The sequence below is a fragment of the Panthera uncia genome (assembly GCF_023721935.1).
Source record: "Panthera uncia isolate 11264 chromosome B2 unlocalized genomic scaffold, Puncia_PCG_1.0 HiC_scaffold_24, whole genome shotgun sequence".
Lineage (NCBI taxonomy): Eukaryota > Metazoa > Chordata > Mammalia > Carnivora > Felidae > Panthera > Panthera uncia.
This window is the reverse complement of record NW_026057580.1, coordinates 39281282-39425460: the sequence shown is the minus strand read 5'-3', so window position 1 is coordinate 39425460 and position 144179 is coordinate 39281282. Positions and strand designations below refer to the sequence as shown.

Sequence of the window (144179 nt, the reverse complement as noted above, 5' to 3'; positions counted from 1 at the left end):
GAAATAATTTTGTTTTCCTTGATGTAAATTTTTACCGTGTTGAAGAAACAATTCTTTAATTGCTGCGTTAAATTCTTTTGATTGTTCATGTCTATACAATGACTAGAGATGCCTATGAAAAGTGTTTAATTCAGATTGAAAAATAAATATTTTTAAAGAACAAATAGCAATTTGAAAAACTTACCTAATACTCTTGCCTGTTGTCTTTTTAATAGTTTTTACATTTGTAGGGATTTTATATTCTAAAAGGAGTGTCAAGATAGATATAATTAAATAGACTGTTAAATCTCTGGATTTTGTTTATAGTATTTTTTAAAGACTTCAGTAAACATTCATATACGCTGTCTTACTGAGCTGTTTGCCTGTTAGCAAGTATGTCCCACTGTGCTATGCTTGCATAATGAGCTGTTATTATCTTGGGTGATTTTGATACATTTCTTCTTCATATGTGTGGGAATACGTGCATGTGCGCATGCGCGCGTGTGTGTGTGTGTGTGTGTGTGTGTGTGTGTGTGTGTGTGAACATTGTTTCATGTCTGACTCCCTAATGAAAAATTTCAGAAATAAAAGGTGAAGAACATTAGCCAATATGCCGCCCAGAGGGAAAATGTTATGCAACGTAAAAAATACTTTATTTCTTTAAGATGCAGAGTACTCAACAAATTATAGTCTATTCACAACTTTTTTGCTAGACTAAGAAAAATGAATTCTCAAATAAAATCAGAAATGAAAGAAGAGACTTGACAAGTGATATCACAGAAATACATAGTATCATAAGAAATGACTATGGACAATTACATGCCAACAAATTGGATAATCTAGAAATGGATAAATTTCTAGAAACATAAAATTTACTAAAACTGAATAATGAAATAGAAAATTTGAACAGACTAGTTATTAGTAAGCAAATTGAATCCGTAATCAAAAACCTTCCAACAAAGAGGAGCTGAAGACCAGATGGTTTTATTAGTGAATGCTACTACACATTTGGAGAACAATTTACCCTAGTCCTTCTCAATTCTTCAAACAATTGAAGAGCACTCCCAAACTCATTTTACAAGGCCAGAATTACCCTGATACCAAAGCCAGAAGGACAGTACAAGAAAATAAAACTACAGAGCAGTATCTCTGATAAATATCGATGCAGATGTTTTCAAAAAATATTACCAAACCTAATTCAACAGCACATTAAAAGGATCACACACCATGTTCAAGTGGGATATATCTCTGAAATGCAAGATTCAACAAATGCAAATCAATATATGTGCTCCACATGTTAATAAAATAAAGGACAAAAATCATCTCGATAAATACAGAAAAAGTATTTGACAAAATACAGCATCTAAAACCCTTCAACAATTTAATTATACAAGAAACATATCCCACATAAGATCATATACAACAAACCCACAGCTAACATCACATTTAATGGTGAAAGGTTAAAAGCTTTTCTTCTAAGATCAGGGACAAGACAAGGGTCCTACTCTCACCAGTCCTATTCAACCATAATCCTGGAAGTCCTTGCTATAACAGGCAACAAAAAGAAAAAAGATCTAAATAAGAAAGGACGAAGTAGGGGCACCTGGGTGGCTCAGTCAGTTAAGCAACAAACTCTTGATTTCAGTTCAGGTTGGGCTCCACATTGGTAGTATGGAGCCTGTTTGGGATTCTTTCTCTCTTTTTCTCTCTTTGCCCCTCCCCTGCGCTCTCTCCCTCTCTCTCAAAATAAGGAAATAAACGTTAAAAAAAAGAAAGGAAGAAGTAACATTTTCTTTATTTGCAAATGATATGATATTATGTATAGAAATCCTAAAGACACCACTAAAGAACTCAGTCAGTGAATTTAGTAAAGTTGCAGGATATCCAGCCAACATACAGAAATCAGTTATGTTTCTATACACTGACAACAAGATATCTGAAAAAGGAATTAACACTTCCCATTTACAATATAATTAAAAGCAATATAATAATTAGGACGAAATTCAACCAGAGGAAGTTCTGTATGCTGAAAACTATAAGACGTTGATGAAAGAAATTGAATTAAGACACAAATGGAAAAATATGATATATTCACGGATTGGAAGAACTAATACTATTAAAGGTCCATACTTCCCAAGCCATCTATAGATTTAATGCAGTCTCTGTCAAAATTCCAATGGCATTTTTCACAGAAAGAGAAAACAATGCTAAAATTAATATGCAGCCACAAAAGATCCTAAATAGCCAAAGTAATCCTGAGATAGAAGAACAAAGCTAAAAGCATTACACTTTCTGATTTGAAAGTATACTACAAAGCTATAGTAATCATAACAGGATGATACTGACATAAAAATTGGCACATATACCAATGGAACAGAACTAAAATCCTAGAAATAAACCCTGCATATGTTGTCAACTAATATTTGACAATTGAGTCAAGAATATTCAATGGGGAAAGGATAGTCTCTTCAATAAATGATGGTGAGAAAAATAGATAATCATATGCAGAAAAGTGAAATGAAATTGGATTCCTTACGTTACTCACAAAAATCAACTCAAAATGGATTAAGGACTTAAAAACAAGACCTGAAATCATAAACTCCTAGAAGAAAACATAGTGAAAATGCTTCTTGACACTTGTCACAGATTTTTTGGATATGACACCAAAAGTACAACAAAAGCAAAAATCAATAAGGAGAGAACTACATTAAACTAAGAAGACTTTGCCCAACAAAAAAATAATCAACAAAATGAAATAGTGGGTTACAAAATAGGAGAAAATATTTGCTAACCATGTATTTAATAAGGGTTAATTTCCAAAATATATCAAGAACACATACAATTCAACTACCAAACAAACACACAAACCAAAATCAAAAACAAAAATAAAGGAACAATGCAAATAAAAAATGGGCAGAGGAACAGACAGACATTTTTCCAAAGAAGACGTCCAAATGACCAACAGGTATGTGAAAAGTTGTTCAATATTACAAATCATCAGGAAAATGAACATAAAAACCACTATGAGAAGCCATCTCCCCACCCATTCAAATGACTATTATTATGGGGCACCTGGGTGGCTGTGTCGGTTAAGCATCTGACTTCAGCTCAGGTCATGATCTCATGAATTGATTCCTGGGTTTGAGCCGCACAGTGGGCTCTGTGCTGACAGCTGGTCCCTGGAGTCTGATTCAGATTCTGTGTCTATGTCTCTCTCTTCCCTCCCCCACTTGCACTCCATCTCTCTCCCTCTCTCTCAAAAATAAATAAACATTTAATTTTTTTAATTTATTAAAACAACTATTATCAAAACAAAAAACCAACCAAATAAAAAACAAGAGGTAACAAGTGTTGGTGAGGGTGTGGAGAAAAGAGAGCCCCTAAGGATGCTGGTGGGAATGTAAATGGGTGCAACCACTTTGGAAAACGGTATGGATCTTCCTCAATTTAAAGTAGAAACCCTATTTGTTCCAGCATTCCCATTTCTGAGTATATATCCTAAGAAAATGAAAGCAGGATATCAAAAAGATATCTGTACTCCCGTATTTATTACAGCTTTATTAATAGCCAAAATATGGTAACAACTTAAGGGTCCATCAATAGATGAATGGATAAAGAGGATTGGACGTAAATATGTGATGGAATATTATTCAGCCATGAGAAAGAAGGAAATTTTGCCATTTGTGATAGCATGTATGAATTTTGGAGGCATTTTATAAAGTAAATAAGAGAGAGGTGAATACTGTGTGATATCTCTTATATGGGAATCTAAAAAAGCTAAACTTATAGAAACATAGAGTAGAATAGTGGTTATGTAGCTGGTACGGGGCTGGAGGAACTGGGGAGATGTTGGTCCAACGGTATATTTGCAGTTATATTCTCAACCACAAATAAGAAATAAAAATTATGTGATGTGATGGAGACTACAGTGGTAATCGTATTGTAATGTAGATGTGTGTCAAATCCACACATTATACACCTTAAATTTACTCAATGGTATATGTCGATTATCTCTCTTTTTAAAATTTTTTTCTTTTTCAAGTTTTTATTTATATTCTAGTTAGTTGACATATAGTGTAATATTAGTTTCAGGAGTAGAATTGAGTGATTTATCACTTATAACGGCACCCAGCGCCTGTCACAAGTGCCCTCCTTAATACCTGCCTATTATATCTCAATAAACACACCCACAAATTTACTTAGAATATTTATCTAAGTTGAGTACATTTGGATGGCATTTGAGTATCATTAGCATTTTCTATTCAGGAGTTATTAAGCACAGCATCCCATTAGTTCAAATATGTATGTACATATTTATGCTTTATTTATTATTTTATGTTTATAAAGGAAACATTCCAGAAAGGGGTGACGTAATATGCATTCCAACCAATGGCACACACTTGAAAAACAACTTTTATTTCATTTACCTCAATAGTTCAGACAAAAGGAGCAAGTGTGTGTACTTCAGTCAAAAGGAGGGCACCACTGGTCTATGGAAGAAAATCTAAGAAAAATAATAATAGTGGTCAACAAATTTGCAGGCACCATGATAAATTATATTTATTTTGTTCTTATTATTGTGGAGAAAACAGTGAAAGTAGAAGCCACGGCAAATGAGAACCTTTGTTAAAAAGTACAGCTCCAAGTTTATCCTCATGGCTGTCATGTGGGTAGGTAGGCCAAAAATAATCAGGTATTTTACATTTCTAATGAAAGATTGGTTTGTGAAGTCTATTTTTATACATGAGAAATAATTCAAATATTAAAAATGAAAACATTCTGTGGGCCGAATATTATATAGTCTGCCAAACAAAACATGTTAGCCAGCTTATAAAATTTATGGCATCTAATCTATTCCATTACTTTACTGTGATGCCCATCTTTATTTATTTTTTTTTTACTTTTAAAAAAAAAAATTTTTTTTTAACGTTTATTTATTTTTGAGACAGAGAGAGATAGAGCATGAACGGGGGAGGGGCAGAGAGAGAGAGGGAGACACAGAATCGGAAGCAGGCTCCAGGCTCCGAGCCATCAGCCCAGAGCCCGACGCGGGGCTTGAACTCACGGACCGCGAGATCGTGACCTGAGCCAAAGTCGGACGCTTAACCGACTGAGCCACCCAGGCGCCCCTGATGCCCATCTTTAAATAATACCTATGTGTAGGCTATCATTCAAGAGGTAATAGTAATAAGCAAACATTTATAAAATAGTTATTCTATACCAGGCACTGTGATTGCTAAGTGCTAAATACCTTATCCCATTATCCCATTTGATCTTTACAAGTATGCAACTATCATTAACTTTGCTTCAGTGAGAAATTGAAGATTGGAGTTAAATAATATACTCAGCTTCACCAGACCAGAAAAGGAAGCTGAGTAAAGCATCCAACACAGCAAGGACAAACTCAGTAGCAGCAGTCATTATGATTACTTGTGGCTGAGTAGCCCTGGTCACAGGGATATTAAGTATCTTTTCCCAACTTCACACAGATGGTTTGTACTAGATAATAATACTGTATTTCTTCCCCTTCAACTAGGCTTTTCTCATCAAGCAAGATTGCCTTGAGTTGTAAAGTGTCTTGTCTCTAAGTTCAATACTTTCAGTGAGTTTTATCAAAAGCAATAAGAAATTTCTTTTTGACTCCCTCTATCTTTGTGTAATCAATTTGTCAGCAGTGCATGAAGCAATTTTTTTTTTTTTCAGGAAAGTGGCTGGAAGACATTCTGCAGTCACATTCTCAGGAAATCCTTTATTTTAAAACAGTTTCGACAATAAATTTCATATAGTGAAAAAAAAATAAAAATAAAGATAAAAAAAACTGCAATGAGTTATCACCTCACACCTGTCAGAATGGCTAAAATAAAAAAAAAAAAACACAAGAAAAAAATAAAAAATAAAAATAAAAATTGCTAAAAAAAATAAAAAAATAAAACAGTTTCATGAACACATATTGCTTTTCTTATGTATTTCTTAAATCTTCTGCTTAAGCATCAAAAAAGAACTCATTAGGCATTTTCTTCTTGTTCTTTGAAGATGTAAGAGAAAATATGGGTTCACTCATATGTTTCCCCAAATACCTGACAAATTTTAAAGAACCTTGAAATTTATCTCTAGGGCTTCATAAAGGAACATAACTCCTTTACCAGAGAATGGTTCCCCAAGTTTCAGAGTCTCTTAGTAACAAAAATGTCAAGAATCATGATTTTCTTGAGGTTAAATACCACCTACTTTTTTTTTTTTTTTTTTTTTTTTTTTTTTTTTTTTTTTTTTTTTTTTTTTTTTTTAGTGTTTCTGTCTCTAAAGCTGTTAAGAAAAGAGATAGCTCCTGAAGCTATACATTGTGCATTGGGCATAAGTTGTAGTGTTCACCCAGAGGCTCTGGTCTTTTAACTTGGTTATTCCAGAGGCCACATGTGGAAATAAGACGTAAAGGAGTGAAAACTGGAACTCCCTGCTACATTGGGCACGCAATTCTTGAGTGTGAGACTTCCTGTCATTCATTTCACCGGTGTTTACATAGCATTTATAGTTGCCCTGTAAGGAGCCAGATAGCGAGGCCTGAATGCCCGGGACTCCCATTTTCTGCTGTTGTTGTTGCTGATATTGTTAATACTTCAGTTTATATTGCTATTCATAATTACAAGTATAATTACATTTTGCAAAATACATAATTTTTAAAATGAAGGCAAGTACCCTCTGGCTGTGGAGCATAAGCTGTATAAAAATGGTTGTCTTTTATTTTATAATTTGTTCACATAAATTCTTCTAAGAATTGTTTGAAGAGACATACCTTCTGTCTTATTCTGTCTTAACACATTTACATACCATTATCAATTAATGTTTTTAAATTTTATTTAAAAATGTTTTAGGTGTTTATTTTTGGGAGAGAGAGAGAGACAGAGCGTGAGTGGGGGAGAGACAGAGAGACAGGGAGACACAGAATCGGAAGCAGGCTCCAGGCTCTGAGCTGTCAGCACAGAGGCCAAGGTGGAGCCTGAACTTGTGAACTGCGAGATCATGCCCTGAGCCTGGATGCTTAACCGACTGAGCCACCTGGGTGCCCCAATTTATGTTTGTTTTAAATGTTTATTTATTTATTTATTTACTTATTTTGAGAGAGAGAGACAGAGACAGAGAGTGAGTGCGCACATGACATGAGCAGGGGAGGGGCAGAGAAAGGGAGAGAGAGAATCCTAAGCAGGCTCTGCACGGTCAACATAGAGCCCAATGCAGGGCTTAGTCTCACCAACAGTGAGATCATAACCTGAGCTGAAATCAGGAGTTGGATACTTAACTGACTGAGCTACCAGGTGCCCCCATTTTTATGTTTTTAAAAATGACCTGTCTTTGTAGATGCAGATATACATCTTTGAATACTTTTCTGCCTAAAATAGACTATTAATGAGAATTATACCTTCTTAAACAAAAATAGGACAGAATTATGTACTACAGCCATCATTGCCAGTAAATCTTAGATAAAAAACATGACCCCTCTTGAATATAAGCCATATTGGTTGAATTATTTGAAACAGTTTTTATGAAACCCATGCCTTAGGTTTGAATCTTGGGTGACCCAATTAATTGTCTTCCATTAAAAAGTTGCAAATTTCAGTCTTAATTTAGGTCAAATAGAAGTTATCATTGGCATATAGAATTGAGTAAAATCATACAGTAGAATTGATGAAAATCTACCAGTGAGTTGTACCTTAAACTCATAATCGAATCTAAGTGTTGAAATGGCCTTAGGAAGTAATCTGACTCAACCTCCTACTTCTCTAGGAATCTCTCTGTTAACATCCTTGGCTAATGCTTACCTGCTCACTTCTCAAGGGAAGTATACCTGATTTCGAGATGTTACAGCCATTAGGAACTCTTACTGATATTGAACCTAATGGTGTGGTGTCCCTACCATGTCATTATGAGTTAGTCTTCTTCAGAGTTTTCTCCCTCATTTACTTGAATGCCCTTCAAGTATTTAGACAATTTGTGTGCTTTCCCACAGATTTCTCTTCTTTTCACTAATCTCTCAACCATTGCTTGAATGATATAGTTCAAGACCTTTTACCATTTAGCTCACATTCCCCTAAAGCACACTCAAAGATATATTAGTATATATCTTTAAATGAGGTGCCAAAAATGATCACCATGTTCCACATGTGCTCTGACCAGCAGAGCCTACAACACTGTTCCTTCATGTGATCTAATCATATGCTTCCATCATCATATCTGGAATATACACTTTCATTTGGCAGTTACCATTTGATTTATTCATAGAAAATCTGAGGACAGTATTATTCTTTTCTTAAATAATAAAATTTGTTTGACCATGTGTGTATATGTCTGGCCCTACTCTCAGAAAGCTTTACATTTAATTGTAAATGCCTGTGTTTGGCACATTTGTTGGCTTCTTTTGCTTGGTGTTAATTTTCATCCATTTCACCTGTGTGTCCTTTCTGAAAAGCTATTCACAAAGAGTAAAATAATTTATGAAACATGGCAGTGCTTTAGCGGTAATTGGCTCATCAACTTGAATTGGTTTATTCATAAATGAATTATTTATGGCTAGAAACTAATTCATTTAAATGATCAATGAATTAATTAATTAATTATTCAACTCAATTTTAATTTTTAAGTGACCGCCGTATTCGAGACATTTGTAATAAAGAAGAAAGAGACAAGATTTCTCCATAAAGCTGTTGTTCTTCCAGAGAACTTATAAACAACTGAGCAGAAAAAAATATACATAAGCACAAGGTAATAGTACAATGTGAAGGGGTATCCATCCATCCATCCACTTATCAGTAATACTCTGGGACAATTAAGTACCTACTACAAATATCCTTACTATCTTCTCATGTATCTTGGGATTTAGTTCCTTAATGTTAATTTTTTTTTTTAGTTTTATAGTGGGGAGACTTTTCTCCTTGATAAACAAATTAAAAACAAAATGGGAATTGAATAATATTAACTTAGTTTTCCAGAATTGTCATGTGTTTTAATATTTTCTTATGATCTTTCTTTTGTTGATTTCTCCTTTGATTTCATTTTGGTAAGAAAACACACATGTTTTGTATAATGTATAAGGTTTTTGGTTTTACTTGGTAGCTAGAATAGGGAAAATTACAACTACTTTATCATCTCAAAGCAGAAATCCTGGTGGTAGTTTCCTATATAACATCTATTTTCTCCTTATTACTAGCATAACCTCATTTTTATTTGGGAAGGCGATGTGTCAAGTTAAAAATACTTACCTCCCTAGACTCCTGTGCCTTTAGGGATGGCCATGTGATCAAATTTTGGCCCATAATAAAACAGCTAAAGTCTACTAGGTAGGACTTTTGGAAAAGCTACTGTTCTGATAAAAACAGACACCTTCACCTTTCTCCTCTTCTTTCTGATTAACATGCATACACGATACCTGGAGGTACAACAGCTATCTTGTGCCCAAGAGAATAAAAGCTACCCACTGAGACTGGTAGAGAAAGAAGCTAAACAGAACTTGAATTCTTCATCAACTCCTTGAGCAGCTGCACCAGCCTTAAAAAGTTCCCACTAAGGAATGTTTATTATGGGGGAAAAAAACATATAGGTTTAAGCTATGCTGGTTGACTCTTTGTTATGTGCACTAAACATAATTCTAACAAGTTACTCATTCTGGTTTTTTTCCACTCAATTTGGAATCAAGCTTTTACTTCACTTTCAAAATTCGATTCAAGGCAAGTTCCACTAGGATGACTTCCATGGTCCTACCCTGAAACAGAAGCCCTGCTCAGCTGCCTTCTCACCAAATACCACCTTCTTTCATCATTAATCTAACTGGATTGTTTTCTAAATTTATGATCCTTTCTTCTCTAAACAACTTGTTGAGGGCAAGAATTATGCCTTTTATTTGGCCCCCCACCTTTTTTTTCTATGTATTGCCAGGAATTGAAGCAAAGACCTCACGTGGAACCAAGCGACTCACACAGTAGTAAACACAAAGTAAAGCAATGATCTTGGCTTGAGCTATCTAGTTCAGTGGTCTGGCAGAATGTCACATACAAGTTCAGGAATTGAAAACAATGTTTTTTTGGCTGTCATTTCAAGCACAGTAGAATAATGTTAGGGGAATGGAAAAAGTGAATACCATTTCTTACCATGTTCTCCCTCATATGGCTGGTCTCCCTCTGCCCCTGTGTTCGATGCTGCAGAGATTACTCACCAATTAGCCCAGGGCTGACTGAACAGGGAGGGGCCAATCACTGTTCTCCAGCTATAGCCAGACTTGCCTGCACAGCAGTACCTGTGGCTCTAGCATGGACTTCTGTACAGGAATCTGGCTCTGGCAGTGGCAGCTGGAGAGGGTAATAGGACCTCCTCCTGAATGAAGGAATTGAGTGAATGAATGGATGGGATCCAGTGGTCACTTGCAAAGAGACAAGGAATGATAAATTAAGATGATAAATGATAAATTCAGACAAATGCTTTTGACATCTACCTCCCAAACTACTTGCTCCAAGAAGAGAAGCCATCTCCCATGGGAGAGAAGTCAATGGGGTGAGTGACCATATTCTCACTATTGGGTCTTTCCAGGAGCCAGGGCTTCAAGGAACAAGGCTCCTTGTTCCTTCTTCTCTCAACCATTCCCTCTACTCTTTCCACGCTCACACCTTGTGCTGCTGCTTCTCTTTCTTCTTCTTGTTCTTCTTCACTGCCTTGCTGGCTTTTGATGTGTGCCTTGCCCTCTTGCTTGTATCACTCTCAGAGTCTGAACTGTCAGTAGGATGACTTCTTGTCTATGTTTCTTTTTCTTCTTTTCCAGCAGCCACAGGAGTTAGTCCCTGTTACTCTCCAAACTGAGGACAGGTCTCACTGAGTGAAGGACACTAAGGAGTTTCTTTATTTTTCGAGAAGAATTCCTCATGGGGTCACACTTCTCAAACTCTGCTGACTTTGCCTCTTCCTTTTCCTCTTCCTCATCAAGTATCAGAGAATGTTTGGTCCCTCCTTGTTGCACAAACCAATCCTTTGCAAAGTGGTCTTTATAGCCACACTTCTTGCAGGTGGTGTTCAGGACAGCCTTGAAGATCTGTCCCACGGAATCATGGAAGGGCCACCTCTGTCTCTCTTCTTGCTCAGTGATAGCATTGCTGGGATTGAGGTCTTTCTCAGCCCTTTGGTTAACAGCTTTCATGGAGAGGGATACTTTTATTCTATCATTTTCATCTCTCAGCTAATAAGCTTCATGCACACCTTTTCTCTGACATCTATCTCAGAGGGCTGGAGATATGTGACATGATGACATGGATGGGCAGGACAGGATGACATGTGAGTTTGATGGAACAGATCTTGCTTCCCACAGCGTGGGATTTTGAGAAAGTGTTCATAGTCTGTTGCCATAGCAACCTCTTCTTGTAAAATAGTGTGGAGAGCAGGCAAGTTCTCCGTGGTCTCGGGTCCTCCTCATCTTTAATGTTCTATGGCTCCTCCATTTCTCTTCTGCTAAAAGTAATTCAAGTGTCTGTGTCAACTCCCAGTCTCCTGGCCGCAACATTGCATGAAATGCCAAAACCCAGGCCTTATTTGGCGCTTTTATTTGACAATTTGGCAGTACTCAATAAATGTTTGTTAAACAGATAGATGAACAAAGTTTTCTCAATAGGATTTGTGTCATTGCAGTTTTTTGTTGTTGTTTGTAACTATTTTTTAAGTAACCAGCTTTATAGAATATGGCTGTGTTGGCATATCTCCTTTTCCTTGGCACTACTGGAAGTAGCTGAGACACTGGACAGGAATTATTGCCAGAGTTATATTAAATACATTTAATTAAAGTAAAACAACATCAATTCATCTGTTCTTTATGAAATTGGCAAGCCAACTTCATCTATGGTGCCAAATTTTGGATATATATGTATTTTGTATCTGAAAAGTAGTTTACAGGGCCTAAGGATGTGGGGGAGCTTCCTGTACAGACTTGTGTGGTGTTTTGGCTCCCTCAAGTTCTCATGCGATAAATGGAATTGTTCTTCTGGGATCCATCTTGGAATCACTATGTACTTGCTGTTTGGTTGCCTGTGTGATGCTAGGATGCCTTTATGACCATCCCAAACCCTCACTGATTTTGCCTGAGAAGGAGTGAACTACTTTTCCTTTCTGCTGGAGTCATCATCTTTTCTCTTTGCTAACTGGAGTCTACTTTTCATCTCCCTCCTTTCTTAACTGATGTCTGGGTTCATTTGAAAAGATAAAATGGCTCCAAAAGAAATCTCATTATCTGGTGGTTCTCTAAAGGTAGAACCAATAGGTCTCAGTACAAGTCTCTTGTAATGTCCTAAGGACAGAATGAGAGGTGTGGTTGTTTTCTGAAAAGAAGCATGGAAAGAGTGAAGGAATGTCCAGTTAGCTAATGCTCACCTCCTATTTTCTTGATTTTCATATGTGGATCCTTTTGGTGTTTGCATTTCTTTTAAGAGGCATGCAGTATATCTCTGTAGAATAAATAAATAAATAATAGATTCATGCACTTTTTTTGCACAAAGTTTAAGTAAAATTATAAATGCATTATTAGTATATATGTATATTTAAAAGCCCATTTTCTATCTACAATTATACAAAAACAAGGAAATTGCCTTTCACAATGACATTGGGTGTATATGCATAGTGGTATGTTTGAAATAAAAAACGTCACTTAGATAAACAAAATACCATGATTATCAAAATGGGACTGGGTCAGGAAATTACAAAGTAAAAACAAGTATTATATCCTAAAACACAGGAAACAGTGTGATGTGATGAGCAATACACTATGCTGTTAGAATATTGTTTCCAAGAAAATACATGATTCTGAGTATGTACTTAACTCTATGAACCTAATGTATAAAATAGAATGAATATGTAATATTAATAATTATTATGAATATTTAATGAGTATTTACTCTGCTTTTATCACAGGATTATTGGAAGGATAACTAACATCATAAAAGTGAAAATGCTTTAGTACCACCCAAGCTACAAAAGTAGGCATTATTTAATACAGTTAATCAAAATACTTAAAGACAATAATTATCACCAGAAAAACAAGTCAAGAAGTTTCAATTTGTTAGTTTTGGGGGAGGGTAAATGCTACAGGAGGGTAAAGTTATACATACATGTTAAAAGCTTAGCTTTCTGTGTTTATTTAATAAAACATTGCAATATTGTTTTTTTCTAAAAAAAATCTGAAACTCAATTATGACCCAACAAACAACTGCAGATGATGTTTTTATATGGTTAAGAAGTTAAAAATGTAATAGCACATTACTAGAACAAATCAAATAGTAATATAAAGCTAATAATGGGAAAGAGCAGTTCCCATCCTATGCCCTTTTGTAGAGGGCAAATCTTAATTCAGCAGTTTCTTTTGATATTTTTCTAAAATATATTCTTTTAAGAATAATTTTTTTGGATTGGTGACTTTTAGATTATACCATTCGAATTTCTACAGTAAAAAGGAAAATTTAGCTTTTTAAATGTCCCCACCACTCCTTCATTTCTCTCAACTTTATCCCTTCCAACACTGATATTAAACCAATGATCGTTGCTTTCATCAATGTTTATGCAAATACCACTCCACCAGAGTCTCCATGTGGCACCATGTGGCAAACCCTCACTTGGGAGGTTTTTCTCTTGTGCAATAATTGCCCTACTTCCCAGATGCCCACTTTGCTGTCTCAATATTTTTAATTTATATCTTTCCCTTTGTAGCTCTCTATTCATTCCCCATAGTCTAGATTGTTTCCAGCAGTTTCAAAGGTGTCACATTGAGGCCTCTCTTTACTGTCTTCCTGATTTGATCCTACATTTCCTGAATCCTGTCTTTCTCTTCTTGATTTACTCATGAATTTGCTGAAGAATGTTTTTCAGGACTTCTCAAGAAAGAAAGGTGTCATGGGAGGTAAATGTGTGGAAATTTGGCACATATGAAAATGTCTGGTGTTCTTCTATCCTCACGTGTGATGAGGGTTTGACTGGGTAGAGTTTTCATTTGAAAAGCATTTTCCCTCAGAATATTAAAGAACTTGCTCTGATGTCATTTATTTTCATTACTTCTTTTTAGCGTTTCTTCATTTTTGAGAGAGAGAGAGAGGGAGTGCAAGAGGGGGTGGAGCAGAGAGAGAGGGAGACACAGAATCGGAACCAGACTCCAGACTCCAGGCTCCAGGCTCCAGGCTCCAGGGTTGGAGCTGTCAGCACAAAGCCGGATGTGGGGCTAGAACTCCTGAACCATGAGATCATTACCTGAACCAAAGTCAGATGCTTAACCCACTGAGCCAACCAGCCACCCCATTCCGATGCCATTTTTAACATTTAGTGCTCCTTGTGAGAAATATCAGTCTTGTTCATTTGTTCATGAGTTGTTTCTTTTAAATCTCCAGACTTTAGAGTTTTCTATTTCCTACTAAAACCTTATAATGTGTGCTCTAGTATGGATCTGTTTTTATTGTTTTTCCTGGGTGCTGGTAGGTGTTTTCAATTAGAAATAAATGTTTTGTATTTCATAGAAATTCTCCTGGTTTCTTTCTTTAATACTCTCTTCCTTTGAATTTTATTTATTCTCTATAGAACTCTAATTTGTTGAATATTAAATTTTTACATTATATTTCTAATTTTCTTAATTTCTGCTCATGGTTTTCTGTGTTCTATCTCTTTCTCTCTCTTCCTTCTCTCTTTCTGCATATTCTATTTCCTTAATATTGTGTTTCAATGTTTCTATTCCATTTTTTTCAGCAATTATATTTTATGTTATAAAGAGTTATTTCTTGGTTTCTGATATTTTTATTTTCCAAGGTATGGTGGGCAGATTTCTAAGATGGCTTCCAAAATTCTTGGCTTCTCATGTACACACTTTAAATAATTAAGTCCTCTTGAATGAAGGAGGAAACTATGATTATGATGGTGTATTGTTTTCTTTACTATAGCACATGTCATGAAAGAAAGGATTTTGAATAAGTAATTAAGTTATTGATCAGTAGACTTTGACTTAATTAAAAGGAAAATTTGTAGTGGATAGGCTTGAGGTAATCAGTTGAGTCCTTCAAAGAGAACCCATTGGTCAGTGGTAGAAGAAATCAGAGAGCTGTATTCTTGCTGGTCTAGAGGCAAGTAACATTCATGTTGTAAGCAGGTTATGGAGGCCACCTGGTAAGGAACTTTCCGGTGCTCTCCAGGAAATGAGAGTAGTTCCTGGCCTAAGGCTGGGAAAAAAAAATCAGGGATCTCTGTCCTATAAACCACAAGGCAGTGAATTCTTTTCACCAACCAGTTAGCGGAAGTGGAGTCTGAGCTTCAAATGAGAACCCTGACCTGGAATACACCTGACTGCTGCCTTGCAAGGGCCTGAGCAGAGATACTGTAAGATAATAAACTTGTGTTGTTTTAAAATGAAGGTTTGTGGTAATTTATTACACAGCAATAGAAAACTAATACACATAGCAACTTGTTCTTGTTTGTGGAAGGAATATCTTTCTCACTCAACTTCCCTCCATGACTTCATTTGTTCCTTTATTATTTAGGCTCTCTCTTTAGTTAAAAACTCTCCTCAAATAGTGGTTATTCTTAATTTTCCTTATGTTTAAATGTGAGACATTAATAAATGGATCAGGTACCTGAGTGAAGCCTTGTGACAAACCAGATTCCATTTAGGTAGATACAGCCAGAGGTGTGGAGATTTTTTCTCTGTTCCTATTAAGTTCCTCTGAAGAGAAATGTTGGAAACTCTGGCTAAGTGCTTAAGGCCTGCCTGGCTATTAGAATTTGGCCTGTGAGATGGGCAAGGAAGTCTGAGTGTTTGACAAACTTAAAGGCTGACTGTCAATTAATTCCTATTTTCAGTCCTGTGCCAGTTTCTACTATGACCATCTGCACTTTAAATATTCCAGAGAAAATACCTCAGATTCATCTTGCCTAGAGGGTAAATATTCAGATGCCAGTGTTCTGTGTGTCTGTGTATGGCCACTTTACGTAGTGACCTGTGACAATCTCCTTTGCCATGTCAGGCCTCAAAGCTGCCATCGGTTGTACATTTGGCTGGCTGCTGAGACCTCCTCATGCCTGAGCCATAAATCAATTCTCTTCAAGTCTGTATCCTCTTATATACACACTTTAGGTTATAGCATTCACAAAATTCATGAAGAGTTACCATTTGCTAAAAATGGAAATTAACAGGGCACCTGGATGGCTCAGTCAGTTAAGCTTCTGACTCTTGGTTTTGGCTCAGGTCATGATCTCACGTGCTCTGTCAAAATATATAAATAAAAATAAAATGGAAATTAATAGAAAACAAACTATTTTTAAAATTCTTAAATGTTTATTTATTTATTTTGAGAGAGAGAGAGCGAGCGAGCAAGTGGGGAAGGGGCAGAGAGAGAGGGAGGGAGAGAATCCCAAGTAGGCTCTGTGCCATCAGTACAGAGCCCGACACAGGGCTCAAACTCATGAACCGTGAGACCATGACCTGAGTCAAAACAAGAGTCAGAGGGTTAATCAACTGAGCCACCCAGGTGACCCCAGGAAACGTACTATTAAATACAGTTCACTGTGCTGTGGAACTTTACTAAGACAATATTTATGCATATGAAGGTTGACATTGCAGGAGCATTTGAATTACGAGGGAGGAGAGAAAAACTGATTTTTGTATATGATTTAGAATATAGATTTGATAAATATGAGTTACTTATACACTCATGGTTTTGAGGGTAGCTGCAAAAATAACTGACATGAGGGATTCAGTTGTTACAACTCCTCTCCCCTTCAGCTTTTGTCTGGCTGAAGGCACCTGAGTACTTAACCTTGGGCTCCTCCGCCAGCGGCAGACAATGTTTGTTGCCAACTATTTCAGTCGTTCCATTGCTCACCACTCCCTTCTGCCCAAATGGCAGTATTTTTGATAAAACAAAGGTGAGGCTGCTCTGTTTATGGAAACTCTCTCATTCAGTCAGATAAATATCTCCATATATGCAGCTCAGATTAATCAGCTCGAGGTAGGGAGTTGCTTAACTGTTAAGAAAATATTAGTCACTGTCTCTGCCTTCTAGGTGAGGTAGATGAAGAACCAAAAAATTAAAGTCATAAAAGTGCTCTCATAATTTAGAAAAAAGCTATGGTTCTACATTAAGAAATTAGGGGTGCCTGGGTGGGTCAGTAGGTTAAGCTTCCAACTTTGGCTCAGGTCATGATCTCACGGTTCATGATTTCAAGCCCCACATCGGGCTTAGTGCTGACAGCTTAGAGCCCAGAGCCTGCTTTAGATTCAGTGTCTCCCTCTCTTTCTGCCCATCCCCCGCTTCCTGCTTGCACTCTGTCTCTTCCCCTCTTTCAAAAATAAATAAACATTAAAAAAAAGGAATCATAAAATAAATTCATAGGAGCTGTGTTAAGAAAGATATAAATATAAGAGGTGTAAAAGATTCTTTATGCCCCTAGTCCCAAATTCTAATGAAATCTATAGTGATGTAAGCATATGTGTATAAGCATACAGAGGTTAGGCTATTACTATAGCTATATAAATGAATTGCTAGAGTTATACAAATGAATAATGAGATTTTAAAGTGGAAAGATTACTTGGAAAAGGGTGAGATTTGAGCAGAGATTAATAATGTGCAATGAGTTACATATATAGTGTGTTATTGCCATATTCCTTGTGCATGAAGATAAAATCCACGTCTTCATAACAGCAAAGAAAGAGAGTTTGGGTTTATATTCAAAAATTCTGTAAGATAAAGAAAAAAGGACAATAATTGCTTCTACATTGACATATAATTCATTCTTATTTCCAAAGAGATTTTAGACTTGAAGGAACTGTTCATCAAGATTACATTTGAATTGTTGACTTATTTCAACCATGTTTCTGGATTTTTGAAAATATGATACAACATTCACATTATTATTACTTTCTTGGAGTGAGGGAGAAAGCAGTTATTATTAATATTAGTAATAATAAAAGTTGCGATTGCAGAAAATGAGATCAGAAGAGTCAGCAAAAGTAAGAACAAATTTTATTTATTATTTTGACTTATTAAAAGACATCTATTGCCAACAGCTTATAGGCATACATGTAATACAAGCTCATAATTATAGGTTAAAATATACATGTAATAAAAACACAGTAAATATGAGGAAAAGAGAGAAAAATACAAAAATATACTAAATGCTCAAAGCAGAGTAGATACTAAGAAAACCAGATTAGGTGGTAGCTGATGTTACATAATTTTAAAAACATTACATAAGCTTCTTATGTAAAATGAAAAGGACGAAAAATCTAGTACTTCCTCCCTGTTTATATGTGATTTTGTATCTTTCTCTTTTAAATATGCTCAGGGGTATTCTGGTGGGTTATTTTGAATATGTATTATAAATACATAGAATTTAATTTATTTTTTCATGTGCTGGTAACCAACTACTGAAGAAAACATGCAAAACAGAAGATACCGGAACTAAATTGTGTGTTTAGTGAAAAGATGAAAAATCTATTCCATCAAGTAAATTACTTACCTAGGTGAGGTGAATGATCTCTTCCATGCAGGTTTAGGTATGTTTACTCTTTTCTAGGACCCTGAACAGCAATATACAGGCACTCCCCCAAAAGCAAATTAAATTCATACGAGATCACACTGTCTTTCAGAACTGCATCATTTTGCTTGTCACGTTAAGACTCTTCAAATACTTGGGCAACTTTGTCAGTGACTTGGCCAGTCTGAAATTAATGATGGCAATAGATTATTTCACATATTGCTTTTATCTTTTCTTTCTTTCTTTCTTTTTCTCTAACCCCTTACTAGAATTGATTCTCTAAAAAGCTTGGCATCTCAAACAGATTTGCAGCTAACACTAAACATTTTTTAAATCCTTTATGGGGTCAAATGAGCTTATATACAACTTCTTACTTTCCCTTCAGTTTAGAAATGCCCTCATCATACAGAACATAGCACTAGACCATATGGAATCGTGAAAGAAAATTGTAGTAAATTTCCTTCACATGGAAGTTTTTTTTCATGAATATGATTCTTGTTGTGAAAATCTATAACACCTCTTGAATAAAAATATTTAGGGGCGCCTGGGTGGCTCAGTTGGTTAAGCATCCAACTTCAGCTCAGGTCATGATCTCAGGGTTCATGGGTTTGAGCCTCGCATCAGGCTCTGTGCTGACAGCTCAGAGCCTGTAGCCTGCTTCAGATTCAGTGTCTCCCTCTCTCTTTGCCCCTCCCCTGCTCACGCTCTGCCTCTCTCTCTCTCTCAAAAATGAATAAACATTAAAAAAAATTTTAAATTTAAATAGTTGCTTGCTCACCAACCATTAAGGTTTTGGAATGCAAGTAACATGAATAGATTTTAAAGCTACATGTCTCAGGAAATCAAGGATTCTATGTCTATGTATCTCCCGTTAGGGATCAGCAACTTCTTTTTTCTATATAAAATGACTTTTGCATTACTGACCTGGTAGTTTGTAATGTATATGAATTGTGACTTTTTAGAAATTTTCCTGCATATTGCTGATGAGGTAGCCTTAGTTTTATCTTATAATATTTACTATATTTAAGGGACACCTGGGTCATTCAGTTGGTTAAGCATCCAACTTCAGCTCAGGTCATGATCTCATGGTTTGTGATTTCAAGCCCCACATTGGGCTCTGTGCTGTGGAGTCTGCTTGGGATCCTTTCTTCCTCTCTCTCTGTCCCTCCCCCCTCAAAATAAATAAACTTAAAAAAATATTTACTATATGTGAAGCTAATAGAAATATTTGCTTAAATATACTTGCTGTTTTATAAAATATCCTATAATTCAGACTTTTTACAAAATCAGGCTCAGCAAAAACTTTGTTATACTAAATTAACGACTTTTTAAATAAGTTTCACTCATTTATTAACTCAAAACTACATATTGGACACTTTGTCTTCCTCAGAACCTGTTAGATATGTGCTGAGTGGATCACAGTCTTCTCCCTCAGAGGAATTCTTGTCTCATTTGGGAGGTACAGGTAAATAAATGATGTGAAAGTGCAGTTATAAAGGGCTGTGCAAAGTCCAGGGGCATACAGAGGCTGGAAGTTCAGGAATGCATCTATAGAGGAAGGACCTTCTCTGTTGAAATTTAAAGACTGACTGACTTTCTGGGTAAATAATGGTTAGAAGGACATTAAATTCAAAGAAGTCATATGCAAAGGAATCAGGGAATCAGAATAGAATTCTGAAGAAACTTACATGAAATGATAAAAAAAAAATCACTGACGAAGTCAGCACAGAAATAATACTGCTTAATGCCTAGTTAACCCAGAACCTAAGAGTTGAGAGGAGATGGAATTGAGATCAGAATTTGGTAGGATTAATGATGGAGGTTTCTAAAGGTCACCTTTCCCACAGATAAAAACGATATTAAAACTTCAGGTGATATACAATGGAATACTACTTGGCAATGAGAAAGAATGAAATCTGGCCATTTGCAGCAATGTGGATGGAACTGGAAGGTATTATGCTAAGTGAAATAAGTCAGTCAGAGAAAGACAGATACCATATGTTTTCACTCATATGTGGATCTTGAGGAACTTAACAGAAGACCATGGGGGAGGGGAGGGGGAAAAAGTTACAAACAGAGGGAGGGAGGCAAACCATACGAGCCTCTTAAATACAGAGAACAAACTGAGTGTTGATAGGGGGTAAGGGAGAGGGGAAAGTGGGTGATGGGCATTGAAGAAGAGACTTGTTGGGATGAACACTGGGTGTTGTATAGAAGCCAATTTGACAATATATTTAAAAAAACTTCAGGTGAGGTTGAAATATTTCATAATTTAAATGAAAAGTCAAAATAGTTACAGACAGGGACTAGAATGCTTCAGATATATAAAGTATCAGTCTGGGAAGTGAAAAACGACTCTAATTTTAAAGCCAAAACTGTCAACTGAAGTGAAATGACTTCCAGGCAATCTCCATGTCCACAGGTGGGGTTACCAGGAAGAGAACAGCATTCTCCCACATTCTGGTTGACTTAAAATGAATCACGTATTCTTCTGTTATGGTAAATCTGTGCTTCATGTTGGATGATCTCATCAGCGGCATGAATTTGGTTTGTACTTCCCTGTGCTGTGACAAAGCTCCAGAATTTGGCGTAAGTCAGCTCAGTGGCGGCAGCACAGCCGGGCATCAGAACCATGTTTATGAAATGAGTTACTGTAGCAGGAAATGTGTGGGAAGAACTAGGTGAAGAATGTACTGTGTAATCCAGTTCTATTCCTAGCTTTTCTCCAGATGCTGAAATTCCAGGTGACCTTGGGAAAGTCTTTTACCCTCTTTGTGCCTGAGTTTCTCTCTTATGCATGGAAAATTTTGTTCCTGAATCATAGAAAATGACCAAAACCCATGTCCTTTGTAGAAGTAATTCCAGGATAATGGGAAGTTTTATAGGGCTTTAAAGTCTGCTTATGGTGTTTCCTTAATTTCAATGTAAAGTGCATTACTCAGTCAAGACAGAAGTGAAGAGTATACTGACACAAAACTAATTTTATTGCAGTGATTTTTATTTTATAATTTAATATTCTGATATTTTATTTTTTATTTTTTTCAATATATGAAATTTATTGCCAAATTGGTTTCCATACAACACCCAGCGCTCATCCCAAAAGATGCCCTCTTCAATACCCATCGCCCACCCTCCCCTCCCTCCCATCCCCCATCAACCCTCAGTTTGTTCTCAGTTTTTAAGAGTCTCTTATACTTTGGCTCTCTCCCACTCTAACCTCTTTTTTTTTCTTCCCCTCCCCCATGGGTTTCTGTTAAGTTTCTCAGGATCCACATAAGAGTGAAAACATATGGTATTATTCTGACATTTTATATGTGGTACTTTGTGGTACCAAAGATGCGGCCTTGCAGTATCGTCTATTTTATTGTCATGGTACTTCAGTTTCTATGGCTAGAAACCTTAGTTGTCAAATCTCAGCTCTACTACTTAACCTTCGGCAAGTGACTTAACTTCTCTCTCTGCCTGAGTTTTCTTATCTGTAAAATGGGAGGGATTCTAATCATACTTGTCTCACTGGATGTTGTGAGGAGAAAAATGTCAATGAGTGTAAGATGCATGGAACATTACCTGGCACATAGTAAAAACAGAATATTTTATTTTCAAGAAGTTACCTAAATGATTAGAGGGTTTTTTTTATTATTTTCTGAAAAAATAGATTATATGTCATAGGGTTGTTAAAAGAAACAAACTGAAAATCTGAGCGTAAACAATCAGTAACATGTAAAGCAAAGGTTTGTATTTTCCTTATTCTGTAGCTACTTCTAAATACTGATGATTAGTCAACAAAGTGGTACTGCAAATTGTCCTGGTGACCGGGGATGCCCTAACGCATTGCTATTTTTGTCCCTAGTGATGCACTATTTTCTTAAAGGTAGTGTGGAAATTTTCTTTTATCGAAATACCTGAGAGTAGTTGCCCAAACCAACTTGTAAATAAAAAAAGTTTCCTCTCCATTTGTATTAGTCTTCTAGGAAAAGACTAGGAACAAAAAAAAAACTGTTGTATGTAGAAAAACCAGATAACTTTATCTAGACATTTTTCCAAGCTTCCATTTTTAGTCTGCAGTGGCATGCATAAGAGCATGTACTTTTGTTTTTTATTTAAGGAAAATAATTTTATTTTATTTATTTTTTATTTAAATCCAAGGTAGTTAACATATAGTGTAATAATGATTTCAGGAATAGAAGTTAGTGATTTATCACTTACATATATCATCCAAGTACTCATCTCAACACATGCCCTCCTAATTGCCCATCGCCCATTCAGGCCATACCCCTACCTGACACCCCTCTAGCAACCCTCAGTTTGTTCTCTGCATTTAAGAGTCTCTTATAGTTTGTCTCCCTCTCTGTTTTTATCTTGTTTTTGTTTCTCTTCCCCTATGTTCATCTGTTTTGTTTCTTAAATTCCACTTATGAGTGAAATCATATGATATCTGTCTTTCTCTGACTTATTTCACTTAGCATAATACACTCTAGTTCCGTCCACATTGTTGCAAATGGAAAGATTTCATTCTTTTTGATCGCTGAGTAATAAAGAGCAAATGTCCATCGACTGATGAATGTATAAAGAAGATGTGGTGTGTATACACACAGAACATGTACTTTAAAGTAAAGGCTTTCTTGTGTTTAATTTCTGATTACAGCTTGCTGTGTGGTGATGAGGAAGTTACCTATGTTTTGGTTTCTACATTTGTTAAAAAGGATTCTAATACCTTAACCTGTTGAATCACTGTTTTAAAAGACGTACTACATACAGGGCACCTGAGTGGCTCAGTCAGTTAAGCGTCCAACTTCTGCACAGGTCATGATCTCACGGTTTGTGATTTCGAGCCCCACATTGGCCTGTGTCCTGACAGCTCAGAGCCTGGAGCCTGCTTTGGGTTCTGTTTCCCTCTCTTTCTGCCCCTCCTTGGCTCGTGCTCCGTCTCTCTCTGTTTCTCAAAAATAAATAAATATTAAAAAATTTTTAAAAATAAATAAATAAAAGACTACATATAAAAGATTTACAGCTATGCATGGTGCATTTGCTATTGTGATAATTATTATTGTGTTTAATTGTAGAGTAGATCCTAAGAACAGAGTAAACTGAAGTTTGTGTAATTTTATGTCATTCATGAGGACATTATAAAACAAAACGTACCTAAATCAAATAAAAAGATGTAATAAAAAATGTGGAGTAAGGACTTCTGAATATTCTTCCCTCCGTAAAGTGAGAACAATGGCAGAAATTGTCAGAATGTTTTATAGAACTTTGGAAATTAACCAAAGTCTTGCTGGAATCTGTAAAAACAGCTGAATTGCAATTAAAAAAGTAATTATTTTGGAATTTTAACTTCCCCTATTCCCATGCCCTCCTGCTAAGATTTATGGTAACCTTAAAAACCAACAGCCCATAATCATGGTGAAAATCAGCAACCTGGCAGCATTTGGAAGTGCACAGTGGGGCTTGAGCTCCTCCGAAGACCCATTCCAAGAGAATTATCATTATTTTACCTGTAAGATGTTTCTTGCTGACAAGGCTGTTTTTACTTAATGTGACTTGTAGCTCACCTAGTGAGAACAGCCTTTTTCCTGGGGCATCTGTCAAAAACAATTAGAGGCAATTGTTAAATATTTTGACTGCCTGAGATGGTGGTTAACAGTTGGAGCCAACAAGAGGCTAACCAAAGAACTTTAAAAAAATCTGAAAATGAGATGTCTATAGTGGCTTTGAAAAGACCTGACATATTCCTGGGGATGTGGAAGGTCACATGCATGCTTAGGGCTTTTTAAATGCCCAGAGCTGTGTATATGCTAAGAAGAAACCTGAGAAGGACCTAAACACCTGTCTTAGTTTGTGTGGACTAGTATAATAAAATTACCATAAAACTGAATGGCTTATAAACAATAAACATTTATTTCTCACAGTTCTAAAAGCTGTAAAGTTCAAGATCATGGCACCTATAGATTCAATGTCTGATGAAGGCCACTTCCACATAGAAGGCATCATCTCATTGTGTCCTCACGTAATGGAAGGGGCCAGGGATCTCTCTCAGAAGTTTTATAGAAACATTAATTCCATTCATGAGGGCCCTTTCTGCACAACCTAATCATTTCCCAAAGGCCCCAAGTCCTGATAATATCATTAGGTTAGGATTTCAATATGTAAATTTTAGAGGGGGCACAAATATTCAGGCCATAGCAGCTCTCATCTCTGGCTCACCTTGAGGCTCTGTGTATGCACAAAGCAAAGGCTAAGATAGAGATGTAAATTCCTAGTGTTGAAGGCAGCCTCAAATACACACATAGCCCTTCAGAAGGGATTGGAGGAGTTACTGTTTCCATACATTTAAGGAAATCTTTGTTCAATCATTCGCTGGCCACTAAGATAACTGAACAGAAACTTCAGTGATATGACACAAAATATACAATTTATAGAATTAGTTCGGAAAGGTCAATAATAGTAAGAATAACAAACAGCAACATCAGCAAACTCTGGGGATGGGTTAATTTCCCAAGTTGTCACATTATATTATTTAACGTGTCTGGGTTTCAACAAAAGTTATGAGATATACAAAGAAATATGAAAGTATGTCCCATACCTAGAACTGTCCCTGTGGAAGCCCAGATATTGAACTTATTAGACAAACACTTTAAATCAGCTATTTAAAAAATGCTCAAATAGGGGTGCCTGGGTGGCTCTGTCGGTTAAGTATCCAACTTTGGCTCAGGTCATGATCTTGCGGTTCGTGAGTTGGAGCCCTGTGTTGGGCTTTGTGCTGACAGCCCAGAGCCTGAAGTCTGCTTTGGACTTTGTGTCTCCCTCTTTCTCTGCCTCTTCCCTGCTTGTGCTGTGTCTCTCTCTGTCTCTCAAAAATGAATAAACATTATGGGGCACCTGGGTGGCTCAGTTGGCTAAGCGCCTGATTCTCAGGTTTCAGTTCAGGTCATGACCTCATGATTTCGTAAGCTTGAGTCCCACATTGGGCTTTACGCTGGCAGTGTGGAGCCTAGTTGGGATTCTCTCTCTCTCTCTCTCTGCCCCACCCCTGCTCATGCTCTGTCGGTCTCTCTCTCAAAATAAATAAGTAAACTTAAACAATTAAAAAAAATGAATAAAGATTAAAAAAAACTAAAAAATTTAAAATGCTCAAATAGCTAAAGGAAAGAATGTCTAAAGAATTAAAGTTTGAGAATGATGTGTCAACAAATAGCAAATACAAATAAAGAGATAGAAATTAATAAAAATACAAATAAACTGTAGTTTAAAAGTACAATAACTGAGGGTGCCTGGGTGGTTTAGTCGGTTGAGTGTCTGACTTCGGCTCAGGTCATGATCTCACAGTTCGTGGGTTCAAGCCCACATCGGGTTCTGTGCTGACAGCTCAGAGTTGGAGCCTGCTTCAGATTCTGTGTCTCCCTCTCTCTCTGACCCTTCCCTGCTCTGTTTCTGTCTCTCTCTCTCAAAAATAAATAAACATTAAAAAAAAATTAAAAGTACAATACCTGAAATAAAAGATTTACTAGATAGGCTCAATTGGTAGATTTGAACAGGAAGAAAAAATAATCAGTAAATTTGAAGGTAAATTAATTGAGATTATCTAGTTTTAGAAACGGAAAGACAAAAGAATAAAGTAAAACAGATTCTCAAAATCAATGGAACACTATTAAGCATAAGGCATATACATAATGATATTTCCAGATGTAGAGAAGAGAGAGAGAAAGGTGAAGTAAGGATATTTGAAGAAATTATGACTAAAAACTTCTCAAACTTGATGAAAAATTTATTGACACATCCAAGAAGCTTGGTGAACACCAAATATGAAAACTCAAAGGTATTTATACCCAGGCAAATTCTAACCAGATTGTCAATGGCCAAAGACAAAGGGAAAATATTGAGAGTAGCAAGAAACATCTCATGAGGTGCAAGGGGTTCCTTGTAAGATTAACAGCCAATTTCTTATCAGAAACAATGAAAGCCAGAGGGCAGTATGAGGATACATTCAAAGTGCTGGAAGAAAAAGATTGTTAACCAAAAGTGTTCTTCAAAACAATCTCTTGCAAAACCATCTCTAGCAAAACTGTCCTTCGAAAATGAAGGAGAAATTAAGACATGTATCAATAAGCAAAACTGAGAGCATTCATTACTATCAGACTTCCCCATAGGAAATCATAAAAGGATGGCTTCAATATCAAATGAAAAACCATTAGATAGTAACTCGAATCCAAAAGATGAAATAAAGAGTACTGATAATAGTAACTATCTAAGTAAACTAAAAAACAAAAGAAAACAAAACAGTGTGAATGTATTTTTACTTAGAAGTTTCCTTTTATAATTAATTAATTTATTAAAAAATGTTTACTTGAGTATGGTTGACACACAATGCTGCATTAGTTTCAAATGTGCAGCACAGTGATTCAAAGGCTCTGTATGTTACGCTATGCTCATCACACGTGTAGCTACCATCTGTCACTGCACTACTACAGTATCATAGAGTATATTCTCTATGCTGTGTATTTTATTTCCAAGATATTCATTTCATAACTGGGTGCCTATACCTCCCACTCCCCTTCATCCATTTTGCCCATCCTCCATTCCCCTTTCCCCTGGCAACTATTAGTTTGTTCTCTGTCTCCTATGACTAATTTAAAATATAACTGCATAAAGCAAGAATTGTAAATCTGTTTATACTCACATACAACCTAGGGAGGTGTAATTTGTATGACAATAAAAGCAGAAAGTAGAGGGAAGAAAATGGAGCTGCATTGGAGCCAAATTTTTGTACAATACTGTAATTAAGTTGGTATTAATCTGAACTAGATTTTTTTCTTTAAGATATTAACTATAATTCCCAGGTCAACCACTAAGAAAATAACTAAAAATATATAGTTAAAGACACAACAAGGGGATTAACTGCACTGTAGAAAATGCCTGCCTAACACAAGAGAATGTAGTACTGGAAAAATGGACGAATAAACAAAATATACTATATATAGAAATAAAATCACAGACATATATTCTAATTTGTTAGTAATTAAAGTAAGCATAAACTAAAACAAAGATATTAGTTTAAATTTTTTTAATCTTTATTTATTTTTGAGAGAGAGACAGAGCACGTGTTGGGGAGGAGCAGAGAGAGAGGGAGACGCAGAATCCGAAGCAGGCTCCAGCTTCTGAGCTGTCAGCAGGGGCTTAAACCCACGAACTGTGAGAACATGACCTGAGCTGATGTCGGACGCTTAACCGACTGAAGCACCCAGATACCTCAGCAAAGATATTAGTTTAATAGATTAAAAAATGATCCAACTCTGAGCTGTGTACAAGAGACACATTTTAGATTCAAGGACACAAATACATTAAAAATAAAAATATGGAAAAAGACATACCTTGCAATCAGTAACCAAAAGGGAATGGGAACAGTTGTACTAATAGCAGACAGAATAGACTATAAGACAAAGATTTTTACTAGAGGAAAGGAAAGATATTTTGTAATAATGAAAGTGTCAAGCCAAGAAGACAATAGAACTATAAACATATATGCTAATATCAGAGCCCCAAACATGTGAAGCAAAACTGACAGAATTGAAAGGGCAAGTAGACCGTTCAACAATAACAGCTGAAGACTTCAAAACTTGCTTTCAACATTTGATAAAACAGTTATAAGATCAGCAAAGAAACAGAAGACTTGAACAACACTATATACCAGCTACATGTAACATTCTCTCTATACACATTCTTCTCAAGTGCTCATGGAACATTTTCCAGGATAGTTCATATCTCAGTAAATGTAAATGATATAAAGTATGTTCTCTGATCACATGGAATAAAATTAGAACTCAATAAAAAATGAAATTTGGGAAATTCACAAATATATGAAAATTAAACAACACACTCCTAAATAACCCGTGTATCAAAGAAATCATAAGAGGAAATTAGGAAATACTTTGAGATAAATGACATTGTAAACACAACATACTGAAACTTAATGAAATGCAGATAAAATAGCGCTTACAGGGAAGTTTGTAGCTATGAATGCTTAAATTAAAAAGGAAGAAAGATGTCAGTTTAATAATTTAAACTTCCACCATAAAACATTGGAAAAAGTAAAATAATCAAGAAAAAAGAAGACTCAAATTAGTAAAATCAGTAATTGGAAAAGAGAATGTTACTAATGACCTTACAGAAGTAAAAAATGTAAGTACACCTTACATAAAAATATATATGATATACATATACATGAAGGAATACTAGAACAATAGTATGTCGACAATTAGATAACCTAAATGAGATGGGCAAATTCCTTGAAAGACACCCAAACTAGTGAAAGTGATTCAAGAAGAAATTGAAAATCTCCACAAACAAACAAATAAATAATAAAAGAAATGAAAAAGAAAGGAAAAAAGACAGGAAAAAAAACCCTCCTGAAAATCTGGTGTTTTCATTGGCTTCTCTCTCTAAATGTGTTGTGTCTAATTTTTTAAATAAATCATTTGTGTTAATTGAGCACTCTGGTTCATTAAGATGCAGCTAATTTGTGAGATATCTCCCTTTACTGCTGGCCTGTACCATATGGATGACGACTGAAAGAGTTGTCTGTTGTTTTCCTAACATTGGCATCCCGCTTTCTAGAAAAAAAAAACATGCCCATGTTTATGGTTGGGAAAAGAATACCATCCTCACACTGGGCTTTCATTTTAAGGAGCTATATCCAAAATGTCAATAAGCTCTTCTTTTCAGTTTTTATTGTTGGTTAGAGCTACGTGAAAACCAATAAAGCATGTCTTCTAGTGGCAATTCCTGGTAGCAGCAGGTACGATTTTTATAGTTACATAAACTGGATATATACTTTTGATTTAAAGAAATCAAAAGTTCATATTTTATATTTGGCTCCCTACAGCGCATTTGAAATTAATTAAAGAGCCTGTGAGACTTTATTTAGCACTACTGAGAATGCAATAAGTTACTTTTCCTGAAAACAAAGGCCTCAAACAGGGAATAGTAAATATGCTGTCTGAACTGGATTATGCTGTTAATAAATGATAGTTCTTAAGTAATATACCATTATTTTCAATGTGCTTCCAAAGACTCTATTATTTGTTACTTTCCTAGACTGAGTAGCAACAATGATTAGAGAAATGCACTTGAATATCAATTCAGAAAAGCAGATGATTATCCTCCAGGAGAAGTTGTGGGAGTTCTTTTAAGTTTTGTATTTCTATGGCCCTTTAGTGTGACCAGCTAACTGTAATTGCTTCTTTAGTGCTTGGCCGGAAAGCTGTTATATCAATCAATCAAAAACATAAATGGGTAAATTAATTAATATTTTTTTTGTTGAAAACAATTTAAAAGAATTATAGCAAAGCAATTTTGATTTTCTACAGTCCTCCTTACAATCTGCATTTAGCAAAACTCTTGACATCAGTTGGGGTTGCTAAGCAATAAATATCTCTGCTGTGACTCCAGAATCCCAGGGATCGTTCCATTATTTTGTCATTCAAGCATGTCACACAGCTTGATGTTGGCCTCCAATTCCTGCACAATCAGAAATGTGGGCCTGCTGTTCCTGTGGTAGAAAGGGAATAAATGAAATGGTGGGACAGAGAGATGATTTAAAGACTGGAAAAGTAAGGCTATGTAGTCCTCAGAATTTGGGGGATGCACTTTTGAAATTAGAGGTAAGTCATCATGAGCTCAGTGGCTTGATCACTTTAAAAACACAGTTAATTTCCATACTCAACAGAAACCCATCACCAATGAAGATAGAAAAGGCCGGTGAGAGTCCTGTGCTAATTTACAGGCTTTTGATAGTAGGCAGACTAGTTTAAGAAGACTGCAACTCTCGGGGGCCCCTGGGTGGCTCAGTCGGTTAAGTATCTGACTTCGGCTTAGGTCATGATCTCAGGGTCTGTGAGTTCAAGCCCCACATCAGGCTCTGTGCTGACAGCCTGGAACCTGCTTCAGATTCTGTGTCTCCCTCTCTCTCTGCCCTTCCCCCACTCACACTCTCTCTCTCTCTCTCTCTCTCTCTCTCTCTCTCAAAAATAAACAAACATTAAAAAAATTAAGAAAAAAAAAGAAGACTCCAACTCTTAGAATGGTTTGTAATTACTTATCCACGGGCAACTGTTTTTTTCTTTTTTTAATTTTCATGTTAGTTCTTGGTAAGGTGGGAATACTTTCCTGACTCTTTCTCGTGATATGGGCACACTTATTTATTTCTACATTTTTGACATAGGAAAAGGAGAATGTTTCCTTTCATACTGATTTACTGAGGTGTTTGAAACTGGATGAGATTTCACCTGAGCTATGAGGATAAAGAATATTAAGACATGTAAATTCTTCTAAGCCATCAATCAAAATCTTGAGTGTCTTTTTAAAATTAGTACTGGGTTCCTTGGAAGAATTAACTTATATTACATAGCATAGATGGGTCTTGAAGAGACGAATTTAACCACATTAAATAGGACTGAGACGAAAAAAGATACAATTCCCCCAGCTCCTTGACTGTGGTTCTGAGGTTAGTTTTCTAATATATAAAATAGTGGGGTTGACGTACATAATCTTAAAGGTCATATTCATTTTAAAACCTTTCTCATCTTGAATATAGGAACTGTAGCAAATAATTTAAAGTAGTTTTATCTGACATGGTATATTCAGTCAAATCAAAGAGAAAAAAATCTGTTCCATGACTATTTGATTACCTCTATTTATAACATGTCTTAATTTGTTTCGAGATGGTGTGTTAACAAGTAATCTAAAGGCATTATAATTCATATATTCCTCAGTAGTTTGACAGTGTATAGATAGAGAAGTGAAGTGTATCCATAGAGTGAAATGACCAAGAAGTAAAGTGACCTTCTCAAGATCACATAGTCAGAAAGTGTAGTCAAGATTCAGATCTGTTTCTCTGATAACCAAGCCAGAGATTTTTTCACAGTATAACATTTTCCATTTTACAAGAAAATATATTCCGGTATACTTATTTTTCAGCTGATGTAACTGAGCCTCAGAGCTGTAAAATGACTTATTTACCCCAAGGATGCCTACAGAATGAAGACAAGGAACCACATTCCCTGACTTCCATTCTGATGCTCTTTCTACTTCAGCAAGATTCATAGCTAATCTTCGTTCTTACTCTGTGCATTCCATTTTGAAGGATGAATAATTAAAGGGAAGGAGAGGCAAAAGCATCAGGATTTAACAATATTTTTAAACTAAAACTTTGGACTGCTTTATTAATTATTTAACCTTGAGTTCTTTATGGTTAATGATTTTTACCTCCCTTTTAACAGTAACACAAATGTCTCTTGGCTTGTCATTCCTGATTATAAGACAGGACCTCAGCCTTATCTTCCTTCTGTTACTTTATGATGCCCTGAAAGGGCTAAAAATTATGTATGCAAGTCGATTTTGTCAGTTATAATAACTGTAGATGCTATGTATTGAGCACTTATTATGTGTGAGGCATTATGCTATGCTTTTTATAGGCTATTTTATTGTATCTTAGCAATAAACGCGTACCATAGGTGTTTTAGTGCCCTCATTTGACAGGTGAAGAATCTGAAGCACAATGGGGCTCAAGTTTTCAGAGCCACCAAGTGGCAAAGCCAACTTTTGAACTGAGGCAGTCTGACTCCAGAGCTAATGCTCTTACTGGTGAAACTCTGGAGCAAACATGCTCTTCCTCTATACTTCCATGTATTGCATATTCCAGTTTATGGCAAAAACAGTCACTTGAAATAGCCTTGACACTCCCTTTTAGGGGATGTGATAACAAGTGTGTGTCAAGTTTCCAGTTTTCAGCCAACGATGGGTTATATTCCATGACTCCAGTTCATGCTGCATTTTGTGATATGAGCTCTAAAAATAGCTGAGCGTATGTATAGCTTCACAAAATGAACAGTTTCAGCATCTTCTAATTTTTTATTTCCTTATTCCTAGGAGCTCAAACCCAGTTCAAAAGGCTAAGAGGATCAGATGCTCTGTCCCCTTCCTCTTTCTTCTCTGTTGTTAGAGCCACTTCTCCACAAAACCTTTTTCCTTCTCCTTGCCAAACAAAAACTCTTATACTATTTTGTGTATGTGTGTGTGTGTAACCATGCACTCAGCTTCCATAGCTAAATCAGTCCCTTTTACAAAAATAATATTATATGTCAGAACACTTATCCAACTACCAATGAGCAATTATAATGAAATTATACCTACTTAATAATTTGCTTGTTGTTAAAAGACTGGAACATAAGATCTGGAACCATAAAACTCCTAGAAGAAAACAGGGAGTAAGCTTCTTGACAATGGCCTTGGCAATGTTCTTTTGGAATTAACACCGAAAGAAAAGACAACAAAAGCAAAAATAAACAAGTGGGACTACATCAAGCTAACAAATTTCTGCACAGAAAAGGAGACCATCATCAAAATGAAAGGCAACCTACTGAATGGGAGAAAAATATTTGCAATTCATATATCTGCTAAGGGGTTGACATTAAAATATATAAGAACAGCTCAATAGCAAAAAAAAAAAAACAGTTTGATTAAAAATTGGTCAAAGGATATGAGTAGACATTTTTCCAAGGAAGACATCTGAATGGCCAACAGGTACAAGACAAGACGCTCAACATCACTAATCATCAGGAAAATGCAAATCAAAACCTCAATGAGATGTCACCTCAATTCTGTTAGGATGTCTATTATCAAAAAGACAAGAGATAACAAATGCTGACTGGGATGTGGAGAAAAGGGAACCCTTGTACACTGCTTTTGGGAATGCAAGCTGGTGCAGCCACTATGGAAAACAGTATGAAGCTTTCTCAAAAATTAAAGATAGAACTACCATATGTCCAGTAGTCCCACTTTTGGATGTATATCCAAAGGGAATGAAACCATTACTTGAAGAGATATCTGTACTCCCATGTTCACTGCATTTTTATGCATAATAGCCAAGATTTGGAAACAACTTGTGTCCATCAGTGGATGAATGAATAAAGAAAATGGTATATATATAAATGAGATGCTATTGAGCCTTAAACAAGAAGGAAATCCTGCCATTTGTGACATTTGCCTTCCATGAAATTGGAAAGCCTTATGCTAAGAAAAATAAAACAGAGAAAAACAAATACTGCATGGTATCACTTAAACGTATAATAAAAAAATGATGAAGCCAAACTCATAAACATAGAGTGGTTGCCAGGGCTGAGAGGTAGGGGGGATAAGAAGACGCTGATAAAAAAGGCACACACTTTTAGTTATAAAATGAATAAGGTCCTCAGACCTAATGCATAACATGGTGACTATCATTAATAACACTGTATTGTATAATTGAAATTTGCTAAGAGAGTAGAACTTAAGTGTGCTCATAAAAAAAGTTAATATGTGAGGTTATGTATGCATTAATTAACTTGATGGAGGGAATCCTTTTATGATACATATATATATATATATATATATCAAATGATCACATTAATCACTAACTATCTTAGAATTTTGGTTGTCAATTATATCTCAATAAAGCTGAAAAAATAATATAATATCTTGCTTTTCACAACTTGAGAAAAAATAAAATAAAAAACTAGTAAGTTCATACTATCAAAGGTATCAAATAAGGAAAATTGTTTTTAAATTAGATTGATCAGTGCTAGCAAGGAAGGACATAGTGCAATGAACACTCTCATCCACTGCTACAAATCAGTCTGACATTGAGCTGAAAAACTATTAGAAGAATTTATGTCCCATACAGAAGAAAACTGCTCAAAAATGTTCATCTTCACATTATTTATGGAAGCTGAAACTCGGGAACAAATTCTATTCCAGTAAAGGGGAATGATTATGCTAATCATGTTATATTCATTTGAGGAAAGGTATGCATCCATTACAAACAGTGTTTATGAAAGTTTTTAATAACATGGGAAAAATGCTTAGGTCAGCATGTGTATTCTACAGTACACTAATGATTTGATAGAGAAATTAGTGTTATGGAAAAAGTTTTCCGTTATGAAATAATTTTGAGAAACTTAGGATTAATCTTACACACACACACAAAAGCTTCCTTTCCTTTTCTGGAGGATTTCTCAAAATTCTTTACATGCCATGCAAGTTATTTTTTATCAAAAATTACTAGTGTAAATATCAATAAATTTACATTCTGAAAGGAAATAAGATCACAAAAAAGAACATCTAAAGTCATAATAATTGTCATGTAGGCAACTTTTTAGAGTTTACAAAGTACTTTCTCACAAATCACTTTACTTTTATAATAAACTGTTCAAGAATAAGAATTGTTGAGTTAGACTATCTGGATTTAAATCTGCCCGGGCACTTTTCTGTGTACCTCCACACTTTACTTTGTCTTTGTAAAACTAAACTTCCTTATCTGTAAGTTGAGAATACTAGTAATTCATATCTTACTTTTTGCTGTGTTTTAATAATTAAATGAAGACTAAAGCTCTTAGTGGGGAGTAAATAATCCATAAGTGGTAGCAGTTATTATTATTATCTTCAATTACCAGTCAAAGGTAGAGAATAAACAATTCTAAAGGACTTGAAATAAACAGAACTAAGAGTCACACTTAAACCTTCTGAATTTCAAACTCATCCCATTTCCACTGTGCACCAGCCCTTAGAGACTTCTAGAGTTAAGTGATCTAGTGATAGAAAACCGAGTATCAGTAGAGCATTGAGAATGGCACTGATTATTATCCACAATTTTTTGCTTCTTTCACATGTCCCTTTCTCTCCACCTGTGACTAACGTCTAAATAAATTCTTGGAGTGCTAGCTGTCTGTTCAGCTTTGTCTTCAGTTCATGTTTTGTTGACAGTAATTACCAGAATATGGGTTTTCAAGCCTGTGAATTAGCCAAACCCTAGGACTTTGTTCTCTCCTGAAGAGTGGTTTTTCAAAAGATATAATAAAGCTTTCTTAAAATGTTTGGTTTTAAAAAAGATAGTTGGGTTCTAATATCTACTTCTGCATTCAATCTGTTACATTATCACATTATTACATGTCATTAAGCTTCTGGGAGACTCCAGAGTATACCTGTGAAAGAATAAGAATGAAAAAGGCAAATGGCTCAGTATTATAAATTATGAGGATAGTTTTATTTTAAGGATCCCTAGTCCAAACTTCGATAACCACTGATTTAAATATTTGTAGATATGGTATAGGACACAAAAAGTTTTTGAACGAGTCATACGTTTGTTTTGTCCAGTTCTGGTGAAATATAACTTCTTTAAAAAATTCAGTTTTAATCTCCAAGTATCTACCAGCCACTATTTTAGAAACCATATGTAAAATATGCATTATACATGTTATCTGCTTTTAAGTGGTTTATCATTTTAATAGAAGGAAATCATACTTACAAGTATCTCAAAAATGTGAAAGAACGTATTAAATGGCAAAATATGGTCAACAAAATGCCAGAAAATGTGCAAAGCAAAGAAAAATAAAATCCATTTGGGGAGTCTAAAGAGGCTTCCTGTTCTCTAGAAATAAGTAGAATTCTGATACTAGGTGTTGTTTTTTTTTTTTTAATGTTTTATTTATTTATGCCCCAGGGGATGGGCAGAGAGGGGAGCAGAGGATCCAAAGCAAGCTCCATGCTGACAGCAGAGCCCAATGTGGGGCTTGAACCCACGAGCTGTATCATGACCTGAGCTGATGTCTATGCTTACCTGACTGAGCCATCCAGGTCCCCCAGGGATTAGTTTTTGAGAGTATATTTTGTGCCAGTCACTATTCTAGGAGCTTTGCATATACAAATTCATTTTGTCTTAAAAATAACTCTGTGAGTCAGACATTATTGTCTCCTGTTACAGAGGAGGAAACTTAGGCCCAGAAAGATTAGGTAACTTGTCAAAGGCCACACAGGTAGTAGTATATGGAGCTAGGATAAACTCCATAATGTGGCATGGGTGTCTATGTCTTTAATGAATCGTCACTGTTTCTTCAATAGGGAGTTTTAAAAATGTGCATGTGTATTTGAATGAAGTCAGTTACAAGAAGTTGGGGAATATACTTCTATTTGACTGGGTTATCAATAATTCAAAGTTAAGTGGTGGGATGTAAGTTTTAAAAAGTCATTTCAGATCATACTATAGGGATTGTTGACCAACAGAGTAAAGTGTGTATGTAATTTGGTGAGCAGTGGAAAGATACTGAAGACATTTGGGAAAATTACTGAAATGATTAACAGTAGGACTTAGAAATATTAATCTTGCAGTATAGGTTGGAAGGACAAAGAACTGGGAAAGTGGACGTTATTGCTATTGAGGTTGTATGAGAATGAGCCAAAGAAGTCTAGAATTTGGGTGGTGGCAGTGAGAACAGAAAAAGTTACAGTGGAAGTGGAATGAACAGGGTCCCTGAACCTGATTAGATGTGTAACATTTTTGTGTGTTGAAAAGGTGAATTGAATTCAGGGTGAGGTGGTAATGGAAGAAGTCAAAGATAATATTCTATATATGTTCTCTGAGTCATGGCCCTCTAAGCCCTACTTGAGCATGTCTAATCACCTTCTATAGGATTAACATTGTCCTAGGCTTTGTTTTGTTACATTTTGTGATTTTATTTTTAAAAGTATTTATTAATCACTCCTTATGTGTAAGGCAACATACCTAATGCTCTGAGAGAAATAAAGGCAAATGAAATGTGCTCTGACTCTTCAAGCAATTTTATGTGTAGGAATTTACTTGAGTGGCACTTCATGGAGGCAGAGATTTTGTCTGTTTTCTTAACTGCTATAGATCTTGCTTTTATATTAGTGTTTAGCACATAGCAAGAGCTCACCAAATATGTGAATAAACAGATTAATGAGGACACTACACTCAAAGTGAATCAGTGAAAGAAGGAGAAAGTCAGGGATGTGATGACTGGGAAATGAATGAGAAAACAGCCACCTCTTGATTTGACATTGGATCATTGGATATCATAGGATAGAGAGACAATTGTAAAAACATTTCCCTGTATTGTGTCTGATTACAAAGCATCCAATCTGGGTCTGAAAGCAGGAGACAAGCAGAAAGAAGGAATACTTTTAATGCTAATTTTCAAGAGCTTGACAAATTGATTTAAAAGAATTCAAGGATTCCTTCAATCACTTATTTAAACACAAATGTATTGATATTCTACATAGTAGAAACTGTGCCCTCTGGTGAGAATATAAAGGATAAAGTAGGACAGAAATTTCTTGTCCTTATGGAATTTATATTCCAGTGAAACAAAATTAAATAAAGAGAGACAAAACCATGTTGTTACACATAGAAGAAAAGTAATAAGCAGGGTGTTATGATGGAGAGTAGACTGAAGGTTCCTTAAATAAGGATTGTTGGGAAAGTCTCCCTGAGGAGTGGGCTTTTGGGTGAGATCTGACGGATGTGTAGGAGCTAGAAAATGGGATCAAAGAAAGAATGTTCCAGATGAATGGAAGAGCATAGGCCATAATAGATAACAGCTTGATCTCTTTTGGGGTTAGGGGTCAACCTGTGTGACTGGAGCATGGAGAACCAAGGAATGGCATCAGATGCAGTTCGGGAGACAGGCAGAGCCAGATCATACGGTATCGTATGGGCCAGGAAAATAATTTTATTATTATTATTATTATTATTATTATTATATTATATTATTTCATTATTTTAGATAGAGAGAGACTGGGGGAGAGACAAAGGGGGGGGAGAGAGAGAGAGAGAGAGAGAGAGAATGAATTTCAAGCAATCATGCTCGATCCCATGACCCTGGGATCACAACTTGAGCTGAAATCAAGAGTTGTAGCCACCTAGGCACCCCAAGGATTTTTAAAACTGAAAAAGACCCCAGCTGTCACCTAGTTCAAGTTACGTCCAAAGAGGATAAGATTCAATACTGCCACTGATAAGTTTCAATGTGGATCTTGACAATACAAAGATAAAAGTCAGGATGATACTGTAATCTATTTGAAAAAAAAATTGAGCTTCCTAATGGATAGAAAAGTCTTCATGTTATTGGCAATTAAAAAATGCACAGTTCTACCAAGTCAGTTAATTGGTGGAGTTACAGGAGCAAATGATGAAAGGTATTGGTAAAAGCCAGGGTCTTAGTTGTACAGTGCCCCATGAACCATGAATTATCATTTCATCAGAAAGTAATGAAGTTCACTTGACTGAGATTGTCATTGCCATTGTCTACAGTAGCTGAGAGTGAGAGCAGATTTCTACTCCAGTGGAAATAATGCTCTTTATCATTCTCAAGGAATTTATTTGTTTTTTTTTCTCAAATAAATTATTTCAATTTCAAAGAACAATTTACTGAGATGCTTTAAAACAGTGATCTAGATAAGCCTGTGTATTATGAATTACAGAAAGTTCTAAATGTTAAAACAATTTTATTTTCAGAGTTACAGTAAGGTAGGCTTTAAATGATCAATTTACAGATATAAATAAAGACATTAATTAGTAATTAAATTTCTAGTGCTGCAGTGACATTTTATTTCACCATGTAAAAGTTTTCTTCTGTGTTCAGGCCAAGAAATGAGATAACAATTGTCCAACTAAATTGATCTAAAGGAACAATTAAGAAAAGAACAAGCAAAGCAATCTCAGAGGGCAATTTTGGTTCTCAAAAACTATCTGAATTCTTAAAGGCGCATCTAATCCAACTCCAAATGCAGTCATGTACTAAAGGAAGAATTCTGAAAGATGGGGTGGGGAGACAAGGAAATACATATGAACAGTAACTTACAAATATTTTTGACATTAATCCACAGAAAGAATTTTGTTTTACATTATGGTTCATATGTATACAAAGTTTATGTATAATATATATCATATATATGTACATGTATATATATACATATAATATATATCATATATATGTACAGTATAGAAAAGTGTGTATATGCTAACAAGTGTGGTGCACTCTAATATTTTCCTTTCTGCTCTGTGTATACCTCTTTCCTTCCTTTTCATTAAAACCTTCCTTTCATAAAAAGCTTATTTTGATCAATTATATTGATCTCATGCCCCAACTAACAAGCTGTTAATCCAGAACTTGAAAAATACTTCATGAAAGAATCATCTAGGACTTGAGTATGCTATAGAGTTCCAGAGAAGATGAAAGGTTGAACAAAGGATGGAAAAGATAAGATGATGAGTCTATGTAATAAAATAGATTTTGTACATATTTCCCTAGGACATCAGGATGAATTTATAGAATGCTCTTTGTCCAGGGTTTGAGAGCCCACAGGTAAGGAAACAACTATCCAGGCAATATCAGATGCTAGATTAGTTGCTTTCCAGGGAAATTTTAGCTAAGGCAGAGATGAGTGAAGAAAAAAAGTTGAAAGTCTTGTTTAAAGAGAACAGTAATGAATGTTTGATTAGGGAAGAACTGAAAGAATTCTTGGTGTCTTCTAAGATCTTGTGTCTGAGGTGGCATCCTAGGAAACAGGGTATAGCCAGCAGGAGGTGAATTTATTCTAAGGAAAGGCAATAGAGCATTGACCCATAGCTGTGGACAATATGATTGGGTTTCCTAACTGTGGTGTTCTACGAATTTTTAATGTCTAAACTTAATCTACCTAAAGTTTGGTATATTGTTATAAAGTAACTTCTGCTAATTAAGCCACTTTATGGAATTTTGTCACAAGACTGCTTGTTGAGTGAAATGCTGGAAAAGCAGATTACTTTCCATTTGACAATATTTCACCAAAATAGTTAAAATGAATGATCAGAGATGTTCATAAAAATTTGCTTAATTTTTGTGCCGTATTGGGCTCATTTGGGATATTTTCATAGTAAGTTGACTTTCTAGAAGTCCCATCGCTGCATCCCTTACCAGCACCAAGGTGATCTTGGAGATGTGGGCGCCATGTGCATTCTGCCAGGAGAAGGATAATCAGGTGACATGGCTGTTAGAGGCCTGATGTGGTGGAAAGAACATAAATTCCCTTGAGGCTTGTTTGATCTTGAGGATACCCTTGGACTATGAGGGAACAAATATTGAGAGGATGCCACTAACCACATTGGCATCTCTACAGTTTAGGAGGACAGGTAGTGCAGATGTTTCCTGAGCTAGAGTTACCTTTAAGATTCCCTGAAGCAGGGTTCTGCAATTTTTTTCTGAAAAAAGCCAGATAGTATTTTTGCTTTGTGGCCTATGTAGCTTCTGTCTTAACTTCTCAATTCTGCTGTTGAAGGAGGCAATTGGTAAACAAATAGGTGCATCTGCGTTTCCCCAAATTTTTCTTTACCAAAATAGGTAGGGAATTGGTTTGTGAGCTGTCTTTTTGTTGACTCTTGCCTTGAAGGGATATCTGAGTGTAGGTGGAGCTAAAGTATTTTCAGAGAAATCTGTTTTCTTTTTATTGGTGGGTGGACTCTTATGTATTAAGATACTCCTCTTAGTCCCCCAACGGGGTAAAAGTTGTAGAGGGGAGAAGGAAGAGCATTTATAGGAGAGTTCCCCTCATGAGAAGATCCACATTTTTAATAGATTGGACACTGCATACAGCTGGGTCAAAGCAATAATTCCTGGAAATCCTCTTTTATGTTGCTTGAGAGAATATCTTGGTATTCATCACCTTGTTTCCCTCTCTGGCATGATTCCATTTCTCCTCTAGGCCAAAGAGATACTTCCCATAGCCATTAGGTCCCCTAGTGGATTCTCTGCCTTTCAGTCTTCCAGAACCCTCTATAATTTATTGTGCCTTAACAATTTAAATACTCAGGGAAGAAAACGGCAGCCTACATAAGTGAAGCAAAGCTGAAGGAATAAAGTTAAGTGGACACAGCCCAAACCGGCCCCTGACTCCCATGCCAGCCCTCTTTCCATGATACCACACACTTTTCTTCCCAAATCTTCATTAAGTTTTTTTTTAAGTTTATTTATTTTTGAGAGGGAGAGAGTAAAAGCAGGGGAGGGGCAGAGAGAGAGAGAGAGAGAGAGAGAGAGAGAGGGAGGGAGAGAGAGAGAAACCCAAGCAAGCTCCACACTGTCGGCATAGAACCCAACGCGGGGCTTGAACTCAGGAAATGGTGAGGTCATGATCTGAGCCAAAGTCAGACGCTTAACGGACTGAACCACCTAGGTGCCTCTTTATTAGGTTTTCTATGACAAATCAAATACCCATAAATGTGCTACAATCCAATATGCAAAGATATGCAGCTTGATTTTACTCTTAGCTTTAAATGTGCAATATAGTTCCTTCAGAGTCACAGCAGAGAAAATACATTCTTCCAAAGCTAGTCTCCCCCTTTTTTCAAATGTCCAGGGAATCCAGTTCCCCAGAAAAATCCCTGGGTTTTCACTTCTGTCATAGCTCAAATTCTAACAGCTCTGTAACAGCCTTTTCTCTATGCTGATATTCGGAGAGAAGAAATAAAGCTTGGGGATATTATAGAAAAGACCCCCAGGGATAGATGTGATGATATTGTATATAATTTCTAGGTTTTTTTTCAACATTTCAGTTGGATATCTTTACTGGGGAAAATACACAGGTACAATAGACTTTGAAGCATGTATCATATGAGACAAGTTTAATACAGTGGCTAAAAGGGTAGGCTCTGGAGCCATACTGCTTAGCTTAGTAGTTGAGTGCCTCTCTTTCCTCATCTGTAAAATGAGGACATTATTATCCTCATTATAATCTTAATTAATCTTAAGTTAATTATAATCTTATTGGGTTGTTTTGAGAATTGTATGCAGAATCCTTGGAACAGTGTCTAGCACATCATATACATTCAATAGATACAAAAAAATAGAGAATAGAATATGTGCAAATGAAAGAAAAGAATGAGGGATAGAAAGTACATATTCTCATTTAAGACTACACTATTTCTCTCTGTGGATTGATTAAAATTAAATAATTCACAACTATCATTTATCTCCTCTTTGTCTTGATTTTCCCTCTTCCACTAGAGTAGGAACAGTAACCCTTGTTTTTAATGAGCTTCATATCATTCAATGGAGGCAGAGGCTGATGCACTGATTTGGAAGCTTCAGCATTTGAATTGTGCTTCTATGATAAAGGAGAAAATGGCTTTGTGGTTTTAACCAATTCCTCTTTGTGAGTCCCAGTTTTGTCAAGTGCAAACTGAGTTTTATAATGAACACCTTGAAGAACTGTTGGATAATTAAAGTGCCAAACATAGCAATAAGGTCTATTCATTGTGAGACAGAGAAACTGAAGGACTCCATGAAAGTCTGCTTTTTGCTCCATTTCCTGCTTCTATTCTTGCTGGGACCTGCCCCTTCACTTTACACATGCCTCATAGTGCAAATAGTGTATGTCCCCCTTGTAAAGGACAAGGAGTTAATGGTTTCTTTAGAGTCTTCTAGCACAACAGATAACATCTAAGGAAGGCCCAGGCCAGGATGACTGGACGAAGCTACTATATGCATATTCCAGATCACCGGCACCAAACATCGTGCCGTTAAGACCTCCTGGGTCCAAGGAATAATTGACTTACAAAGAACACTGAGGCTCTTGTCCTTGTTCTAACAAAGTCCTGGATGCCTGAGAGGACACGTACACCAAACCACAATCCTCAATAAAATCCCCAAATCCCAAAGACAAGACTCTTCTTTTCCAAGTCTCCCAGATGCTGTCTATATCTGCTCTTATCTTTAATAAACTGCTCTCACTTCCAGCTGGCTTGTGTTTGATTTCCATCCTGCTTGTAGCTAAGGACCCTCTCAGCCAGTGCTATGGGACTGACCCCCTCTGGGTCCTCAGACCCAGCTTACCTGCATCAATTGCTCAGTATATTGGGAATATTACTATATTATTATTCTCTGGTAATCTCTGCTTTTCATGTAGAGTTTAAAGAAAGGAACTGTGGATTATGAGATTGTGAGAAGAAACCTGAATTTTGGATCCTCAACTGCCAAGAACTCTGAGACCCCAGGCAATTCACTCCCCTTTTCCACACATTTCTTTTCTCTTTGAAGAGATGAGGGGGTAGTTTTAACCATATGACTTTGAGTGCCCTATAGTGAAGCCAGATGTAGCTCCAGAGTAAGAGACTGGACTTCTACAGTTTTGTTAATCAGTTTCCTGGGGAGAACAGAGCACACCACACAAGGCCATTCAGGGGAAGCATTCAGGGTGGGTCAGGAGGCACTGTGGTGGAGGAAACTGGGGGTAAGCACTTTTATTGTGCTTTCTCTGGAAAGAAAAGAGTGAGGAGGGGGAAGCAGGTTTAGGATTGGCTAATATGAATAATATCAATGGGCTCTGGGGCAAAAGGGTTGTCTTGTACCTGCTCCTGGGGCAGTTAGGGTGAGTGCATAGTGGTTCTGTGTGTGAGAAACCCATAAGGAACATGGTTGGGTGTGGAATAAACAGTTGCTCAGTGGAGCAACTGTGGCTTGGTGGCTCAGTCGGTTGAGCTTCTGACTTCGGTCCAGGTCATGATCTCATGGTTTGTGAGTTCGAACCCTCATCGGCCCTGTGCTGACAGCTCAGAACCTGGAGCCTGCTTTGGATTCCGTGTCTCTCTCTCTCTCTCTTTGCCCCTCCCTGCTCGTGTTCTGTCTTTCTCTGTCTCTCAAAAGTAAATAAACATTAAAAAAAAAATAGTTGCCCAAGAAGGGGAACTGACTGCCCTCCATCCAGGGCCCCAAAACATCACAAAACATTTGTGTTACAGAAATTAAATTTGTTAACTATACTACATAAATTTGTTAACTGTATTACAATAATAATGTAACAATACATTTGATAACTTTATTATCGAAATTAAATTTGGTAAACTTAATATCCTTCCCAAACTTAATCTCTGATTTCGGTGGTGATGAGTTCTTTGCTTGGTAATTCCTGGGCCGGAATACATATGCCACATATCTATAAGCAGAGATTCCATGGTCTTCCCTTGGATGCATCAGCCAGGTATACCAGGTGTATTTTCACTTCCAGCCTTGTTGACAGGAGGTATCGAGGATGCTTTCCTCCGAGAGGACATCTAGTCAGAAGGGTCTTGCCTGTAGACAATAGTTATTTTCCAGTTTACAATGAGGTCAAGTTTCTCATTTTGTTTTGTGCCTTATGGATCTGTTTTCCAGGTGGACTTTCTATTGACTTGCTAAGTAAGAATAAAAGCTGGACTCAAATACTCAGAGGAATTTATACACTGATTACAAACTAATTGATATGTCAACTCATTCCTGAAACTGCAGTTGCCTTTAGGGTGGAAGGTAGCAAGTAGTAAACAGTGCACAGCATCACAAAATAGCATCCTAGCTCGCCAAATAAAGGCTACCTGATCCAATTCAAAGGTCGACAGAATGCAATTAATGGCAAATTGAATTCAGCCTGAGGTGAAATAGTACAGTTTAAAAAAGAGCAGTGGCTCAGATACTTGGCCAATTTACAATGAGACTTGGTATTTTGCTAACATATCTGCAATTTACTAATCTAAAGACTTTGAACTATGTAAACATGATATGTTAGTTTTCTAAGATGCTAAAATAATCTCATCATTAAATAGGAAAGTAATACTAGAACAAAAGCAGAGCTCTCTTGGAAGTTTCTAATTGTAATAAATATGGGCTCTAAACTACAAATTGCCTTTATACTAGGGACCATGTCACACATCAGCCACTTGCTTTATTTTTTCTATAGTATATCTTTCTTTTTGGCTTACCAATAAACCTTTCTTACAATTTGACTTTTTGGAGATATCTTTGGTATGTAAAAATTCTGTATTTTTAAGGTGTACAACATGATGTTTTGATATACGTATACATCGTGAACAAATCACTATATTCATAACATATTAAATAAAGAACATATCCATTATCTCTACATAGTTAACCAATATGTGTGTGTGTGTGTGTGTGTGTGTGTGTGTGTGTGTAGAGATTTAAAAAAAATTTTTTTTAACATTTATTCATTTTTGAAAGGCAGAGAGAGACAGAGCGTGAATGGGGGAGGGGCAGAGAGAGAGGGAGACACAGAAACAGAAGCAGGCTCCAGTCTCTGAGCTATCAGCACAGAGCCCAACGCGGGGCTAGAACTCACGGACCACAAGATCATGACCTGAGCCGAAGTCGGCCATTTAACCGACTGAGCCACCCAGGCACCCTGTAGAGATTTAATTTAAGATTATCCTCTTTCCAAATTTCAAGTATGCAATAACATATTGTTAACTATCCTCACCACGTTGTACATTAAATATCTATAAATTATTCATCTTGCATAACTGGAATTTTGTAAATTTTGACCAATATTACTCCATTTAAAAAAAAATCCCAGACCCTGGCAATAACCATTTTACTCTATACTTTGAAGAGTTTGGCTATTTTAGATTTAGATTCCATTAACAAATTCCACTGATAAATCCACAAGCTGTCTCTGCAGAAGCCTGGAATCCAGGTAAACTGATACAGTTCCAGCCTATAACAAAGCAACATAATGAGCCCAGTACCCTATCCAGTTTGTACCAGCTCTTGGAGCATGCCCATGGCCCCATATCCTTGACCTAAGGATAACATCCTGACTTTAGGGGCTGAATTTTGCCTCATTCAGATGTTAAGTCTCCACCCCAAAGTGAACATGGGATGTATGTTACATATATGTTTGCTCAGTGTGCATGTTCCACCTTTCCTCATTAATAGTCATAAGTTTCCCTGCCCTTTTGGTCAATGTGTATGTAATCTCAACCACTATGATAACAAAAATGTTCTCTCCCCTTTTAGGGAGGCAGATTTAAGGCTTGTCCTCTAGTCTCCTTCTTTGGCTGCCTCTTACATAAACCCTTTCCTTGCTGCAAACCTGATGTCTCAGTGATTAGCTTCACTAAGCATCAGCAGACAGACTTGGGTTTAGTTCTAAATACAAATTTCTTGAGTAATAAGATATGGGAAAATAATTTGGTTCTCCTCCCACTTTCCAGCTACTCCTCTCCCACTTCAACCAGACACCTCCCATTCTGACTTGTTTCAGAAGATGCTCTGGTTTCTTTGTTGCTATATGGATGTCCCAGGGAAAGAGAAACATAATCGTGTATTTAATGAACCAGTAATCAATTTAAAGTAAAGAAAAAAAAATCCTCCTTTTGTCTATTAATGTAATAAACTAATAAAACAATCCAACAAAGACTTAGGTAATACCAGCCACTCAGTTAGGTAAGTGTGTATACCTATAATTCACTGAATCAACTGGGTGTTTGGCATCTTGAAGAAACAGTAATGCAACAGCAAGAAAATTCAATTGTTTAACTTATAAATATGACTATGCCTGTTTTATTTTTATTAATATATGCCTCAAATGAATGTGGTTGTTTAGAAATGGCATATAAAGTTCAGACAGAGTTAAAGCACATGGATGGCATACTATGCTTATAAAAGTATGAATCATTACAAAAGAATAAACAATTGCAACTTTTTCTTATGAGAAGATAGGAGGAATAGTTCTGCACAATCAAATTAACATGTTTTACAAGTATATGGCACAAGCAATTTTCACTTTCTTTGATATACTATGTCCCTCAACTCTACACACGCAAACACACACACACACACACACACACACACACACACACACGTGGGGGGGGTGGGGAGAGAGAGAGAGAGAGAACAGAATATGTCTTGTGAATTTAAAAATGATGGACATGAGAAAAATTTTTGACTTTTTTTCCTTTTAGCAGTTATGGTTAATAAACATCTGAAAATAAAATAATAGATTTTACAGGAATTCTAAATCAATGGTGCTATGCTAAGTTTTGTGCCTCTTTAAGAGATGACATTGAAGCTATGTATTGATATTAATGGTCTCTGATGTGCCATCTATAAAAAATCACATATTTAATAGCATCTGGACCGTTCTATAGCTCTATCCATTACATTACCATAGAAACCATCTTAAAGAAATGGTATTCAAAAGATGCTTATGACCTCTGGGGAGATTCATGTCTATGTATCAGAATCCCAGTGGGGAATTTGCAATACCCTGGGATTTTGAGATAGGTAAGGTTTTACTGGGACTCCCTACAATCTTATTGTTGTACATTTCATTACCTTCGTAAAGATAAATTTTCAATGGGCCAAGGGAATCTAACATATATTTCAACACGCTCTGTGCCTTTATCATATCTGTATATTTTGTTAAACAATATATTAGATTCCAGAAACTATCTATTAAAGAGATAGCAAAGGTGTTTCCTAGGGAGAAGATAAAATTTGGACATTGAGAACAGTGAAATAAGAAAAATATATATATTAAAGGTAGACGGTTAATTACTTGTTTTGCTGAAGAACCAGCACCTAGGTGATAAAAATGTTGCATGGGATATTACAGTGTTTGATATGGAACTCAGTGAAGATTGGCTACCTGAGAAAAAAATCAAATTCATATGAAGTGTCTATTTCAGTGAGGACAAACTGCTACCTCGTTTATGAAAAAAAAGTGTCTGGTGTAATTAATTTTCCACTACCTGGTTGACTGATCCCTTTAGGGTTTTGTTACTTAACAGAAAATCAGGGTCAGACACAGCCACTGGCAAATTGAATATTCAACCCTGCCAGTAGCCAGGTGAGTCTTGGAGAGGGGAAATCCATGTTGTTGAGATGATGCATAACATCTGTTCCTACCAAGATGTACTCCCTGCTAATAAGCTTAATGAACAATCATTGAGTTGGCTACACAATGAGTCAGCTAACATCCACAGGGCAAATCATCATATCTACCTGATTATGAGAGCTTTATTTGCAGTGGAGACATTTTTAGTAAATACCCATACTGGCTAAAAATATTCTGACATTTAAGACCCATTATATTTATATAACCTGTCCTCCAGCATCCCTGTCTCCACTCCTCTAATCTTGTTCCTTCTAGATTCTTGATCATTCACCAGACTAGTGGTCGTTTCCAGGAATTGATGAATCACAAGAACAACTGTTGGAATTTCTGCTGTATTTCCTATCTCCAATGTCCCTCGGGGGCACACGAATGGGATTGTTTCTCCACAGGAATCTTTCCCCCTCATTTGTCAATGTGTACTGCTGAACAATCTATAAAATAGGCTCAGATATTTTATTCAGAGGCATCTAGTTACAGGTAATTTCAAGAGATTGTGCCAAGAGTTGAGTTAGGTATGGCAGTGGAAGTGTAGACACAGCACTTGTAGGAGAAACTTGCTTTTGGAACTCAGTTTGTGCACCTACCCATGCTCAGTCTCCCATACATGAAATACACTTAGTATTCTGCTGTTGACACCATTTATGACTTGATCAGATAATAGCCAATTCATAAAAGGCTGCTCAGATTTATGCTTGCCTTTATTCCTAGGGTTAGGCATTCAATTTTTATTGGAGTTCAGAAGCAAGGCAAAGCTGCCTCTCAAGAGGAAACTATTTACTTCCAAACTTTAGAGACATCTGCTATAAATCTCCTACTGAGGTTTGTAAGAATCATTAATTTCAGCTTCGCAATCTGCCATAGATATTTCAAGAACATTGCATCTGTGGTTTAGTCATACTAGTCACACCAGAGAATCTTCTAGTGTTTAGGACCCAGTCAAAACTGGGTCCTTTGGGTCATTCAGTAAATGGGTCATAACAGGATATCTAAATGGATTTTTTGTTACCTCGAAAATCTAAAGAGTTTTACCAAATGTTGTGTCTCCTACTTTGAGTTGGAGTTTGCAAAGAAAATGCTTTCTAGAAGGCTTATCTAAACTTTAATTAAACCACCTCACATTTTCTCAGTCCACCTTTTGCTCCTGATACTACTCTGGCAACTGGTTGCAGAAAACACTTCCTTGCCTCAGTTGCATTGCATTGACCTTGACTCTTGGTCCTGAACTCTTCTGATGCATTGGCATGGGAAACCTTCAGAAACTCACTTGGCATAAATATGCATTTGCAATGTGGAAGTACAAAGGAATTAATGTACCATAAGTAGTGTCTAACTAATTAGGGCTAGATACGTGCTCAAGCAGACCATTTTGAGGCATATTTTACAGCAGAAAGTCTAACTGTATTATATATTTCTTACTTCCTGTCCTGGGGCATCTCTAATGATGTGGTATGGGACCCTGTGGAAATCAAGGAAATCAATTCAGGTTTCATGCATTTACAATTAAGAATTACAAACTGACAAATGGAAAATGGAGCTGATGAATAAATCGTTCTCTTGCCTTCCCTTAGGTGGACGGTTCTGAGATACATTGTCCACAACTCAGAAGGTCTAGGTGGGATTGACAGACTCAATAATTTGGCTCTCCCTCTTCTCCTGTTTTATTCTCCTTGGTCTCTCACTTCTGTTTCCTGAATCACTTCTCAAACTATGTGTACCTCCTGACATGTGTCTTACAAAGGCCTCTGGAGTTCCATTTTTTATTTCGCCATTTTATCGGAGCATGACATTTTATCTGATTCAGGATGATGCCTTTGAGATGGTGAGATAATTGAGGTTCCTGTGTGCTAAATTGTGGTTCAGTTATGATAAATCGTAATAAGAACACTTCTGTAGGATGCTAGATGTGTGTAGCTGTCCATTTGACAGCAAATAACTTCTGATAATTGGGATAGAAGTGAAGGGAGAAAAAAGCTGACCAATAAGTACATGACAGGTATTTGGAGCTGTGGTGATCTGCTCCAGGAAAGAGTTCCCATCTGGAACAGCAGCTGCAAATAGATTCACCACCTGATTAAGCTTACGTTAATGAAAATAATCTCCAAGAGTGTTCTGTCTGCATAGGCTGGTCAAGTTAAATGTTGACATGTTAGGAAATCATTATTCTTGCTTTTTTCTGTCTTTGGTGATGATTGTCCCAAAGAGCTGATGTTTTGGTTTATTATTTTGGTAAGAAGGAAAGCTCAAGAGGCTTTTCTTACTAACTCTACCATAAAAGCCTTTACTTCGTTAGTAAATGCCAGTTCCTAATGTCATCTGTTTATACTACACTCACAGAAATTAGGGTTATAACACAGGATGTGGCTGGGATCCCACTGAACCCCAAATGAGATGGAATTCAATCAATCTTCATTTTCCACCGGAGGCAGGAAGGTTGCTCTCTGAATACCCATTTAAACCAGCTTCAGCTATGCTGGTTTCTGCTAGAGGCTGAACATACTATACTCCCAATTCCTAGCCTTTCTGGAACTATGACTATATGGCATAGTCTGGCTAATGAGAATCAGAAGTAAGTGGAGAGGACTTGACTTCCTGAAAGAATCTGGAAAACTCTTGTTAAGAAAACATTTGACCTTATCTTTTACCCTCCTTTCCCCTTTTTATCTAAATGTAGATGCAGTGCCCAGAAGTATAGCACTCTGATCTGCTATCTTCTAAACTTCTCATTATATATATATAAGAGCTTCTAAACTTCTCAATATATATATATAGGTTTTTTTCTACTCATGATTCATATAAGTGAACAGCTAGATCACACAACTTTCATTCCCTACTTTGAGCAGTAATCATTGAGTCCAAGCATCTTAGAATAATACGTATATTTCCTTTTACCCATTTCACAGTCACCTCACTATCAGGACAAAAGTTATATTTTAAAGGCTATGAGAAAAAGCTACCATATAAACTATGATATTATTGCAAGTCTTTCCCTTACTGTATTTGAGGGATTCAATCTTGAACTGACCCAGATCTGGGATTAAGGAAGAAGCTGTGACTCTATTGTTCCGGTGTTAATGTTACATCTCTGTTATCAGACTTAGAATGTATTTGTTTATGCAAAGCACATAGACCTTGATTGACTTTGTATCTATTTTGACCTATAAATTTCATGCTTACTAATACTTTCTATGATCTCTATAACCATCCTAATTACTACTCCATGGTAATTACCTTGCTGTGTATTACAGTAAGCATGCTCAGTTCCGTCTGCTAGTTAAATAACACAACTTGGTATCTGGCAGTCCAGAATTCCTTCATTCTTTTTGAAATTAAAAATCCCATTTTAATATCAGTAACTTCTACCAGTATACTTGTCTTACAAAAACTATCCACTACAACACTTATCAAAGATTTAGAACCTTCCAGATCCAATGTATTATAGTGAAAAGGTATCTCCTGGATTACTACTGTTGTCAATTTTAATATAAATTAGTACTCTTAATTTCAAAATGACAGAATATTTCACATAATAGATTTACATAACTTTTTCCTTCATAAACTTTTAGATGTCTTTATCTTTAGTATAAAAAGGAATTGTTTACATCTCAAATCTGCTTACTCTAATCCACTATGAAGTATATATTTCAGTAAAACAATAGAGCAGGTTAAAACTACTTCCCTGTACTCAGCTAGCATGTTGAATCCAAACTTCTGGTAAATACATTTATATAACTAAATTTGATCAGATATTACAATGTTTCTCTCCTTTTATTTAGCACCCTTGGAATCCATTCTAACACATTTTCTCCAGGTCTTCACATATCAATTAACAACATATTGAATTTTGCTTGGAACACAAACCTTTTCATCCCAGAATCTATAATAGAGGATAACTAGAGAGCAGGCATGGAGAATACTAGATTGCTTTTGTGTGGCAGAAATTGTTGACCGTATACCACAATATTCATATTCATTCTCCTTCTCCACTTAATCTCAGAGCTTTCTTTTGAAGGGAACAGCCATGTGCTCTAAGTAAAATAGCACCTTTCCCAACCCCTTTTGCACCTGCGCTTGTTGCATGATCAATTCCTGTCAATGAGAATCATAAAGAAGTCACATGGTCTTTCTAAGAAGTTCCTAAAGAACGCAGTGTTCACTCTTCTTCAGCCTCTTCCTGTCCTGCTTACTATAATTAGATAGTACAATGTGACAGTACACTAAAGATGGGGAATAGAAAGGTAGTTGAATCCTGGGGTGCCAGTGACCATGAAGGATGCATTCCAAGTCCTGGATGACCTATTTCTGGACTACTTTTAAATGCAAGGGAAAACAATTCGATTTTGTTTTAAACCATTCTTAATATTTTTCCTGATGATGCAGCTGGACTTAATCCTGATCCACTTTTCAAGGTAAATGTTTTGGTAGCACTGTTAAAAAGGAGATAGTTCTGATGGCAAAGGAGGTTCAGTCAGACTGAAGGGTGCTTATTACTCAAAGCTTTTCAGTTGGAATGCTATGGACATTTTAGGTGAGGCGATTCTCTGTTCAGGGTTTTCCCACATTTTGAGGGCATTTAAAATCATTGTACCTAAGTGATAAGTGTCAGTAGCATCCCCAAGTAAAAGTACCTCCACATGTTTATGGAAGCCTTTGGATTGTAACACCTCCAGTTGAAAACCACTACTTTAAACCATGTATATGTTCCCATGAGTCCTAATTCAAGTTCTTGGTGCCCTATCTTTTTTAACATTTACATAAGAGTTTTGGCAAGGCTGCAGTTCAACTGATGCTGTAAATTGTCAAGCCATAGGACTGTATGTTAACTTTTAATTTATGTTATTTGTTTTGCACTTTCAGCCCTGTGGCTACAAATGATGAGAAATTCATTTAGCACAGTCACAGAAAATCCCTGATTTTCTGACTCTGCCTGAATAAAAATTAGAACTTTGAATTTTATTTTTGTAGCATTCTAATGCAATTAGAAGCCACATCTCTTAGTCGTCATGTTCATCATACTATTTTATAGAAATGGACATTGGGTTTTTCAAAGTCCTGCCATCAATGGAAACTTAATGCCAGGTGATCATGGTTGATTGTAAATTAGTTATTTGCTGGGACAGAGTGTGTTATAAGTTTATAGTATAACTTATAATTGTACAACCTCAGAAACAACCAAACCAGAAAAATAACCAGTTTTATTCTTTTAAGTATCAGTTGTCTACAACTAAAAGTAGTATCTACTTCTGAATCAACCAGTGTTCTTAGTTGAAAATAATAGAATTCAATCAAGATTGTTTTCAATACAAAGTAATGACTGAGAATCAGTATCAGAGACTATGGAGACAGGAACAATTCCCCATCTATACTACAGGGATTGCTCCAGCAGAGAAACCACCATGGAGGCAGCTCAGCACAGCACAGACACAGCCCATGATGCTGGAGACACAATGTCAATCTGCACGGTCACCATTCCTGAAGAGACGTTCCACCAACTACTCACTTCCAACTTACCCCTTCTGAGTTGAAGTCTCACATGGGTGTCTAATAAAATGATTGCTACATTATGACAACATGCTTCTTTGGAATGGTCATATCCTTCTTTCAAGCTTGTGTTTGGGGTGGTTGTGGCAAGTTTTGCCCTTCATCATCTTCATAATCTTTGCCAGTTAGATAGTGATACTGTTTATTTTCATGGTTTAACATGAAATCTTTTTAGAAGTATTTAATACTTCAATTATTATGTAAGTTGAAAATTTTTCAAACATCAGTGTCTCACTCGCATCATTTCTTTGTGGATTTTTATGCCTTTTTACTAGGACAAAAATAGACACATAGATCAATGAAACAGAATAGAAATCCCAGAAATAAAATCACAACTATATGGTCAATTAATATTCAACAAAGCAGGAAATAATACCAAATGGGAAAAGACAGTCTCTTCAACAAGTGGTGTTGGGAAAACTGGACAGCATCATGCAAAAGAATGAAACTGACCCACTTCCTTACACCATACACAGAAGTAAATTGAAAATGGATTGAAGACCTAAATGTGAAACTTGAAACCATAAATATTCTAGAGGAGAACACAGGCACCAACCTCTTTGACATCGGCTATAGCAACTTTTACCTAGATATGTCTCCTGAGGCAAGGGAAACAGAAGCAAAAATAAACTACTGAAACTAAAAAAAAAAAAAACCCCACAAAAACAAACAAACAAACAAAAACTTCTGCACAGTGAAAGAAACAAGCAACAAAACTAAAAGACAAGCTATGGAATGAAAGAAGATATTCACAAATAACATATATGAGAAAGGGTTAGTATCCAAAAAATATATAAAGAACTTATTAAACTCAACACCGAGAAAACAAATAATCCAATTACAAATGGGCAGAAGACATGAACAGACATTTCTCCAAAGAAGACATACAGATGGCCAACAGACACATGAAAAGATGTTCATCATCATCATCATGAAGGAAATGCAAATCAAAACTACAATGAGATATCGCCACACACCTGTCAGATGGCTAAAATAAAAAAAACACAGGAAACAACAGGTGTTGGCAAGGATGTTAGAAGAAGGAATCCCATGCACTGTTGGTGGGAATACACACTGATGCAGCCACTCTAGAAAACAGTATGGAGTTTCCTCAAAGAGTTAAAAATAGAACTACCCTATGATCCAGCAATCACACTACTGGGTATTTACCCAAAGATTAAGAAGCACTAATTCAAAGTATACTTGCATCCTATGTTTATAGCAGAGTTATTTACAACAGCCAAGATATGGAAGAAACCAAAATTTCCTTTGACCGATGAATGGATAAAGGAGATGTGGTATATATACATACAATGGAATATTACTCAGCCATAAAAAGGAATGAAATCTTGCCATTTGTAATGACATGGATGCAGCTAGAGAGTATAATGCTAAGTGAAATAAGTCAGTCAGAGAAATACAAATATTGTATGATTTTACTCATATTCAGAATTTAAGAACAAAACAAATGAACAAAGTGGAAGAGAGAGAGAGAGAGGGAGAGAGGGAGGGAGGGGAGGGAGACAAATCAAGAAATATACTCTTAATTATAGAGAACAAACTGATGGTTACCAGAGGAGAGGGGCATGGGGGCTGGGTTAAAAAGGTGATGGGGATTAATGAGTGCACTTGTCCTGATGAGCACTGAGTGATGGATGGAAGTGTTGAATCACTGTATTGCACATCTGAAATTAATATAACACTGTATATTAACTAACTGGAATTAAAATTAAAAAAAAAAAGAATCAGTGCTGATTCCTGATTGCCTTTTCACATATATTGTTACTAATTGTTATTGCTTTATAAATATTCTTAATCAACATGTTCATGTGATAAACTAAAATGATATATTTTATTAGATTAAATGATCATTTCTTTTTCAAGGCCCATATTATTGTAATGGATAATTCCTTTAATGTGCTCTTGAATTTTATTTCTTAAGAATTTAGAATTCTTGTGTTACAGTCTAAAATGAACTTGATTTCTAGAGTTGCTTGGTATGCTGTTTTTACCCTGCTTTGACATCAAGGATATGTTTCTTTGTAATTTGATGTGGGTGACTTCCATCTTTTTTGCTCTGGAACAGTTAATGATTTATTTATTCAACATTTTATTACATTCTAAAGGCACATGATTTAGGCATCCTTTGTAAAAACTTTTTGCATGTTTTTCATCTTTTAACCATCATTACTCTTGTCAATTTTGATCATGTAATTTTTAAGAAACATACAAGTAAGAATTCAAGTATTTTTAGTAGAGGGTAATAATTCTCAAATTTTAATAATTCTCAAATTTTAACGTGAATTTTAAAGATTCACTTCATAGAAATTAGATTCCTAGCTCATTCTCTAGACATTCTGATCCAGTAACTCTAATAGGCCTAAATATCTGCGTCTTTAACTAATATTCCAGGTAAGTCTTAAACTGAAGAATTAAGAGCCATGCCCTGAGAAATAACCAGCATTAAGTTTCACCTCATATTTTCTTATAAATGCTATGTCCTAACGTTTATCATTGTACCATTTATCTCATTCTTAATTTTTTTTTATGTTTCTCCTTTCATCTTATTTAGAATTATCAGTGGTTATCACTCATTTTTCAAAAGTACAAGCTCTTGTATTCATTTTTTATTTGTACTCTGTCTTTATGATCTACTGATTTCCTCTAGAATTTCCATTATTTCTTCCTTTTTTTAAATTTGTCTTACTTTTTCTTCAGTTATTGAGTTGAATATTCAGTCTATTTTTATTTCTCTTAAAAATAAAAATACTGGGATCCCTGCGTGGCTCAGTCAGTTAAGTGTCTGACTCTTGATTTCAACTCCGGTCATGGTCTCACAGTTCGTGAGTTCAAACCCCACATTAGGCTCTGCACTGACAATGTGGAGCCTACTTGGGATTCTCTCTCTTTCCCTCTCTCTCTGCCCCTCCTCTGCTTGCACTATCTCTCTTTGTCTCAAAATAAATAAATAAACTTAAAGAATAATAAAATTATAAAAAATAAAATAACAAAAATACTGAAGGTCTTCATTTTGAGTATGCTCTTTTCATCTTCCATGAGATCTAATGTAGTATCCTAATTTTAGTTATTTTTTAAAAGTCTAGAGTAATAATTTTGAGTTTTATTTAGTACAGTAGCATTTAAGATGTCCTATTTCCAGACTTTAATGGCTGTGTTTTCTTTTTAACACTCTGTAATTGGTTTCTGGTTTATTGCATTGTGGGAATATATTATAGTTCATATGATAATTTTTAGAAAGTTACTGGTGTTGTGCCAGTGGACTAATGTGCCAGTCACTCTTTTTATATTGTGGTTACTTGAAAAAGTTTTAGTTTTTAAAATATGAATTTCCAAGTTTACTATATTATTTACATTCTTTGTCTCTTTGTTATGTACACATTATGCCAAAGATTTATTGAGGTTACGTCTTTCACTGTTTCTATTAATATCTTATTTGCTTTCTAAGAGGTTTTACTGTACATAATTTGATGCATTTTTATTTGATATGTAAAGTTCCTTAAATGTTGTATGATGAATTCTACCTATGTGTGATATACAATCTCTCTAAAATCTATTAAACTATTGAAATTATTTTATTTTGAATTCGACTTTTTCTAGAATAGTTTTCCTACTTCTGCTTTCTTTATGTTGAAATGTTGAAATGTGTTTGATAAATCTTTGTCCATCATTTTATTTTTAACATTTGTCGTTTTATTGTAGTTGTGTCTCTTATAAACAAGAGAGTTATAAATAGAACTTAGTTTATTGAAACTATCTCTAAACATAGTTTTTTAATTTAAAAAAAGTATTACCTCTATTATTTTGTTAAATTATTTTTATTTACTTCATTATGTAGAACAAAAGTTGGTAGGCCTTTGAGTTCCCATTCCCTTCTCTTGGTTTTTGGTAATATATAATAGTCTGCTTTTTTCTTAATCCCAAATTATCACTATTGAATCATTATTTTTACAGTGCATATCTTACAGTACACATGTATTATCTTTTTAAACACTACTCACCTATTTAAGGGCAGGGTCTTATTTTTGGCAACTGCTTCTTTCCACACTTGAATCATGTATTTCTGAGAGAGATGCCATTTGTGGAGTTTTGTCTAGGTAGTGGTAATTGATTTGCACAGCAATTGGTTCCTGACTAAAGATAGGCTAGCCTGAGTCCTTCCTCAGAGATTTTTGGGCTAGAACTGTGTCAAGAGATAATGTTACATTATCTTTTATATTTAACATATAAAATATAGTATGGTGACAAACATGTGAATCATAAACTATGGGAAGTGCAAAGTCCTTTGTTTCTAGAACTTTGGGTCTACCTTTGGGATGATGTCAGTCAAAAAAAAAAGAAGTATGATAAGCAAAGGGAAGTGGAGACAGAGATGGACAGGTGGTCATGTTGGCATTTGAATCTCAGGCTCCTCATTCCTGAGCACAAGCAATTTCTTTGACTTCCCTGTGGTTGTGTTGGCCATCCAGTCAATTCCCTGGACTGAACAGGAAAGATGGCTTCTGATCAGAGCTTGCAGAGGTTAAATAGCCCTCTAAATTCTTTAAAAAAAATTCAAGGCTAACCCGTTGTTTAAAAGCTTATACGGCTAAACCCACTAATAGGAGGCAAAGTAAGAGGACATGTTCTACTTTCCATTAAACAAGCACAATTTTCTGTTTCTAATAACATAGAGCACTTTGGCAAAAAGTGGGCCTTTCAATTTGTTCCATTGGCTGCATAGAAGGAATATTTTCTAGGTTCTTGAGAAATAGTGATTACTAGACAGAGTATTTTTGTTGTTGCCTTCTTTTGATTTTTACCTTTTGATACATATAGCATATATTAAAGGTTTTAAAGAAGGCATTTTAAACCAGATACTAACACATACATTCTTTTAATCTAGGAAACATTTGTTTGTTCATATATTTGTTTTAGCCTACAGTCTACTCCTATTCATCATGTATAATTAGGCAAAGGTTATACAATTTAATTACTTCTCTGTCCATTCCATTGTTTAAAGAATCATTCAAATGAATTTTCATAATTTTACTTCTTTTTTTATTTTTATTTATTTGTTTATTTATTTATTTATTAATAATTTATTTATTGTTTAATTTACATCCAAGTTAACATATGGTGTAACAATGATTTCAGGAGTAGATTCCTTAATTCCCCTTACCCATTTAGACCATTCCCCCTCCCACAACCCCTCCAGCAACCCTCTGTTTGTTCTCCATATTTATGAGTCTCCTCTGTTTTGTCCCCCTCCCTGTTTTTACATTATTTTTGCCTCCCTTCCCTTATGTTCATATGTTTTGTATCTTAAATTCCTCCTATGAGTGAAGTCATATGATATTTGTCTTTCTCTGACTAATTTCGCTTAGCATAATTTTTGTTTATTTTTTGGGTATGGTGTAATAAAGTGGTCCAGGTTCATTTTTCTGCATGTCACTGTCCAGTTTTCCCAGCACCACTTGCTGAAGAGACTGTCTTTATTTCATTGGATATTCTTTCCTACTTTGTCAAAGATTAGTTGGCCATATGTTTGTGGGTCCATTTCTGGGTTCTCTATTCTGATCCCACTGATCTGAGTGTTTGTTTTTAAGCCAGTACCATACTGTCTTGATGATTACAGCTTTGTAATACAGCTTGAAGTCCAGGATAGTGATGCTTCCTGCTTTGTTTTTCTTTTTCAAGATTGCTTTGGTTATTTGGAGTCTTTTTTGGTTCCATACAAATTTTAGGACTGTTTGTTCTAGCTCTGTGAAGAATACTGGTGTTATTTTGACAGGGATTGCATTGAATACGTAGATTGCTTTGGGTAGCATCGACATTTTAACAATATTTGTTCTTCCTATCCATGAGCATGGAATGTTTTTCCATTTTTTTTGTGTGTCTTCTTCAATTTCTTTCATAATCTTTCTATAGTTTTCAGTGTATAGATTTTTCACCTCTTTGGTTAGATTTATTCCTAGGTATTTTATGGGTTTTGGTGCAATTGTAAATGGGATCGATTCCTTGATTTCTCTTTCTGTTGCTTCATTCTTGGTGTGTAGGAATGCAACTGATTTCTGTGCATTGATTTTATATCCTGAAACTTTGCTGAATTCATGGGTCAGTTCTAGCAGTTTTTTTAATGGAATCTTTTGGATTTTCCTTATAGATTATCATGTCATCTGCAAAGAGTGAAAGTTTGACCTCCTCCTGGCCACTTTGGATGCTTTTTATTTCTTTGTGTTGTCTGATTGCTGAGGCTAAGACTTCCAATACTATGTTGAATAACAGAGGTGAGAGTGGACATCCCTGTCTTGTTCCTGACCTTAGGGGGAGAGCTGTCAGTTTTTCTCCATTGAGGATGATATTAGCATTGGGTCTTTCATATATGGCTTTTATGGTTTCGAGGTATGATCCTTCTATTCCTACTTTCTTGAGGGTTTTTATCAAGAAAGGATGCTGTGTTTTGTCAAATGTTTTCTTTGCATCTATTGAGAGGATCATGTGGTTCTTGTCCTTTCTTTTATTGATGTGATGAATCACACTGATTGCTTTGTGGATATTGAACCAGTCCTGCATCCCAGGTGTAAATCCCATTTGGTTGTGGTGAATAATTCTTTTAATGTATTGTTGGATCCAGCTGGCTAATGTCTTGTTGAGGACTTTTGCATCCATGTTCATCAGGGAAATTGGTCTATAGTTCTCCTTTTTAGTGTGGTCTTCATCTGGTTTTCGAATCAATGAACCTTAATTTTTGTTTGTCTAGGAAACTTTCTATCTCTCCTATTTTGAATAGAACCTCGCTGGATAAAGATTTCTTGGCTGCATATTTTTCTGATTCAGCACATTGAATATATCCTGCCACTCCTTTCTGACCTGCCAAGTTTCTCTGGATAGGTCTGCTGTGAAACTGATCTGTCTCCCCTTGTGGGTTAAGGACTTTCTATCTCTTGCTGCTTTCATGATTCTTTCCTTGCCTGAGTATTTTGTGAATTTCACTATGATATGCCTTGTTGATGGTCAGTTTTTGTTGAATCTAATGAGAGTCCTCTGTGCTTCCTGGATTTTGATGTCTGTGTCTTTCTCTAGGTTAGGAAAATTTTCCACTATGATTTCCTCACATAAATTTTCTACCCATTTTTCTATCTCTTCATCTTCTGGGACCCCTATAATTCTAATGTTATTCCTTTTCAATGAGTCACTCAGTTCTCTAATTTTTATTTTGTGCTCTTTTGCCTTAGTCTCCCTCTTTTTTCTGCTTCAATAATTTTGTCCTTTATATCACTGATTTGCTACTCTGCCTCATCTATCTGTGCTGCCATGGCATCCATTTGAGATTGCAGCTCAGTTTTAACATTTTTTATTTCATCCTGACTAGGTTTTACTTCTTTTACCTCCACAGAAAAGGATTCTACTCTATTTTCAACCCCAGCTAGTATTCTTATTACCGTGATTATAAATTCCGGTTCAGACATTTTGCTTGTATCTGTGTTGATTAAGTCACTGGCTGTCATTTCTTTCTGTTCTTTCTTTTGGGGTGAATTCCTTCGTTTTATCATTTTGGAGGGTGAAAAGGAATTAATAAAGTAACAAAAAATTAAAATTAAAAAATTAAAAACAACACAAAGAAATCAAATAAAGGATGCTAGATCCTAGGTGTGTTTTGGTTTAGTTGTTGAAATAATCTTGATAGATTAGAGAAAAAAGGGTAAGAAAAGATAATTTAAAAAAGGGAAAAAAGGAAAACATTAGAAAATTTGAAAAATGAATACAGTAAAATGGAATAAAATGAAATAATGAAAGTAAAATAGAATTTAAAAAATTTACAAAAAAGTAAAAAATATAGTAGAAAAAATTAAAAATCTTTTTAATAAAAATAGAAAATAAAAACATATTTTTCTCTTTCTGTTTCAAGAATAAGAAAATAAAATTTAAAAATTTAATAAAAAAAAGGAAAAAAATTAATAAAAGCACCAGTGAACAGAATGAAGTACGATTGAAATTACATCTGGTTTTCCATAGAAATCATCCATAAACTAAGCAGGGGGAGAGACATTTGTTTGTCTAGAGCACTGTGGGCCCAGTTAGTGTAATGGCCCCATTCTTGGTGTTTTTCCTGTACTCTCCCCTGCATCTGTTCTCTCTCCAGAAGCAAAAACAGCTCCCTGCCCTCCGCGGCTTCTCTCTCCCCCAGTTCACCTCTCTGTGCTGTGTACCTGCCGAGTTCTGTGGTTCTGGTTGTGCAGACTGTTGTGCTAATCCTCAAATCAGTTTTCTAGGTGTGAAGGATTGTTTAGTGTTGACCTGGCTCCATTTCAGGGATGAGATGCAAAAAAAAAAAAAACCACACTTCCATGCTATCCTGCCATCTTGCTCATCATTTTATTTCTTAAGAAGCTGATAGATTAAAGAAGCTTAATTTGTATTTGGTAACATATTGAGAAAATTGGTTAGGTGAGAAAATTTGTCCATCCCTTAATTGTATGTATTGAAAACATTTCTGAAAAATAAGCCAGAGCATCTTTGATCTTAAAGAAATCCTACTAGAAGTGCCAGGGTACTTTTATTTGAAAGGTGACCTTTTCCAAAGTTGATCCATTTTAGCTCATCACCATTTGACTTAATTAGAACTTCACTAATTCAGCTTCACTAATTAGAGCAAAGTTTAACATATGTCATTTAAATTCAGAAAACTGTGCCATATTTTAAAAGATTTAAAATACTGATTGATACTGATCTGAGTTCTATTATTAACTGCTTTTGTAACTGTAGCTTATTAAGAAAACAAATAAGGGGTGTCTGGGTGGCTCAGCCAGTTGAGTAGCTGACTTTGGCTCAGGTCATGATTGTGAGTTTGAGCCCCATGTCAGGCTCCGTGCTTACAGCTCAAAGCCTGAAGCCTGCTTCTGATTCTTGTCTCTCTCTTTCTCTGCCCCTCCCCCAGTCATGCTCTCTCTCTTTCTCTCTCTCAAAAGTAAATAAACATTAAAGAAGGAAAAAAAAGGAAAACAAAGAGCAAAGAAAAATAAGTATGCACTTCATTGCAGTGTAGTAAATAAGGGTACCATCTCTAAGAACAAGTGGTGACAATTGAGTTATTTGGGCAACTTTGGATAATTAATTTCCAGAATTATGAAGCTCTTAAACACTGCTATAAGTCTAATATCTTAGTAAAGTATTACAGAAGATTCATATATACATAATTTTTGTGATTCTGAAAAGCAAAGATACAAGTTATAGAAAGGTTAAATTATAAGGCCACTATAATCCTTAGAACTTGGTTGGAGAAATAATTTCTTTTACTATTTTATCTTTCTTGTAGTCATTCTGAGTCAAGTGTCTTTAAGTGGTGTTCATTCATTTAGTATTTGAATTTGAAAGGGAAGAAGTGTATATTTTAACTAATCTCCAATTGATATTTAGGTTATTTTCTTTATAATTGAGGCACCATATTTCAACAATATTAGCAGTAGCTGTGATTTTGTTACCAATTGAAATGATTTTTTTTTCTGTAACATAAAACTGAAAATATGGTTACACTTATAACTACTTCAAAGTTATGGTAGGTATACTACCTGCTAGATCTTGCAATACTCTACATTAATAAAGCAGCACATATATTACCATACTAAATTTATTTTCTAATATTTTAATTTATAAGTTAAATTTTATCATAGGTATGTATGCATAGGACAAAAAATGTGTATATAGAATTTGATACTATCTGTGGTTTCAGGCATCCACTGGGGATCTTAGAATATATTCCCCAGAGCTGAGGGGTGACTACTATGTTCATTGATTTGGTCTGTCCTGCCTGCATCTGTGATTTAAAATAATCCACATAACTGCCATAATCTAAAATCTAAAATAATCATAAAAAGGCCTTGCAAATAGGTTACAGTCTGTTCACATTGAGGTATTATTCAAACATCTGAGAAACAAGCAGGCACTGACTCCATAGCATAGATTCATTTAAGAATGGATGAGAACCAAGTCCTTAGATACATATAAAAGTATGAATATTATATATAAAGAAAGCAAAGTTTCAGTGGAAAGGTACAGAATATGATAACAAGAGTTCACAATATAAGGTTTGCCAAAACTTTTCAAAAATAAGTTCCAATAAAACCATTTTATAATATAAAGTAATAATTTTATCATAATGTATAGATTAATAAACAATTTCCATAAAAACAGAATAAACAATTTAAGCAACAACAGTACTATTTTATTGTCAAGAAAACACATACATACACTGGCAGAGATTGGCTAGAACTGACACATGTAAGTAGAACACCTCACTCTGCTTTTGATGCTAACCATTCCATTGTCTTGCTCTGTGCTTGCAGAAGACAATTTACATGGACAGTCTACTGGGTGGCTTCTCATTCAGGAAGTGAGTATTCACCTTGAACAGGTAAATCATAGAAGCAGCCTTTCTTTTCCACATTCCTTTGTTGCCTTAAACTCACACAAACACACACACATACACACACATTCATATATATATATGTATATATTTATATTTATATTTATATTTATATATTTATATTTATATTTATATTATTTATATTTATATTTATATTTATATTTATATTTATATTTATATGTTCTTTATTCTCACAGTTTGGCTTAAATCAAGAAAGGATTATTCCTGTTTTGTTTTTGCCTTCCCTCTTATTTAGATATGTGTCAGCAAACATGTTTTCTCCAGGGGTTGTTTCCTGCATCTATTTCCATGGAAATACCAAAACTTGCAAGTGAAAATCCATATACCATATTGCTTTAAAATGGGATAATGCTATTCCAAAAAGTGAATTTTCTTTGTATGTGATTTAAACTGATTTTAAAATAGAAAATAGCATTATGTTATGAAACATACTTATGAAGCAGAGTTGTCTTTTTAAAATAAATTGTGTAAAAAATAAAGCAAAAGTGTATGCTAAAATATCAAAAGCAGCCACAGCAAGGTGTAAATTAAATATTCTATAAAAAGTGGAACATTTTGATGGGATATTGAAGAAGTCAGTAAAAATATGCCTTTGAGTGACACTAGTGATAAAGCATTTGAATTTTTGTTTTATAGTCTGTATTCAAATAATTATATCCTTGACAAGGGAAGACAAAAAAAAATAGAGAACACACAAACAGAATAAATTTTAAATACACCCTCCCATGTGTCTCAAAATATTTGTAGCTGCCAATAGACAGCTTATCTTTTAAGTTAAAGTTAAGAAAATTTGCCTCAGAAAATTAATTCAGCAGCTAGAGAGTTTTTTTTAAAGCAAAAAGAAAAAACAAGAAAACGTCTGGGGTCAAGAAGATTTTTCCAATGAGTTCTTTAAAAAATTTGAAGTGAATTTATGAAATTCAGTCATCTAGAATATGAAACTAATAGCAAGATGTACAAAATATTCTACAAAGGTAATGTAAAGCAGATATCAGAGCTCAAAAAAACAAAAATAAAACTATAGAGCAATCTCTTAAAAAAACGGACAAATCTTGAATAACGTGCAAGCAAATTAAATCTAGCTGCACATTTTAGAAATAATTTTAATGCAAAATCTCAATATGATAATAGAGACAAATTTCATTATCATTCCCCAAATAAATTATATGATAAAATTTTACATGCATAGATGCTAAAAATTACTAATGGAAGAATGGGATAGATAGGTATACACATATATACATATATTCTTTTATACACACACATATTCTTTTTTTCTCATATTTTTGAATTTAAATTTTAGTTAACATGCTGTGCAGTATTGGTTTCAGGAGTGGAATTCAGTGATTCATCACTTACATACAACATCCAGAGCTCATCACCATAAGTGCCCTCCTTAATACCTATCACCCATTTGGCCATCTCTTACCCACTTCCCTTCAGCAACCCTCAGTTTGTTCTCTATCATTAAAAGTCTCTAGTGGTCTTCTCTTCCCCCTTGTCTTATGTTCTTCTGTTTTGTTTCTTAAATTCCACATTTGAGTGAAATCATATGGTATTTGTCTTTCTCTGATTGACTTATTTTGCTTGGCATAATACATTCCAGCTCTATCCAAGTAGTTGCAAATGGCAAGATTTCATTCTTTTTGATAGCTGGGTAATAGTCCCATTATGTGTGTGTGTGTGTGTGTGTGTGTGTGTGTGTGTGTGTGTATGTATATATATGCCACATCTTCTTTATCCATTAATCAGCCAATGGACATTTGGGCTCTTTCCATAATTTGGCTATTGTTGATAATGCTGCTATAAACATTGGTGTGCATGTACCCCTTTCAAACATGTATTTTTGTATCCTTTGGGTAAATACCTAATAGTGTGATTGCTGGATCATAGGGTAGTTCTATTTTTAGTTTTTTGAGGAATCTCCATACTGTTCTCCAGAGTGGCTGCACCAGTTTATATTCCCACCAACAGGGCAAGAGGATTCCTTTTCCTCTGCATCCTCGCCACACCTGTTGTTTCTTGTGTTGTTAATTTTAGCCATTCTGACAGGAACACACACATAATCTCATGTGTAATCTAACTATATATGTATACATATAAGTACACATACACACATGGAAACTATTAATATACATGGTGTATAGTTAATTAAAAAGTGCATGACTATATAAAGTGAAAATATATTTTTTTCTAAAACTTATTGAATACATCTTGACAAATTATAGAAACATGTAGGTGGGATTTCAATGAAATTCAGTGTAATGGATTATTCTATAAGATTTTTGAGAATTGGGTCAGTGATTTCTACAGATCATCTGGGAAAAAAACATGAGTAGTAGGAGCCAAGACAATTCTGAGAAAAAAGATTAACAAGGAGATAGATGTTTCCTTTAGACATTAATGTGTTATTATAGAGAAATAAATAAAATTATATAGTATTTCTGAACAAATAGACAAACTAGTGGAACAGGCTAAGAAAAGCCTTCAAATATTTTATATTTGTATTATAAATGTAACAATTAAAAGGAAGGATCCATCAATAATTGGAGCTGGGTAATTATTTAATTATTTTAAAAAATTATATGAGGCTTTACACCAAAATATTGTTTAAATGGATAAAATATTTAAATATAAAAGGTGAAACTGTAAGTAACTAGAGGTAAGTATAATTATTTTTTTATCTAATTTTGTCAGCTTACCAGCTTAAGAAACCAATAAAAATTGACACTTAAAACTTTAAAATTCTTTATTTGGGATGTGATTAAAATTGATAAAAAAGAAACTAGAAAATGTATACATCATGTATGATAAAATTTTAATGTATAAAGATTTTTTCTTACAAATTAATAAGAAAATGACAAAACCTTATCAAAAATGCAAAAGGCAGGGCGGGGCGCCTGGGTGGCTCAGTCAGTTGAGCGTCCGACTTCAGCTCAGGTCATGATCTCAGGGTCTGTGAGTTTGAGCCCCTTGTCAGGCTCTGTGCTGACAGCTGGGAGCCTGGAGCCTGCTTTGGTTCTGTGTCTCCCTCTCTCTCCCCCCCCCCCCACTCATGCTCTCTCTCTCTCTCTCTCTGTCAAACATAAATAAACATTAAAAAAAATTTTTTTAATGCAAAAGGCATTTCATAAGAGAAGAAATAAAAAACCCTAAAATTTGACATTAAAAAAACTAGTTTCCAAACATACAAATTAAAACATGGTTTGCACTTTTCAATAATTAAATTAGAAAACAAATTAAAATATGTATTTTTGGCATGATTGTACTGAAAATGGAGCTGTGATACCTTGCTACTGTAATGGAAGCTGCTATATAATCTTTCTGGTAAGTAATATGGTACCCAGTTTCAAAAACATAAAATTGTCCATTTTCTTTCTGCTCACTTTGAGCCTTATCCTAATAATGAAAAATAAACATAAAATAATGTAACAGGATCTGCACTCTAGCATAATTTGTCATGGTACAGATTAGTAATAATATAAATGTCCAACAACAGCAGTTCAGTAAATTATAGTGCCTCCATACAATGAAGTGAAAGGTACATATTATAGATCAGAGAGGAATTCACATCATAATGTAAAAATTTTTATATACATGCATACATATCATACATAGAATCTTTCAAAAATGTATACATATATATGTACAAAATGTATATCCACATTTATATGTTTATATTTATATTTATATTTATATTTATTTATATTTATTTATAGGGAGTCATAAGTTTACCTAACTAGAGTATTACTAATGTACTATGAATGGTGTAATTAAAATGTTTTCTGGTTACAAATAATCTCTCTCAGAATGTTTTTACATTAACATACTACTTTTATAATCTGAAAATGTTATATTGATTTTTAAAGCAGAAGTATCATGTTCTTTTTCATTCTTCTGTCTATTGTTATTTTTCTAATATAGCTTTATTTTCTCAAAAAAGCACCCACTACCTGATGCTTAGGGAATAGAATGCACATGCAATGGGCAATGTTTTCCTATCACTTGGCTAAAGTTTTCTATTTAATTGACCCAATGACTTTCTGGTAGGGAATGATTTTGGAATGACGTTTAGCTATGAGCAGAAGAAAATATAAATTGTTTAGTGTATGAAATTCAGATTGAAGTAGTCAATTTTTGGGGTACCTGGGTGGCTCAGTCAGTTAAGCTTCTGACTTCAGCTCAGGTCATGATTTTGCAGTTTGTGAGTTCAAGCCCCATGTCTTGTCGGAACAGAGCCGGGAGCGTGTTTCAGACTCTGTGTCTCCCTCTATCCCTGACCCTTCCCTGCTCACACACACACACTCTCCCCCCCCCCCCCAAAAATAAATGAACATTAAAAAAAACCATAATTCGTCAATTTTCCCTCTCTTACCTATTGTGGGAGTTCTTCATCCTCAGTCTCCCTGAAGGTTGAAAATACTGTGAATTAACATTTTATTCAAGAACAAATTCAATTGAAATTGAAAGCTTCCATCAGTAAAGTTGGAGGGAATACAAACGAGGCTCTCTTATGATATAATTCTAATTGAGTATACCTCTTACCTTGGAAAATTAGTTTATTGAAAATCACATTTTTTGGATAACTACAGTTAATTCCATGTAATTGAATGATTCTCTGTTTTCAGAGGTGTTTAACCCCGAAAATATACATTTTAAATTTCACTGTAAGCAAAAGTTAGGCTATCTGCCTTCAGACTGCAGTGGTGCTTACCACAAAATCTTGTAGATTAGTAATTTCTGCTTCTGCTTAACATAGCATCCAACTACAGCTGTGTCCTCGTATTCTGTGATGTGAACCTCATATTGAAGGTTCATATGGTATGTCAGGTTGCCCTTGGGCTGATAAATTCTGTCCAACTTGAAAGCTTGCCAGTTGAGAGATTTTAAATTACATTTTTCAGCATATTTTATACTTCATACCATTCTTAAATAAATTTTTGGTTGGCTATATGTATGTGTGTGTGCATGTGGGTATAGTTTTGACAAAGTAATAAACTCAACTTGAAACAGCTTCCATATGTAGTTATGAAACCACTGCAAATATCAAATAACTCTAAAAGGAGTATATACAATGTAAAAAAACAACAACAAAAGCTGTACTGAGGCTTAATATGAATGGCAAAACTTGCTTTTTAAAAAGAATATTGGGAGCTCTCAAAATCTCTGAGATAGTCAGGGAGTCAGGCTCTCCGTTGAGAACGCTCACGTTCTCCTCTCATTCTATTCTGACAACTCCTCTGCCAGTGTTGTGTTGAGCACAGGTGCTACAGTTTAAAATGCTGACAGTAGGTAAGGTCACTGGTCTGCCACCACAGCTGTGGGAACCTGAATGCCTCTCCACTATTTACTACCCTTCTTGTTTGCTGGGTTAGATTCCATTTGGCAACTCCTTTTTCCTTCACCCTCTTTGCTTAGAAAACCTCCTGTGAATGTGCTTCATCAGTGAAGGGTATTTCATGCTTGCACATCGCAGGGGACTTTAGGAAGGTAGGTTTCTGGGTTTTGTTTTAGGAATGAGAGGATCTAACATAGAAAACCTGAAAAAGTATATTTTGAACAAAAGAGGGATGTTCAAAAGTCATTGGTAAATATAACAGAAATGTTTATTAGAGTCAGTTCTTTAGCTGTCCAATTCAAAATACTCCCTCTTGAAAGCTTGAACACAGTGTATGTACCGCAAATAATGCAACTATTACTCATACAAAGAAAATGTTGCTTTCCTTTGTCTCCAAATGTAAATTAACAAATATTTCAATAGTTAATGCAACCTGCTTCAAGTACAAATTGTCATAGTGTTTTTTTCTTTCTTGAGTTTTAACTTTTGATATTCTATATACTATGAACTAAATTGCTAAAGTTAACAACCACCAATAACAGTCTATGTATAAAAAGAAAAGAACATGAAAAAGGGAGAGATATACATGAATATCCTATTAATCTGGTGTTTATGACACTGAAAGAATTAAGCCTATGGGTGGACATCCTAGCCCCTAAGTCTGGGATCGAGTTTGAGTGCTAGTCCAGATCCAGTCTGACCTTCCTGTACCTCACGCTTTGGGCCTGGATTTAGTATACAACAATTCCAAAGCAGGTCACAAAGCTTTGTTTATTACAATTTCACCTCATCTCCCAATACAGCACATGATTTCAGCCTCCTTCAGGGTCAAGGGCTGGGCTTCTGCCCAGGCTCCATTGAGTTTGCAGAGCTAGTGACTGAAAGCAGCTTCAGTGTCTGGGTCCTTCCAAATGAAACCACCAAGGTTCTAACTTTCCCAATGGCTACCCAGAGGGACTAGCTAACACAACCTGGAATAGAAAGGCCGTACCTCCCTGTGGGTTGGGCTTTGACTAGTGGAAGCCAGGAGATGGTGAAGACTCCAGTGGGTTCATTGCTTCCCTTTCCTGACTACATGAACTAGAGGTAGTGGTTTCATATGGCCTCTCCAAAACACTTCTTTCACCAAGAAACCAGCTGTGTTCTCTCAAGAAGCTGCAAAAGCTAAAAAAAAATGCATCACCCTGTATTTGTTTTGCCTCCTGCTTTATCTTCTTTTCTTTCTTTCTTTCTTTCTTTCTTTCTTTCTTTCTTTCTTTCTTCTTTCTTCAATATTGCCCCTGGAATTGAATATCCCCAAAACTTTAGCACATAAACTTTTCCTTGTTATATTTGTTATATTTTCTAGGGTGCCCAGATGAAGACATTATGTTTCTACAATTATCAGAAGGCCATCACTGTATTTGTGCTTGCTCTCTTTATTAATTATTCAATATTTCATTTGCCCTCAGCCATTATTATAGGAAATTGAGGTTGGTTTCATCATGAGGTAAATCAACCTACTATTTTTCAAGAATAGCATTAGTTGGTGATCTTGTTTGATGTTTCTGTAGTCTTTATGAAATTTCTGGAGCCTTTTAATAAGTTTTACTATCAGATTAGGAGGCACCCTAGGAAGACCTTGGTTTATACATATACTACAATATTCTTCCTAGCAAACCTGTTTTCTCTTGGTAATCAGGATTCACAACCCTCTATTTTGCATCTTTGTCCTATAGCAGAAGGAGCTTGAAATGGACAAATGAAAGCTTCAGCCTCTAATTCATGAAACCATTGTGGAGGCCCTTCATGAAATAACTTACCTTTGTGTTCTAAAAATCTCCTGGAAGAGCTCTAAGATAAGTAGCAGAACCCAGGGACATATCTGGGAAATATTAACTAGAGTGGGATTCACTAGGTATGAGAGTGAGGGATCTACACATACTTCTATCCTTTATTTCCTGTATTCAAGGTTTGGTTCAGAGAATATACATACTTCACCTTGGATAACATCCTAATTTTGTTAGATGTTGTCTTCTGTCTTATTTCCATTCAGACAACTTCAATTCTCTGTAAAGTCAAGTGATTTGATTGATATAGTAACTGCTAAGGCAGTAATTTCTGTGAGTGTCAGGTTATTGACTTAATTTTGCCTGTGTGAAATTAGTTCTTTCATCAGAAACAATGTTGTGCATAAGGCATTCAGTAAGCTCAGAGATGGGGTTGCTAGAAGAGACATGTCAGAGGGGAGGACAATTTAACTCCAGGCTAAATGTTTACTACAGTTAGGATAAATTATTACTCCCTTTGTGATGGAAGAAGTTTAATGTTTCAATCCACAATCAGGTAGCTATCTAGATCCGTAGGGAATATTAAGTTTAGGGTTGGTCTCTTTTCACTGTTGCTAGAAAATTGGATGCTCAGCAGAGGCTGAAGCTAGTGAGCCATGGAATGGGGAGGTACTTGTTTTTGCATCACCTCTGACTCTGCCTTGGCCAATGGATCATAGCATCCATTGGTCAAGCAGTAAGAAGGCATGGGAAAGGGACTGACTGAAAATCATCAGAGTATGGAGAGTCCTCATTGTACTGGGGACCTTTTGATGACGATTCACATGGAGTATAATATTCTTACATTTGAATTCATTCCAAATGTTCCCTCCACACACTTCTTTCTAAAACAACCAAGAAACCAACCCCTATGTACCAATTTTTCTAAGTTCTTCTACATCCAAATAATTATTTCCCACCCACTCATGTAGATTTTTAATCTGCGTCTTATTCAGCCTTCTCTTTTGCCAAACGGATTGGATGCCATACAATCTAACTTGTGTGTAGGGCTAAAATGTCACAAGTCCTGTTTCCAGCATATTTTGAAAAGTCTTCAGTAAATCACTTGACTCTTGTTTTAGCATGTACCTCCATCTGCAATTGTGGGTTGAGGGAAGAGTGGAAGTTTGGCAGAGGTGAACACAGTGAGAACATGAGCTACTTGTTAACGTAACACACCTGTGCTTTCAGATCCTGTTCACATTTGTATTTCATGATTTAGTTCTGAGGAACATGCATGATTTTTCTGGTTTATAACATCTGGTAACACCTAGTTACCTCGCTACCTATAATCAGGTATTCAATCTTTACTAGGGCAAGGAACAAGCCAATAATTATTTCTCTACAGGAAAATAATTACTTGTGAATAAAGTCCCGGTTTTACCCTAAAACCATAGGATTCTCTGTGTTACAGCTTACCACAATACTACATGACATCCAGGTATGACACAGATACTCTGAACAATGTTAAATTCCCTAGATTACAAGGTCTCAGAGAAAGAGCTATAGATGTACAATCCAAATCAGTTAAAATATCTTCGTTTTGCTATTTTTTCTCTCATACTGTAGAATATTGAACTACCCAGTAAATGAATCAGAGCAACACACTCAAAACAATATTTTTTCCTGTAAACTATTAAAGGGTGTACCACATGTTGTGTCTCATTCTTTGTGGTGAAGAGTGCAAGGTGAAGCAAACTGTCTTCAATTTTGGAAGGAACTTGAAATTTCCAGGCTTCTAAATTCTCCAGAACTTCACAGAAGAATCAGGCCCCTGTATTTTAATAAGAATCATTTCTCACCCTCTGGAAATAGCAACTTACCAAGTCATCTGGCGACCTGCTGCTTTCTGTTCACCAGGTCTTATGAGCCTGCTGTAATCAGGTAGCCGAGAACATACAGTCTTGGGAGAAAGATAAAAAGGTCTTGAGTGGTATAAAGCCACTGAAGTCAGTAAGTTAATAAAGGTATAATTTTACCCCTATGAAATTAGTGCAAACAGATCCTGTTTTTTTTTTTTTTTTTTTTTTTTGCTAGCTTATAAGATAGAGGAAGAAAAACATTCCAGACCAATACTTGCATATAATTTGCTGGGAATTTTGTTAATACGCTTGGGAAGATATCACATGAATATGAAGTGATAATGAATATAATGTGGAATAACATTAATGATTGGAATCACTAGTTAATTGAATTTATGATAACTCATTCATTCTTAGAGATCTCCCTTCTTCTGCATAGAACAAAAGGCATATTAAAACATAGTGTGATTGAAATCACCACTCCTCTATCTCTTGTCTTTATTAGTGGGACTAATCTCCAGGACTTAACCAAGTTAAGTATATGATATTGCTAATGTTACACATTTTTGAAAGAAAGTATATGATGTTTAATTTCATGAGTCAACTTAACTGGCCTATGGATTGCCCAGATAGCTAGTAAAACATTATTCCTGGGTATGTCTGTGAGGCTGTTTCTGGAGAGATTAGCATTTGATTGAGTAGGATGAGTAAAGTGATCTGCCCTCACCAGTGTGGGTCACATCATACAATCTGTTGAGGGCTTGAATATAACAAAAGGTGAAGGAAGGGTAAATTCCCTCTCATTTCTTGAACTGGGGTTTCAATATTTTCCTGCTTCCAGACATCAGAGTTTTTGGTTCTTGGGACTTTGGACTCCAGAACTTATTCTAGCAACCCTCTGGTTCTCAGGTCTTGGGACTGAGACGAGCTTTCCTGGCTCTGCAGCTTGCAGACAGCAGACTGTGTAATTTCTCAGCCTCCATAAGCACATGAGACAATTCCCATAATAAATATCGCCATCTATCTATCTATCTATCATCTATCCATCCATCCATCCATCCATCTATCCATCTATCCATCTATCCATGCATCTACTTACCCATCCATCCATCCATCTATCCTATTGGTTCTTTGTCTCTGGAGACCCATGACTAATGTAAGGCCCAAAGATCAAGAACTTCCATGTGGCTCTTTCAGCCTTATTCCCACAAGACAGATAGTTCTATGGATATTCTCTCAGTTGCTTATTATATTTATTCTCATCTTAATTTGGAAACCAGAGTTTGGTTCAAAAAGCCTACTGAATGCATTTAAGTTAAGTCTCCATTTATCACCTAATTCCAAGAAACTACTACTTGGACAAATGGACTAAAGTGTTTTAGATTCATAAGGATTAATATTAGCACAGAGGCAGTTATAATCCAAACGTCCATGAAATGTCTGATTTTTTCCATTTCCTACTACACAAATGCTTTAGTAAATGCCTATAGGTCTTTTTGGGGAAAGCATAAAATTTATAGCACATCCTTCTATTATTCCAGGAGTCTCTTCAATTGTGTCCACTGTTTCATGATCTATTGTCCTGTTCTCTGTGTTCCACTAGGAATTCAAACATCTCTCAAAGGGTAAAATTATTGTAAGATCAGCAGGGTTTTAATAAACATGTTTAATGCCGGGGCGCCTGGGTGGCTCAGTCGGTTGAATGTACGACTTCAGCTCAGGTCACGAACTCATGGTTTGTGAGTTTGAGCCCCGCATCGGGCTCTGTGCTGACAGCTCAGAGCCTGGAGCCTGCCTCAGATTCTGTATCTCCCTCTCTGTCTGCCCTTCCCCTGCTTATGCTCTGTCTCTCTCTGTCTCTCAAAAATAAATAAAAATGTCTAAAAAAAACCATGTTTAATGCCAATATTATTTTTCTTTTCACTACTAAGGCATTCTGTTTGAATTCTAAAACATAAGCAAGAATTACAGCAATGGTATTCTTTTATTTAACTACTGCCATCACAGAATTAATTAAATGTGATTTCAAAATGGGATGAACAAAATCCAAACTTTCTTTTAGATGGTCATAATATACAAAAAAGGATTTTAAAATTGTATTGACAGGTTAAAATGCAAAACAAGAAGCTTTTAATGAGGATTTACCAGTTGTCTCTAATAGTGTGGTAACATTTACCTCTATCATTTGATGTCTTGGCTATGGTTAAGCTCTGAATGGGGCTTCTGTCAGTGAAGAAAAAAAAATCTCAATTCTCATGAAGAAATCAATTAATATTTTTTTTTACTTTAGCAATCTAGACACTGTAAGCATCTTTTTACCACATTGCTCAAAAGCTTAAAAAAAAACTATGACTTTCAATATATATCTATGTTAGATAAACTTTTTTATTGATGATTAAAGGTGATAAGATATAATGCTAAAGGTCTTCTAGAGGTAACATTTTATTAGAAGGCAAAATGTTATAAAGAAAAGAGCACATGTTTCTATATCAGAGAGACCAACTTTTGCATAATGGATCTGCCACTAGTTTTTTAAGTTAGAGATTTAACTTTTCTGAACCCTGCTTTATGAACTTGAATTAGAAATAGAAACACCTACCTTATAGTTTCAGCAATAATATGTAAAAATCATGTGGTACGTGTGGTGACTATCAAAGAGTAGTTATTGGTTATATGATTTAAAACAGAAAAATTATGAAATAATTATTTCATTTAAATGTATTCTGCATAAACATATTTGAAAAGATTCATATCATTGATATGAATCTTTATAACGTTTTGTGGCAGCAACGTCTCCCCTTCCATGGCCTACCCACCCATATTTCAATCACCCTTTATGAATGATTATGCAGACTAACACTGGGGCTTAATTTATCCTGGGCATTGAGGGCCCTCAGCAGTTGTTGAATGTGTGGTACAGAGGTTTAGGAGGCCACAGCAGGGACTCACACACCAGGTGCAACTAAAGGGGGCAGTATTTTTAACTATTTTAAACTTTGGTCTTTAGAGTAAAATTTAATCTGAAGGAAGAATTTTATGCTGCCCATATTTTTAAAACCACTAGCCTAGACCATTTCTTCCTAGCTTTTTGAGGATAACAGAAAGTAGTAATCATAAACAAGAGCCAGATTGATGTCATTTTCTGTTTCTCCATTAAATACCTACTGTATATAAATGGGGGACATTAAATTGAGTCTAACCTGAGCACAAGGCCATGTGTTTTTATGTCTCTATAAAAGGAAATTTAGTTTTCATTGTAGTGTTTTCCCTTCTATTAAAATGAAGTAACTCTAATTCTCATCATTAAAATATACTTATTTCAAAATGTATTATATTTTCCCTTTTACAACTTCTAAAGTTTGTCTCCATTTCCTCTCTTCATGAGTTTAAGAAATAACAGCTAACATTATGTAACATCTAAAATTTGTGTCAACATTCTCTGATCTTTAAAAAAAAAAGCACACACTTTGTCAAACATTTTATTGCTACTCTTCCATGCTGTTCAGATTTATTTTTTCTTTCATTTAGCATTTAAAGAAAATGGATTTGTCTATTTTTTTCTGGAAATGAGCAGGTCTGGGCTGAAATAAGAGGTCTGGAGTCCCCAGAGATATTCCTGGCAGCACATATTGAGTCCCTACTACCTTGATTTGGGGTGCTTCCACTTGGGAATATAGTAGGTACAGTGCATATAGCTTGGGACTATCTTTATAAATCATTCATGCATGAACATTCTTGGAAATAACTCTTTTTGCCCTTGCATTTTGTATTTATCCTAAAGAGCATTGCTTGGCCTAGCTGAAGTTGTGTTTTTCAATACCACCTTTCTAAGGCATCACATTTTTAAAAATTTTTTTTAATGTTTATTTATTTTTAGAGAGAGACAGAGACAGAGACAGAGACAGAGCTTGAGAGGGAAAGGGCCAGGGAGAGAGGGGAGACATAGAATCTGAAGCAGGCTCCAGGCTCCGAGCTGTCAGCACAGAGCCCGATGTGGGGCTGGAACTCACGAACCGCGAGATCATGACTTGAGCCAGAGCCGGGACGCTTAACTGACTGAGCCACCCAGGCGTCCCTAAGGCATCACTTTTTTTTTTTTAATTTATCACAGCTTTCTGTCAAAAAAGATCTCTGAAGTCTAAGTCACTTCCTTTTGTATAGCACTTGCCATATCCACTGACAAAAAAAGAAACAAACAAAAAAGTCCCACAAAATCTCCCAGTACAAAATAACAAGAACAAAAATTCAAAGCCTTTTATCCTAACAAGCACTTAGCAGAGTTATCAGATTATAATTGAATATTATTTAAAATTAAATCAAAGATAAGTTTTACCTCTCCAATATCAATTAAAAACTTACAAAATTATCAGGAAATGCTACTAGAAATTTGTATTATGGATATATAACCTAAAAGAAAAACTCAATATCCATGAAAACCTCTCAGAACAAAGATGTCATTGTCATATTTATTATCATAGTAACAACAGAAACAAAGACAATAATAATGACAATTCTTCATCTCAGTTATTTACTAGAGCAATGGGTGCGCTGACTGGAGAATTTTCTGAGTGGAATATTGTGTGTTCCTTTGAAATTATAATTACAGAGTTTATAAAAGACTTATGCGGACATACTAAGTAAAAAAAATTAAGTAAACGTGAAATTGTGACTATGTAAATATGCAAAAATTCATAGCAAAAAGCTAAAATGAAATGCCCTACATTTTATAGTTGTTTTGAAGAATTGAGGTATTTGGGTAATTTTCTTCTTCATTTTATTTGCCTTGCTTTCAGGTTTATTCATTTAAAAATATTTACTGAATATCTATTGTGATGAAGCAATTACTAGGAGAATTGGGATGATAATAATAGCAAGTCAGTTAAAGTCATTTTCTCATGGAGCTTTCAATGTAGTGAAGGTAATGGTTATTAAACATAATTACACAGAAACTTCTGAAATTACAGTGAAGAGAGGTAACATGAAATGAAAACATATAAAATAAACACATAACTTGCTTTGAAGATTTACTTTTTGGAACAAGTAACATTTTGTATTTGTCAAGTTTCCCCAGAGAAACAGAGCCAATATGTATCTAGGAACAGATTTATTATAAGGTTATGGAGGCTAAGAAATCACAAGATGTGCAAGATGGAGATCCAGAAAAGCCAGTGATATTGTTTAAAGGCCTGAGAGCCAAAACTCTGACGATGTAGATTCTAGTTTGAATCTGAGGCCCTGAGAACTGAAAATAGGATAACAGCAGGATAACTTCGATGTTCCAGCTCTAGCAATCAGGCAGAGAACAAATTCAACTTTTCTTTGCCTTTTTCTTCTATTCAGGACTTTAATGAATGAGATGATGCCCTCTCACATTGTGGGGGTCTGTATGATTTATTCAGTCTACCAAATAAAATACTAATTTCTTCTAGAAATACCCCCCACAGACACACTCAGAAAAAATGTTTAACCAGACACCTGGACATCCCAAGATCTAGTCAACTTGATATGTAAATAACCATTACACATATACTTTCTGAATTGATAATTTTCATAATGGAATTTTTTATTTCATAGTAATAAACATTCTTGAGCATAGTTCTCAGTCCAAGAATTAAAACAACACCAAAAGTTGAAATGTACCAATGTATTCTTTCTCTATGTCCTCCAGAAGACAAGCACCATGTTTAATTTTGAATTTATTACAGTTGAAACTTTTTTTGCCTTTTATTATCATTAAATATTCTTAAATATATAACAATTATATGGTTTATTTTTACTAGTTTTACTCTATAATATGCTCTTTATGTTATGTATAACCTTCTGGTACTTGCATTTTTACTCAATATTATATTAAATTAGACATTTCTAGTGTTCATAATTGTTCTCCTTTTCCTAGCTTTCTCATAGTTGGTTAGGGTCACAGGATAAATTTTGACCAATAGACACTAAGCAGAAGTAGTGTGTGTTATTCTGGGCTGCAGTAATTAATTGTTGCTGTACAACTGGCTCTAATGCTCTCTTTTTACATGATCGTGGAGGAGTTTCACTGTTAAGTTGGTGTGGTATTAAAGAGTCAAAGCATCCTGAATATATAAGCCACTGAAGAAAGGCCAGGGGGTCATGAAAATTATGTAGACCATGGATTAGCAGCTATAGTCCATGGTCCAAATCCAACATGCTGCCTATTTTTGAATACAAAATTTTGTTGGAACATAGCCATGCCCATTCATATATATATTGTCTTTGGCTGTTTTCATGCTTTGATAGGTGTGATAGAGACTGTATAACCCATAAAACCTAAAATACTTACTATCTAGCTCCTTACAAAAAAGTTTGCTGATCCCTGCTCTAGATTGAGGGCACTATTAGAATGAACAATGCTAAACCTTTGTGCTGTTTAGTCATCAAGATTAGCATATGTTATTTTTGCAGTGGCATGATGTGTCCTACCTCAACTAATGCACTAATATTCATCCATATCATGACATGTAGCTGTAGCTCATTCATTTTCAGTGCTGTTCAGCACTCCTTTTCGTGATTATCGCATAGTTTATGTAACCAAGTCTCTGCTGATGGAATTTCAGTTATTTGTAATTTTTTTTTAACAAAAAGCATTGCTTCAAAGATTTCAATTTTCTGTAATGGAAGAATAGCTCCTATTATACCAAGCCTCCCATAGTTAAAAACTGTAAACTCTAGACATAATAAAAAAATTATTTGGGGGGCACTGAAGAGTGGACTGAAAGAAGGGAGATACTTGTTAGGGTCACTAATTGGAAGAAAAGAACTGTACTGTGTGAACTTTTATGCCTTTTAGACTAAGGCCCCAGTACATGCTGTATTAGGTGGCAAAAAAAAAAAAAAAAAAAAAAAAAAAAAAATTAAAAAAATCTTTCATTATTCTGGTCTTGAAAATCCATAGGATAGAATTTGATACAGCCATGACAACTGAAAACTGAGAAACAGAGATCATGGAAAGGAAAGAGACAAAGAGGCAAGATGAAATTTATTTGTATAATTTCTGCTCAAATCTTTGTGTAGCCCCTAAACTGCACATGTGCTAGGTACATTCTGGGCAATTCCTTCCAAGCAGGAAGTGAGGTAAAATTACAACAGCCACTCACCACAAGGAAAACTATCGGTAGTCTGAATTTGAATTAAGACAAGATACCTTCCTGTAAAAAAAAATCCTTTTTTGAGAAACACAACAAAATCCAGAGTGTTTATAATGTGTAATTCATAAGACTCAGGATAAAGTCTACTATGCCCTCCAGTATATTTTTTAAAAAGGAAGTGATTAACTATACTCAAAAGAAAAGACAATCAGTGAAAAATGAACCTGAGATAAGATGATAGAATTAGCAGACAAGGATTATGAGAGCAGTGGTTATTGCATCTATGATTATGGGTATGAAGGAAAATTTGCCTCTAATGAATGAGAGAAATGAAATGTCAGATCATCAATAGAGACTTTAAGAAACAAGTGGAAATTCTATGGCAGAAAAACAGACACTCAGATCAATGGAACAGAATGGAGAACCCAGAAATGGACCCACAAAATATTTGGTCAACTCATCTTTGACAAAGCAGGAAAGAATATCCAATGGAATAAAGACAGTCTCTTTAGCAAATGGTGCTTGGAAAACTGAATAGCGACATGCAGAAAAATGAACTTGGACCATTTTCTTACACCATACACAAAAATAAACTCAAAATGGATGAAAGACATAAACATAAGACAAGAAGCCGTGAAAATCCTAGAGGTGAAAGCAGGCAAAAACGTTTTTGATCTCGGCCACAGAAACTTCTTACTCAACACATCTCTGGAGGCAAGGGAAACAAAAGCAAAAATGAACTACTGGGACCTCCTCAAAATAAGAAGCTTCTGCACAGTGAAGGAAACAATCAGCAAAACTTAAAGGCAACCGATGGAGTGGGAGAAGATATTTGCAAACAACGTATCAGATAAAGGGTTAGTATCAAACTCAACACCCAAAAACCAAATAATCCAGTGAAGAAATGGGCAAAAGACATGAATATACACTTCTCCAAAGAAGACATCCAGACAGCCAACCAATACATGAAAAAAATGCTCAACATCACTCATCATCAGGGAAATACAAATCAAAACCACAATGAGATCCCATTTCACACCTGTCAGGATGGCTAACATTAACAACTCAGGCAACAACAGATGTTGGCGAGGATAAGGAGAGAGAGGATCTCTTTTGCATTGCTGGTGGGAATGCAAACTGGTGCAGCCGCTCTGGAAAACAGTATGGAGGTTCCTCAAAAACTTAAAAATAGAACTACCCTACGACCCAGCAATTGCACTACTGAGTATTTATCTAGGGGATACAGTTATGCTCTTTCGAAGGGGCACATCCACCCCAATGTTTATAGCAGTATTATCAACAATAGCTAATGTATGGAAAGAGCCCAAATGTCCATCAACGGATGAATGGATAAAGAAAATGTGGTATATACAATGTAGTATTACTCAGCAATCAAAAAGAATGAAATCTTGCCATTTGCAACTATGTGGATGGAACTGGAGGGTATTATGCTAAGCGAAATTAGAGAAAGACAAATATCATGACTTAACTCATAGGAGGAATTTAAGATACAAAACAGATGAACATAAGGGAAGGGAGGCAAAGATGATATAAAAACAGGGAGGGGCACAAAACATAAAAGACTCATACAGAGAACAAACAGAGGGTTGCTGGAGGTGTTCTGGGAGGGAGGATGGGCTGAATGGGTAAAGGGCATTAAGCTGTCTACTCCTGAAATCATTGTTGTACTATATGCTAACTAACTTGGATGTAAATTAAATAATAAATAAATTAATCTGAGATCTGAATATATATATATATTCATATATATATATATATATATATATATATATATATACACCCAAGTAAATTAAAAAAAGTTACAAATGGAAACTCTAGAATTGAAAAATACCATATCTGCAGTATCTGAATGGGCTTAATAGCATATTAGAAATGACAAAAGATTTCGGGACATATGAATAGAATTAACCAATGCAGAGAAAGAAAAAGTAGACATATCCAGAGTTCTGTGGGACAATTTCAGAAATTTTAAATGTCCATAGTTAAGGTTCTTGAATTAAATGAGAGAGAGAGAAATGGGGGAAAAAGTGTTTGAAATAATATCAAAATTCCTAAAGTTGGTGAAGAACATACTTGATGGGTACAAGAAGTTCAGTTAACCTCAAGCTGAATACATATAAGAAATCACCCTTAAGGATATTATGGTCAAATTATCAGAAGTTATTAAGGAATTGCAAATTAAAACAACAATGAGATACTGCTATGCAACTATTAGAAAGCCTCAAACCCCGAATACTGAAAACACCAAATGGTAGCAAGGGCACAGAGTAACAGAAACTCTAATTCATTTCTGGTGGGATTGCAAAATGGTACAGCCACTTTGGAAGGCAGTTTAGTGGTTTCTTACTGAACCCAACATACTCTTACCATGTGATCCTGCACTCACATTCCTTGGTCTTTATCCAAATGAGTTGAAAACTTTTGTCTATCAAAAAATATGTATATAAATGTTATAGCAGCTCTATTCATAATTGCTAAAATGTAGATGCAAATAAGATGTCTTCAGTAGGTGAATGGATATGAACAAATCCAGACAAGGGACTATTTTTCAGTGATAAAAATAAATGAGCTATTAAGCCACAAAAAGACATGAAAGAATCTTAAATATGTATTGATAATTAAAAAAAGAGTAGTCTGAAAAGCTAAATACTTGTCAACTGCAATAATATTCTGGAAAAGGCAAAACTATGGAGATGGTAAAAAGATTAGTGGTTGACAGAGACTGAGGGAGAGAGAGGGAGTTATGAATAACTGTAGCACATGAGATTTTTAGGACAGTGAAACTAACTACTCTGTATGGTACTATAATAGTGGGTACTTGTCATTATGCATTTGCCAAAAGCCATAGAATAGATGGATGAAAGACAACTCTCAGGTAATGAGATTTGGCTGGAACTGCACTAATCTTAGAGAATAATTTGAGGATGATGAACCTAGTAATGATTACAGGGGATGTTTCAAGTTATTTATTTATTTTTAATACCAAACACAGTAATTGTTGCAAAACATGTGCCATGTTTATAAAATTTTTAACATAGTTTTACTAGTAATATTTTATATTAGTAATACTAGTACTATACTTTGATATTTTAATTACTATTAAAGTTTTCTAGGTATTCTTGAAAGTGATTCTCATGTGCTATTCTCTGGCTTAATTCTTTTGAGGATGTATGATTCTACAATTCTAGAAATATTTTTCTGTTTTTGATTATTCAGCATCAATTTAAATTCAGTGCATGGTAATTTCTTTAAAAATTATTAGAAGTTTTCTTATAAAATTAGATAAAGGGAAGTGTATTTCATTAGTGAAGTCAAGATAACATTTTAGATTTGACTTTTGATCCCCAAGTTAACAATTAACCAAATAATTACAACTCCACATTTTCTTCGTCTCCAATTGTTTCAGTTCAAGAAGATTTGGTTTGGGAGCTTAGTTTACAGTTTGTATAATAGTAATGTTGAAATGAAAAAGAGTATCATAAAGCAACACAATTTTAATATGCCCATAACGTTCTTGACATTTTGAAAACTTAGTTGAAATAATAAAAGGAAACAATGAGTTGAAATATAGTTACATGCAATAGAAAGTTTTATGGTGGACGCCTGGGTGGCTCAGTCAGTTAAGCCTCTGACTTTGGCTCAGGTTATGATCTTGTGGTTCATGAATGAATTAGAGCCCCGCTTCCGGCTCTGTGCTGATAGCTCAGAGTCTGGAGCCTGCTTTGGATTCTGTGTCTCCTTCTCTCTGCCCCTCTCTGCTCCTGTTTCTCTCTCTCTCTCTCTCTCTCTCTCTCTCTCTCTCAAAGAATAAATAAACATTAATTTTTTTTTTTAAAAAGAAACTTTTATGCTAGACCGGTGAAAAGGAAGTTAATAGGTCTCATTCACATTCTCTGTAACTGTTATTCTACAATGTTAGTTAATTACTGCAGAAGAGGTGGTGTTTCTGCCAAATTTCCCAGTGTACTTTGGCATTGCCCTCTCCTTGTCTGTTTCTGAGGTCTATTTGGTAAAGGAGTGCAGATTTTAGAATCTTCACTGAAATTTGACTGTTTTGATCCTCCTTTCAAAGAGAAGATGTAAATGAGAGCCCTGAGGGACTATTAAATAACAATAAGGTACAAATAAATAGATTCTGATCAACTGGATGATAACATTTGTTCCGAGTAGAAAGAAAAGGTGGATAAAATATGAAAAATTAAAGTACTCCATTTGTTCCTTCAGAATAGAAATGACTTTTATCATATTTCGTTTTCTTCATGATGATGAAATAGTAACTGGAGGTAAAATAATTGAGGCAGTATGATGAACTCTAGTTAGGAATGGCTACCTTTTTTACATTAATTAGTTGCTTTTGGAAGTTGAAGAATCGTGGGACTTTATAGAAATAGAGAAAAAAGGAAACTAGACTTTGAACTAGACATTTCCAAAGAAGTCCTTTTGATTTTTGTTTTCGTATTTTAGTGTTGGTGTATGTATCATCCAAATGGATGTTGATATAAAAGATGAAGATGCCTATCCTCAGCAAATAATCATAGTTACACATTTTCAATATTTCCAGAGGAGGATTTACATTCTTTCTCCTTAATCTATCCCAATGCTTTGCATACTTCACAAGCCAGGCCGCATAACAAGCACTTGGTTCGTCAAACAAGTTCTCAGCAAACCTCAATTAATCTAAATACACATTTCTTTATGAAAATGATTACTGCCAAAATATGCCCAATGTGTCAGAAGATATCATGCATGGTATTTTCATGCAGGAAATAAATTGCTAAAAGAGAAAGAAAAAGAGTAGAGTTGGTTCTCAAGTGATGGTGATGCCGCTGTCACTCATATGTCCTCATTTCTTTCCCGCCAGAATGTTTCCATGCTATTGTGTAGTCCCAGGCAGGCCATCTGTTCCTGTTGTCAGGGCCAGTAAGCTTAAGGTGATTAGAGGATGCTACATTCTTGGTTTCTGAAGAGATCAGTTAGCTACACACAGAGAAGCATTCTGGGTTTTTTGGCTACTTCCTATACTCTCAAATCATATAAACTCTCCTGCAAATATGTGCAATGTGTTATGTGAGAGATTAGATACAAATGTATGAAGCCAGTGGAAATCTAGTATAATCACATTACTTTAGCGGTTAAGAGCCTGTCTTTAATCAAACAACTGGACTGAAATTTTGGCTCAGTTATTTACTAGTTCCATGACCTTGGGCAACTTAACATACTTTAAGCCTTAGTATCCTCATTTGTGAAGCTTAGAGGTAATAAAAGTACCTTTCTATTATATGTGTTTAAGAAGTAATGCATGTAAAATTCTTACCAGCGTGCCTAGCTTATTGTAAGCTTGCAATCTTCATTAGCTATTATTATTATATGCCTTATTAAGTTGGTGCAATAGCAATTTTAGTCTTTTATTAATGACTTCAATAAAATTACAAAGTAAAATTGAAACATGTACAGTGTATTGTACTTTATTGTAGATTGAAGTAAAGATAAGTGATAGCATATTCTCAAGATCATACAATGTTACCCATGGCTGATTTGGGAATAATATATTATTCTCTGACTTGATCTAAAGTTCCCTCCACCAGCCTAGGATCCTTAAATAGACTTGGTTTTTATAAAGACTTGCCAGTTTATGCAGTAGGTACAATTTGCTTTATGTGTTTTAGTTGAAGTGAAATATCCATTATTATTTGATTTCAAAATAAGCATAGTTTGAAATTATTGGCAACAATGGGCACTACTGGAGAATATATAAATGCATGGAGAAAAGTATTGTAACACATCAGAAAATCTCTTGGAGAAGATACAATTTTAATGAGTGATTTTTGGCTAAACACTATCCCTTGTCATTTATTCAAATAAGTGCACATAAATAAAAACAAAGTAAATTAACAGTTGGAGAAATTTTAGCTGAAGTTAATCAACAGAACTTAGCCAACAGAAATCTAGTAGGTCAGACACCACTATCCATTCCTTGGTAAAGGGGTAGGGTGTTGCCTCTTTTCCAAGAAGTTGTTTTATTTTTCTAAATCACATTCCTTTTTGAAACATGTTTTTAGGGGCGCCTGGGTGGCTTAGTTGGTTAAGCGTCTGACTTCAGCTCAGGTCATGATCTCGCGGTCCGTGAGTTCGAGCCCTGCATTGGGCTCTGTGCTGACGCTCAGAGCCTGGAGCCTGTTTCGGATTCTGTGTCTCCCTCTCTCTGACCCTCCCCCATTCATGCTCTGTCTCAAAAATAAATAAACGTTAAAAAAATTGAAACATGTTTTTAGATATTTGACTATTTTTAAAGTTTTTGCCTGGATATTTCAAGAATTTCCTGCAAGGAGTCCCAGGACTGTGTTCCATACAAAGATGCACCTTATAAATTTAGCAATGCCTTACAAAATGTTTTGTTTACTATGTTCAAATTAGCAAATTCTTTCCCAAATGTAGTATTTCGGTTATTCTTGGTTATCCTTTTATAGCTACTGCAATGCAGATATACTTAACTAAGGGATACAGATTTTATAATATAAGAATGTCTGCAGTATCTCCATTCAGCTTATAATCTCTGCATTTGGCTCATTTATATATTCTGGTACTACCCATTCATTCCTCACAATCCCGTTCTAGTATTATTTACCATTAATATCAGTAGGTTATAAAGTCAAGTTATGAATTCTGTAAGATTTTCTTTAGTACTTAATGTGTTACACACATTGTGACAACCAAGTGGGCCCTATAGCACAACACACTCTTCCCTTAAGGATTAAAGATTTCACAGGGCTGTGGGGGAAGACAAAGAGATAACTGACCAGAATTAGCATTATAAGGAATATACTAAAATGGTGGTAGAAAGTATCATGAGGAAATAGAGGACTTCATTTAATTGTAATTAGTATTTCAGTTCCCAAACCCATGGGTTAGTCAGGACTTGTAACAAGTTATAGTGTCTGAGATGTACATCAGAAGACAATAGGCAGAATTCCAGCAGGGGGAAAATCCATGATTTTCATTTAACCCTTCACCTTATTTCCATTCCTCATATATGTCAAATTCATTGCTTCCTTAAGTGTCTAGCTGATACTATTGCCTCTACTACGAATCATTTCTCATGAGAATTTTATCATGGTCAATTCCTTCCTGCCATTTAGGTCTCAGCTGAAACGTCACCTTTCAGATAGGCATTCCTCAATCTCTTTCAAGTCACCCCCTTTATTTCCTTTGTGGTATTTCTCAGTTTTGATCATTTATTTGTTTTCTTACTGATTGTTATTTTTTTCCTGTCCACCCTTATTTGTTCCTCTCAGTATGATGCAAATATCATGAGGATAAAGATATTGCCTTATTCCCTGCTCTGTCCCTAGTGCTGAGGGACTGTGTTGGATTACCAGTAGATGCTCAAAAACTATGTGTCCAGTGGATGAATGCATGAATGACAATAAGTGAATAAAAGCGTTGGGGTCCAAATTAAAACGTATTTATTTAGATAAGTACTTCAACCACTGAAGAAGAGGAGCTGATATATAGGGACTTGCATGAGGCTGACTAATGAGCTTCCAGCATAGAATTTCTTCAGTTCCTCCTTTTGGGACTGTTAGAGTGTGGTAAACGCCTGAACCTACAGGTAAAAATTAAATAAATCTTAACAGAATACAGTATGAAAGCAGTGAAAAAAATCACTGTATTGTTTTACCCACCCTTATAAAAATAAAAATTTTTAAAAATGAATAAGCATTCTTAAAACAGAGCTTTTTAATTTTATGTACAAAAGTGAGTAAAGTTTAGCATAGTTGGGCATATCCAAAATTTGGGGTTATTTGTGTTTACAAAAGAGAAGGCAAATTTTGCTTCCAGCCATGCCAGGCTAACAGGGACTGAATTCATCCTCTTGCTCTAAAATAACTAGTAAACAAGGTAGAATATGTGAAATAATGTTTTTTTTAGATACTGGATTACAGGATTCACAGAACTGTGATGATTAGAGAAGAGAAATTAAAATGTTAAGCCTAATGATTGCAATAATTTACTGCTAGAAAATGTTTCCAGACATCACAAATAAAGGAGAATCTAGATAATGTCTGGCAGCCACTTGAAGTTAAGAAGCACAAGCAGAAACCTGGTTAAATAAAGGTCAATAGATTTTTATGACAGAAAATGTAAGAGGATGGAGTTGCCAGACAGAGAAAGCTCTGAAGATCTTAACAGCTGGGTTTTTTCAGAGAATCAGTCTGATCATGAGTGAGAAGATGCTTCCCAATGCCAGGGAAAGACCACAAAAAAGCAATAGTTAAAAAACAAAAAAACAAAAACAAACATACAACTTCTGGAGCTCATGCAAAACTGGGAGTCCCACAAATCAGAGTATAAGGATCTGAAATACATGGGACATTGGGTAGGATCTTAATAGTGGGCCTAAATTAGCCTTGACTAAAGGCTACTCTGGACCCAACCAAGGAAACACTAAGCATCAGCCTTGAAAGGAGATGATGGGTCATCAGTTTTTCTAAGCTCACTGCTCCCCACAAAAAACAGTACCTGAAATATTAAAAATGAACCTGAATACTGAAGGACTGAGCAGGTATAGATACCTGGGTCAGTATAGTGATAAACAAAGTCAACCAAAGCACAATCATAAAATGCTATTCCTAGAAGTAGAAATCTAATAGAAGTAACTGGGCAGAACCAAAAGCATGATATCAGTACAGGTGAATTCAGAATTCCATGAGAAAGAATGGAAATGGGCACAATAGAACCTAAAATAATATCGTCTTATTTGTTTTTGTAGAATGCCTATAGTTTTTGTGTCTGAAGGGAAGGAGCTTTAAGGACATAGATCAACTTCAGAGAATTTTGGTGTCAGAAAATAGTGTTACTTTACCATTATTTATACCAAAACAATAATACACACTTAACATATAAATGATTTTCCCTAAAAAAGGAAAACCCATATAAGGGCTGCAATAAATATTCCCTTATCTAATTTGTTTTATCATATTCTATTCAAGCAACATACATTCCAACACATTCCAACATACATTCTAACTCATTCCACCTTTCCCACTATACGAGGAACATCTGAGGCATTAAAGTTATACCTTTATGGCAGATTTACATAAGCTAATTTGCAAGAGAAGACAAATAAGTTAGCAGCAGATCTCTTCAAGAAACTTGGTAAGCCAGAGGGAGTGGCAGGATATATTCAACATGCCAAATGGGAGAAATCTACAGCCAAGAATACTCTATCCAGCAAGGCTATCATTCAGAATGAGGGAGAGATAAAGAGTTTCCCAGACAAACAAAAACTAAAGGAGTTTGTGTCCACTAAACCAGCCCTATAAGAAATATACAAGGGAACTCTTTGGGAAACAGACTAGAAAGGAAGAGAGTAAATCTCCAGAAATAATGTCAAAACAAATTCCTATCTTTCAATACTGACTCTGAATGTAAATGGACTAAATGCTCCAATCAAAAGGGTGTCAGAATGGATTAAAAAAAAATACTCATCTATGTGCTCCCTACAAGACAGTTATTTCAGTTGTAAAGACATGCAGATTAAAAGCAAAGGAATGGAAAATCATTTATCATGCAAATTGAAGTGTAAAGAAAGCTGGGGTAGCAATACTTATATCTGACAAAGTAGACATTAAAACAAAGACTGCAACAAGAGATGAAGAAAGGCACTATATCACAATAAAGGTGTCAATTGAAGAAGGTCTAACAATTATAAATATTTATTGGGAGCAGCCAAATATATGAAACAATTAATAACAAACATAAAGGAACTCATTGTAATAATACAATAACAGTAGGGGACTTTAACACCACACTTACAGGAATGGGCAGATCATCTAAGCAGAAAATAAATAAGGAAACAATAGCTTTGAATGATACACTTTACCACATAGACTTACCATGTATATTCAGAACATTTTATCCTAAAGCAGCAGAATGCACATTCTTTCTGAGTGCTTATGGGACATTCTCCAGAATAGACTACATACTAGGTCACAAATCAGGCCTCAACGTGTGCAAAAAATTGAGAACATACCATGCATATTTTCTAACCACAACACTGTGAAACTTGGAGTCAAGCACAAGAAAAAATTTCAAAAGACCAAAAACACAAGGAAGTTAACATTGTACCAAACATTTCCCACCAGGAAATTAAAGAAGAAATAAAAAAATACATGGGAACAAATGAAAATGAAAACATGATTGTCTGAAACATCTCGGATGCAGTAAAAGTAGTCCTAAAAGGGAAGTATATAGCAATACAGGCCTATTCAAGAAGCAAGAAAAATCTCAAATACAAAACCTAACCTTATACCTAAATGAGCTAGAAAAAGAATAACAAGTGAAGCCTAAAGCTAGCAGAAGAAAGGAAATAATAAATATTAGATTAAAAATAAATGATAGAGAAAGAAAAAAAAGGAGTAAAACAGATCAATGAAGTGAGGAGCTGGTTCTTTGAAAAAATTAATACAATTTATAAACCCCTATAAAAAAGAAGAGAAAGGACCCAAATAAATAAAATCATAAATGAGAGAGGAGAGATTGTAACCAACATCACAAAATACAAACAATTAGAATAGAATATTATAAAAAAGTTATATGCCAACAAATCAGGCAATCTGGAAGAAATGGATAAATTCCTAGAAACATATAAACCACCAAAACGGAAACAGGAAGATATAAAAAACTTGAACAGATTCATATGAAGCAAAGAAATTGAATTAGTAATCAAAGATCTTCCAACAAGGAAAAGTCTAGGGACTTTTCCATCTGGGAGATGGCTTCCGGGGGAATTCTACCAACATTTAAAGAAAAGTTAATCTCTAATCTTCTCAAACTATTACAAAAAATAGAAATGGATGGAAAACTTTCAAATTCATCTACAAAGCTAGCATTACCTTGATTCTAAAACCAAAGACCTCATTAAAAAAGAGAATTACATGGCAATATCCCTATGAACATGGATGCAAAAATTCTCCACAAGATACTAGCAAATCAAATCCAACAGTAAAGAGTCATTTACCACAATCAAGTGGGATTTATTCTTGGGTTGTGAGGGTAGTTCAATATTTGTAAATCAGTGATCATGATTCACCTTAATAATAAATTAATTAATTTTTTTAATTAATAAAAGAAGGAATAAATTTTATTAATTTATTAATAATAAAAACATTAATAAAAGAAGGAATAAAAACCATATGATCCTGTCAATAGATGCAGCAAAATCATTTAACAAAATATAGTATCCATTCTTGATAAAAACCCTCAACAAAGTAGGTATAGATGAAATATACTTCAATATCATAAAGGCCATATGTGAAAGACCCACAGCTAATACCATCCTCACGGGGGAAAAACTGAGAACTTTTCCTCTAGAGTCAGGAACAAGATAGGGATGTGCACTCTCACCACTGTTATTTAACACAATACTGGAAGTCCTAGCCTCAGAAATCAGGCAACAAGAAGAAATAAAAGACATCCACATCAGCAAGGTAGAAGTCAAACTTTCAATATTTGCAAATGACATGAGACAATGTAGAAAACCCAAAAGGCTCCATCAAAAAATTGCTAGAAATGATACACAAATCCAGTAAAGTCACAGGATACAAAGCGAATGTACATAAATCTGTTGCTTTTATATACACCAATTATGAAACAGCAGAAAGAGAAATCAAGGAATCAATCCCACTTACAATTGCACCAAAAACCATAAGATACCTAGGAATAAACCTAACCAAAGAGGTAAATATCTATACTCTGAGAATTATAGAACACTTATGAAAGAAACTGAAGTCAACTCTAATAGTTTCTAATAGTTCTTTGCAGAAAAAAAAAGTTCAATTGTAAATTTAAGTTGGGGGATGAGGTAAAGCGGTGCTGGGTATTAAGGAGAACATTTGTGATGAGCACTGGGTTTTGTATAAGTGAGGAATCACTAAATCCTACACATGAAAGTAGCATTACAGTGTATGTTAACTAACTGGAATTTAAATTTAAAATACTGGAAGAAAAAATATTTTCAAAAGAAATAAACAGTGATTCTTGTAAGAAAATAAAAAGAAAAGAAAATATTGTATGACTTCCATTATCATTAAGAAAATGGCTAGAATGTTACTATTGCTGGGATAGCCATTGGAAGACCTGGGATATAGTCCTGCCCATACACTAATAATCAACATGGCCTTGAACAAATCTCTTGACTTCCATAAGACTAATTTCTTTATCTTTAACTCGAGGAGAGGACAAGATCTCTACAGCCTAGCTCCAGATCTAATATGCTAGCATATTGATAAGCACAGAATAAAATCTTATTTTTCCAGATGTTTCAGATGTGCATTTTCAAGTTCTTTATATGTGTTACTATGTGTATGACATGTGTGTATAGTGTGTGCATGCATGTGTACATAATATCATACCTCTTGTCTCAGAAACAAGAATACAAGTTTAGGTAGAAAATTCTTTGATAGGCGTATATTTCACTTAGATAAGTGAACCACATGTTAGGATGTAAAACTGATTCACGGATTTTGTGTTTCCTAGACCAATAAATATGTCAGCTCTGTCTTGCTGTTGATATCAGTTACACCCTCACTTTCTGGTTCCTTCTGGTTAATAGACTAGTAAGTCAGTCAAAAGATTAATAAAATAAAGACTGATTGCCTGAAAGAAAAATAGTTTCCAGAAACTTGTCAATGGGAGACTTAAATTTACAATTGAACTTTTTTTCTGCGAAGTCTATTAGAAATCGAAAATTTAGACTATAGATATGTAACTATTTCAATAAGAATATCTGAGGCTTATTTTCATACCAATAAGCAGTCCGAGTATCCAAATGTAATTATTTTTTATGAGAAATCTCTCCAAGTTTTTGTTTTATTTCCAGTTAGTTAGCATACAGTGTAATACTAGTTTCTGGTATAGAATTTAGTGATTCATTACTTACATCACAAGTTCCCTCCTTAATCCCATCACCTGTTTAACCCATCCCCACCACCCACCTCCCTTATGGTAAGCATCAGTTTATTCTCTACAGTTAAGAGTCTTTTTCTTGGTTCAAATGCAATTGCTTTGACCAAGGGCAGATAATGTTTTCTCAGTGCGTAACTTGCATTAATCTTTTAAAATTAAAACATTCTCAGGGTGCCTGGGTGGCTGAGTTGGTTAAGCTTCCGACTCTTGATTTCGGATCAGGTCATGATCTCATGGTCTGTGAGTTCTGCGCTGACAGTGCAGAGCCTGCTTGGGTTTCTCTCTCTCTTTCTCTCTCCCTCCTTCTGCCCTTCCTCTGCTCATACACGTGGGTGTTCTCTCTCTGTCTCTCTCTCACAATAAATAAACTTAAAAAAATAAAATTGAAGCATTCTCCATTAAAAAAGATTAAACAGTATACAAGTAAAGCAAAATGGGAACCTCTCCCTTACAAACTATTATTATCACTCCCCTTTTTACATGTAACCCCTATCAGGGATGGAGTGTATACCCCCAGGCCTCTCTGTATATGTAGATTTATCTTCAGGTGTACATTTACTTTCATATTTAAATTAAACCATTGTATGCATGTTATGCCTTCTATGTAATATGACTTACATATCTTTCTGTGTTGGTAAGTTTAGATTGATTTCATTGTCTTTAATGGACACAAAATATTCCATAGTATGGATATGCTAAAATGTATTTTAGTATTTGAACCTTGGTGAAGGTTTGATTAAATTCATTGTTTCCCCCTAATACATGCGGCAGTAGAATGGATATCATTTAACATATATGTTTGCAGATATGTGACTATTTATTGTGGTATTAACTCTATGCTATTCATTTTTCATATATACTGCAAATTACATTCCAAAGTAACTCCATTAATTTTCATTCTTACTAACAATGTGACCATGTACCTATTTCTGTATTCTCAACACAACTTGATGTTTCAAATTTTAAAAATTTTAACAGTCTTATAGATGGGTAAAATCTAGAAATGATCTCACTTTCATTCTCTAACACAGCTAAGACTCAGCAACAATTTATATGCTGATCATTCATCGTGTTCCTTTTGTGAATGAGATGACAGCCTTTCCACATTTCCAGTTGGTCTGCTTTTCTTCTCACATTCTGTATGTTTTCTGCCCAGAAATCCTGCTCAGTGAAATACACTGCACATTTTTTCTTCCAGTCTGTTACTTGTATTTTACCTTTGTATGTGGTGTCCTTATTGCACTGATACTTTTAATTTGTATGCCATCAGATCTGTCAGTCTACTCCTTTGTGTTCTCTACATTATGTGTCTTATACTGAAAGACATTTCCCATTTTAAGATGATTTTTAAAATCTGCTATTTTATTTTGTTTTTTTTAATGTATTTATCATTTGTTTCCTTAATTTATATGGAATTATGTATTTTAGAGGAGCAAGGTAGTGACTTAAACTGTTTTTTTTTTCTAGATAACTTATTTTCACAATATCATGTATTAACTGACTTATTTTTCATGACTCATCTTACAAGCATGATTTAAAATGCTACCTGAACTATATCATAAACTAAATTTTATAGATATAAATATCTCTTTATGAACATTATTTAAAGTTATAGTTCTCTGCTTGTCTTCAGGTGCCAATGCAATTTTAAAAATTACTATTGGTTTTAAGTATATTTAAATATATGGTAACACACATCACCACAGATTGTTCCTGTTTTTGTTTTTCAAAATATTGAAATGATTTTGCAATGTTTCCTTCCAAATTAATTTGAAAATTAGTCAAATTTTATAAAAATCCTTGTTGGATCCTGAATAGAAATGACATTGAATTAATAAAATTGGCATTTAATACTAAGTCTCTTCATTTCAGGTTTGATTGATTTGTATGTGTCACTCAAAAATTGTATACTTTTTATCAGGAAGGAACTTTTTTTAGGATCATTTCTATGGGTTTTATCGGTTTTCTTGCAGGATTTAATGAGATTATTTTCTTTTATTCCTTTATAAATTCAGACAGATTTATCAGGGAAGTTCTACTTATTTTACAAGTTTATCTTTATTTGGCTACCTTAATCGATTATTTTATGAATTTAATTTTTTTTGTAAAGCTGATTTATTTATTCTGAGAAGTGGGGAGGGGCAAAGAGAGAGAGAATTCCAAGCAGGCTCTGCACTGTCAGTGCCTAGCCCAGCGTGGGGCTGGAACTCAGGAACCATGAGATCATGACCTGGGAGGAAATCAAGTCTGACGCTTAACCTACTGAACCACCCAGGCATCCCATAAATTTAAATTTTTAATTGATTTGTTTTGATCTTATAAGAAGACAATATTAGTTTCTTCAAATAGTTACAGGTTATTTTTAAATTTCTTTTTGGATAATCTTTAGTGAAATATTGATTAATGGCAATGACATTGAGTAGTACTGTCTCATTCTTAATAGCTTTGGTGAGAATATTTCTATCGTGACCTTCATGTATGAAGCTTAGTGCAATGTTTTGGCTCTACCTTTTAATAGAGTGAGAGATTTTGCTTGTGTTTCCAGCTTATTACAGTTTATTTTTTTTAATTAAGCATAAATTTGAATTTTAGCTAACATCTTTTATATTAAATCTTCTCAAAATTCTGGAATGAACCCTGCAGTAGCATGATTTTGTCTATTAATAACTCTGTAGGGACACACTGATAGGCATTATCCCCAAAATAAACTAGTCTTTTTTAAAAAAAAATGTTTTTGTAATGTTTTTATTTATTTTTGAGAGACAGAGCATGAATGGGGGAGAGGCAAAGAGAGGGGGAGACACAGAATCCAAAGCAGGCTCCAGGCTGTGAGCTATCGCTACAGAGCCCAACGTGGGGCTCGAACCCACAAACCCTGAGATGATGTCCTTACTCACAAAGTGTGAGATCATGACCTGAGCCAAAGTCAGATGCTTAATTGAGTGAGCCACCCAGGCGTCCCAAGAGTAAAGTAGTCTTAAAGCAGGTGGTACTGGGAGAACCCAGGACCTTGATCTATGTGCAGGGCCAAAAAGAGATTATGATTACATTTCTTATTCTCCAGATTTTAATTCTAAAAAAATTTTTTTAAACGTTTATTTATTTTTGAGACAGAGAGAGACAGAGCATGAACGGGGGAGGGTCAGAGAGAGGGAGACACAGAATCTGAAACAGGCTCCAGGCTGTGAGCTGTCAGCACAGAGCCCACGCGGGGTTCGAACGCCCGGACCGCGAGATCATGACCTGAGCCGAAGTCAGACGCTCAACCGACTGAGCCACCCAGGCGCCCCTCCAGATTTTAATTCTAAAAAACATGATGTCTGCTGTAGAATATTATCATAGTGCTGATCAGATACAAAAACAAAGGGAGTGATCCAGTTATTTGAAACAACCAGCTACTTCTATCTAATAGATCAAATATGAATGCACTACTTTTTCAACTAATCCAGATGTCAAAGACCTGTTACGTCTATGGTCACAAGAGATACTGATCTGTAGTTTTTCTTTTCTAGTTTTAGTTTAATGATAATAGAGCATGAGAGTATTGCCTAACCTAACAGAATGAGCTAGGGAGTATTCCCTATGTTTCTATCCTCTGAAAGAGAGTTTGGAAAACTGGTATAATTTCTTCCTTAAATGTTTGGTAGAATTTACCAATGAACCCATCTTGGCCTGGTAATTTTTTTTCTGGAAAAATATTAATTATTGATTCAATTTCTTTAATAGATATAGACCTATTCAGGTTATCTCTTTCTAGTTTCTTTTTTTTTCACTTGTGTGAGTTTTAATAGTTATGTCTTTTAGATTTTTGGTCTATTTCAATTAGGTAAACAAATATGTGGACATAGAGTTGTTTTGGTATATCTTTATTATCTTTTTATTCTCCATGGGTTCTGCAATGATGTCCCCCCCCCCTTTCATTTCTGATATTACTAAATTGTGTCTTCTTTTTTTTTTTCTTTCTTAGTGATTCCACCTAAAGACCTACACATTTGGTCCCCTGGGTGGCTCAGTGGGTTAAGCGTCTGACTCTTGATCTGAGCTCAAGTCATGATCTCACAGTTTGTGAGTTCGAACTCCCTTGTTGCGTCTGGCTTTGCACTGACAGTGCAGAGTTAGCTTGAGATTCTGTCTCTCCCTCTATCTGCCCCTTCCCCATTTGCACTCTCTCTCCTTGTCTCTCTCAAAATAAATAAATTAACTTTAAAAAAAAAGACTTACAGGTTTTGTTGATCTTTTTAAAGAAACAGGTTTGATAGCATTGCTTTTTTTCAATTGATTTCCTTTCATCAATTTTATTGATTTCTGCTCTAATTCTTATTATTCCTTTTTTCTGCTTACCTTGGATTTAATTTGCTCTTCTTTTCTCATTTATTAAAGTAGAAACATTATTTATTATGTCTTTTTTCTAATATATGCATACAATGGTATAGTTTTCCTTTTACTGCATCCCACAAATTTTGCTAAATTGGATTTTCATTTTCACTAAGTTTAAAGTATTTTTAAATTTCTCTTAAGGTTTCTTCTTTGACTCATGTGTAATTTAGAAGTGTGTTGTTTAATCTCCACGTATGTTTGGATTTTCCATTTAACTTTTGTTACTGATTTGTAGTTTAATTGCACTGTGGTCTGAGAGCAGACATTGTATAATTTCTATTGTTTTAAATTTGTTATGTGTGTTTATGGCTTAGACCTCAGTCTATCTTGGTTATTGCTCTGCATGAGAATGAAAAAAGAAATGTATTCTGCTGTTTTGGGATAAAATAGTTATAGATGTCATTTATATCCAGTTATGATTGTGTTGTTGAGTTCAAGTATGTCCTCACTGATTTTCTGCCTGTTGGATCTGTCCAATCTGAGAAGGTGGTATTGTAGTCTCCAAATATGATAGTGGACTTATCTATCTATCCTTGCAGTTCTATCAGGTTTGGACTCATGTGGTTTGATGCTCTGTTATTAGTTGTATACATAGTAAGAATTGTTATGCCTTCTTGGAGAAGTGACCTCTATATCATTATGTAATGCTCTCCTTTATTCTTTTTTTTTAATTTTTTTTTAACGTTTATTTATTTTTGAGACAGAGAGAGACAGAGCATGAACGGGGAAGGGGCAGAGAGAGAGGGAGACACAGAATCAGAAGCAGGCTACAGGCTCTGAGCCATCAACCCAGAGCCCGACGCGGGGCTCGAACTTACTGACCGCGAGATCGTGACCTGAGCTGAAGTCAGACGCTCAACCGACTCAGCCACCCAGGTGCCCCTCCTTTATTCTTGATAACTTTCCTTATGTTGATGTCTTCTTTGTCTGTAATTGATATAGCAACTTCTGCTTTCTTTTGTTTTCCATCCATTTACTATTAATCTATATACGTCTTTATATTTAAAGTGAGTTTCTTGTGGACAAATATAGTTGGATCTTTTCTTGGATCCTTCCGACAATCTCTTTTGATTGGTGCACTTAGGGTATTGCCATTCAAAGTGATTATTTTTTATAGTTTGATTAATATTTGCCATATTTGGTACTGTTTTATATTTGTTGCCCTTGTTTATTCCTATTTTTTTCTACTCTTTCTGCCTTTTGTGGTTTTAAGTGAACATATTATATGATTCCATCTTCTCTTAGCATGTTTTACTTATTTTTTTACTTTTTGTAGTGGCTTCTCTACAATTCATAGCACACAGTTAAAAATAATCTAAGTCCACTTTCAGAAGACACTATACCATTTCACAGATACTCTGAGTACCTTATAATAACAGAATAACCCTAATTCCTTTTCCCTGTCACTTTTATCATTACTGCCTTTCATTTCACTTTTTTTTTAATTTTTTTTTCAACGTTTTTTATTTATTTTTGGGACAGAGAGAGACAGAGCATGAACGGGGGAGGGGCAGAGAGAGAGGGAGACACAGAATCGGAAACAGGCTCCAGGCTCCGAGCCATCAGCCCAGAGCCTGACGTGGGGCTCGAACTCACGGACCGCGAGATCTTGACCTGGCTGAAGTCGGATGCTTAACCAACTGCGCCACCCAGGCGCCCCCTTTCATTTCACTTTTAAATAAACATACATAAGCATATATATAGTACAAGGGACAGGAGGAAAGAATATCTATATGAATATGTATATAAAATATATATGTGCATATCATATATATGCATACATAATTAAGTACATCATTGCTATTTGAACACACTGATATGTTAGATCTGTTAAGAATATTAAAAATAAAAAAAGAATATGAAAAATTAAAGTTTTTGTTTTATCTTTACTTATTCCTTCTTTGAGTTTTCCTTTCTTTGTGTGTATTCAAGCTTATGACCTATATTATTTTCTTCTCTCTAAAGAACTTTTAACATTTCTTGCAAGGCAGATCTACTTGCAACAAATTCCTTCAGTTTTTGTTTGTCTGATGAAGTCTTTGTTTCTTGTTCACTTTTGAAGGATAATTTTGCAGAGTGTAGAATTGTAGGGTTTTTTTTTTTATTTTTTGTCTTTATCTCAACACTTGAAATATTTTACTCTATTCTCTTCTTGTTTGCATGGTCTCTGAGGAAAAGCCATGTAATGTTTTTATTTGTTCCTTTATAGATAAGGTGTTTTTTTTTCCTTTGGTTTCTTTCAATGTTTCTTCTTTATTTTTGATGTCCTTTAGTTTGAAAATGATATGGCTGGGTGTAGTTTTATTTTTAATTTATCATGTTTGGTATTCTCTGAGTCTCTTGAATCCATGGTTTGTGACTGACATTAATTTAAGGAAATTCTCAGTCATTATTGTGTCTCATATTTATTTTCTTTCTTTGTCTTCATTTTCCTCTGATATTCCCATTATGTGTATTTTACACCTTTTCTCGTGGTCTCATGGTCTTTGGATAGTCTGTTTTGTTTTGTTTTTCTAGTCTTTCTTCTTTTTGTTTTTTGGTTTACAAGAATTGTATTGCTATATACTTTAGCTCAGAGAGTCTTTCCTCAGTTGTATCCTGTCTACTAAAAAGCCTATGAAAAGCATTCTTCATTTCTGTTACAGTTGTTTTCTTTTTTTTATCTCTAACATTTCTTCTTATTTTTTATTCCCCTCAGGATTTCTCTCTTTCTGCTTACATTGCACATATGTTATTGAAGGTTGTCTTCTTTATCCATTAGGTCTCTCAGCATATTAATCATAGTTTTTAAAAAATCCCTCATCTGGGGCGCCTGGGTGGCTCAGTCGGTTAAGCGTCCGACTTCAGCTCAGGTCATGATCTCGCGGTCTGTGAGTTCATGCCCCGAGTCAGGCTCTGTGCTAACAGCTCAGAGCCTGGAGCCTGCTTCAGATTCTGTGTCTCCCTCTCTCTCTGACCCTCCCCCGTTCATGCTCTGTCTCTCTCTGTCTCAAAAATAAATGTTAAAAAAAAATTTAAAAAAAAATCCCTCATCTGATAATTCTAACATTACTGCCATATATGGTTCTCATGCTTGCTCTGTCTCTTCAACTTGCATTTTTACCTTTTGGTATGCCTTATAATTAATTTTTTTTTCCTGATACCCAGACATTATGCACTGGGTAAAAGGAATTGTTGTAAAAAGGCTTTTAGTAAGGTGGTGGTGAGGTGTGATGTGGGGAGCGAAATGTTTTATAGTCCTATGGCTGGGTCTGTATTTTAGCAAGCCTATGTCTGTGGATTATGAACTTCATAACCATTAAATTATTAATTTATAATAATAAATAATTAATAATAATAATTAATAATAGATAATTAATTTATATTATTAAATTATAACCATTTATCAGGGTTTTTTTTTCTTCTCCTCCTTTAGGCAAGGTAAGATAGGCAGAGTGGGCTGGAGTTGAGTTCCTTCTCACACATGGAAGGCTAGAACTAGCTGGAGTTTGTCATTTTGCTGGTCAGTTTGGCTCTGATAATATCTTAGCAGGTTAGACTCTATTTAACTAGTTTCCACTGACATTAGTCCTTCTTACGAACAGAGTTTTCTGGCATATTTCAAAAAAATTTTCCCTTTTCCCTACCATAATCCCAAAGAGACGTGTCTCTAGTTTTTACTATGGGAATCTGGTTCAGGTCCTGGTGATAAATCTCACAATATTGTGGGGGCCCCTATGACTGCATTCCTCTCAAGTTTTTAACTCTTGACTTGACTGCATGGAGCCTCTATCAATTTTTCAATTTCAGTTGAAGTTTTCCAACCCCTGGTGTTGGTCCCCAAGGCAGTTTTCTGCAAAAACAGTGTCTGCTCCAAGAAGCTTCTACTGTCTGTATCCACCCGTCTGACTTTCCAGTCCTGAAGGCAGTGGTTTGCCTTGTGTCCTTTTCTCTCTTGTGGTGGAACCACAAGAAGAACTGCTGGTTTTTCAGTCTGTTCAGCTTTTTACTTGTTATGATGGAGTGGCAGCTTCCAAAGTTCTTATATGTGGAACTAGAAGCTAAAAGTCCTCACCATGCTCCATTTTAAGAGTAATGTCCATCTTTACATGTGTCTGTTAGCCGTCTTTGTGTCTTCTTTGGAAAAATGTCCATTCATGTCTTCTGCCCATTTGTTCATTGGATTACGTGTATTTTAGGTGTTCAGTTTGACAAATTCTTTATAGATTTTGTATACTAACCTTTTATCAGATATGTCATTTACAAATATCTCCTCCCATTCTGAAGTTTGCCTTTTAGTTTTATCGATTATTTCTTTCACTGTCTATATATATATATATATATATATATATATATACATACACACACACACAATGAAATATTACTTAGCCATCAAAAAGAATGAAATTTTGCCATTTGCAATGATATGGCTGGAGCTAGAGTGTATAATGCTAAGTGAAATATGTCAGTCATAGAAAGACAAATGCCGTATGATTTCACTCATATGTGTAATTTAAGAAACAAAACAGATGAAGATAGAGGAAAGAAAAAAAAAGGAAAGAGGGAAGCACACCACAAAACAGACACTTAGCTATAGAGAACAAACTGAGAGCTGCTGGAGGGGAAGTGGGTAGGGGGATGGGCTAAATGGGTGATGGGCATTCAGAGGCACTTATTGTGATGAGTACTGGGTTTTATATATAAGTGATGAATCACTAAATTCTACTCCTGAAGCTAATGTTACACTATATGTTAACTAACTAGAATTTAAATAAAAATTTGAAATATAAAAAGAAAAAAAAACTATAAAAAATAAGAGTAATGTCCACACTTATCATAGATATATAGCTGAGTTTGTTCACCATTTTGACATAATATAAATATAAAGGTGCTTCTACAGAATTTGGGTGACTTATCGAGAAAAAAAAATTAAAAAGAAAGAAATCTATGACTTTCCAACAAAGAATCTTTGTATTAAGATTGAAATCCAGGGGCACCTATGGCTCAGTTGGTTAGGTGTCCAACTTTGGCTCAGGTCATGATCTCACAGTTTGTGGGTTCGAGCCTCACCTTGGGCTCTGTGTTGACAGCTCAGAGCCTGGAGCATGCTTCAGATTCTGTGTCTCCCTCTCTCTCTGCCTCTCCCCTGCTCATGCACTGTCTCTCTCTTCCTCTCAAAAATAAACATTAAATTTTTTTTAAAATGATTGAAATCCATAATAAAAGTATATTAGAAAGTAAAGGAGATATTCTTGCTAACTACCCTGCAAAACAAGTATGTTTGCTTTACAATTATAAGCATTACAACAGCAGATATTTGATTTTATTTTGAGAAGCCTGAAGAATATATATTTTTTAAAAACCCTACATATGAAAGAGCTTTTAGCCATTTCAATACTTTCTCAGGAATGATGATAGATGATGAAAATTTCAAGGCAGCTTCTTGGTGGTTCTTAAATCCATCTGCAAAACTTTCATTTTCATGCTACATGGGGGCACCCATATGGTAGAAATAGGTCGGATCAAACTTCACAATAATATTGGTGGGATAATTTTCTAAAAGATTTAATGAGTGACTGAGTCTTGCCTTATCTCGAATTTGTTACATAAACTGAATTTTTTGTATAGGCAGAACAAGTCTGGTAACTACGTCAAGGGCCATTTGAATAGTCGCAAAGGGATGTCATCTGTGCAAATCACAAGCTGTTATGAAAATAAAAATGTGGAATATGTTTTAGAAACAGTTTTGAATTTTATTGTTGGATTTAAGCTTTCTATTACCAAAAGACTGATGGCCTGTTGTACAAAGACTTATGTTGTATCATTCAAGAAACATTTATCAGGCACCTTCTATGTGTTTGGCTTTGGGCAAAAGACAGTGCATATAATGATTAGGAAGGCAAACACTTTTTCTCCTCTTACACAACATATCACTTCATGTGTAGTAACAATTAACCATGATAGACATGCAAAGTAAATGTTAAAATGCTATACAGACATTTTCCCAAAGACATATAGATGGCCAATAGACACATGAATAGATGGTCAACATTAGTAACAATCAGGAAAACAGAAATCAAAACCACGAGGAGATATCACTTCACACCTGTCAGATTGGCTATTATCAAAAAGACAAAAAAATAGCAAGTGTTGGCAAGGATGTAGAGAAAAAGGAAGCCTCATATACTTGATAGAAATGTAAATGGTGCAGCTACTGTGGAAAACAGTGTGGAAGTTCCTCAAAAAATTGAAAAAAGAACTATTGTATGATCCAGTAATTCCACTTCTGTGCATATATCCGAAGAAATTGAAAACACCAATTCAAAGAGGTATCTGCAGTCTTGTTTATTGCAACATTATTTACAGTAGCCAAGATATGGAAGCAACCTAAGTGTCCATTGATAGGTATCTGGATAAAATATGTGGTACATATATACAATTGTATATTTTTTAGCCACAAAAATGAATTAAATCTTGCCACTTGCAACAATATGGAAGGCTCTAGAGGATATTATGATAAGTGAAATAAGTCAGGTATAGAAAGACAAATGCCATATGATTTATAAATGCAGAGAACAACCTTGTGGTTTCCAGAGGGAAGGGTAGTTGGAAGACAGGCAAAATAGGTAAAGGGGATTAAGAGGTACAAACTTCCAGGTATAAAATAAATAAGTCATGGAGATTTAATGTACAGCATAGTGATTCAATATATTTATACATTATGAAATGATTCCCATAAGTCAAATTACCATCTGTCACCATACAAAGTTATTATGATATTATTGACTGTATTCCCTATGCTGTACACCTGAAACTAATGGGATATTGCAGATCAATTATACTTCAATAAAAAAGAAATGCTATCTTAAAACCATGATATAAGGTTTGCCTAAAAAGCTAAGTGCACTATTCAAATTAATAATTCTAGATTTTACTGACAATATTTATGAACAATTGTTCTTAGTTAAATATAAGACTCAATAAAGTATTGAGTATTCCACTGAAGACTAAACATATTGTTTCTTAGGCAAGGGTATGCTTCAGAATCACATGGACATATTTTGGAATTACCTGTGCCTAGTCTCACTTCTAGAGATTCTTTTTCTGAAAACATCCCTAAGTTAGTTTCCCAAGTGATTCTGATGCTCACACCTACCTAAAAAGTGTTGTGATATTGAAAATCCTTATTAGAAAGACATGTAGTCGATATGCTTCCAAAATTGCAGTTATTTGATGGAAACTAAGACAAAAATAGACATGTAGTGATTAATCATTACATTAGTCAGTAAGACGAGAATAAGCAACACTAAGTGCCCCAAATGAAAGATGCTTTTGACTGATTAGTGGTGCTTCCCAGTGTGAAACTTTAGAAGCAGTTGATGCCTGAGATCAGTAAACTAGTAGAACAAAGAGGAGCATACTTCCCCTTGTTCCATGGATTTGGATAATTTGAGAAAATGACTGAAGGATTCTATTAGGCATATGTGATTCCCCAGATGTTAATAGGTGGTAGGTAATAGGTGATACTAACTGGTGTATTTGCATTGTTTCATCTCGTTTATGAAGACTATGGGAAGGAAAGAAAAGAAAAGAAAAGAAAAGAAAAGAAAAGAAAAGAAAAGAAAAGGAAAGGAAAGGAAAGGAAAAGAAAAGCAACTAAGAATCTGTGACCATCTGAAAAATGCTAGGAAAAAATTATCCCCTGGATAAGTTTTGCTAATCAGCTAAGCAGAAGAAGTAGCAAATTCTTATCAAATGATCTGATCCAACTGAAAACCTTACTTGGGGTTTGTGCTTAATTCTGTTTAAGTTAACAAGAAGGAACAAAACATATTAACTAAACAATGCACCTATATTAACTATATAGTTATTTATGTCTTTATAAATTATGGTAGAATAAAATGCTTCTGCAAAGTTACATATACTTTTGAATGTCAAATTTAATAACATTGCTGCTTGCTAAAATTAGACACATTTCTAAAAGAGTTTGTCCTTGTGAATGTGCCAACTTGATTTCTGTTGTCATTAGAAATGCAGATGGTGTGGGGTCTGAGAGCCCACATCCTTCTTCTTTCTGTTTTGACTAGAAATAATAAATTAATCCTTAATTAGTATACAAAAAAATATGTTTCAGGCTGTAATACAAATGCATTATGTTTACTAGGTTAATTATATTATTACCAAGAAAACCACAAACTTTGTGTAGAAAATCTATTCAAAGTGAGTCAGTGAATGAAATAAAACAGGCAAAAGAAGGTTTGGATTTAGACTGGAAGAATGTTTGTGTTCAACATGTGAATTTCTGAAAAACAGCAGTTCTTTCATTTAATTAGGTGCATATAAAATATATAAATGCTTACAAATACTTGATCTCAATGTGTTTGTTTTATATCTTGCACATCTGCCCACTCTATTAGTTCTTTTGACTGTTTCTTTTATGACAACATCAGGGGAAGCACAGAAAGACAGACTTGGGTTTTCAGAGAGCTCTTATCTCTAATTCTTTAAAAATTATTCAAAAAGAGGAACCCATGCCATTGCTACTTTTCCATATTAAACCTCAACTAGCATGTTTCTTCACTAATTTTTCTTGTCACATCAAATTTTAAAAGAGGAGGTGAATAAAAGCCCATATTTGGAAAAATAGAGGAAATGAGAATGCAAGACTAGTATTTAGATTTGAGTCTGGAGATTTGGTAAGAAAGTTGGTGAGGAGAAGAAAACTCAAGCCATCAGTGGACAGCTTGAGGAAAGCTCTGAGATACTGTCTACAAGGAGGAAAAGGAACTCGAAGGAAGAAACTCTTTTGTATCTACAAACCCTCACATATTCTCCACATATTGCCATTGAGATCCAGTTTACTTTTTGGCCTAGCTCTGCATATTCCTGAGATGAAACTCAGGTCATTGATCCACAAGTTATGAGTTTATCATAACTTTTCTTTGTACAAGATGTGCTGTGTGGGAAATATGCAATCCATATATATGAAGAAGTATGTTATTCCTCGTATCTAAGATACCCCCCGCCCCCATAATAATAAATTTTTCAGGTTAGGTTTGCTGATCAAGAAATAAAAATTCTAAGGAGTTCTTTTTAGTTTTAAAATTCTATATAAGCCTAAACACTTAAAAAAACAAACTATTGAGAGGAGGAAACAGTTGACTAGTAAATGAACCTTTTGATTACACTAGCCTTTTCTACTGATGATTCTTTTATTTATGTATTTTGCAGATGATCTATGGAAGTTTTACATGATTAGTTTTTTCAAGGGGACTGTGAGGTCAAAACTACTTTTATAATAATAGTAAGATGCTATCTAATTTTTTTCATGGTGTTGACATTTTCACTGATAGTACAGGAGTTAATGGTGAGCAAAACTGTAGCTAGCTTGGCCCAGAATCAAAGCATCATCATGAAACTGGACCAGTAGTTCTTGTTTACTTTATTCTCATGCACTCATAGTTTAAAAATTAAAAATACATGGATAGTTTCACTTAAAGTGTCCTTAACAGAGCAGAGAATTTTATTAATTTCATTAAGTCTCTAACCTTGAGTATAGAACACTCTTTAATATTCTGTGTGAGGAAGTAGGAAATATGAGTGAAACAGTTCTCTTGGTTAGCAAGGTGGAATGGTTGTCTCAAAAAAAATAATTTGTGCAATTGTTTGAGATGTGAGCTGAAATAGAAGCTTCTTTTAAGAATGGGGTACAACATTTAGATAAAAACACAGCAAACTGGGTATTAGGCAGACATTTTAAGACATTCATTTAACCTAGAAACTTAGAATTTTGGAAAACCATCCACTACCATGAGCTTGACAGTTTTCCAATGCTTAAAAAAAATTTCTGATATCTGTGGTTAGTATAAAAAAATGTGATTTTTTGAAACATGAAATCATTTGAACAATCTGTATAACTTAATGAACCAATATATCTTAAATGACAAATACATGACATAAAATCATGCATGGATAAAATATCCATTTAAGGTGCAAGATGGACAAATGGATTTTATTGTAATAAAGTATGAAAAGAGTATTGATATGTTTTTGGGTCCTATACTGCAACTAATATCTAAGGAACAATACTTACCAGATTTTGTTATAATATCATGGAAGAATATTCAAAGTTATCTGAAAAGGTTATTAAACACTCCTTCCTTCCCAACTACATGTTTTTATAAGATTGTGTTTTCAAATATTTCACACAAGATATTTCAACAGATTGAATAAAAAAGCAAATATGAGAACCCTGATTTCTTCTAATAAGCCAGAATATAAAGAAATTTGCAAATAGTTTAAAAATGTCACTCTTCGGGACGCCTGGGTGGCTCAGCAGGTTAAGCGGCCGACTTCGGCTCAGGTCGTGATCTCGCGGTCGGTGAGTTCGAGCCCCGCGACGGGCTCTGTGCTCACAGCTCAGAGCCTGGAGCCTGTTTCAGATTCTGTGTCTCCCTCTCTCTGACCCTCCCCCGTTCATGCTCTGTCTCTCTGTCTCAAAAATAAATAAAAAACGTTAAAAAAAAATTTTTTTAATGGCCGACTTCGGCTCAGGTCATGATCTCTCAGTCCATGAGTTCGAGCCCCGTGTCGGGCTCTGTGCTGATAGCTCGGAGCCCGGAGCCTGCTTCTGTTTCTGTATCTCCCTCTCTCTCTGCCCCTCCCCCATTCCCGCTCTGTGTCTCTCTGCCTTTCAAAAATGAATAAATGTTAAAAAATTAAAAAAAAATGTCACTTCTAATTTTTTTGAAACTATTTTTTTTAACAAGACTATGTTATTTGTGTTAACATATGATAGCTTTATTAGGGATATAAATGATTTATAAATAAATATTTTCAAAATTTACATTTTAATTTCTAGTGGTAAGTATCAATAGATATAACCCATATAAACCAAAGCTCTTTGGAGTCCGCAATAATTTTTAAGTGTATAAAGAGCTTGTGAGACCAAAGTATTTGAGAAACACGGGACTAGATTCTTCTGGTGTCCTATGTCATTTTGGGGTCATCTCTTTCTACTTATTATTATTTATAAATTCGGAGGAGAAAATTTCAAACCTACACAGAGGTAGAGATAATGGTATATATTAATAATTATATAGTTACATATCAATATACAGCTTTAATAATTATAAACATTTTGCCAATCTTGTTTCAACTATTTCTTTTTTCTGTTAATATTTTATTCTGTTTAAGTGTTTTATTTTTTAATCAAAAAATTTTTTAATGTGTATTTACTTTTGAGAGAGAGGGAGAGAGACGGAACACAAGTGGGGGAGGGGCACAGAAAGAGAGGGAGACCAGAATCCAAAGCAGGTTCTAGGCTCTGAGTTGTCAGCACAAAGCCTGATGGGAGCTCGAACTCACCAACCGTGAGATCATGACCTGAGATGAAGTCGGATGCTTAACTGAGCCACCCAGGCATCCCTCTGTTCAAGTGTTTTAAAAGCACATCTCAGATATTATGGCAATATCAGGAAAGACTTCATAGATATGTATAGATATATACATACATATATATGTGTGTGTATATATATATATGTAGCTGAGAAAAAGTATATATACACACAAATACATACATCATATCCATATACTTGTATCTATGTCATTATCACACTTAATAAAGTTGATAATATTCCCTTAATATTACCCCACATAGGCTATATTAAAATATAGTTATTTCAGTTGTTCCAGTTGTTTCAGAAACATATGATTATAGATTATAGATTATAGTTGTTTTGTCAGGTTAGAATCTAGTTAGAGGTATGGTCTTCTAATTTATGTTATGTCTCCTTTTTAAATGTAACTGTGCCATCTCCTCACTCACCTCTTCCATGTTGCCAATGATTAGAATGTTGGAGAAACCAGCTCTCTTGTCCAACAGAATGGTTCAATTTCCACATTTGGCTGATTGCTTCATTTGGTGTTGTTAACTTTTCCTCTATTCCCTATAAGCTGGTAGTTAGATATGAAAGTGTGATTAGACTCAGACACATTATTTAGCAAGAATGCTTCCTAGATGGATGTTTTCAACTTTCTTTTGAAGCACCTCTTAAAACACAAAGGGTCTTCTTTTCGTTATTAATGAATGGTAATCAGTGGATATAGGTGGGGTCAGCCTGATTTCTCCTCCATAAAGTTCTTCATTTACACTTCACTTAATAGCTTTAGAATCCATTTAATAACTGTTTCCTAGATTCATTATTTCACTTTGGGTGATTTTCTTATTCTGTCATTCTGTCTGCACTTTTTGAAGCTGAACACTTTCTATAAAGAACAGTTTTCCTCATTTACTATTGGTTATTTTGAAATACAGGCCATTCACAAATTGCAGAATAAATGCTTAGTCATTTTCCTTTACTTTTTTTCAAAATGATGAGTTGGTGCCCTAGTAGATAGCATTATTGGCCAACGAGTCTTTTTGTCATTATAAACACGGAATTTTATATATAATGTGTGTTAATCACAAACACACATTCACAAACATAGTGAATGTTTTTTTTTCTGATGATCAAATTACACCAAGCTTACTCAGTGGGAACTCCTCCAAGTTGGCTCTTATGTTGTATCATGACTTCATTTAGTCATATGAAAACTTCCTTTCTTTCTGACAAAACAAGATGTTATAAGCACATCTTGTATATTTCTTGCCACAAATATGGACATACCCATTTCTGAAAGGAGGCTTGTTTCTTTCCATTGGAAATAGTAATAGAAACTATAAACGGGGTGCAATTCTACTTCATTTTTAATTTCTCATATTAATCTAAGAAATTTACATTAATAATTAAACATGTACTAAGAAAATCCCACCATATATTTTCCAGAATGAATAAATATGGTTCACATGTTTTGGTCATTGGTAGAATTTGGAGGAAAGCATTTGATTGATTAATGTTCAGTTTTTCTTCATGAACTGTAACAATTATGAATTGATCACAAGTTTGAATTGTTTAATGTATTTCAGTTGCCTAACACAAACTCATTTAATTCTCTTAATACCCCATAAAAAACCCAGAAAGAATAAGTATATTTAAAAATTGGCAACTAGTTTTATATTATGGTATTAATAATATGACCACACTAAAACTTGTTCTCCTTATGGATTGTTTCAGATTTAAATCTCTGAGTGCCTTAACAGTCCTATATAGGACAGTTGGAGTTTTCTAAGCATCTAGGACAGCAAAGATGAATACTATAAGCCCTTGAAATTTCCAGAATTTGAGCTCACATTTAGTTTAGATTTTCCATCTGATTAAAGTAGTCAGATAATTTATAAACTCCATTTCACTTTTGCTAAGATATGGAAGATGTGCAGTTCAGTGCTTTACCATTTGGATACTTTTTTAAACTGACAGTTTTAACCCTTCTTTCAAATGAAATACTACCCACAATCCCAATATTGGCAAAGATATAAAAATAAAACATGCCCAACTGCTCTGTTGGAAACAGAAATGGGTGGGGGATTAAAGTGAGAGTGAAGCTCTAACTGTAGTTTGAGAGCAATTAATTTATGTCTGTTTCTGTTAAAGTGTGCTGCCTAGACCTGCAGCATCAGTATTCCCTGAGAAATGCAGAATCTCCAGCCCTGTCCTGTGCCCAGTGAGATAGAGACCCAGGAGCCCAGCCGCCCGTATTTTAACAGATCCTGGGGCATTCTAAACTTTGAGAACCACTGACATGTAACACGCAGTGTTTTCCAAAGTGCACTTTCCTGTATCAATGGCACGTGTCTTTATAGCACCTGTAGGGACAGTTGCAAAACTAGTTTTGTAGTTGAGAAACCCAAGAGACTCAAGTAGATCTGCAACCAACATTCTGATCTACTTACCATTTTTTTTTAATTAATTTATTTATTTGGTGAGAGAAAGAGAGGGAGAGAGAGAATTGCAAGCAGGTTTTGTGCTGTCAGCTTGGAGCCTGAGGCAGTTGTTCCATCTCAGGAAACGTGAGATCATGACCTCAGCTGAAAGATTGGGACGCTTAACCAAATGAGCCACCCAGGCACTCGTAATACTCTTAACCTTTGAGATGGAACACATTTTACCATATCATGTGGCCACATGAAAGGTTCGTGAAAATTCTATATTTCAGATGCTTGGACATATTTTAAAATGATGCTTGGCAATTATGTAATGAGAACAAGAAATCCTTTTCCTGTGAAACTTCCTCTGATACAATAAACTGAATGCAAAAGAGACATTTACCTTGTGAGGCTGCAGGAGTATCTTTTAAAATCAGACCCAGGCTCTCCAGCTAGGGACAGCACTGTGCTGGGTACATGCATCAAGTTAGAGCCTATAATTCCCTTTTTTTTTTCTTTTTTTAAGTAATCAGCTGCTCAGGGAATCGGGCACAGTGTAAGATGCCTCTATTTTAAGTGACTTTCATTCTTGAGGTATCCTGGACTATAAGAAACACTTCAGTTGCTCCTTGTAAGACATGCAAGAGATTGAGCTTAAAGATATGAGTTTGTTTCCTCTTTACAAAAGACAAACTGCTGGATTATTTGTTCAGGTCTCTTGAGTAGCTGGAGCACTGTGGCCACAGCAGCCAGCGACAGTGAGAAAGGCATCGTGTGCAGTGAGAAGGAGATTTGATACCCAAGGAAATGAAAAAATATTAGAGCTGTTATTATCTGTACTTACAATAGAAGTACTGCATGGCAGATAACAGCATTCAAAGTTCTCTTTTTTATTTATCTTACATTACATCTCGTAAACAAAACCAACGTGTAGACAACTGAGGCTTGTTCTAATAACAAAATTGTTGCCTGAAATGAAATTCTTGACATACCAATCATTCTCTGTAGCCAAATCATTTTTTCATATAAAACATATTTGGAGAGTACTCTAATGAATGTTTTGCACTTAGTCATCCACTTTATTTTCTTTGCTAAGAGATCCTCCAGTAGCCACAAAAGAACAAAGCATTCCTGGGTGGTATATTTCCTGGCATCTTATTAGCAAAGGTCTTCCCAGAGAGTTAAGGAGAAAGAAGCTGACAATGACTGGGGACAAACATGACTTTTTCTTTGCAATTAAAAGGAGCAAATCAGAGGGGCACCTGGGTGGCTCAGTCAGTTAAGCCTCTGACTTCTGCTCACATCATGATCTCGCGTTTGTGAGTTCGAGCCCGGCATTGGGCTCTGTGCTGGCAGCTCAGAGCCTGCAGGCTGCTTCAGATTCTGTGTCTCTATCTCTCTCTGCTCCCTCCCTGCTCACACTCTGTTTCTTTCTCTCTCAAAAATAAATAAACATTAAAAAAACTAAAAAAAAAAAAAAAGAGAGAGAGAGAGAAATTTTGGGATTGCTGTTTTTAACGCTGCCCTGACTTTTTGAGTTAGAATGTTCAGGGTCTGAAAAAGATCTGAGACCCAGCAGATCTGAAGGCTAACTACCAACCTAACTATTAATTGATGGAAGTAGACTATGACAGATTAAGACTGTGGTCCTTGAGTTTGAGGTGGATGCAGGAAGACACATGTTAGGGGAGGAGGAAATGAATCTGGGCTTAGTCCAGATAAATCAGTGTTGCATGTGTGATAATTTCCCGTGAGCAAGGCACTCTCCCCATCTCATCCTGAACCCCCTTAACCTAACAAACACTGAACATTTAGAAGTAATATTTTACATGAGCTACGCTTGAGTAGAGTAACACCATGTCTATCTGTTAATTTTGAACACTGAAGGTCAATATCGGCTTCTTTTCTGAGAGCACTATTGGAAACTAGGTAGGGGATGAGACTCTAAAGAACAGTAGCATTAAGGAGGTAAGATCTCACTAAAGGATAGGCTCTGTGAGGGCAAGAGTGACATCTGCCTTGCTCACTGTTGAGCTAGGAACGGCCCGAAGCAGCTTATTTGTTGTTGGAATGAAGGCACACATGGAGGATGAAGGTTGTAAAGAAATGTCACTGAGAGTGGAAAGCGTACCCCAAACAAACTGTAATGGTGGCCCAAGACTTTGGATTTGGAACTGCTGTTGCACTTAGTAGTTGCTGGTCAGCTGTTCCCCCTGGAATCTTAGAAGTAGCTAGAAATGTTGCTAGAAAAGTTATCAGATTTACTGAAGCAGTGCTTCTCAAAGTATCTGTAATGAAGGATCAGTTTTGTTTTGTTTTGTTTGCATTTCATTGTGGGCCAATATTTTTATAAGATATAAGAAAAGTGAATTAACAGAATAAGTGAAATGGAAGAAGAGGATATATATAATACAAGTCCGTTTTAAAAATTATTAGTTTCTGCAACCTTAAAATCAGTTTGTAAGATTGTTGTGAGAGGGTCTCCAAGCCTCTTGTCATTTCTGTACTTCTCTGTTGCAGCCTGATAACAAGTTTCCTGGAGGGCACCAGATGCAGACCGCACACGGAGCGGTGCTGCACTAATGAGCGCCATGAGTACCCTGTTATTTGAAAGGGTGTGGAGTGATCTGGGAATTCTCAGGAGATTGGCTAGTCCAGCAGAGAACTACAGAGCCAGGAGCCCTGTGGTTCATCTTAGCTCTGAACGCCAACCCTGCTCTCTGAAAAAAAAAGCAATCACTTTTCAGCACTAATACTTGTCATGAAATAATGTCCAATAAACTTCAGACAAAACTGATTCCATACAAAGGCAACTATCTTGCTCTTTCACCTCTCCCCGTGCTCTGCCAAAGGAAATGACTGTGGTTTGAATGAGGAGTGAAGGTAAACCAAGAACTTGTTCTAGATACTTCATTTAACTTTACTTAGTTTTTTTTTTTAATTTTTTAAATGTTTATTCATTTTTGAGAGAGAGACACACACAGCAGGAGCTGGGCGGGGAGGGGCAGAGAGAGAGGGAGACACAGAATCCGAAGCAGCCTCCAGGCTCTGAGCTGTCAGCACAGAGACCAACGTGGGGATCAAACTCATGAGCTGTGAGATCATGACCTGAGCCAGAGCTGGACACTGATGGAGCCACCCAGGTGCTCCTTTATTACTTCACTTAGAATGTAGGCTCTAAAAAGTCAAGTGCATTGACTGTTCTAATCAGATTTGCCAAGGGTTTTATAGTGATAAGATTTTTTGACCCATTTTAATTTTTTCGTAAACTATATTGCTTTTTACTAGTTTATATTTTTAATGCTTATTTTATTTTTTTAAAAATTTTTTAATGTTTATTTTTTAGAGAGAGAAAGACAGAGTATGAGTAGGGGAGGTTGCACAGAGAGAGGGAGACACAGAATCTGAAGGAGGCTCCAGACTGAGCTGTCAGCACAGCCCAACGCAGGGCTTGAACTCACAAACTGTGAGATCATGACCTGAGCCGAAGTCGGACGCTTAACCGACTGAGCTACTCAGGCACCCCTTTAGTGCTTATTTTAAAATGTAATTGTTACCTTAGTGTGACTGAATATAATTTATCACTGATTATAGGTCTAGTTCCTAAAACTGAAATCTTTATCAAATGCATTTTAGTGTTTAAATTTTTTCCTTATATAATTTTGTTATACTTTGGAGTTTTGATATATTATACTTTTGTTTTATTTCAGGCCTACATATTTTGCAATTTCCAATTTCCACCTTCAGTTATGAATTGTTTAAAACTGAGTTATTTTACCTTCCAAATATATTTTAGCCAACATTTTGTTTTTAAGTTCTAATTTCACTGAATTGTGGTCAGTGAACATAAACTCTATGATACTGATTTAAAAGAAATTGTTAAGATTTCTTTGGCGGTTTAAGAAATGTATAGTGCATATTTTATATCATACTTGTTTATTTTTATTAATACGATATATTTCTCTGAGTTCCTGTTAATAGCTTTTCCTTTGAATTATATTTTACCCAATGAAACTAACTTTTGGTTAGTATTTGGGCAACATAACTAATTCCATCTTTATTTTCATTAGCTTCATATTATTTTATTTTAGTTGCATTTCTTATAAAAGTTACATTTTTAAAATCCAAGCTGAGAATTTTCTGGTAACAAATATTAAGTGATACATAATACATATGGTTTTGGTAAAAAATTAACTATTCTATACATTTCACATCCTCCTGAACAAGAGAAAAAGGAAATCTGCAGGGTCACACCTGGGAACCAGGTCCAAAATGATCTTGCCTCTTCTGAAACAGGATACTAAGTGAAAAGAGAAAAAGAATAGGGAAAAGAGATGAGACAATTCTAGAGCTTAAAAACCTAAAATGGCATAGGGGGTCGGGGGGAAAACAGAGATCTGAGACAGCTGTCTAGATCATTGTGCACATTGGTAGGAAATAAGTAACATCTCATACCCATTTTGTTAGTGAATTCTGTGTTCAATTTTGTTATTGGACACTGTAATCACAGATCTTCCCATATTGAAAGTAAACACTCTTTAATACCATAATCAGAAGATTGAATGTTCTGTGCTGAAGATACTCTAAAGGGGTAAGAGAACAAATGGAAACATTTGATGTCCCTAAAACACAGCTTTTGGGGACAAGAAACACATGGCCCCTAAACTGATGTCAGAGAAAGGACAATACTCAGCAAAGTTGATAGGAAAAGCTGTTTAATAAGTGTGGCTCTGGATCTCCTTAATTAAAAAAGACATGCTCACAGGATTCAGGTGAGTCAGAATCCTTTGGGAACCTGAACACATTTAGGAGAGAGTCTGAAAATACCTCACTTCATATCCTCTGTTTCATTTTCCAAATGTTGCTTAGAATGCGAAAATAACATCTGGGTAGCTTTCTGTTCCAAAGTAGCAGTCTAAAAGAATGGTCTGCTTTTCCAGGAAAATGGGGTGTCTCTTCCATTTTTACTTCATTTCGTGAGGATAGGAATAAGAAGAGAAAGTTAGACATCAGGGACAACAGACAAGTACATTTTGAACCGCTGTGGTGTTTGTTGCTTGCTTGTTTGATTTTAGGGAGAGAAGGGTACGTATGAAGCAAAATGAAGAACCAGAAAATATATCTCCATTGGAGGGAAAAGTGATAGTGATGGTGCCAGTGTCTATAATTTACAGTGTCTGATTTCTTCTCACTCTGACTTCTGTCACTCATTCTTCTCCATTTGGGGTTCCCCCACAGACTATTAAAATAGGAGCAGTCTGAAATTTCTGAGTCTTGTGTTTTTAAAAATCTCTCAGAGTCCCTCTTGTGCTGTCATTTATACTTCAGGGATTCTGGTAAATTAGGGACCCAAATGCTAAATATTTTCATGGAATAAAGTGTCTCCAAGAATTCATTTCTTCTGTACCTTGAGCCCAGTAATGTAGTTACCCAGGAGAGGTTAAGAGGAAGATGTGCCTTTTATTAGGTGATATGAGGATATGTTAAAGGGTTGTAAATACTATTGGTTCTTGTTTGTGAAAACAATAGTCAACTTCATACCAGTTAACATTGAGAAGGAAAAAACAAGTTCTGTTAGTATTTGTCTACTAGTATAAACTTCATTTAAAAAAACTTGGTTTTTGGGGTGCCTGGGTGGCTCAGTCCATTAAGTGTCTGCTCTTGGGGTTTGTGAGCTCAGTACCTGCATCAGGCTTTCTGCTGACAGCACAGAGCCTGGAGCCTGCTTCAAATTCTGTGACTCCCTCTTTCTCTGCCCCTCCCCTGCACTCTGTCTCTCTCAAAAACAAATATTAAGTTTTTAAAAAATAAATAAATAAAAACCTGGTTTTCTCCTGAGACAATTGTATGAAATATATAAATTAGGGACTTTTTAAAAAACCTGTGATTGAATGAGTGACAAGACCAGTAGAACACAGAAACAAAAAAATAGAAGTTGTATTTTTCAGTTTTCACAAGGATTCTGGTTTAGTTTCACATATAAATTAAGAAAATAATACATTGACTACATCAAACCCAGTTAAATAGTCCATAATTATCACTATAGAGGTTCAGTGTTCTCTAAGGAGAGAGGAGACATGAGAAATTAAAGTTTTAAAAGAGATCTGTTGGGGTGTCTGCATGGCTCAGTCAGTTAAGTGTCTGACTCTCAGTTTTCAGCTTATGTCATGATCTCACTAATCATGGGATCAAGCCCGACATCAGGTTCTGCACTGACAGCTTGGAGCCTGCTTGGGATTCTCTCTCTCTCTCTCTCTCTCTCTCTCTCATTCTCCCTCTCTCTCTCTTTCAGAATAAGTAAATAAATCTTTTTTTAAGAGATCTGTCATGAATCCAAAATAGATATTTTGTTAACATTTTGTTTATCATACATGTTTTTTCAAACATTTTATTATCATACTCTTTCTCAAATAAAACCTTATGCAAAATGTATTTAATGAAAATTTATGAGTGGAAATTTTTGTAGTCACTCTTATTCTGGGTTCAATTTCAAGAGAATTACTTCTTTTAGATAAACCATGGTATCAATAAGAATGATTTAATGAGCCTGCCATTTTAAGTTCAGGTTACTGGATAAATGGAGTTTTTTGTTTTGTTTTGTGTTTTTGTTTTTTGTTTTGTTTTGTTTTGTTTTGAATAAAATATAAATCTATGAGTCCACAATAGAAACTAACTAGCTAGCTAGATAGATTAGATAAATATCTCTTTTTCTAAATTTTTTTTGATGTTTATTTATTTTTGAGAGAGAAACAGAGCATGAGTGGGGAAGGGACAGAGAGAGAGGGAGACACAGAATCTGAAGTAGGCTCCAGGATCCAAGCTGTCAACACAGAGGAGGACATGGGTCCTGAACTCACAAACTGTGAGATCATGACCTGAGCCTAAGTCGAACACGTAACTGACTGAGTCATCCAGATGCCCCTAAATGTCTCTTCTTAATACAGAATGGTGATTGACAAATATAGAAGTGGAAGAGTTGTAAAATTATTATTTTGTAATTATGATTCTAAACGTTTCAAGAATTATGAATGAGTTTTAAGCCTAGGGGTTCAGTCATTATGATGGATTGCTAGGGTAATCCTGTTAACAATAAATTGTCTAAATAAAGAAAAAAAAGTATAGGGGGCAAAGTTTGATGAAGATCAGAATATCTGCATAATCTCAAAGGTTCTCCCTACAAATTGCTTATTATTTATAGAATAGAAATAATAACTATTCAGTGTGAAATCTAGAGAATACTCTGATTGGGTGATCAAAGTTAACATCACCAGTAAGAAGCAGATAGACACCACAGGCCCCAAATACAAGATTCCCTAAAGGTCACAATACAGTGTATGTAGTATTCTAGCAGCTGGGGATGCATATCTTGAATCTTAATGATGAAGAGATATCAGACAGAACAAAATTGAAGAACATTCTATACACTAATTGGTCAATATCTTCAGGCCACCAATGTTATGAAATATAGTAGTTTCCCCTCTTGAGTCTCTGCTCCCTTAAGACATGATTTCCTGTATTCCCGTCTGACTCTCTAATCTTGGAAACAGTGGTTTGCCTTGCATTCTTTTCTCTCTTAGGGATCTGAGAAGAACTGTAGATTTTTCATTCTGTTCAGCTTTTTGCTTATTGTTATGATAGAGTGGTGACTTCCAAGCTCCTCATGTGGGGAACAGGGTGTTTTAAAGTATGTTAGTCATCTCAGGGTTTTCATTTGTTGATTGTCTTTTCCATTGACAGTTGGTCATGTTCATAGGTTATATTCTCCTGGGTCTTTTTATGTCAAGTAATTGTGGATTGCATCCTGGGCATATACACTATTTTGTTAACAGAATCAGGATCCTGTAAAATCCTCTAGAGAATGTCGATTTGCTGCTGATGCTGTGGTTGTTGTTTTGCCAGACAATTGACTTGTTTAGTTTCAGCAAATTATTTCTTGCCTTCTTCCAGCAGTGACTTCTTTGTCAGCTTGTTTTTTCCTTTATCTTTTTTTTTCCACCTTGGTGCCTGGGAAAGGACTGTGGCAGGGGCCAGCTGTAGCCCCTGGATGCCCATCTCTTCCCTTCCCTGTCTCAGGCCTGGACACGGCTGTCAGTTAATTTTTCAAAGCATTTGCTAAGGTTATATCTGATCCATCTATGCCATTCGTAGTTTTCTGGGACTTGGCAGTGGTCCTCAGTCTTTCCTATGCTTTTGTGAGCCTGTTCCGTGCTTGCCCAGATTAGAGGTAATTCTAGTAACTGTGTTGGCTCATACACATAATTAGAGAATTTTCTTGCCAATTGTAACTTCTCTAAGACCATCTATAATTTCAGGTTACCAATGGCTCTCTTTCTGAGTTCCTCTGGTCTAAAATTTGGACTCTTTTACAGAGTTTTAGGTTTCTGAGCATTTACATTTGACTGACTGAGTGTCTCTTTTGGAGCCAAGCTGTGAGGGGACAGGAAAATATTAGGAATTCCATAATGTACACTTTTTGAACCACGTGGCCCTTTTTTTCTGGTTCACTTCGCCAGAGATACAGGTTTGACTTTGGGATTTTATATATCCGTAACTCCATCTATTGTACTGTAGCAACCATACATCTCTGCAATGATTTGACCCTGCAGCAGGGCTAAAGAAGAAGAAGAAGAAGAAGAAGAAGAAGAAGAAGAAAAAGACAAAAAAAAGAAAAGGAATTCACCCAGAATCCTCCACCTTTTCTGGCCCCATGGCCAGAAAGAGGATGTTTCCCTTAAAGTTTTTGCTGTCTGTATCTACTGCATAGTTCCACAACTCTAACTACTGGATATTCCTTGGGTCAAAGCTGGGAAATGAAGTAGAGAGAAAACAAAGAAACAAACAAAACAAAACAAAACAAAACAAAACAAAACAAAAAACTTAGATATGCACTAAAATTGATCATTCCTCAATTTTTGACCTCCTCTTCTATCTGCCTGTTGTTGTTTACTTTTTTAGACTTCTCAGATGGTAGCATTTTGTATTCTTTCAGATTTTATAGTTGTAACCAGTGGGAGAGATAGGCTTGTGTGATCTTTGCTACGGCACTGAAGTTTTCACTCTTGTAAGAAAAGTTGTATTAAGTGACAAAAGGTCATATTGTATGCAACCTATTTTCAAAAGGCCCAGAGAAAGTAATTATATATACATAGACCTAAATGGGGATATAGTTATAGAAAGAATGTTAAATGTAGCAAAACATTAAAAATCAGTGAATGCGATCAAAGTGTATAGAGTTCCCTTTTCTATTGTTGTAAGTTTTTTCATTAAATTTTAATTATTTTTAAGAGTTTTTTTAAAAAATGAAAATAACTCTGAAACATCTGCAAGACCATTCTCTAATAAAACTCTTCAATACATGGCATTTACCAATACTGTTTGAGAGATCTTGACGTTTTTATAACTTGTACTTTTCTGGGCAACACAGAATGACATTTTTAACACAATAAATCTTCATTTTTTTTTTATAAGAGAATATGTTCCTGGAGCAATAGTTCTTGCTATTGCTTTTGTTCCATCAACTCAGAAGTCAATGTTTTGTTATAAATTAATATGATGGGTTCCTAAAAACTGACAAAAACACTTCAGGGCACTTTTGTTGCATTGTATCAAGTGTTTTTGAAATTACTTTATTTTCCTTTCTATTCACTTGCATAAGATCTCTGTATCAGAGCAAGCAAAATAAAGATGAGCATAATGAGTGTGCTTTATTCGAGCTGAACTGTGATGTCCTGCTGAATTATAAGAAGGCCCACAAAAATTCGTTCTTTAAACAAATTCATCAGTTATTCCAGGTGTTGATTTTAGAATCAGACAATAATGAGAACTGAATGTTTGCAGCATTTTTTTTTCATATAAACACTTGTTTCAATGTCAGTGGCATAGGACTTGGAAGATTTTTTTTTATCTTCTGGAAGGTCTATACTTCTGCCTTTCCTCAAAACAAACAAAGAAAAATAACAAATGAGCTATAGTATCATGAGGTCCATAGGGCTTTTTAAGCCACATTTTACTGTGAAACTTATTTAATAAATTCTCTTATTATAAAATGTAAAAATCTATGCATTACCCTATTATTTTCAAATGACTTTGTATGTAGTATTTGCCAGTGACCCTATCATTACCCCTGGCCCTGTTTATTTTCCTGGCCCCCATCACTACGATATGCCTGCACCTGGCCCCTTCCACTACATAGCAACCTGCAGGTGGCCTCCATATGTGAGTGTGTGCACACCACTGGCTCTGGCCACCATTGTTGCCTGCTCTGATCCCTAGCTACTAGACCAGAGATGACATTTTAGGATCCCGAAAGTTCTTGTAGCCACTGTGGACCCCTGTAGTGCTTGCTAAGGACCACACAGCTGTGAATACAGTGATTCCGGAGATTTGAGCTACAGAACATCATGACTTTATGCATATCTCTCTGATCACCAAGTGAATAATGGAATGGATAGGACAAGGAAAGCAGAACTATCAGTTGGGAAGACTTGGCATCTTGCATTGTTAGACCTGAGGTCAAAGCACAATCTAGCATCACTCTACCCAGAGGTGAAAGGCTTCCCTTACCAAAGTAAGTCCATGAAGTGTGGAAAAGGCGGGTGCTTCTTCAAAAGCACAGAAGACTACAGGGATTATGATGAATCAGGGAAACATGTTTTCACCAAAGAAATACAATAAACTTTTAGTAACTGGCCTCAAAGAAATGAAGATCCAGGAATTGCGCACAAAGAATTCAAAAGAGTTGTTATACAGATGCTCTAAGTGCTATAAGAGAATATAAATAAGCAGTATAGCAATAGGAAGAAAAGAGCACAAAGACATAATGAGAAGTTCAACAAAGAGAGAGAAAACATAAAAAAGAACCAAACATCATTTTGGAGCTGAAAAATACAATGACTGAACTGAAGAATTCAATAGAGAGCTTCAGTAAAAGACTTGAAAAAGCAGAAAAAAGAACCTGAATTAACCAGAAAACAGATCAATTGAACTAATCTAATCAGGAGAGCAAAACAAACAAACAAATAAATAGGAGAAAAGCATATGGGAATTATGGGATATCAGCCAAAAAACATACCAGAACAAAAGAAGAAGAAGGAGAACAACAACAACAACAAAAACACATTGTAGTCTTAGAAGGAAAAAATAGAGGAAGGAAGGGCTAGAAACTCATTTCAATAAATAATGGCTGATATCTTCCCTAACGTGGGGATGGATTTGGAAATCCAAGTTCACTGAAGCCAAAAGGTCACCTCAAAATTTTAATCCAAATTTATTTTCTTCAAAACACATAATAATAAAACTGTTTAAAACCAGAGACAGACAGAATTTTTAAAGCGGCAAGAGAAAAAAATTCTCTTACAAGGGAACCCCATAAGGCTATTGGCCAATTTCTCAGCAGAGACCTTGCAAGCCAGGAGAGAATGGTAAATTTTCAGAGTGCTAAAGTAAGAAAACTGCCAAGCAAGAATACTTAGCACAGGAAAGCTGTCCTTCAGAATTGAAGACTAAATAAAAACTTTCACTAATAAATAAAAGCTGAGGAAATTTTTCACTACTGCACCTGCCTTATAAGAAATGCTGAAAGGGGTTTTTCAAGCTGAAACAAAATAGTAATATAAAAACATACAAAAGTATATAACACACTGGCAAATGTAAGCATATAGTGAGATTCAAAGTATCCTCATACAGGGGCACCTGGGTGGCTCAGTCGGTTAAGCACCTGACTTCAGGTCAGGTCATGATCTCACAGTTTGTGAGTTTGAGCCATGCATTAAGCTTTGTGCTGACAGCTCAAAGCCTGGAGCCTGCTTCAGATTCTGTATCTCCCTCTCTCTCTGCCCCTCCCTGCTCATGCTCTGTCCCTCTCTGTCTCTCAAAAATAAACACTAAAAAAAAAATTCAAAGTACCCTCATACAGTATATATGGTGATGTGTTCTTTAACTACTTAACTCTAGTATTAAGGTTAAAGTAGAAAAATATTAAAAATAGCTATAGTTTCAATAAATTGTTAATGGATACAGAGCATTAAAGGATGTTAATGGTGACATCAAAAACATAAAGGGGAAGTAAAAAATAGAGATTTTTTTAATGCAATGTATGATGAATTAATTGCTATCAGTAAAAATATACTGTTAAATATATAAGAAATATGTAAGATATTTTAGGTCAGCCTCGGGAGGACCACAGATCTAAAATCTACCATAGCCACACACAAAAGATAAAGAGAAGGGAATCACAGCATACCACTGTGGACAATAATCAATTTACCAAGGAAGCCAGCAAGAAAGGAAGAAAAATAAAATGGAACTATAAAACATCCAGATAACAATTAACAAGATGGAATTAGTAAATCTTTACCTAACTGCTTTAAATATTCATGGACTGAATCCTCTAATCAAAAGGCATAGAGTGGCAAGATGGATATAAAAACAAGTCCCAACTACACACTGCCTCTAAGAGACTCTTTCCAGCTTTAAGGACACATAGTCTCAAAGCGAAGGGATAGGTCATACAGACAGAAAATCAACAAGGAAACATTGGATTTGAACCATACTTGAGACTAAGTTTTACTAACATATATAAACAGAACATTCCACCCAACAGCTGTAGAAAACACATTTATCTCAAGTGTACACAGAAAATTCTCCAGGATAGATCAAGTTATAGGCCACAAAACAAGTCTCAGCAAATTTTAAACGACTGAAATCATACCAAGTATCTTTTCTAACCACAGTGGTATAAAACTAAAAGTCAATAATAGCTTGAAAATCCACAAATTTGTGGAGATCATAAAACATGCTACTGAACAACTAATGGGTCAAGAAAAAAACCAAAAGGGAAATGAAGAAATATCTTGAAACAAACATAAAAGGAAACACACCATATCAAAACCTATGGGAAGCTGCAAAAGCAATTCAAAGAGGGAAGTTTATGGCAATAAACACCTACATAAAAAAAACAAAAACAAAAACAAAAAACAAAAACCTCAAATCAACAACCTCACTTTACACTTCAAGGAACTAGAAAAAGAACAAACTAAGCCCAAAGTTAGCAGAAGGAAGAAATTAACAAAGATTATAGCAGAAAAAGATGAAATTGAGACTAGAAAGAAAATAGAAAAGACCAATGAAACTAAAAGTTGTTTTTTTTGAAAAGATATACAAAATTGACAGAAAAAGAAAGGTAATTCCAATAAATAAAATTAGAAATGAAAGAAGAGACATTACAACTGATATTGCAGAAATACAAAGAATAATGAGAGACAACTATGAACAATTACATGCCGATAAGCCAGTAATAGAAGAAATGGATAATTTTCTAGAAATCTACAAGGCTGAATCATGAAGAAATAGAAAATCTGAACATACCAATAATGAGTAAGGAATTGAATCGGTAATTAAAACCCTCCTAACAGAAAAGTCCAGGGCCAGATGATTTCACTGGTAAATTCTATCAAACATTTAAAGAATTAATGCCTATCTTTATCAAAAATATTTCAAAAAATTAAAAAAGAGGGACTATTTCCAAATTCATATGTGAGGCCAACATTACTGTGATACCAAAGCCAGATAAAGACACTACAAGAAAAAAATTACAGACCAATACTCCTGATGAACATAAATGAGAAATTTCTCGACAAAATATTATCAATCCTAATTCAACAGCACATTAAAAAGATTTTCATGGTGATGAGTGGGATCGATCCCTAGGGTGCAAGTACAGTTCAACATATGCAAATCAGTAAATTTGATATATCACATTCAGATAATGAAAGAAAAATTAAATGGTCATCTCAATAGATAAAGAAAACATATCTGATCAAAGACAGCATCCTTTCATGATATAAATCCTCAACAAATTGGATATGGAAGGAACAATACTTCAACACAGTGAAAGCATTATATCACAAACCGACAGCCAACATTACTCTCAATGGTAAGAGGTTAAAAGCCTTTCTTCTAAGATCAAAAATAAAACATGGGTATCTACTCTTACCACTGTTATTCACACAGTACTAGAAGCCCTGTCTAGGGAAATGAGGCAAGAAAAAGAAATAAAATGCATCCAAAAAGGAAAGAAGTGAAATTGTCTCTGTTTATAGATGATTTGATCATGTATATATATATATATATATATATATATATATAGTGAATTCTAAGACTCCATCAAAAAACCATTAGAACTAACTAATCAAAGATTTTAGTAATGTTGCCAGATATAAAATCAACATACAGGTAAGAATTGTGCTTTACACACTAACAACAAAATGCTTGAGAAAGACATAAAGAAGACAATCCCAGGGCTCCTGGGTGGCTCAGTCGGTTAAGCGTCCAACTTCAACTCAGGTCATGATCTCATGGTTTGTGAGTTCGAGCCCCACGGTGGGCTCTGTGCTGACAGCTCAGAGCCTGGAGCCTGCTTTGGATTCTGTGTCTCCCTCTCTCTCTGACCCACTCATGCTTTGTCTCTCTCTCTCTGTCTCTCAAAAATAAATAAACGTTAAAAAAAATCTTTAAAGAAGACAATCCCATTTATAATAGCATAAAAAAAACAATACTTAGGAAAAAAATTAATGAAAGAAGTGAAAGATGTGTATACTGGAAACTATAGGCCTTTGATGAAAGAAATTGAAGAACACACAAATGAAAGGGTTTCCTCTGTCACAGATGGGAAGACTTAATATTGTTAAAATGTTTATACTTCCAAAGTCACCTATAGATTCAATGCAATCCCTATCAAAATTCCAATAGCACTTTTCACAGAAATAGAAAAAAATAACTCTAAAATTTGTATGGAGCCATTAAACAACCCTGATCGCTAAAGCAATCCTGAGAGAAAAGAACAAAACTGAAGGTAGCACACTTCTTAATTTCAAACTATTCTACAAACTATAATAATCAAAACAGTTTGGTGCCAGTGTAAAAATGGACACATAGATCAATAGAACACAACAAAAAGCCCCAAAATAAGGCCACAATTATGTTCAATTAATATGCAACAAAAGAGCCAAGGATACTCCATGAGGAAAGAACAGTCTCTTCAATAATGGTGCTGGGAAAACTGGATAACCACATACAAAAGAATGAAATCGAACCTCTACTCAAAAATGAACTTGAAATGGGTTAAAAACTTAAACATAAAATCTTAAAATGAAAAGCTACTATAAGAAAACATAGGGAAATAGCTCCTTAACATTGGTAGTTATCTCCAGGATATGACCCAAAAAGGAGAAGCAACTAAGGCAAAAATCAAGTAGATAACATCAAACTAAAAAGCTACACAACAGAAGAAACAATCCACAAATGAAACAATCAACCTACAAAATGAGAGAAAATATCTGTAAATCATAAAGCTGATAAGGGGCCAATAGTCAAAATGTATAAAGAACTCATACAACTCAATAGGAAAACAACAACAACAACAACAACCGAAACAACCCGATTAAAAAATGGGCCAAGGAACTGAATAGACTGCTCTCCAGAGACAACATACAAATAGCCAGCAGGTATATGAGGAGTGCTTAACATCAGTCATCATCAGGGAAATGCAAATCAAATCCCCAATGAGATATTACCTTATACCTGTTCAAATGGCTATTACCAAAAAGATAAGAGATAGCAAGTATTTGCAAGGGTGTAGATAACTCTTGTGTACTGTTGGTGGGAGTTAAAATTGATAGATCCACTATGGAAAAGAGTCTGGAGGTTCCTCAAAAAATTAAAAATAGAACTACTATATGATCCAGCAATCTCACTTCTGGGTATATATCTAAAGGAATTGAAATCAGGATTTCATACAAGTATCTGTACTCCCATCTTTATAATAATATTATTCAAAATTGCCAAGATATGTGACTAACCTAATTCTCCATCAACAGATAAATCCATAAAGATGTGGCGTATATATTTATATGCATATTTATATTTTAATACATGTATAAAATTCAGCCACAAGAAAGAGGGAAATCCTGCCATTTGTGACAACTTGGATGAACTCTGACGGCATTATGCTAAAATAAGTCATTCACAGAAAGACAAATACTGTATGATATAACTTATATAAGGAATCTAAGAAAGCCGAACTCAGAAAAATAAAGCAAGGTGGTGCTTATCAGGGGCATGAATGGGGGGAAAGGAGGATATTATTCAAAGGGTACAAGTTTCCAGTTATAAGATTAACAAATACTTAGGATTGAATGTACAGCATGGTGATTATAGCTAATAATACTTTATTTTATTCTTGAATGTTGTTGAGAATAGATCTTAAATGTTCTCACATCAAAAAAGAAATGGTAGTTACGTAACAAAACGGAGGTGTTACCTAGTGCTAAAGTGGGTATTTTGCACATTTTGCAATATATAAATGTTTAAATGTATTAAATCAACATAATATTCCTTAAACTTATATGCTACAAGTCAAAATCTGGAAAATAAATTTTTTAAAAGATAAAAATTGAACTTTATTAAACATTTAAAAAAGACATTGATGCCTTAGTGTCAAGGACATTTTTATCCTATGTCCAGGATGCATATTGTAAGGTGAAGTTTCAGAGAAGAAAACTTATGAACTTCATGACATTCTAGAAGAGAGTCGGAAGTTGATAACTTCTTGACATTCTGGAAAATGTGCACTGATGAGAAATCCAACGGCTGAGATTGTTTCCTCCATCGTGCTATGTCATGACTCTGTTGTGGTAAAATCGGAATAAATCTAGAATCTCTTAAAACTCTGGCCTGTTCTATAGTGTCTGCTAGGCATAAGAGCAAGATTTTTTTTTAATGTTTATTTATTTTTGAGAGAGAGAGTGAGACAGAGCATGAGCCGGGGAGGGCCAGAGAGAGGGAGACACAAAATCAGAAGCAATCTCCAGGCTCTGAGCTGTCAGCACAGAGTCCGACGCATGGCTGGAACCACGGACTGTGAGAACATGACCTGAGCCAAAGTTGTACGCCCAACCAACTGAGCCACCCAGGCGCCCCTAGGGCAAGGTTTTAAAGGTGTTAGATAATATTATAATCAAGGCTGTGAAAAAACCTTTTTCCTTACCATGAAGTTTCTGAAAGTATTGAAAAGTCAGGGAACAAAGCAGATTTGAAAATAGATGACTCTGTTACTAGTTCACTTAGAGTTCTGTTAAAAGGCTGCCCACCTTAAAGCTGTCTGTGTCTTCCCACCCCTACAATGTGTAGGTAAAGATCGTGCCTTTCATTCCTTTCCTTTCTCTTTGATTTCAGGCTTAAATATTTGTTTTCCTAAAAAATCTTACCAATTCTTGCTGTAGAGTGCCCCACAGACAGAGATAAATTCAAATAGCTTCTGTTCTATTAGAAGCTTCCTGACCATCTTCAGTGAGGTTATACCCTAGGAGAAATCCTCCCAGCTTCCTATGTAACCCAGGCCTAAATTTGATACATTGTAGCATTTCTTTTGTTTTTAATCATGTCTTATCTTCCTTGTTCTCTTTCTCCTGTGGTATACCCAGGCTCTTCTTACCTGGAATCACTATGAAACTCAGCTAATAAGATCTGAAATATTCTTTGCTGAAATTTGAGCTTCAATTCTCAGTGCCATCCCATTTTAGTATAATATCCTAGCTGATCAAGCATGAGGGATTTCCTGATTTTTCTTGTGATTTCATCCCTATGTGTCATTCTCAGAAGGCACTTCTCAGTTCCTTGCTTGGATCCAGGCTGTTAAGGTGGGAGATGGTGACACATGACTCTCTGAGACCTTATTTCATCCACTGTTGAATTTCTCTGGGGCTTAAATATACCCATATTCCTAGAACCATCTCTAAAAGCAATAGCATGTTACCATGCCTTTTTTTTTTATTCCCATACATCTAGGCTTTGTTTTAGAATCAGTTCCTATACATAGCTTAAAGACAGCATATTCAGTTAATGCTAAATCTCTATAATTTTTGGAATGAAAAATACATTTTTTTATTTTTAAGTACATTGTAACATTAACTGGAATGATATTGTAAGCACCCTGATTCTTGTGGAAAGTATCCCTGGGAAATCTGTTAGCACATTCTTACCTTGGGAATCAATTCCCTGATAATAGGTTCAAGTTCTTTCAAGAGTCATTTATGCCACCTCCTTGTGAGTATAAGTGGAAAATCTCTGTGAAGGAGCTACACTTTACAGTCATAACTTAATGTTCAGTAATGTCTACTTACTGATAGCTAGATTTAAAAGTATTCAGAATATTTCAACCATGTTGTTAAAGAACCTTATGAAAAGATATTTAGGAAAATACCTTTACTGATGATTGACAGACCATAACAAAATCAAGTTTCATCTTATATTCATGTCTGTGACAATGCTGCAAGTCCTCCTATATTCCAGGAAATTCTTTAGTGACTGTTCTGTATAAGACACAAATCCTGGGCTTTGCTATAATGCGGAGAATGAAGATTACCTGAATAGGGTAATATGAATTGCTGAACAATTTTGATAACTTTATCCCAAGTGATTATGGGCCACATCCTCTTAAAACTCCAAGACCTTTGAGTCCCTTGCAGGGTATAACTCTGCGCACTTGAAATTTTATGAGAATGTTATATAATCTTCTGGTACAGGGCTAAGGAGTTGCTAACATGAATAAACATGATGATATTCTGCAGCCAAAATTACCTACTTTTCTGATAATTTTGGCAAGGCTTTGCCTTATTTGTCTTGAGCAGTATTTACATTAAAAGCTGTATTTAAAGTTTTTGTAACTTGGTGTGCCTGGGTGGCTCAGTCAGTGAAGTGTCTGACTTAATATTGGCTCAGGTCATGATCTCAAGGTTCATGAGTTCAAACCCCCACATCAGGCTCTGCACTGATAGCTTGGAGCCTGCTTGGGATTCTCTGTCTCTGTCTCTCCCTTTCTGCCTCTCCCCTGCTCTCTCTTTCTCAAAAATAAATATTTTTTAATTAAAAAAGTTGTTGTAACTTGGAATAATTTTTTTCCTCAGATAAGGATGTTTAATTTCCTTCCTTTTGGAGCCTTGCAAGTGAGGGAAGCTAGGGACTGGGCTCTAAGAGAGAACTGTGTTGAAAACAAATTTGGGATGATTGTATATAACAAGAGTATGTTGGGGTCATGTTCACCATGGCTGTGTGCTTAAGAAATAGAATTATGACAGATAACATAATTCTATATTATCATGTCAAAGATCCCGAGACTTTTCTGGTCTATGCCCTTTCCATGGAATCAACATTGTTGTCATTTAAATGCCTTATTGATGGGGCCGACCAGCCACTTGTTTAAGGTTGTAGAACTGTATCTAAAAGTTTGAAGTGGAGAAAAGATTTAGATTTCTCAGGGAAGCTGAAAGTAATGAAAGAGGGAATAAATTTGCATCATTTTAGTAAATACTGGTGAAATTTAATGCTAATAACCTTGAATGGATCCAGGAATAAGTCTTATACTGTTTTTTGTGTAGATAACTGGGAGTAATGTGCTTAGAAAAGATCTCCAAGAGGAATCTTTTCATATAACTTGGTCTGTTTACATATGCCCCATAGTGCTGTTTAATATGTTAGAGAGTGACGTCATATTCTTCGAATATAGAGCAGTGACTGGATTGTACATGTATTTCGTGTCAGGTGTGATGAGACTATTGAGATAACCATATAATGCTGTGTTTTAATTCTATCTCAATAAACATGACTTCAAGAAAAGCCAAGTCAAATATTATTATACACAAAAATAAATCAATTTTCGAAATTAAAAAAATAGCTGTTTTTCATAAAGAATGATACAGTGTTCCATGCTGGTTCTAGAGTAAGCAGACAAACCATTTTCCTCTTGTCATATGTACCAGACACCAAAATGTATCAATTAAATGATTCTGGACAGTCGCAATCGATCTCTTCTATCCAGCCATTGAAGGAAATGCAATGTGATAATGATAACTCTGAAACTAAACCACCTAGCTTTGAATCCTGACTCTGTCACACATTCAATGAGTGGTATTGAAGAAGTTTCATCATGTTAGGCATTGATTTCTTCGTTTTAAATAGGAGATAGGACTGACACCTTATATGGCCATTGATGGGATTAATACATATAAATATTAATATTCAATATAATATTGCATATAGAGTAGTGTCTGAAGGAGAGCAGGCACAAAGGAGTCCTGCACAATCATACGAATGAGAATAAGAGCAAGAATGGGTCTGGATGCTTTGAATAGTGCCCCTTCCAGATATGACAGCACTTCCCCACTGGCTTTTCCAACAGTTCCCACATTCCTTCCATTCATGCCACTTCTCTTCAATTTTCTTCACTGTGTAATGTGATTATCCCAGATGCCAGGGGCACCTGGCTTTCAGGTGATCCAACAGGCAGAGCAATAATGACAACAGGTGAGGGCCAGAGATTATTTCCGCTTTGAGGCCATAATGGCCCTGTCATAGCTAGAACTCCTTATTTCCTTTTGTGATAAAAGCACAGGGTTCCAGTAAAGGGGGTTGTTGGTTTAAAGAACTTGTATTGAAGGAAGGCCTTTGGATTTGATAGTGTATACACTCCATTAGTGGGGATCTGGTCCCATGTCACTCAGTGGATTAATCAATAGCCATAGTCTTGATGTGCAGGCTACTTAGTGGTAAAACAGGCAGGCTCCAAAATACACTGTTGGGATTCCCAGATTGGGAATTGTGTATGCTGTAAGAAAGTGGTCTAAGTTCATTCTTCTGCATGCCAGAAGAATTTTCCAGTTTTCCCAGCACCATTTGCTGAAGAGACTGTTTTATTCCATTGGATATTCTTTCCTGCTTTGTCAAAGATTAGTTGGCCATACGTTTGTGGGTCCATTTCTGGGTTCTCTATTCTGTTCCATTGATCTGAGTGTCTCTGTTCTTATACCAGTACCATACTGTCTTGATGATTACAGCTTTGTCGTATAGCTTGAAGTCCAGAAATGTGATGCCTTCTGCTTTGGTTTTCTTTTTCAAGATTGCTTTGGCTATTCAGGGTCTTTTCTGGTTCCATACAAATTTTAGGATTATTTTTTCTAACTCTGTGAAGAATGCTGGTGTTATTTTGATAGGGATTGCATTGAATATGTACATTGCTTTGGGTAGTTTTGACATTTTAGCAATATTTGTTCTTCCTATCCAGGAGCATGGAAACTTTTTACGTTTTTTTGTGTCTTCTTCAATTTCTTTCATAATCTTTCTATAGTTTTCAGTGTATACATTTTTCACCTCTTTGGTTAGATTTATTCCTAGGTATTTTATGGTTTTTGGTGCAATTGTAAATGGGATAGATTCCTTCCTTTCTCTTTCTGTCGCTTCATTGTTGGTGTATAGGAATGCAACTTATTTCTCTGTGTTGATTTTATATCCTGAAACTCTGCTGAATTTATGGATCAGTAATAGCAGTTTTTTTTGTGGAATCTTTTGGGTTTTTCATATAGAGTATCATGTCATCTGTGAAGAGTGAAAGTTTGACCTCCTTCTGGCCAATTTGGATGCCTTTTATTCCTTTGTGTCGTCTGATTGCAGAGGCTAAGACTTACAATTCTATGTTGAATAACAGTGGCGAGAGTGGACATCCCTGCCTTGTTCCTGACTTTAGGGGGAAAGCTGTCAGTTTTTCCCCATTGAGGATGATATTAGCATAGCGTTGTTCATATATGGCTTTTATGATCTTGAGGTATAATCCTTCTATCCCTACTTTCTTGAGGGTTTTTATCAAGAAACGATGCTGTATTTTCTCAAATGCTTTCTCTGCATCTATTGAGAGGATCATATGGTTCTTTTCCTTCTTTTATTGATCTGATGAATCACACTGATTGTTTTGTGGATATTGAACCAGCCCTGCATCCCAGGTATAAATCCCACTTGGTCGTGGTGAATAATTTTTTTAATGTATTGTTGGATCTGGTTGGCTAATATCTTGTTGAGGATTTTTGCATCCATGTTCGTCAGGGAAATTGGTCCATAGTTCTTCTTTTTAGTGGGGTCTCTGTCTGGTTTTGGAATCAAGGTAATGCTGGCTTCATAGAAAGAGTTTGGAAGTTTTCCTTCCATTTCTCTTTTTTGGAAGAGCTTCAAGAGAATAGGTGTTAATGCTTCCTTAAATGTTTGGTAGAATTCCCCTGGAAAGGCATCTGGCCCTGGACTCTTATTTTTTGGGAGATTTTTGATTACTAATTTGATTTCCTTACTGGTTATGGGTCTGTTCAAATTTTCTGTTTCTTCCTGTTTCAGTTTTGGTAGTGTATATGTTTCTAGGAATTTGTCCATTTCTTCCAGACTGCCAATTTTATTGGCATATAATTGCTCATAATATTCTCTTATTGTTGTTTTTATTTCTGCTGTGTTGTTTGTGATCTCTCTCTTTCATTCTTGATTTTATTTATTTGGGTCCTTTCCTTTTTCTTGTTGATCAAACTGGCTAGTGGCTTATCAATTTTGTTAATTCTTTCAAAGAAGTGGCTTCTGGTTTCATTGATCTGTTCTACTGTTTTGTTTTTTGCTTTTGTTTTTGTTTTTGTTTTTTGGTTTCAATAGCCTTAATTTCTGCTCTAATCTTTATTATTTCCTGTCTTCTGCTGGTTTTGGATTTTATTTGCTGTTCTTTTTCCAGCTTTTTAAGGTGTAAGGTTAGGTTGTGTATCTGAGACCTTTCTTCCTTCTTTAGGAAGGCCTGGATTGCTATATACTTTCCTCTTATGACCACCTCTCCTGCATCCCAGAGGTTTGGGGCTGTGGTGTTATCATTTTCTTTGGCTTGCATGTACTTTTTAATTGCATCTTTAAGTTCTTGGTTAGCCCATTCATTCTTTAGTAGGATGTTCTTTAGTCTCCAAGTATTTGTTACCTTTCCAAATTTTTTCATGTGGTTGATTTCGAGTTTCATAGCATTGTGGTCTGAAAATATGCATGGTATGATGTAGATCTTTTTGTACTTGTTGAGGGATGATTTGTGTCCTAGTACGTGGTCTATTCTGGAGAACATTCTATGTGCACTGGAGAAGAATGTATATTCCGCTGCTTTAGGATGAAATGTTCTGAATATATCTGTTAAGTCCATCTGGTCCAGTGTGTCATTCAAAGCCATTGTTTCCTCATTGATTTTTTTGAAATTGTTGTTTTTTAATGTTTATTTTTGGGAGAGAGAGAGAGAGAGAGATACAGAGCATGAGTAGGCAAAGGGCAGAGAGAGAGTGAGACACATAACCTGAAGCAGGCTCCAGGTTCTGAGCTGTCAGCACAGAGCTCAATGCGGGGCCTGAACCTATGTAAGATCATGACCTGAGCCGAAGTCACACGCTTAACCGACTGAGCCACTCAGGCGCCCCTCCTTGCTGATTTTTTGACTAGATGATCTGTCCATTGTTGTGAGTGGGGGGTTGAAGTCTCCCAGTATTATCATATTACTATCAATGAGTTTATGTTTGTGATTAATTGATGTACATATTTTGGTGATTCCACATTTGGCACCTAAATGTTTACAATTGTTAGGTCTTCGTGGTGGGTAGACCCCTTGATTATCATATAATGCCTTTCTGCATCTCCTGATACAGTCTTTATTTTAAACTTTAGATTGTCTGATGTAAGTATAACAACTCTGGCTTTCTCTTGGTGACCATTAGCATGATAGATGGTTCTCCAATGCCTTACTTTCAGTCTAAAGGTGTCTTTAGGCCAAATTGGGTCTCTTGTAAACAGCATATAGATGGATCTGGTTTTCTTATCCATTCTGTTACCCTATGTCTTTTGAATGGAGCATTAAGTCCATTGACGTTTAGAGTGAGTACTGAAAGATATGAATTTATTGCCATTATGTTGCTTGTAGAGTTGGAGTTTCTGTTGGTGTTCTCTGGTCCTTTCTAATCTTTGTTGCTTTGGGTCTTTATTTATTTGTTTATTTATTTGTTTATTTTTTCATCTTTTCTCCCCTCAGAGAGTCCGCCTTAAAATTTCTTGCAGGGCTGGTTTAGTGGTCACAAACTAATTTTTTTTTCCGGGAAACTTTTTATCTCTCCTTCTGTTTTGAATGACAGCCTTGGTGGATAATGAATTCTTGGCTGCAAGTTTTTCTGATTCAGCACATTGAACATATCCTGCCACTCCTTTCTGGCCTGCCAAGTTTCTGTGGATAGGCCACAGAATGTTGTCTTCCCTTGTATGTTAAGGGCTTTTTTCCCCTTTCTGCTTTCATGATTTTCTCCTTGCCTGAGTATTTTGTGAATTTGACCATGATATGCCTAGTTGATGGTCAGTTTTTGTTGAATCTAATGGGGGTCCTCTGTACTTCCTGGATTTTGATGTCTGTGTCTTTCCCCAGGTTAGGAAAGTTTTCTGCCATGATTTGCTCACATAACCCTTCTACCCCTATTTCTCTCTCTTCCTCTTCTAGAACCCCTATGATTCTGATTTTGTTCCTTTTTAACGAGTCACTGATTTTTCTAATTCTTAAATCGTGCTTTTTTGTCTTAATCTCCCTCTTTTTTTCTGCTTCATTATTCTCCATAAGTTTGTCCTCTATATCACTGATTTTCTGTTCTGCCTCATCCATCCTTGCCACCGTGGCCTCCAGTCAAGACTGCAGCTCAGTTATAGCATTTTTTATTTCATACTGACTAGCTTTTACTTCTTTTATCTCCGCAGAATGGGATTCTAATCTATTTTTTGCTCCAGCTCGTATTCTTATTATTGTAATTCTAAATTCTAGTTCAGACATTTTGCTTGTATCTGTGTTGGTTAAGTCCCTGGCTTTTGTTTCTTCCTGCTCTTTCTTTGGGGTCAATTTCTTCATTTCATCATTTTGAAGGGAGAAAAGTAATTAATGAGGTAGAAGAAATTAAAAGAAAAATATTAAAATTAAAAAATATTAAAATTAAAAAATTAAAAAACACACACACAAAAAAATTGAATAAATGATGCTAGATATTAGGTGTTTTTTGGTTTAAGTGTTGAAAGCAGCTTGATAGATTAGAGAAAAAAAGGGAAAAAACAAAAAGGAAATTGTTTAAAAATTTGAAAAAATGAACACACTGAAGTAGACTAAAATGAAATGATGGAAGTAAAATATTTTGAAAAATTTACACAAAAATAAAAATATAGTAGAATAAAAATTAAAGAAAATATTTTTAATAAAAATTGAAAATAAAAATGAATTTTTTCTCTTTCTGTATTCAAGAAAAAGAAAAACAAAAAAGAGAAAAGAAGAAAGAAAAAAAAGAAAGAGAATTGAATAGATGGACTGGCTAACAGACTGAAATATGACTGAAATTACTTCCTTTTCTCCTAGAAGTCAAACTATGAAGTGCTTTGTAGTCCATAAACTAAGCGGGTGGTGAGACTTGTGTTCTTGAAGAGTGAGGTTGGCCCAGTTGGGCGGGGCTTAGTGTAATGGCTCCATTCTCCACTAGATGGCGCTGCTTAACTTACTGGCTTTCTCTTGGTGGATTGTTGTGTTGCTTGTAGGTGTGTACTTGCGGGAGCAGTGAAAATGGCGTCACCCAGCTACCCAGTCTCTAGTATGAGAACTCTGTTCTTCCTAATCAGCAGTTGCGCACCCGTCCTTTGTCTTTGGCTTCAGTCCACTCCCTGCTTTTACACAGTCTGTGACCAAGTCACAGGCAGCACCTCCTTCCCGAGTTTTATCTCAGATGCAGCTGTTTTTCCCACAATCCTGAGGGATTGCGACTTTGACCCATTCTGCACCTCGGCAGAGGGTCTCACCGAGTAATGGCCAGGTGCCAGCTGCACCCAGGAACGTTTCCGGGACCGTGCTGCTGCCAATGCCCAGAGACAGTGGTCGGATGCCAGCCCACTCCAGAACAAGTTTGTGGGATAGTGTAGCAGCAGCGTTTCAGGGATTATGGAAAATCACAACACACATCTAGCACCATGCATCACACTTAGTGACTTTGTTCCAGCACCAGTGAATGTGGGTGTTCTCTGGGGTCTGCTGGAACCAGGTGGCCTCACAGCCTCTACCAAATGTCCTTCCAGCAGTGGAACTGCTTCTCCCCATGTGCCTCAAGAACCTCCCAGACACCACTCTGTTCCTGGGGATTCGCCCTTCCCACCAGAGCACTGCCAGTTATCGAGCTACAGAGTTTCAGACTCTGCGCTCCCCCTGTTTATAGTCTTAATGGAATTTAAACCCTCTCCTTTCTCGTTTCTCCTTTCTCCCTTTTTAGTTCAGTCCCAGCAGCTGTTTCCAATTTTCCACTTTCTTTCCAGCTGCTTTTGCGGGGGGGGGGGGTGCTTTTCCCATATTCTTCCCCCCCTACCCATCTCTGTCCTCTCTTCTGACAGAAAAGTGGCCCTGTCTTCCGTGGCTTCTCTCTTCCCATGTTCACCTCTCCATGCCATGTACCTGCTGAGTTCTGTGGTTCAGGTTGTGCAGATTGTTGTGTTAATCCTCAGATCACTTTTCTAGGTGTGCAGGATGGTTTAGTTTTGGTCTGGCTGTATTTCATGGATGCAAGACACACAAAAAACTTCCATGCTGTTCCACCATCTTGGCTGCTTCCTCTTAAGCAATCTTAATTAATCTGAAACCTTAAATGTCCTCATCTATAACACAGGGGATGATAATATTCCACTCTTCAAGTTATTCTGAAGACAAAGTGAACTATTGCATAAAAAAAATAGAACAGGGCTTGGTATTTGTGTTACTTACTATTAAAGAGATACTTGATATCATTAGCAGTACTGACTTGTTTACTACCCTCTCCTTTACAAGAGTCATGGGAAAAGATCATGGCATACAATATGGTTCATAGGCAGTGAATACACTACCATTCCAGGTGCTGAAAGAAATAGTGGGATGATGACCACAGTTTCAAAGAAATATGAACAGAGGGTGTCCCAGCAGAAGGCACTGACCTACTCTGTCCACATGTATGAGCACATGCTTCAGCTTTACTACTGTTAAGCCACTTTCACTCCATGACACAATTTGTTATCATTAACATTTTTCTGAAGAGTCTATAATGACATGGGAACATCAGTTATGAAGTCAAGTGGAAGAAAAGATGAACATTTTTACAATATTCTTTTTCCTACCCCATTTAAAATATGGCCCCACCACAGTAGCTACTTTTATCACAATACAGATAAGTGCATTTTAAGATACATATCACTTTTTAATAAATCATTTGTTTACACTTTAATTTTGAATTAAAAAATGTGATCTTTAATTAAAGTCTTACTCATTTTTCTACCTGAGCCCCTGTTATAATGCTTACCCATAGCAATTATCTAAAACCTCAATGGGTGGGTGAATAAATGAACAAAAATCTTAGCCACTAAGGTTTACTTTCATTTTTTTCAATATTTTGAACATACTTTAGTTTTTTAAAATATTTTGAAAACCATTCTTAGAGGAATGGAGGTCCTTCTTTAGTTTTCTTTAGCCCTAAATCTCAGTAGGAAGTTGGTTTGTTTTTTTAAGCTCACATAAATTAAATCAATAACATCTATCTGTCTTTAGAGAAGTGGTATTACTGCTGAAAATCATGGCCTCTTTGTCATTACATCACCAATGTACACACATTAAGCTCCTTAAGCCTAACTTGGAAATCGATGCTTCCTCTCTCCAGTCATTTCTGTGGCCTACCGCCCTATTGATAGGGTTATATTACCTCAGACACTATTATCAGATGTGGTATCCCCAAGAGCTTTGTAGAAAAAGGCTATTGCTTTCCCATCCTAGGATCAAATGTCTCTTTATATGCAGGCTTGAAAATCACTGTTTGGGTACTGTATTACATTGTGTGTGCAATTCTAATTTGTCCTCAGTTTCAGCCATTTGTCTCCTTTGGTGATATTGATTTCTAGGGCAATTCTGCTCATTGATTTCAGACTATTTTCCTGAGGTCTATTTTTGTTTGTTCTCTTCAACATTTATGGAGTACTTCAGATTTTAACGTTCGCGATCTTATATATACACTTTAAGATAAGTCTCACAACATCTTTGAACAATTTCTTTGCATTTTACAAATATAGGTGAACAAGATAAAACAAACCTCTTAAGAAGTGAATTTTGAGGACAAACAAGATTAGGAAAATGTATCCAGGAAGCTGGGTGGACATGGTGATTACAAAAAACTTATTTCCTTGTGTGCCCTTGGACAAGTCAATCAACATTCTTAAATCTCAGTTTGCAAATTGTAAAGGAGAAGGTTTAAAAAAGAAAGACAATTCTTTTCATTTCCGTTATCCACCACCTACATTACAGAGTTCTTGTAAGAAACAACTGAGATAATGGATATAAATATTTCACAAAGGTTGGTTTATCTCAGGATAAAGAAATAGTAATCATGTTTGATATAATCTAACTCAAATCTTGACAAGAAGTGTCAACAATGAAATATTCACTAATGCTGTCCTCTGGTTGAAAAATTTTTTTATAGTTTTTCAACCATGTGTACATGAGAATCATCTGCACGCTCAGTAAAAATGCATGAGATTCATAAATTTAAATAAAGCTCCTCTTAGATGCATTCCACTGCCTAGAAATTAAAATTATTTATGAGGGCTTAAAAGTAACAAATCAGACAGACTTGGTTTCAATCTCAGTGTCATTACTTACTATCTATGTGATCTTGGGAGAGTTACTTGCCTATAGTTTCCTCGACTAAAACATGAGGTAATGTGCCATAGTCTGTTTGAGGATTGAACAAGAATGCAGGCCAAACATGGAAAGCAGTGTATAACATATTTTTAGTTTCAATCAATATGTGTTATTAATAACTTTCCTTTTAGATATATTTGACTATAAATATTCCTCTTTTATTTAGCTATCACTTAAAATGGCCTCTGTTTTTTTTTTTCTTTCTCTTTTTTCCAGGCTTGTATGTTAGGTACTGGGGGTATAAAGATGGATGAGATTGAATCTGTACAGTCACTAGCTGGAATGGGACTTGCTTGTTGGTATAGCTCATTGAGTAACACTGTATCTTGTATGTAGTTGATACTCAGTAATTTTTTAATTAAATGAGTTAATGTCTCCTAGTGCTTTGGGTAAACAATGGAGATGATTATGTAAATAATTTTGCAAAGTACACTGTAATAAGTGTTATAATTTAGGAGTCTACTGTCTCAACTTAATTTCATTTCATCATGCTATTGTATGATTGTTTAGTTGAATTTAATTTTCTTTATATTTCCATTTATTGCTTCATTGTTATTGGTTCTTAGGCTTTTCCAACATTTACAATGCTTCCCAATTTTGTATCATGTAAGAATTTCATTAACTTGGTATTTATTCCTCTGCCTGATGTTGAATAAAAACGATTTTACACAACAATTACTAGCACTCACCCTCATTCTGTGGCTGCCTCCTAGCCTTGTTAAACACTATATTTATCATTTGCTTTGATCTCTGGCCTTTGAGCCAGTTTGAATCTTTACAACTATGATTTTATCAAAGATAATTTTATAAGCATATTTTCCAATAACATACTTAGGGAGATACTTATGAGACCTACACCAGTGTGTGTGTGTATATATATATATATGTGTGTGTGTGTGTGTGTGTGTGTGTGTATGCCTGTGTCTATGTGTCTGTGTGTGTCTGTGTGTATAAGAGAGACTGAAGGAGAGAAATTTGGTCAGGTAAATCTGAATCAAATCGAAGGACTTAAGTTTAATAATAATCACATAATTAAATGATATCAGGGGAAATTATTTTCTAAAGCAGAATATAGTTTAGATCATTAATGAGGACCTTCAGTCCCAAATAAAATATTAGTTAATGTTTTTGAGTACTTACACAGTGTAAGATACTGTTTCAAGTTTTTTTTTTATGAATTAAATCAACATTTTTAGGAGATAATTCTAGAATTTTCTTTCATTTACAGATGAGAATTCTGAGATACAGATCAGTTTAATAACTCAATCAAAGTCACAGAGTCAGTGAATTCATGGCAGAGTTGGGATTCCCATCAATCATACTCATTTTCTTCCCAACTAGAATTTTTAACCATGATTAACTTTGCCGGTTCAGAGACCAATCTTCCTATTTCTGCTAGCAGTACCTTGATTTAGCTTTGGGTGACATCCCAAAGCTACTAAAGAAAGACTCAGTAGAGCTGTCTATTAATTTTCTTGACCAATTTTTATAAAGAGAGATGTTCATGACCTAAGAGCAATCAAACTCTCTCTCCCCAAAATGTTTATCTTGATTGGAGGACTATAATGACTAAAAATTATTAGAGTTCATTCACCTTGAGGATGACACCCTGAAAAGATTCTATCACTTCCATCTTTTAAAGTCTCTGGAGCTTCTATGGCTTTTGGCCTTCCAAAGTCTGATTCTTTATCATTTCCTTCAGTTCTCCCAGGTTATGGGATAAGGCCATGGATTACGATCATACAGGTTTTGCAATGCCCAATGCTAGTGGGTACCAAGGCTCAAAAAAACGGTAACCTTATCCTTCATTTCTTGTCTACACACTCATTTTTGTCTAAATTAGTCATGCCCAATATTGCTTGTGATTAAAGAACTCTAATCAATCTCCCAGCATAAAATAGCTATTATAGACTGGGTCATGTTCCTTCAAAATCAATGTGTTGAAGCCCCAACCCCCAATTGGGGGGACTGTGTTTGGAGATAGTCCTGATAAGAAAGTATAACCTCATTTAAGGTTAAATGAGCCATAAGGAAGAGTCCCTAATCCAACAGGATTGGTGTCCTTATAAGAAGAAATCCTCTCCTTGCACACACACAGAAGAAAGGCCATGTGTGGACATAGTGAGAAGGCTGCTGTCTACAAGTCAGAAAGAGAGACCTCACCAGAAACCAACTGTGGTAGTTCTTCGATCTTGGACTTGTAGACTCCAGAACTGTGAGAAAATACACAGCCACGGAGTGGCTGTTATTTAAGACACAAAGTTCATATTTTCTTATGGCAGCCCTAGGGCCCTAATACAATGAGCTTTTCAGGTTTCAGGTTTAGGGTAATGTGCTATATCTCCTGCACCTACTGTCCAGAGGCTAATATCTGCCCTGTAAGGCTATTTTGTTATTCCTCCCAGAATGCACCATTGTGTGCTAAACAATAAGGAGTTGAAGGTAAACAAAGCAGACCCAATTCTTGCCCTCATGGAGATCGTTTAAAGTGTATGGTGTTAACTTCATGCAGAGCTTTTTCACTTCCTTAAGATTTTTGCTAAAATCTTATCAGAGGTTTTCCCTGGTGACCTACCTAAAGAAGCAATCTCCTAACTATGAGCTCTCTATATTTTGCCTTGGTATTGTCCTTCTGTAACATTTACTCTCCGTCGACATATTATATATTAATTTCTTCATCTGCTCATCTTCTGTTTCCCATGAGAACGTAATCTCTGTGTGTGCATGGGTCTGGTTTTCTTTGCTGCTACCTCTGTTTCAGTTAGACAGTGTTGGGCATCTGAAGACACTCAATATATTTTTATTAACTTGAATTAGACAGTGAATAAATGAGATACATAGCAAAGTGAAACTCAATGTAAGTTCAAAATTTCTTTAACTTCTCTTGGTATGCTTTCTACTGTGTGAATTGCTTTTCTCTTCCATGATGTGACTCTCTTCAGCATTGTCTGTCTCCTCTGCCTTTTTACTCTCTCCTTAGCCCCTCTTTCTTTTCTAATATTCAGATCTGCTTCCTCTGCTTGCTCTCGTCTCTACCTCTCCCCTTTTTAATTACCATTTTAACAATTGATTATAATATTATGTATAAAGTATATTTCAAATTACTTGATTAAGCAGTATACCCATTGTTTTTAATTAAAAGGCTGATGAAGACACTTAGTTAAAATTCTGTCTGTAAGAAAAGGAAAAGCCAAGTTATATTTGATCTCCATCCTAATTGATTAGTGGGCCATGAGTTGAAATATAATGTTTCCTTAGTCCCATAACAACCCTAGTGCTTCAGTCTGGAGTCACTGATAATTGCACTGAAATGATTTTTCAAATTAAATTGACTTGCTAACATTAAAAATAGTTTAATGCCATACTTAAAAAACTTTTAAAACCTGGATTTCTGGCTCTTCTTGAGAAACCACATCCTGAAGAGGCTCTTCTTGCTGGCTGAGTAGCAGCTGAGCTGTATGGTATACAGCTCTCCCCTTCTTTTCGCCCAACACTGCTTATTAGATTCCCTGCATCTGACTGCATTTATCCCTTTGTATCTCATGGTTGGTCTCTTGAGATATGTGACATCATAACCCTGATCTACACAAAGGGATTTTTTAATAGGACATATAACAATTGCTAAAAAAGAGCTGTTGCATGAATTCAATCTTTCTAGATTATATTAATGGAGCAAGAGGAATTTTAAATTGGAATCAATTTGGAGCAGTAATATGATAAATTCTCTGTCAGATGTATGGTCTTACCTATGACTAACCTCCTTTCCTGACCTCTAAATGGCTACAGCAAGGGTCAAACAATTCCTCACTAAGATATCCATGCTTCTTCAGGATCAGAGCCTAGCATATCCCTCCTCAGAAAGGGCTCTCATCCAGCATCTCAGTCTTCCAGCTAATTCTGCTCTTCCTTTCTGTCCTAAATTCCAAGAGCTTAGACTTGCCTTGTGTCTGGTGCCAAGACCACAGCTTGTAGCTCCATTTAGGTAATGAGCCTTTCTTCCTGGACTTCTGCCTTTGCAATAGTTCCAGGATTGATATCACACCTGCTTTCATCAGTTTTTGTAGGGACTAGACTTTTGCCTTTGAACTCATATACATACATTTTATATACTTTTGCTTGATGGAAATCCTTAGTCCTTTATGTTCTTTAACAAGGTGAGAAATCAATGCATAGTGCCAGATGAAAGCAAAGTCCTATTTATTATAAGGTGGTCTGGGAGACTGTGCTATGGTTTCACTGAAAAGGAGGCTCCTCTCTTTCCTCAAAGATAGATCTAGAGATATTTGTCCAAAAAGTTAGCATACAGAAATAACCTTTATACATGAAGAAGCCACATGACTTCATAAAAGACATAATGTCC

General features: G+C 35.5%; 1 pseudogene; it reads right to left on the bottom strand.

Moving 5' to 3' along the window:
- Positions 1-10622: 10622 nt before the first annotated feature.
- Positions 10623-11373, bottom strand: LOC125939092 (zinc finger CCHC domain-containing protein 17-like; annotated as a pseudogene).
- Positions 11374-144179: the final 132806 nt, after the last annotated feature.